This window comes from Magnolia sinica, chromosome 16, assembly GCF_029962835.1.
Source record: "Magnolia sinica isolate HGM2019 chromosome 16, MsV1, whole genome shotgun sequence".
Classification (NCBI taxonomy): Eukaryota; Viridiplantae; Streptophyta; class Magnoliopsida; order Magnoliales; family Magnoliaceae; genus Magnolia; species Magnolia sinica.
The window spans coordinates 52,395,008-52,510,601 of NC_080588.1; the positions used below are offsets into that span (position 1 = coordinate 52,395,008).

The following is a 115,594-nucleotide window of genomic DNA, read 5'->3' on the forward strand; positions in this document are numbered from 1 at the left end:
CACGACCGATTGCCGATTCTGATTATCGATCGATTCGATTGTCGTGACTAATTTACCGATGTTGATTATCGATCGATTTGATTGTCGTGACCGATTGTCGATGCTGGTTATCGATCGATTCGATTGTCGTGACCGATTTGCCGACTCTGATTATCGATCGATCCTGATTGTCATGACCGATTTGCCGATTCTGATTACCGATCGATTCGATTGTTGTGGCCGATTTTCCGATTTTGATTAGCAATGAGGTTGAGTATCATGATCGATTTACCGATTTTGATTATCGATCGATCCTGATTGTCGAGGCCGAGTATCGAAGCCGATTCCGATTGTCGAGGTCGATTGTATAGACCGCTTCCGATTGTTGAGGCCGATTTCGAGTGTCGATTCCAATTGTCGAGACCTATATGATGTATATGCGAACCGTAGTCGAGGCCTACTGTGATGTATTCATGGCCCATGGGTAAGGCCCATTGTGGTGTATTCGTGGCCTATGGGTAAGGCCATTGTGGTATGTATTAGGCCCATATGTATGACGCATTGGATGTATTCGTGACCCATGTGTAAGGCCCACATGTTATGTATTTGAAGCCCATGAGCAGGGCCCACCTGTTGTGTATATGTGTCCCTTGAGTAAGGCCCATGGTGTTATATATTAGGTCCTTGTATGAGGCCATGAGTCTACTATATATTAAGCTTTATGTGGGTCATTCCTTGAGGCCAACGCTGGTTAAATGTCCACATTGTCGAGATCGATTGTCGATGCCGGTTATTGATACCGATTATGAGTAAGTGACAGCATAGCATCATGATACATGCTCATACGCATCATCTGCATGTTTGTTGTGAGATGTGGTTGATCATTGCATATGTCATTGAGCATGTTATGAGACTCCCTGTTAGGCGGAGGTTATCTCACATGAGCACGCGGTGTGCACAGGATTGATACATGACTGGATTGTATGACTCATGCATCTCGCATTATGATTACTTTACGCCCTAGCGACATTAGGGTCGTAGCCTCCACAGGCATATCGTGGATGGCCAAATGGGATACCGGAAATGTTTGGTTCTAGCATACGGGCGCCATAGATGTCCCTAGGTGAAAGTCCCTAAACCTCCGTGGCCAGGAGACGCCCCAATGTCGAGACCGAGTGGATGCATGAGCGCCGAGTGCCGAATACCAGGAGGCCGCGTCTCCCACTGTGTCGTGGTCGGTTGGGAGGGGGTGTGGCCTTACCCGCCCGAGGGTAGGGGGCAATACTAGGCTGAGTTTGACCAGCTCGCGAATGGGTCCGCTATCGACGTGCCGGATAGGTATTGGCAGACTATTGGCCAGGCGGATAGTGAGGTTTCTTACGCTCACTTGGACTGTGCGGCTAGGAGAGCGGCAGTGCCATTTGGAGTGTACTAAACCCCGGTGATGATCCCAGAGATGAACTGTACTGATATGTGGATTTAGTGAGCAGGAGTTGCATATTCATTCATGCATTCATTCATTCACTATCTACTCGGGTTGGTGGTACGCAACTAGTTGTTACGTGTGCCTTCGCAAAGGCCAGGATTTCGGTTAGGGCGCGCGACTAACCTGAGATCAGGAGTTTACCACATTGAGTCTGACTATCCAAATTTAGGTATGGGACTGGTTTGGATAGAAGTCCCTTGTGATGGACCCCATAGCCTGCGATACTACATACTACCATCCCGACTTCACACTCCAGCATGGTCATTCCATTCACACCGCATATTGCATTACATCCGCGGCATACGACATCTTGGGTTACTGTGCTTCTGCATTTATATGGTCTAGATATAGCTGACGTATTTGTGAACACATAAGGAATTATATACCCAATTGCATCATCGACATTTGATATTTGGCTCTTTATGACTCCTCGTTTGCGTAGCTGTTATATATTGCGTATTCTGATATTGATTGGCTCATGGACTTGCTCGTATTTCCGCTTACTCTGTTATCGTATGATCTATGAACTTGTGAGTATTTCTGTTTACTCTGATAATTCCTGCTCTTGTCAGTATTTCTGCTTACACAGATAATTCATGATCTTGCTAGTATCTTTGCTTATTCCGATATTGTACGATTTATGGATTTTCAGTACTTCCAGTTTGTATGATAATGGCATTGTATTGAATACTTGGCACTTATCTTGTGCACACACTTACACCACCCCCTAAGCTTTCTATAAGCTTATGCACGATAGATGCGTGCAGGTGTTATTAGGTTGCAGCAGCGTTGAGCTTGGAGCGTGCAGTTGTATTCTGGAGCTTTGATTTCGATATGTGTATTTTCCCTTTCAGCGTTGTACTTAAATGATTATATTAGTGGATATGTGATGATGATGTTGCCTTTGTCAATTGGGTAATCTTGTGGTTATGCTTATTATGAGTTAAATGTACAAAAAAAAATCCCCCCTTGTAGGATCCCAGGATCGGAATCTGGCGTATAAACGCTAGGAGCCGAGAATGGGATACTACGGAGGCTGTCGGCACCAGATTCGGCGATCGGGATTCCTGTGAACCCGATTTTCGGGTTTGGGGCGTGACAAAAAGTGAAGGCAAGGAGTTTACAAGCCTAAGGAAGCAAGAAGGAGGCCAATAAGGTGGGTGATATTTCTCATTTTTTTTGGGCCACATGTGGTGGGACCCGTTTGAAGTATATAATGTAAGAAATGGAGGGCCCATACACTACGTGAAAAATGAAAAAAAAAAAGGACGGATTTCGAGATGGTTCTGGACCGTCTCTAAAATTGCTTGGTTTAAAGACACTTTAGAGACGGCCGTAAACCGTCTCTAAAATTTTAGACTGCCCTTGACCGTCCTTAAGATTGTCTTAAAAATTTGAACGTCCAAAAATCATTTAAGACAGTCGTTGACCGTCTTATATGTGGTCATCTGAGATGGTCATTGGCCGTCCGCATTAGAGACGGTCCTTGACCGTCTTATATGCAGTCATCTGAGATGGTCATTGGCCGTCTGCATTAGAGACGGTCATTGGCCGTCTTTTACTTGTAATCTGAGATTGTCAAAGACCGTCTCTATTAGAGACGGTCTTTAACCGTCTTATAAACTCGTCAAAGACCATCTCTATTAGAGACGGTCCTAAACCGTCTCTATTAGAGACTGTTAAAGACCGTCTCTATTAGAGACTGTCAAAGACCGTCTTTATTAGAGACGGTCCTAAACCGTCTCTATTAGAGACTGTCAAAGACCGTCTCTATTAGAGACGGTCCTAAACCGTCTCTAATGCTCGGATCTAGCACCAAGCTTAAAAAACTTATGAATTTCGAAAAAAAAAAATTAGTTGAGAAGGTTATAAAAATAATTAACTATGTTTAAGAAAATTTTAAATTTTGAAAAAAAAACTGTAATTTTATAAAAATCTAGATTTTGAAAAAAAATAATAACTTTAAATAAAGTTGATAATTTTGAAAAAAAAAAATCGATAAAAAAATGATATTTGAAAAAGAAAATTTTAAAAATTAAATAAAATTGTGAAAAAATTAACAAATTGAAAAAAATATATATTTGTTTAAAAAGAAAACTAGATTTTGCATTTTGACAAGAAAAATTGAAAAGTTATATAACAAAAGTGAGATTAAAAAAATGATATTTTAAAAAAGAAAATTTAAGAAATTAAACAAAATTATGAAAAAATTGACAAATTGTAAAAAAAAAAATATTTTTAAAAAGAAAACTAGATTTTTTATTTTGACAAGAAAAATTGAAAGGTTAGGTAACAAAAGTGAGATTTTGATGATGTGTTGTATATCCTTGCCGCCCCTATATTTTTCCAACCCATTTTTAGGCCGGGTATAAAAAATTGTGTACATTTAAATCTTAAGTGGACCACACCACTAGAAAGAATGATAATATAGTACCTCGCCATTAAAAATTATAAAGAGCCCATCGTAAAGTTTTATTAATGTTTATTTGCAATCCAACTTGTTGATAATGTAAAGAAGATCTAGATGAAGGTAAACTACAAAGATCAAATTGATCCAAAACTTTTGTGGCCTTTAAAAGGTTTTTAATAGTTATTCATCATTGTATTGATTGGTATGGCCTACCTGAGATTAGTGAGTTCTTGTGATTTGAAATCACATCCTAAAATATAATGGAAAAATATATGGACGGTGTCGATATACATAAAATATAACAAGGTGGACCCTACACTATTAGAGTAACACCCATGAAAGAGTTACCTAAATAGTGAAATGGTACTATAAGGTCACCTCATGGGAACTTCCCATGAGGTTAATCTGTGTGCGCCCCACCATGATGTGTGTAGAACATTAACACCATGCATTTGATGTATCCCCTTTAAGTCCAAAAGTCAGTCGTATACAAAACTCAGGTGGGCCATAGCATCTAAAACTGTACGAAGACATCCCTAAAACATATAAAAGCATTTGGTGGGGCCCACATGAGTTTTGGATGTGTATGAAACTTGGTCTGACTCCTCATCCAAGTGGGACACACATAATGAATGGGCTGGATTTATGAACCACATCTAGGTGGGCCCAATAAATGATTATGAATGTTTTAATGGGAGGGTAACCCTCTCAAGTATAGTAAGTGGTGTGGCCCACCCAAGTCATGGATTGACTTTATTTTTAAGCTCGTGGCCCACCATGGAATGGTGCATCTGATTGACAAGGCAGATCCAAAGTTTAAGTGGAACCCCCATAGAAAAGAGTGGGATAGTGACACCCACTATTGAAACCTTCTTAGGGCTCGTTGCGATGTTTATTTGAGATCCAATCTGTTTATAAGTAAATACAGACATGGATACGGTTGAAACTTGGTCTGATTCCTCATCCAAGTGGGACACATATAATGAGTGGGTTGGATATTTGAATCACATTTAGGCAGGCCCAATATATGATTATGAATGTTTTAAGGAAACCCTTCTCTACTACATTTGGGTGAGGTACTCATTACTCTTACCAGAGTAAACTCTATGGGGTCCACTGTTATTTATTTATTTTATGCACTCCATTTATCCATGTTAACAAATAATTTGAGGTCTAAAGAACAAAAAGGAAGCATATCCAAAGCTCAAGTGGACCACACCACAGGAAATAGTGTGATTGAACCTCTACCATTTAAAATTTCTTAGAGGCCATAGAAGTTTTGGATCAAGCTGATATTTGTGTTTTTTATTCATTCATATATTTTTGATATTATGAACAACCTTTAACCGTTTTTGGACAATCTGATCAGTCCAAATTGAAGAGTAATAACTTCAGATGTTTAAATCAAAATTCACTCAACTTGTTGATTAATCTTGTTTGCCGAATATCTTTCTTATATGTAGCATGATCGGGGCGAGTAACTAGTCAAATTGAGAGTAATGATCAATAAAATAGAGTGAGTGGACCAGACATGTAAAATGGGTTAAATATTCTAGTCAAAATTGTGACCCAACTTATTGACACCCTAAGATTTTAAGAATTAATGTTAGTAAGTTTTGTGGGGCCCATCATGATGTGTATTGAACATCAACACCGTGCATTTGATAGAAGTTTTGGATCAAGCTGATGTTTGTGTTTTCCCTTCATTCATATCTTTTTGATATTATGAACATGTTGGATGGCAAATAAACATTACTGTGGGCCCAAGGAAGGTATCAACGGTGGAAATCATTATTCCACACTATTTTGTGTGGCATGGTCCACTTGAGTTTTGGATTTACCGAAAATTTGGGATCAACACACACCGTTCATCCATTTTTCGAGATCATTTTATAGAATTATCTAAAAATTGAATCATATTTAAAGATTAAATGGACCACACCACAAATAAGGGGAACAGATTGGCTACTCCCCCTACACCATCCATTGGCTGGTGGCTGGTGCTGTGTGGGCCCCACCATGATGCATGGCCCCACGACCATTTTTTTATTACTTTTGAACTAGTTGGATTTCAAATAAACATTTCGATGGGCCTTAGGATAGTTTCAACGGTGGGAATCACCCTCCCATTGTTTTCTGTGGTGGGGTCCACTACAAATTTTTATCTGTCTCATTCTTTGGCTCGTGACTTAAAATGATATCTCAAAATGGACGGACGGTGTCGATATAACAAATACATAAAATATTATATATATATATATATATATCAAAGGTTCTATACGTCGAGCTCTTGGGAACTCCCCATGAGGTTGAGCTGTGTGGGCCCCATCATGACGTGTGTCGTAAATCAACACCGTGCATTTGATGGGTCCCCTTTAAATTATGGGATATCCCAAAAATCAGCCGTATACAGAACTCTGGTGGGCCATACCATCTAAAATCATGTGAAGACATGCCTAAAACATATAAAAGCACTTGGTGGGGCCCCACCTAAAATTTGGATGCGTCTGAAACTTGGTATGACCCCTCATCCAAGTGGCACACACATAATGGATGGGCTAGATTTGTGAACCACATCTATGTGAGCCCAAAAAATAATTATGAATGTTTTAATGGAGGGAACCCCTCTCAACTTTTGTGTTCGGTGGTCTGTGGGCCCCACCATGATGTATGTGTTTCATCCATGCCATCCATCTATTTTTATAGATCATTTTATAATATTACAAAAAAAATGAGTTATATCCCAATCTCGAGTGGACCACATTATAAGAAAAAATGTTAAATGAATGTTGACCATTAAAAACTTTTTGGGAGCCATAATAGTATTGGATCAAGCTGATCTTTGTTTTTTCCCTTCATCTGGGCCTTTATGACCAAATCAACAGATTAGATGTCAGATAAACAGTACAGTGGGCCTTAGGAGGATTTAAATGATGGATATCCAATCACTATTGTTTTCCTGTGGTGTGATCCACCTAAGATTTATATCCTCTTATTTTTAAGATAAGCCTAAAATGATCTTTAAAAATGGATGAATGGATGGGATGAAACACATACATCATGGTGGGGCCCACAGACCACCGAACACCGGCCACGGGGCTGGTTTCAGGGGGAGTAGCCAATCCGTCCCGCCCGCGCCCATGACCCCAAATCCCTAAAATCTCTCCCTCCCTCCCTCTCCCTCTCTGCAATATGCTCTCTCTCTCTCTCTCTCTCTCTCTCTCTCTCTCTCGTCGGTAGCTAATCCTCATCCCCCTCTCCTCTCTCTCGTCCCCCTCTCCTCTCTCTCTCAACCTGTCAATAGCTAATCGGCGTCCCCCTCTCTCAACCTGTCAGTAGCTTATCCGTGTCCCCCTCTCATCTCTCTCTCTCTCTCTCTCTCTCTCTCTCTCTCGCCCTCCTCTTTCTACTCCAAACCCTAACCCATCATCCACTGACGATGTCCATAGTCTTCCCCATCGGCGGTAGCAGCGGATCAAGTCCCAATGCATGGCCGCCCAACCTCCATCAACAATAACTACCGTCAAATCGAAGGTACTCTCTCTCGATCTCTCTTCCTTCATCTCTGTCTATCTCACTTCCCCTTTCGATTTGGGGATTTTAGGTCTTACAGATTTGGGGATTTTAGGGCTTACAGATTTAGGGATTTTAGGGCTTACAGATTTTAGGGATTTTAAGGCTTACAAATTTAGGGATTTTAGGGCTTATAAATTTGGAGATTTTAGGGATTTTAGGGCTTACAGATTTGGGGATTTGAGAATTAGAGTTGTTGGCCTGATAGAAAGCTTGGATCTAATCAAGGCAAAACTCAGTTGGTGATTATTATGAAACTTTAATTGGGTTTCATGTTTTCCTGGTGACATGCATAGTTTTGAATTGGGGATGATGTTGCCTATGTGATTTGTGAGAGGCCGTCGATCTGTTTGAGTGTTTTGCTGCTGATTTTGCAATGGGTTTTGGTGATTTTCAATGATTTTGGTCTCTAATGATTTTTTTCCTTTGATTCTCATGGTAAAGTTGTATTTTCATTTGGGAACTAGACCATGGATGGAGCATATTCGTAAATCACACTTACCAGATAATCTTAACTGTCAAATGCCATTGAATGGGTTGTTGAAAGAACACATTTAGCAGTCCAAATTCATCATGTGAAATCAGGTGGTTAAGATCATCAAATCAGTATGATTTTTGAATTGCTTCCATGCATGCCATGTTATGTTGAATGAGCAACAGCTTACCATGTTCTAGCTCTTTGCTTTTAAATAATGTTTGTGTATAAACCTTTTCGAAGGGCATTGTGTCCAGCAATGGAATGTCCTGGTGCTGACTAGCTCCTGTATGCAAAATGCTGCAAAATATGGGAAATTTTCATTGTAATGATGATGATTGTGTTGATTTATTTGCTATTGCACCTGGTTATGACAATTGGTTTGGGTGTTTATATAGAAAGTAATGACAGATTTATTTATTTTTATGAGTTTTGTTAATAACAAAGCTAGAAAATGTAGTTTTTTTTTTATTTTTTTAGTAAAAACTTTGATACTCTGGCAGAGTGTGATGGTTGATATGCAGGCACTTAGAAATTCCATACATAGTCAAATTAAACCGTTCAAATTGTGTAATCTGGTGTAGATTTATAATCACACGAAAAATAAAACTTCTTTGTTTATCTGAATATTGGATTGGTAGACATTTATTGGATGGCTAAAAGTGAAAAAAAAAAATACAATGCTCCTATTACCACATATTGAGCTGTATGATTGTTCATTTCAATATACTGATTGATTTCCACCCTTTCTTAATCCTTTCATTTGTGGTCTTCTCTCATTTTATGGGCTATAGGTCAGGAAGATTTTCTATGCTTCAAGGGATTCAATGCTCATCAGGCCCATGACCAGCCTTATACAAACCAAACATAACCAACTGTGCAATAATCATTTAGTTGTTACCATCCATCTATAACACCAACCCAATTTGAAATCGTGTTGGGTTCATGTTGAGCAACTTTCTGTCATGTTAGGTCCGGTTTTGAACAATCCCATGTATTTGGGTTGAGTATCAAGGAATTCAGGTTAGCTTGGGTTATGGGTTGGATCCTCTTGAGGTTGGGTTAGGCCTGTGAAAATAAAAATAGATGAATGGACCTACATTCACACACCAAAATCGCTATAAAAAGTACTAAATGGTGTTTGATCAGCTCACTATTTGCTATGGTTGTATCTTTTTCTGTTGATCCTTTTGGCATGAATTGAAAATTTAATGTGTTGGCATGTCTGCCACCTATTCATGTCAGAATCAAAAAGAATTTTTGACTTCTTTTACACAAACATACCGTAAATGAAGGTTCTTTTTACTTAAAATCTTTTTGTTGGTGTACAAAACTTAAATGGCTGCATCTCACTTGATGAAAGTGCCTTGTTAAAAATAAAATGCTTCAATCTAAAAAGGATTTTCATTTATTTCTTTATCATTTAGTACTCACTAGACACATTTAGGGTCTTTTCAATTTATTTGTATTTTCAGTTGATGTATTGCCTGTGAAAATTGAACCATACCCATTTTTCAGAAAAAAGTGTCACGCCCCGAACTCGGAAACCGGGCTCACAAAATTCCCGATCGCCGAATCCGGCGCCGACAGCCTCCATAGAACCCTATTTTCGGATCCCGGCACCCATTCACCAGGTTCCGATCCTGGGATACTACAAGGAGGATTTCAAATCATCAGTCTGATTCATAATGAGCATAACAAAAGCATAACCCACAATAATAACCACAAGAACACCACCACAAAATCCACTATGATCAAAAACTTTTGAGTACAATGCGACTGAAAGGGGAAAATACAATGTAATAAAAGAAACAAAACTCCAGAAGCTCGGCTGCACGCTCCAACTATAGCGAGACTATGGCTGCGACTACGTCCTGGCGTCACCTGCACGCATCAATCGTGCATAAGCTTATAGAAAGCTTAGAGGGTGGTGTGAGTGTGTGCGCAATACAAACGTGCTCAAAATGCAAGGTCAGAGTAATGCGGAATCATGGTGATGAGCACATGAATGCAATCAGCCGTACCAAGGTTATGCGGTGCAAGATATGAATGCTATCGGCCATAATACGGCCATGCGATGCGAGATGCAACTCAAGCATGCCAATCCTCATCATGTATCAGTACAGTTCTCATTCTGGATAATCACCGGGGTTCAATACACTCCAAATGGCACTGTCGCTCTCCTAGCCGCACAGTCCAAGTGAGCGTAAGAAACCTCACTATCCGCCTGGCCAATAGTCTGCCAATACCTATCCGGCACGTCGATAGCGAACCCATTCGCGAGCTGGTCAAACTCAGCCTAGTATTGCCCCCTACCCTCGGGCGAGTAAGGCCACACTCCTTTCCAACTGACCACGACACAGTGGGAGACCCGGCCTCCTGGTATTCGGCCCTCATGCGCTCGTATATCCACTCGGTCTCGACATTGGAGTCATCCTCTAGTACCATCGGGTTTAGGGATTTTCACCCAGGGACATCTATGGTGCCCGTATGCTAGAATCAAATATTTTCGGTCTCCAATCCTGCCATCCACGATGTATCTGTGGAGGCTATGGCCCTGATGTCGCTAGGGCATACAGTAACTACAATCACACAAATGCAAGTGCATGAATCATACTATCAGTCATGCAACAGCCCTGTATATACCATGCACTTATATGAGGCAACTCCGCCTATCAGGGAGCCCATAACCAGTCTATCCAAAGGTATATGCTATGATCGGTCATTCCTCACATCAGGCATACATATGGTGCGAATGATCATGAATCATGCATCTATACTAAACATGTAATAAGAGATGGGTTCTAGGTATAATGGAGATGGGCCTAGACGGCCTACTTACCACAAGTTTGGGCCTATCAGTGGGCCTTAGGGAGAGTTATAATGCGGACATTTAACCAACATTATCCATTCAATGTGGACGTCAAACCAGCATTGCTCCTTAGGCGTGGCCCATTACAAAATCAACACATATACCATGGCGGAATTACACTGCAAGCATGGGCCTATCAGTGGGCCTTATGTATGTCCTATTGGGCCTTGACCTATGGGCCTCCAACACATCAAATGGGCCCCCATACATGGGTCTCATATATACATATCAAGGTGGGCCTCAATGACGGGCTACACATGCATCAACACGGGCCTAGTCACATGGGCCTTGTGTACATTACAATGGGCCTCATAATATGGGCCTTATACAAATCAAGGTGGGCCTCAACAAGGATCACCAATACATGAAGATGGGCCTCCACAATGGGCCTTAAAATATCTCCAAAATGGTTGAATAGTCGAATGAAACACATGCATCCTGATGGAGCCCACACCAATGGAGGGTGTGGTTTACAATACTTACATAAGTGGGGCCCACCATAATGCTTATTTTTCACCCAGCCTAAGGCCCAATATAATGTTTATTTTTCACCCAACTTAAGGCCCAACATAATGTTTATTTTCCACCCAATTGTTCATAAAGCTACTTGAACCAAGGTAGGGCCCACTGGACTGGGCCCACTGGAATGTTTATTTCCCACCCAAACTATTCATAAGGTCACACGGACCGTGGGTGGGGCCCACCGTTATTTTTGCATCCCCAGTACACGGTCAGGGAGCCCACCGTTATTTTATTTTATTTTTATTTTATTTTATTTTACACGTGGATAGGAAGCCCACCGTGATGTGGTCCACAATCCAGCCCACTCATTATGTGTGTCCCACTTGGTTGACCATCCAAACCAAGTTTCAACCGCATCCAAATTTCAGGTCGGCCCCACCAAATAATTTTATATGTTTTAGGCATATATTCACATGATTTTTGGATGGTGTGGCCCACTTGAGATCAGTATACGGCCGATTTTTGGGGACAGACCATAATCAAAGGGGACCCATCAAATGCTCGGTGTTGATGATCGAAACTCATCACCGTGGGGGCCCACAGCTGGAGCCGTGAGGCCCCAGCGACAGCAGCAGCAGCGCTGCTGCTTTAAAAAAAAATTTTATTATTATATTTTTTTTTTGTTTTGGGGCCCACCGAGATGTGATTCACAATCCAGCCCACCCATTATGTGTATCCCACTGTTCTACCCGTCCAAAACTAGTTTCACCTACATCCAAACTTCAGGTGAGTCCCACCGAGTACTTTTTATGATCTGGCATGTCTTTACATAGTTTTAGATGGTATGGCCCACCTGATGATCAGATCGCCTTAAAATTTTGGCTCAACGCCTAAAGAAGACTGGAGAATAGATTGGACGGTGTGGATCACATACATACATCAAGGTGGGGCCTGCATGAGCAGTCCACCAAAAAGTAACTTTTTCTTCCTTTGTTTTTTTTTGTTAGCCATGCCGTACGCCTACGTCCAGCGTCTCTGGACGCTGGACGGTTTGGATAAACACTGCCTCATGGTGGGTCCCACGCGTGAGTGGCCCATGTTCATCAAGGTAGGTCCCACATGATCATGGCCTACCATATATATAAATATTATATTATAATATATCATTTACTCTAAATAGGGGGTGGATCTTTCCTAAAATGAGGTGGGCCACCCTATTTGATGGATGGAGTAGATTTAATATATTGGTGGGGCCCACTTCATTCTAAGGAAGAGAGAAAGAGAGGGAAAGAGAGAGAAATAGAGAGAGATACACGGTGAGATAGAGGAGGGACCCCGCCACTATGGGCCCTCCATTTCGTACATGCATACATCAAACGGGTCCCACCACATGTGGCCCAAAAAAATAGGAGAAATGACGGTGGATCACCCACCTTATCTTCCTTCTCCTTGCTCCCTTGGCTTCAAATGCACCTTGCCTATGCCTTGGATGGTGGATGATGGGGGATTAATGGTGTGGATGAGAGATGGGAGGGTGTAGATGGATGATGGAAGGTGGACCACACTTGAGAGGGAGATGGGAGCTTGGACGTATGAGGCTTGGGGTTGAGTTGCTTGGAGATTTGAGAAATGAGAGAGAGAGAGAGAGAGAGAGAGGAGATATGGATGGGTGAGGTGTGATGGGTGATGGTTTGGGTTGAAAAGTTGAAAAAGGGGTATGGTGGATGTTGAAAATGGGAAAAAGAGGAGTGGTGAGTGGAAAGAAGGTAGATTCTTTGAAAAAGGAGGGGATGGGGTGATGTACTTGATGTATGGGATGCATTAAATGTTGATTGATGGGACTTATTGCGTAAAGATTCTCTCGAAATCCGCAACGCGCGGTGTTTCTTCGGAATAAACGCTGATCGGCATCTTCTTGCCTGGGTATCGGTTCGATGCGCAAGTCACGGCGTTGGAACCGCGGCGACGACGCGGTCGCTATGATACAACTTTCGGATCAAGCCGACGTCGGTGCGCGGGACCTGGCCTAGGATCGTGCGCAAACACCGGATATGGTGCGAAGGTTGTCGGAATTTGACCGGAAGGACCGCGGAAGCTAACGGAACAGTACGGATTAGGACACGGGTCTTACAAAAAGTATATATAAAAAAAAAGTAGAAATGTCCTTTCTTTAAAAAAAAAATAAAAAACAAAAAACAAACTTTCTAGGGTAATTTAAAGTTAGTGATTGGTTGTCATCATCCAATATTGATAGAAATATGTGGAAAGTGAGAAAATCATGCCAAGGATCTGATCACTTTGATTGGGAACTCTGGGCGCATATGGGGAGTGGTAAGAGAATTCAACTTAGGCTAGTTACCTCTACATCATATGGTTTTGTTTTGAATTACAAATTTTGTGCAGGCAATGCGATTTACTCAAGGTTGTTCAAAACCAATATTCATATCGATTGGACATCGCATATCTCTCGATGCATCTGTCAAGGTTATTAAAATGTGTTGTAAATACTATGTACTAGAGCAAATCCGGCAAGTACAGTTTATTGCTTTGTTTTGTGCTCACATAACACAAGAGTCTGTCTTATTTTAGTTTGAACTTTTTCAAATTTTATTCTAGTGATTTACTTATTTTAATCGCCTCATTTAATGTAAAATTTGAGGATTTGATTTTCCAGGAGGCATATGAAGTAGCCAAAACTCTTCATAAAGATGGAGTGACTAGAGCACTAGTCATTGCCTGCTCTTAGTATTCAAAAGGTTTGTGAGTACTATTTTCCAACAGTTTCCTATATAATGCTCTCCATGAATCAGAGGTTAGGATTGCTCAACCAATTTGATTTTGGACTGTGACTTAGCGATAGTAGATTCCACGATTTAGTTGGTTTAACTTGAGTTAATGTAAGACGTGTACAATTTTTGAGTGCCTGTGTCTCTAGCACCATGCCTTGTCTGAGTATTCCCAAAAACAAAAGAAGTAGAAGTTGCAAAACTATGATATTGCAAGTACCTTAATTTTTTAAGTCTGCGTTTGGTAGAAGAACATATGAATTCAATTCAATCAAGGAAATGACAAAAGTTAATGGTATTCACTTGAAATCAAGAAAAAAAAAGCTGGGTATGATGAAATTACAAGTACCTTAATTTACTAAGTTTGTGTTTGGATGAACAAATGAATTTATTATTTCCTTGAAATCACAGCGAGGAAGTACCTTTCAAACTACGTTTGCTTTGATCTTTCAATCATTCTCTAATTTAATTTTCAATAACTTGCTAACCTTCATTTGTGGATGATCTTGGCTTCTGCTTAGATGATTTTTGTGCATATTCAGCATTCCATCTGGAGCTAGAATGGAATGTGATTGGTAAGTATTTATATATGTTCTCCATCCTTTTGGTACCAACATGTACACTTCTTTTCTTTTTACAGGTGGTCACTTGGTCATCATATTTGTAGTGTAAGAGTTCCTATTATACCTTTTAGTGTTATAAGTATTGGGCTCCATTTGGTCATCACATTAATTTTTATGAATATAATTTTTTTTTCTTAAACCAAATGGAGCTTAAGCCCTTTTTTAACTTCGCCAATGTAACTTCTTGCATTATCGATCCCAGGCATGGGTTAAGGAGGAGGGAGAAGGGCGTCAAGGTGAGTTGTGTCCTTTTCTTCCATATTTCTTTAATACAACAGTGCTAGCAACAATTTGATTGGCCCACTTCTTATTCTCTGTTGTAGGTGTCATTGCTGAACCCTGGGCTTGAATGGGATGCATCAATTTTTGATGAACCAGTGATTCTTTTAACACCAATCTTTGCAGCTCCTTTTAGAGCTCTGAATTGCATTCTCATATATGAATGTTATCTTTTCACTTTTTGTCCACGTTTATGAATCAATTGAATCATATCAGTTCCATTGTTAAAATAATTCTGCTGAAACATTCATCATATGTTACATCATGGCTATAGAGTTGCTATCTTTTCTTATTCCTTATATTGTTTCCTAGTTATATTTATGTTGGTTTCAGAGTACAAGTAGCAATAGAAAGTGTTGGTCGATTGTGGCTTATAGACAAAGGGATGAGTAACCAACAATACGAATATGGGAGGCCTTCCCCAGGTATCTAGATGCTTTTAGATATAATTATGTTATTTTTAAATGTATTAGCTCGAAATTGATGGAGTAAACCCGGATGTGCGTCGGAGCTATCTAGATGTTGAGCAGGGGTCCCTGGAAGGTGGGAACTATTGTTATGACCATGATGAAGTTGTCCATTTCTTATGGACAGCATTGGAGTGGCCTGGCCAAATGGCCAGGCCATGTTTATGTGTTTAATCGAAATTGATAGAGCAGACCCGGATGTGCTCAGAGCTATCCAGATGTTGAGTGGGGATCCCTGGAAGATGGAAACCACTGTTATGACTATGATGAAGCTGTCCATTTCATATGGACAACATTGGAAGGGTCTGGCCAATTGGAGCAGGCCGTGTTTATATCTATATTTACAGGGACCATATCCTTAACCTATAACCTAAACCTATTCTCAAATCCCAAAACCTATAACTACAACCTAAACCTAAGCCTAAACCTAAACCTTAACCTAAACATAAACCTAAACCTGTAACCTATAACATAAACCTAAACCTAGAACCTAAATGTATTCTCAAATCCATAAACCAAAACCTACAACTAATCCTAATCTCAAGTCCCTAACCTAAACCTAAACCTAAACTTGAAAACCCAAACCTAAACCCGATCCCGAACCCAAACCCAATTTCTTAAACCTAAACCTTAACCTATTCTCAATTCCCTAAACCTATAGCTTATAACCTAAACCTAAACCTAAACCTAAACATTAACCTAAACCAATAACCTATAACCTAAACCTAAACCTAAAACCTAAATGTATTCTTAAATCCCTAAACCTAAACCTACACCTAATCCTAACCTCAACTCCCTAACCTAAACCTAAACCTTAACCTATTCTTAATTCCCTAAATCTTAACCTATAACCTAACCTAAACCTAAACCTATTACCTACACTTATAACCTAAACCTAAGCCTAAAACTTAAACATAAACCTAAAATTGAAATGTATTCTCAAATCCTTAAACCTAAACCTACACCTAATCCTAATCTCAACTCCCTAACCTAAACTTAAACCTAAACTTGAAAATCCAAACCTAAACCCAATCCCGAACCCGGACCCGATTTCCTAAACCTAAACCTTAACCTTAACCTATTCTCAATTCCCTAAAGCTATAACCTATATACTATAACCTATAACTAAAACCTAAACCTTAACCTAAACCTATAACCTAAACCTAAACCTTAACCTAAACCAAAATCTTTAACCTAAACATTAACTTATAACTTATAACCTATAACCTAAACCTAAACCTAAAGCCTAAAACTTAAAACCTAAACCTAAACCTCTAACCTAAATGTATTATCAAATCCTTAAACCTAGACCTACACCTAATCCTAATCTCAACTCCCTAACCTAAACCTAAACTTGAAAACCCAAACCTAAACTCGATCCCGAACCAAAACCCAATTGCTGTAATAATGTAGCCCAATCACATAGCAAGAAACAAGAATGTATCCCTTTTAACACATGCCCATTTTTACAAAGCTTTAATTTTTGTTGTTGTTTCTATTAACTTGAATTGAAACACTTTTTTGCATTATTTGCTTACATTAGTTTTATTTTAATGATCAGTTTTATTTTTAAAAAGTGCCCACTTTTTTGGAAGAAGTTTATGCAATTCTTCATGATTCTGAATTATAATGTTTTGTTGGTTTAATATTTTTTTCAGGTGAAAGACACAAAAAGAAAATTGTTGCTGATTTTTTTCCTTTTTTTTATTTATGAAGTTAAACTTATATATATTTATACGTGGATGAATGTAATGTGGATAAGATTGTTTGTGTTTGGATGGATGTAGTTTATGTTTGGATGAATGTTGTTTATGTTGGATTTACGTAGTTTGGGTTTAGATAGATATGAATGTGAATATGATGAAATATATTATATAACAAGTGTATATTAGGAAGAATACGATGAAATATATTGTAACAGGTGATCCTCTCAAATTTGAAAATGTGCTTTGAAGGCTCATAAGGGACGGTCCATGACAGTCCTTTTCAAGGACGGTTTGTGGCCGTCCTTTGAAGGCTCATAAGAAACGGTCCATGATAGTCCTTTTTAAGGACGGTCCATGACCGTCCTTTTAAAGGACAGTCCATAGCCGTCCTTTGAATGGCGATAAGAGACGGTCCATGATAGTCCTTTTTAAGGACGGTCCATGACTGTCCTTAAAAAGGACTGTCGATGGTTGTCCTTTAAAGGCTCATAAGAGACGGTCCATGACCGTCCTTTTCTCGTCAATAAGAATGACGGTTTTCGACCATCTTTTAAGTAATACGACACGTCAAAATTTGACGGCCCTTGTGACGGTCCATGACCGTCCTTTTTGGTCATTTGAGACGATTTTGGACCGTCCTTTTTTCACAGTTTTGGTGTAGTGATATTGGCAGGGTACCTCCTCTCTATCTCACTGTCTCTCTCTCTCCCCCCCTCTCTCTCTCTTTATCCCTCTCTCTCTTTATCCTCCCCCTGGAATGAAGTGGGCCCCACTGATATGTTAAATCTGCTCCATCCATTAGATTATGTGGCCCACCACATTTCAGGTGAGATCCACTGTTGAGATAGTGGGAAGTCCCACATGATGGGTTGGGTTAAATGGCATATTATATATTATATTTATATTAATATAATATAATAATATATATACATGCATGATGGGCCACGACCATGTGGGACCCACCACGATGCTTGTGTTGTATCCACACTATCTAGCGTCCCTGGACGCTGGACGTGGTCTGTGGAGTGTGAACAGAGTGCTACAGCAATACAAAAAAAAATAAATGTAAGCTTTGGTTTATACTTTTTGAGTGGATCGCTTATGCAGGCCTCACCATGATGTATTGATTTAATCCACGCTGTCCATTCCATTTCTAAGCCCATTTTAGGCGTTGAGCCAAAATTTGAGACCAATCCGATTCTTAGGCGGGCTATACCATAGGAAATAAAGGTGTTACCGTTAAAACCCACCTTCATTCTTCTATTCGTCAAAAACACGTTACATATTGGTCTCATTTGGTCAATCAGGGGCCATAGAATCCAATGGCCGGGTTGGATTTTTCAGATGTGGGTCCTATATACGAAAAACCATGAAAATTCTAAAAAAAAGCACAACATGCATCAGCGTCTCTGCTGTAGCGCTGCTGACGCTGCTGCTGGCGTCAATGTGGACGGGCAGCAGGATAGGGGTCCCATACATGGGCCTCACCATGACGTGTGTCGAGCATCCACGCCGTGCATTGGTGGGCCCCTTTGGGCAGTGGGCCCCCCTCCGAAAATCAGCCATATACATGGCTCAGATGGTCCACATCATAGGAAACAGTGGTGATTGAATGGCTACCTTTGAAACCCTTTTGGGTCAGAGAAGTTTTGAGTCAAATGATATTTGTTTTTCCCCTTCATACAGGTCTACGTGACCTTATCAACAGGTTGGGTGGAAAATAAGCATTAAGTTGGGCCCCACCGGGACCCATTGATGTATGTAATGAATTTTATACCGTCCCAGGGTGGGACGGCTGGTGTACTTCCCTCTAGCTATACAGCTGCTGTAGTGGCGTCACTGAGCTATGTGGCCCCACTAGCTTCATCCACTCTCTTCATTCATGGGACCCACCATGATGCATGTGTTGCATCCAAGCCGTTCAACCATTTTGAAAGCCCGTCTCACTGCTTGAGAATAAAAATGAGGCGGATCTTGGTATCAGGTAGACCACACTACAGTAAAGTGGGGATTAAAAGTCTACTATTGAAACCCCTTCTAAGTTAAATAAGTTTTGAATCAATATGATATTTGTTCCTCCTCACTATTCAGGTCATTGTGACCTTATGAATAGTCTGGATGGGAAATAAATTCCACAGTGGGCCCTCTAAATTTTTAACAATGTGAATCATTGTCACCACCGCTATTTGTGGTATGGCCCAGTTGATCCTTTGTATATGGTTCATTTTTTTTATAAGTCCTTTAATGAATTATAACAATGGGTGAATGATTTTGAATCGGCCCATTAGCATAACCCATTTGAGGTATTTGGGGCCCACTTGATGAGGCCGATTGGGCTCACTTGATAAAGCCCGATTCGATGTATTTGGAGGGCCCATTTGACTTGGCCCATTTGTAACGGCCCACTTTGATAAATATAAGGCCCATGTGATTAGGCCCATCTTGATGTGTTTGTGGATCGTTGTTGAGGCCCACTTTGATATATATATATATATAAGGCCCATATGATGGGGCCCACCTGTTTGAATCTGAGGCCCATTATGACATGTATTAGGCCCATAACGCGTGGCCCTTTTAATGTATTTGAGGTCCATGGGCAAGGCCCGATATGATGTATTCGAGGCCCATGGGTAAGGCCCGATGTGATGTATTCGAGGCCCTTGTGCGAGGCCATGGGACCACTATGTGTTTGGTTCTATGTGGACTACCCCCTTGGGAGAAATGTTGGTTAAATGTCTACATTGATGGGCAATGATGGTTAGATGTTCACATTGTGACCTTTCCTTAGGCCTTGATAGGATTCTCACCGATTGTCGAATATCGATCGAGACCGATTACCGATTCTGATTAGTCGTGGCTGATTGCCGATTATCAATCGAGGCCGATTATCGATTCTAATTTGTCGTGGCCAATTACCGAATATCAATCGAGGCCGATTTTTTATTTTGATTTGTCATAACCGATTGCCGATTATTGATTGAGGCTGATTACCGATTCTGATTTGTCGTGGCCGATTGCCGAATATCAATCGAGGGCAATTTTTTATTCTGATTTGTCATGGTCGATTGACCGATTAGCGATCGAGGCCGATTATCGTGACTGATTGTCGATTCCGAGTATCAAGGCTGATTATCGATCGATTTCGATTGTCGTGGTCGTTTACCGATTCTGATTGTCATGGCTGATTGACCGATTAGCGAATTGAGGCCGATTACCGTGGCCAATTGTCAATTTTGATTGTCGAGGTCGATTCCGACTGCTGATGCCGACTACCGAGGCCGATTTTGATTGTCGAGGCCGATTGACCAGACCCATTGTGATGTATATTCAGCCCATGTTGAAGGCCCATTGTGATGTATTTTAGGCCCTTTGTGAGGCCATGGGTCCACCATACGTTAGACCTTATGTGAGTCATCCCTTAGGGGCAATGTTGGTTAAATGTCCACATTGTTGAGGTCGATTGTCGATGCCGGTTATTGATACCGATTCATGAGTATATGATAGCATAGCATCATGTACATGCCCATACGCATCATTTACATGTTTATTATGAGATGTGATTGACCATTGCATATGTCATTGGGAAGGTTGTTATGAGACTCCCTGATAGGCGGAGATTGTCTCGCATGAGCGCACGGTATGCGTAGGATTGATGCATGACTGGATTGTGTGACTCATGCATCTTGCATTGTGTGTTGTGATTACTGTACGTCCTAGCGACATCGGGGTCGTAGCCTCCACAGGCATGTCGTGGATGGCTAGATGGGACACCAAATATGTTTGGTTTGAGCATCTGGGCACTTAAGATGTTCGTGGGTGAAAGTCCCTAAACCTCCGAGGCCAGGAGAAGCCCCAACGTCGAGACCGAGTGGATACATGAGCGCCCGAGTGCTGAATATCAGGAGGCTGCGTCTCCCACTGTGTCGTAGTCGGTTGGGAGGGGGTGTGCTTTATCTGTCCGAGCGTAGGAGGCAATACTAGGCTGAGTTTGACCAGCTCGTGAATGGGTTCGCTATCGACGTGCCGAATAGGTATTGACAGACTATTGGCCAGGCGGATAGTGAGGTTTCTTATGCTCACTTGGACTGTGCGGCTGGGAGAGTGGTAGTGCCATTTAGAGTATACTAAACCCTGGTGATGATCCCAGGGATGAACTATACTGATATGTAGACTTATTGAGCAGGAGTTGCATACTCATTCATTCATTCATTCACTATCCACTCGGGCTAGTGGTGCACAACTATTTATTACGTGTGACTTCGCAATAACTAGGATTTCGGTTGGGGTGCGCGACTAACCTGAGATCAGGAGTTTACCACATTAAGTCTGACTATCCAAATTTAGGTATGGGACTGGTTTGGATAGAAGTCTCTTGTGCTGGACCCCATAGCTTGTGATACTACGTACTATCATCTCGACTTCATACTCTAGTATGATCATTCCATTCGCACCGCATATTGCATTACATCTGCGGCATATGGTATTTTGGGTTACTATGTTTATGCATTAATACAGCCTAGACATGACTGACGGTATTCATAGATTCATCAGGATTTGCGGTTACATTGTATCATCGACATCTAATATTTGGTTTGATGTCTCCGCATTGCATAGCTGATCTACATTGCTTCATCAGTATATGATATTATTTTTATTATATTTCTGCATCACATAGCCTGAATAAGGCTGATAGTATTTAAGGGCTTATCAGTATATTTACGCATTACTCTGATATTGTATGATTTATGAGCTTATCAATATTTTCTGCTTACTCTGATTACTTTGATATTGCTTACTTGGCACTACCTTGTGCACACACTTTCACCGCCCACTAAGCTTTCTATAAGCTTATGCATGATAGATGCATGTAGGTAATATTAGGTTGCAGCAGCATTGAGCTTGGAGCATGTAGCGGACTTATGGAGCTTTGATTTTTGACATATGTATTTCCCCTTCATCACTGTATTCAACTGGTTATATTGGTGGATATGTGATGATGATGTTGCTTTTGTGATTTGGGTAAACTTGTGGTTATGCTTCTTACGAGATAAATGTACCTTGGAAAAAAAAATCCTCCTTGTAGGATCCCAGGATCGGAACCTAGCATACGAGCACTGGGACCCGAGAATGGGGTATTACGGAGGCTGTCGGCACCAGATTCAGCGATCGGGATTCTTGTGGATCCGATTTTCGGGTTTGGGGCATGACACCAAAAGTATACTTAAACTAGGTTCCAAGAGGATTCAATTAATTAGACTTGTATGGAGAGTTCAGCAATCCTACATTCAATCCAAAAATGGCTCAATAGTTCCAATTAAACTACAATTAATACTCTAATTAGGAGATATATGATTAACTCACCTCAAACAAGACTATCACTCCGTTGATTTAAAGAGGTAAATTCTAATATGAGAAAAAATGATTTTACCTACAATCAAAACATTAATAATTAATAATATCCCTAATTTAACCCTTAATTTAGCTTAGAGAAGTATGAAAGTATAGAGTTAACTCACTGAGTTCATAACTTAGCTCACTCAGTTCTAGCTTATGAAAATTCAGCTTTTGTTTGGTCCTGTGGAATGGATGCCTCGCCAAGTATTCTCTCCAAGGATGTTGAATTAGATCCCAACCTCCAGTAGATCTCATTCAACGCAGGCTAAGAAGATTCTACTGAGTTAACCCAACATCCCAACCAGAATATCGCTTAAACTCGGTTCCAAACCTGAGTTTGATTAATGGCTCCATCAACTCTTCTTTGACATAGCTGGAGCTGAACTAACTCGGTCTACAGATGAAAATAACCGAACTCATGCAAGGATTTATGTTAAACTCGGTATGTGACTCACTGAGTCAACCCAGAGACGAGTTACACAACTCGATCTTTACTTAGATTCGAACCAGCAATCCAATTACTTCATCTCCTTCTTCTCCCTCTTCTTTCTTTCTTCTCTTTGTTTCCATCGAACCCAACAGACTCTGGACTCAACCCGACCAAGTCAGAGACTCAACTCAAGTTGACCTGGCGCAGTGTAGCAATGAGCTACGCTCACTTTCTTCTCTCTATCTCATTCTCTTTCTACTGGAATTCCGACAACACCTAGACCAAAACCCGAACCTGACTGGATCTTGACTCAGTTCCTCGACTCGCTCGAGTCGAGCTAGTGTAGCCAGCTGCACTCCCTTTCTTCCCTCTCTATCTTCCATCTTCATCCTCTTTCTTCCTAATTTTCTTCTTCTTCTGCTCCTTCCTTGCTTCCTTTCTTTTTGCTAGGAGGGCTCGAAGCACGGGACTCGGCTCAGATTTGGCCCAGACTCGGACTGAGTCAACTCGACTTGATGTGGCATCGAAACAGCGCTCTTTTCTCTCTTTACTGATTTCTTCTTCTTTTTTTGGAATGACTACCCTAAAAGGACGCCTTTTATAAGGCTTCATTAATCCTCTTATAGAGGGTTCGGATGTGCCAATTAATCACAAAATTAGTTATGAGTTTGGTTCTAATCCAAGTCATGCATTTGGTTTATTTATCGGGTTATTGGTTGATCCTAGTAGACATGGTTTGCATGGTCACCATCTGTTGTTATGAATGATCATCTAGTGTTGTGGGCCACCGGATGAACGCTTCTGATTAGAGGATGGATCCCACCTCTTGGTGATGGGTATTCACAGTTAAACGGAGAAGATGATCTCCTCTATAATGGGGGATTCTCAATAGGTGGTTGATCTGGTGATCTGATGCTTATCGATGGTGTGGATTTGTTCAATGATCATTGTGGGAGCCCCTTTTCATCACGACATTCTCGTATAAGTTATGAGTCACGATATTTTCGACCGCGTGCAAAATCTCGCATGAAGGAGGATTTCTCGCAGAGTTCCCTATCTCCGCGGAGTGGATAGTTGTTCGCCCTAGAACGAACGTCCCAGATGAGCTCTGATGAACTTCTAGAAGTTTTCGAATGGCTGAGATGGAGCCACGTTCCATAACGGGAAGATTCTTTCCATAGCTCCTCTCTCCATCTCTTTCTCTCTTTCTTGTTAAAGAAAAACTTAGTTTCAAAGGTTAGGATTTCTTTGGATGGACAGATAGGATTTATGGGAGAAATCCTGTGTGGAATGTCAGCACAACAGTACGAAAGGATTCCACTTTCAGAAGGCACTGCACGCATCACTTCTTGTGTCAGGTGTGGTGAGTATGCACATGCATAACTTCCATGGAGCAACTTAGAGTGTGGTCGGATTTGATTTCCCTAGAAGATGAACGGTTCAGATCTTTGGTATGATCTCAGATGGTGGTCACAGATCATGCCTATGCACGACGTCCGTTTGGACAGATTCTTGTGCTTACAAACATGTATTCCCATACATGGAACCTATAGGGTTTTGGATGGTTTAGAGGGTCACACCTAATGGACGGTTTGGATTATCAATCCGCAATCTGATGGTGGGCCAGTTTCAAATGGATGGTCAAGGTCTGTAATTGGCGGGAAAATGGAAGAAAGAAAGAGGAAAAATCCTCTTTTTGGATTTCTCATTGGGTCAACAGTTGTTTGACCAAGTCTGCGGACCGGTGCACTACGTGTACACCCATTGGTGTACACTCACACCGTGAGTGTGGGGTCCACATGGTTATTCTGACTAATCTGAGCCATCTTTTCGAATCTACTAGACCCTTTTATAAGTCCAGTCCATTGTTAAGGCGGAACCATAATTCAAGTGAGCTATACATTTAAGTCTTGAGTTCAATATATGGATTTCTGTCAATCTGATGGCCATATTCTTTTCAACTCTGGTTGATAGCACATTTAATGGTTCTTAGTTGACTTTAGTGATGTTTTGCCACTCATGTTTATGATCTAATGGGTAGATTATTATATTAAATGGTAATCACCCCATCAAGGTTGTTGGCAAACTGAGTGGTGAATCTAGCAATTCAAGATTTGATGTTAACCATTGTCGGTCCACCTTGAAATTCAAGGGACAAGTGATGAATGAAAAATGTTCTTGTGAAAAGATTAATGAACTTTTGAGCTTATAGGCTGGTCTTGAGGTGTTTTTGTAAAATATTGTTGAGGCATAGAAAAAGAGAAAGAAAAAAGAGAAAGAGAAAGAAATAAAGAGGAAGCACTCCTTGAGCCCGCACACCAGACTGGTGTGCGCGATTCATCAATGTGCGCATAACCAGACCCGACTGCACACTAGATTCTGTACACCAGGGAGCGCACGCTGGAACCCGCACACTAAGGAGCGCACGTTGTAGTCTGCACATCAGGTGGTGCACACAGGCGGCTCCGACGCACACCGCACACAAGGCATGCCCATACATGTGAATGGGCTATATATACCCCATGACCCCTCTAAAGGGGTCATTAACATCAATTCTAAGAGAAGGAGCAGAGAAGTAGAGAGAGAATAGGTGTGCAACTCACATGATGTGCGAAATGTGTGGTGTGCGGCGCAAATTGTTGCCAACGCACACCTAGCTCGGGCACACACTGAGTTCTGCATATTGAACTCTATGCATATTGCATGGTGCATAGCATTTCCCCAATGTATAATTCTTTCATCACAATGCCTATAGTGTACAATACTCCAATATCCGATACAGTGTTTCAGAGATAGTTGCATACACTCAGTTTCTCCAGTAGTTAGATCAACTTAAGGCTCCCATTCAAATCAACTCAGATTGAGAAACCACCCAAGACGCCTGTCTTGCTGAAGCATTGATAACATACTCATAATTAATTACATGATTTTCTTGTATTATTAGCTTTGTGAACATTCTATATTGGAATCAAAGGAGATAAAGGATGTAAATAAATTCGGAATGAATAAATATTGTGATTATCCTCTTCATAATTGCAAGTTAATTATTGAGTGAATTAAATCTCCCCAAGCCAAACGCATTTGTTTCTTGTTCGAAACAAATATCACCGCGATTAGAATGTTATACAAATCTCTTTATAAGTCTACTCTTGAATTAGAGTGTTTTAATGATATTTGGTTGGATTCCAAGCCATTAATTCATGATAAGGTCATGAATCGATGATCCACGGGTTCCTCGGGTTTTGAGGCGTAGGTGTACCATTAAACCCTTAGATCAACGGTCAGATTAACTCCAAATTCGAATCTTAATGGTAAAATGATTATAGAGACTGCTTACATGAAAATCAGTAGTGATTTCAGTGATTAGATGACCCAATGGTGATGATTAAGCGATGGATTAGTAAATTAAGGGTTGTGGACTTGAAGGATGGTGGATTTAACGCTTTGGGTCCCAATGAACGATGAACCTGATGATGTGACGGTCCAGTTTAAAAATTAACGGATGGATGGATGGAACCATAAATGAAGGTTACTTCTAACCGTCAGATTTGTGCTAGAATGAAGATGAGCGGTTTCATTAGTTAGGTTATCGGGTAACACTCAAGTACTAAAAAATACGGGGTGTTACATAACCACTTCCTTCATGTTTGGATTTAATCTACGTTATGGTTATCGGGAGGTCTTCGCATTATCCCTTAAATAAATGCGGTGAGTACAAATCAAATGATCAATTCCCTTGAGATCCACAATTGACCATCAGAGGGCTCATTTGTGCTCAATGAGAGTAGAGATAAGCATACTCTCTTGTTCTTGCTCAAGGTGGAACGAAATCACCATCGAGTATGTCTCCTCTGGACTTAAATAGACATATTTCAAATCAGAGGGCAAAGGTTTTAGGTCAAGCTTCGGTGCCTTGAGCTTGGACGGTAGAGACACTACATAAGTTTGGGGTAATTCTTCAAATTATGGCCTCCACTAGTTTTTTTTTTACACATGCACACACACACCCCACACACACGCGCCATGGGATTTCACCACTGGTGGGTACTCGAACCCTTGACCCGGTGTTGAAACTCCTAGGAGTCTACCACCCGGGTAAGAGTAAGGACCCAGGCCTCCACCGGTTAACTTCAAGTACCGGCATGGTATGCAGCATGGTCCCCATCTTCCTAATTATATCATCATCAAATCATGGGAGTGGGCCAGGCGCGTCTCTAGAGGGTCAGAGGATAAGATCAAAAGTTTTCTATCTTCCATGAAAGAGTCAATCATGTTAATGTCATGGGAATCGTTATCATCCTCTAACTGTTTACCCGCATTGAAAAAGATTTTAACTTTAATGTCATATTTCTAAAAGACAAACTCATAACTCCATTCCTAAAATTAATGATTACATCTGATGTGGCAAGAAATGGGCAACCAAGAATGACAGGAATTTGAGTGCTTATGTCCACGATGGGTTGAGTATCCAGGATGATAAAATCTATTGGGTAGTAAAATTTGTCAACCTGGACCAACATATCCTCAATTATCCTCTCGATACATGAACCGAGTAATCAACAAGTTATAATGTGGTTCAGGTAAGTTTCAATTCACCGAAACCTAGTTGTTCGCAGACCGAGTAAGGTATCAGATTTACGCTCGCTCCTAAGTCAAGAAGTGCGTGCTCAATGCAGTAATTCTCAATTACACAAGCAATGGTTGGGCTACCGAGATCTTTGTATTTCTATAGCACATCTTGCTTTAGGATGACACTCACTTCTTCAGTTAAAAAATATTTTCTTTTGAATATTTTGCCTTCTTTTGGTCATACACAAGTCTTTCAGAAATTTGGCATATAAAGGTATTTGTTTAACCGCATCCAGTAAAGGAATATTGACCTTCACTTGTTTCAACACCTCTAGAATGTCCTGAGAGTTAGAGAGAGATTTTAGTGTAATCAACAATTGGGGGAATGGTGCAATCGGTTTGCTTTGAAGTTCCAATTCTAACTCTTATGGAGTGTTGCTAGGTCTATCAGTTTTATCTACTTCCGGGTCCTTAGACTTTTCAACCCTTACCGGAATAGATTTTTCAATTATCTTCCCACTCCTAAGAGTGGTGATAGACTTAGCTTGCTCCATTTGATTTGAAGAGCTTGGAACACTTATTTCGTATTGCGGTTTATGATTGGGGAAAGATTAGGTTGGAAGAATCCATTTTTTCCCAATTGAATTTTTTTCCTCGGGCCCTTGTATGACCTTTGAAAGGTCTTGAAGGGTTTGCAATATACTCTGATTGATAAGCTCTTGGTTTTGAATATGTTTCTAGACCGGATCCTCTTGAGATTTCCCTTGATTCAAGAATTGGTTAGGGATTCCTTAAGGAGTAGAAGTTTGTCCATTCCTCCAGCTAAAGTTCAGATGATTTCTCCAATAGAATTGTATGTGTTAGAGATGGGTCCATTGAAAGGTCTTTAGTAGTTGTTCACGACATTTGATTGCTCGTTCAGTGCTTCTTGAAAAGAAGGTATCATTGGGCAATTTTCAGTTGTATGTATGTTGTAAGCACAAATATCGCGAAGAACTTCCTTAGCCTTATCCTTTTTAAGTTTCATGGCCTTAACCTTCCTTGCGAGACTGGCAACTTTAGCATTTATATAATCATCCACTTTCAGCAAGTATATCCCACCCATATCCCTTGCTTGAGTAAGCGTAGATGTGGTGCTAGATTTTGGGGAGATGTCTCATGATTGTGCGGTTTCAGCGAGTTTGTCAAAGTAATCCCACACCTCATCAACATTTTCGTTCATGAACTCCCCATTGCACATCGTCTCAATGAATTAGCACATGAAAGATGTCAGTCCATCATGGAAGAAAGTTGTTATGTGCTACATTTCAAAACCGTGTTGTGGGCATGAATTGATGAGATCCTTGAACCGCTCCCAACATTGGAAGAATGTTTCATCTTCTTTTTAGGCGAAGTTTATGATCAACTTCCTGATGGTGTTCGTCTTATGGTATGGAAATAATTTTTTTATTAACTCCTTCATCATGTCATTCCATGTGTCAATAGATCGCAGACGTAGTGAGTGCAACCATGTCTTAGCTTTTTCTTTCAAGAAAAAAGGAAAGAGTTTTAGCTTGACTGTATCCTCAAACACGTTAGAAAAGTATAAAGTGGCTACAACCTCGTCAAATTTTTACAAGTGTAGGTATGGACTACAAGTGTAGGTATGGACTTTCAGATTCAAGTCTAAGGAACTTTAGAAAGAGTTGGATCACTCCAGGCTTGATACCCATGTTTCCTGTGTTTCTTAGAAAAAACTATACAAGAAGGGGTGCTCGCCCCCGTCGGTTGCAAGTAATCTTGTAAAGTACGAGGCGGGGACGCATGGTGCACTTCATTCTTATCCTGGACTTTCGCAATTCGAGGTTGTGGCTAATTTACCGGTTGATTTACAGGTTCATTTTCAGCCATAGCTTCAATTAACTCTTAGGATCTTAAGTAGTGTCTAACCCTGTGATGGATAGATAACCCCTCAACTAATCCTCCTTCACTCAAAAGACGTCGAGTGTTGTCACGAACCCACTTGGGCATGAAACACTCTCAGCTCTCTATTTCATATTCTAACCTAAACCTTAAAAAAATAGAAATCTAAAAATAGAAAAAGAGAGAGAATTATAAAGAAGTTACCAAATTAGAAGTTTCTATATTGGGATCCTGCAAAAGAAAAAGGAAAATGGGTTAGTTTCTAAAAAGGAAATAAGGAAATTAACCTAGTTTCTAAAAAAAAAAACGAAAAAGGAAAGTTTCTAAAAAATGAAAATAGAAAGTTTCAAAAAAAAATTAGTTTCTAAAAAAAAAAAAACAAAGTAGGAAAGTTTTTATCATGGAATTAGAAAGTAGTTTCTAAAAAATGAAAATGAAAATTTTTAAACCAAGAATTAGAAAGCGCTAAAATAATTCAGAAAACCCTAATCCTAAAAATAGAAAATTGAAAAAATCCTAGTCTTAAACTAATCCCAAAACTAGTTAATCTCAGAAAAATGCAACCGTTAACCCTGGAAACTACGCCAAAAACTTGTTCACAACCCCAAGTGTAGGGTCACGATGTAGTAATAATCTCGGTGATACTGAGGTTGAATCCAGAGGGACTAATCTTGTGTGTATTCTGAAAGCAACTAGGAGTAGAACTAGAAGAAGATGTAAATCTAAATCTGGGAATAAAGAGAGTAATTGTGAGGGATTTAACTAAAACTTCTAAATTTATAAGTGGGAACTAGGGTTTCCAAGGATCCACTTGTAGGTTCTTAGGATGCTACCTCGCTTGATTCAAGGATACAACTGGAATCAGAGTCCTAACTTCTCCAATTGGTGAGAAGAGATTTGTCAAATCTATGAACTTCTCATGGATCTAATCATCAATGGATGAGAGTGGTGAGGATTTGGAAGTGATTCCATCACCTAATCATGCCCAAGAGACAAGGCAAATAACAAGATTTACCAATCACACAACCAATCATAAGAGAATTGTGAAGGTTATGAAGGATTCCATCATCCTACCATACCCAAGGGACGATGGTGAACAATGGGATTTGCTAATTTCACAATCTTAGTTCAGGAAAAGAATATATTCAAAGCAATTGCAGATCTATTATAATTTGTCGCAACAAACCATTAACAACTAAAAATATTCCTTATAATTAAACTGGAATCTAAGAGAGTTCAACAAAACATGAATCAAAACAAAGCTTACATCCCCATCATGCTATAAGCTTCACCTTTTAGCTCTAGCTAAGAGGTTTAGCCAACCATAAATATGATTGGATTTAAAACCCTAGAAGAAAGCATGAAAAACTAAGGAAAAAAGAAGAAAAATGCTTGGCAACGGCTCTCCACCCTTGTGCTTCTCTCCTCCAAACCCTAGATTGATTAGATCGATTCCTAAGGATGCCCTGGGGACTTCTATTTATAGTTTTGCAACACCTCCTTTTGCACCTCTTTGGAAAAATCCAGAAACTACCTCAAATTTATGCACTCTGCGTAACTTCACACGATTCGTTTGATGACATCGAACAGGCTTTAATGTCATCAAAAGTGTCTTTTATATGTGCTTTTTCTATGCTTTTATAGCTTCATCTGAACTCTGCGACCTTCTATGTCATTGAACCTACCTTCGATGCCATCAAAGAGGCCTTTGATATCATTGAACATTGTTCGAGGAATCGATAATGTGTCCAAAATAGTCCAGAAAGTTATTCTAATTTCTTCAATAAATTCGATGTCATTGAAGAGACCTTCGATGTCATCGAGCAAATCTTCGATGTCATCGAGGAGTGCTTCGAGTAATCGAAAATGGTGCCCAATATGTCTAACGAGTTTTGTCAAAATTTCACAAAAATTTTAATGTCATCGAGCAAAGTTCGAGTCATCGAACAAGTTCTCAAGTCATCGAAAAACGTCTTCAATTTATCCCGTGACTAACTCGATTTTCCATCATAAATTTGATGTCATCAACCTGTGTTCAATGTTATCGAACGGTGTTCGATGACACAGTCAATGTGACTTCTGCACTTGTTCTTTCAACTTCATTCCTTCTCTACTTGGCTTTCTTGAATCTTGAGACCTTGAAATCTTCAATCTTTGTCTCCTAAGATCTATTCTTTGCATTGGTGATATTTGAGCGACAAATCCATGTTTTTAGGACCTTTTCCAATCCAAGTTCTTAAATTCACCTTGCAACACAAACATGAGTAAAATAGGACATTAAGCAGTATCATGTTTGTAAAACCAAGATATAAATGGGGTTCAATATGCAATATTTGACCCTCAACAATGGTTGACATAAAAGTATGTTATATGTTGATCGGTTGACAATGACAATCAGACCATGATACAACCCACTGAAGATGAGATAACGTTTACATCTTCGTCAAGGATGGTTGAAAGACGGTCCTTACCCTTATGAAACCAGAGAACTACCCCAAAGCTTCTAAAGTGGAGTAGAGCTCCCTCCTCACAATTAGGGATTTCATGGAGGAATGTATAAAAACTAGCGAGATATACGCTATGGTGGTAAAGGGTGAGGAATCAGAGCTCTTAAACATTCCTCCAAGTTAAAGGTCGTTGCTGAATGAATTTAAAGAAATCTGGCCCGAAGAGTTTCTCGATAGATTTGTCCCCCATTTGGGACATCCAACATCACATAAACCTCATCCCTAGGGTTACCTTGCGTAACCGCCCTCACTATCAGATGAGTTCGAAAGAGGGTGAGATACTTTAAAGGTAGGTGGAGGAATTGATTCGTAAGGATGTTTTGAAAAAGAGCATGAGCCCATGAGCTATGCCAGCTTTATTAATATCGAAGAAAGATGGGAGCTGGCACATGTGTTTCGACAGCCGGGCAATTAACGAGATTACCTTTAAATATTAATTTTTAATACTACGGTTGGACGACATGCTTGATATGTTAGAAGGTTCCAAGGTGTTCTCTGAACTAGATTTAAGGACCGGGTACAATCATATTCGTATCGGCCCTGGTGATGAGTGGAAAACGGCATTCAAGACTAAAGAAGAGTTATATGAGTGATTGGTCATGCCCTTCAGTCTATCGAACACACTGAATACTTATATGCGTTTGATGAATCAAGTGTTGAAGTTGTTCATTAGCCAGTTTGTGGTAGTATGTTTTGATAATATCCTGATACATAGCCAGGGTGAGATAGAGCACATAGAACAACTTAGGAAGGTGCTACAGGTCCTGGTAGTTAACAAGTTATACCTTAGCTTGAAAAGTACAGTTTTTTAATGGACAACTTGTTATTCTTAGGATTTGTTATGATGTCCATGGGCATCCGTATGTACTATGAAAAGGTACGAAACATCAGGAAATGGTCAATTCCGATGAACATTCATAAAGTGAGGAGTTTCCATAGGTTGGCGACATTTTATCGTCGATTCATGTGAAATTTTTGTACTATAGTCGCACCCATTACAAATTGCATGAAAAGGGGCCCATTTCAATGGATTAATGAGGCTGACAAGAGCTTTATTGAAATCAAGCATTGATTATCGACAACACCGGTCTTAGTTCTTTCCAATTTCAACAAGCTATTTGAGGTTAAGTGTAACGCCTCATATGTCAGAATTGGAGAAGTCTTATTACAGGAAGGCGGGCTGATGGCCTTCTATAGCGAGAAGCTTAGTGAAGCCCGAAAGAAATGGTCGACATATGAGCTTAAGATGTACGCAGTGGTTTAAGCGTTGCGACATTTTCGACATTATCTTATTCGGAGAGAGTTTGTTATTTACATTGACCATCAAACCTTAAAGTTTATTAATAGTCAGGCTAACGTGAACCGTGTGTATGCTAGATGGGTTGCATTTTGCAGGAATTCATGTTCGCTCCGAAGCACAAGTCAGGGTTACAAAATAAGGTGTCAAATGCACTTAGCCGCCATGCATCACTACTTGTTATAATGAGCAATGAAGTAATCAGCTTCGACTGTCTCAAGGAGTTATACACCGAAGATGAAGACTTCAAGGATACATAGATGAGTTGTTAAGAGGGTCATCCTAGTGACCTACATATGCAAGACGATTTCCTCTTCAAACGGAATCAATTACATATCTCTCAAAGTTCTCTGAGGGAGAAGATTATCTAAGAGTTATCTGGAGGTGGCCTTGGTGGACACCTTGGGTGAGATAGACGTGGACTTCTGTTGAGGAACGGTATTACAGACCGCAATTGATACGTGACAGGGTAAAACAGTACAACATTGTCATGTTTGTCAGACCTTCAAGGGGTAGTCTCAGATACGAGCATCTACACCCTGTTACTTATGCCTAATGACCCTTAGGAGAACTTATCTATGGACTTCATGCTTAGTCTTCTATACACATGGCGAGGCATGGATTCAATGTTTAGGTGGTAGATCATTTCTCAAAGATAACGCACTTTATTCCATGTAAGAAGACCCTCGATGCAACACACATGGCGAATATATTCTTTAGAGAGGTCATGTGGCTACATGGAATTCCTAAGACCATTACCTCTAACCATGACATGAAGTTTATTAGCCACTTGTAGTGGACTTTGTGGAATCAGTTCAATACGTGACTTCAGTTCAGTAGTGCATACCACCCACAGACCGATAGGCAGACTGAAGTTGTGAATCGCACATTGAGAAACCTCCTTCAGTGTATTCCAAGTGACAAACCAAAGCAATGGGATTTGGTCTTGTCTTAAGCAGAATTTGCATTCAACAATATTGTGAACCACTCGATGGGGAAGTCCCTATTTTAGATTATTTATGATCGAGTACCTCGCTACATACTTGACTTGGTCCCTTTGCCCAAGCTCCCAGGCATGAGCATTGCAGCAAAACATATGGCAGACCAAATCGTGGGCATTCATGCGGATGTATAAGCTAAGTTGCAAGCTTTGAATGACAAGTACAAGGAGCAAGCGGACAAGCATCAACGACAAAATGTGTTCGAGGTAGGCAACCATGTTATGGTGCATTTATACAAGGAGAGATTTCCGATGAGGGCCTATAATAATTTGAAGAACAAAAAGATTGGACCGATACCGATTCTCCAAAAGATCAATGACAACGCTTACATTGTTGATCTTCCGGATGACATTGAGATCTCGTGTACTTTCAATGTTGCGAACGTGACTGAGTATCATGAACCGAAGCTAGACGAGAACTCGAGCTTGAGTTCTTTTGAAGTGGATGGGACTAATGTTAATTTTGTTTTTATTATAAATAATAAGTTTTAGTTTGAGTATAACTTTTGACCATTTGAGTTGTAAGAGTCGTGCCCAACATGAAAAAGGCTTAGAAATGTTAGGAGAATAATGTGGTTAGGTCAAATTGGATACTATTTTTTGATAAAAACTATGAAGTCTAGTAGGAATGGAGGCCGTCTATAAATAGTAAGTTTACCATTTATAGTAAGTCATGTTTTTAGGGTGTTTGAGTTGGATTCTAAGTCTAAAACTCAGTCATAGGTTTGAGCTCATTATTTAAAGGGTTGTAATTTCATTTTTTTATTATTTATCATCAATCGAATTATTTCAAATTTATTAGGAATTATTTATACTTTTATCCTTCGTGGATTCGAGGAAGCTTTGTGAGGAGTCGAGAGAGCTCTGTGGATTCGGAGTAGTTATTCCCTAGGGAAGATGGTGATCGACCTTATCACGTCCCTCCATGCATCAACATCGAAGGTGGGGCCCGCATAATATCTTGTCCACATGATGGGGGTAGGTATTATAGGTGGGCCCCACATGATGGACAATAACATTGATGGTGGGCCCCAGATGAGGGATGACCTATATCAAGGTGGACCCGACATGAGGACAATTCGTACGGGAGATTGGCCTCTAATGATGAATGACCCACATCTAAGGTGGGCCTTGATTGATGGACAACCCACTTCAAAGTTGGGTCTTGTATGATGGACAATCTACATTAAGTTGGGTCTGCATGATGGATGACCCACATCTAAGGTGGGCCTCACAAGGTGGATGGTCCACATTAAAGGTAGGCCCCACATAATGGACAGTTTACATTGAAAATAGGGCCAATGTGGTGGGCCCTTACACATCAAAAGTTGGGCTGGCATGATGGACAATGGATATTAAGGGTGGATGAAACAAACTTCATGGCTAAGTACTTATGATATGTTGGAAAACCAAACATACTTTCAAAAAAATAAAAAACACTACTTTATGGCTGGTAAATATGTTATTGACTAAACATATATACTTACCTAGAGAATAAGTAAAAACCATGATAAGCTACCTCAGGCATAAGTAGGCATAAGTAGCTTATCTACAGTGACCTATGATTGTCATACATGTAGGAGTGATACAGTGGTGCCCATGACAAAGCTACCTAGAGAATAATGTAGGCGTGATACAGTGGTGTCCATCAATTTATAAACATCGTAATAAAAAAAAGTCCAAAAATTAGACAAATTCAAAACTTAGGTGAACCACACCACACAAAACAGTGGATATTAAATCGCCCACCAATGGAAACATTGTGGGGCCACAGAAGTTTTGTATCAGAAGATTTTTTATTTTTTATTTTTTTTCCATCAACTTATCTCAGTAGTAATAACCATATGAACTTTTTGAATGACATATAAACATTATGGTTGGCTCCAAGAAGATTTGAACGGTGGAAGTTTTCGTTATCACTATTTCATGTGGTGTGCCCCACTTGAGTTTTGAATCTATCTTATTTTTGAATTCCTATTTTATTGTGATGTCTACGCACATGAGTAATATGCCTCTGTCCAACAACCCATGCCATATATGGTTACATGTTATTCCATTATTATTATTACCATATTTTATAGGTAACAACCCATGCCTTGCATGGTTACATGTTATTCCGTTTTGTTATTATTATTATTATAAGTATAAAACCAGCATATTATTCAATTAGTATTATTATATCTTATAGGTATAAATCTATTTAAAATATTTATAAATAATATTATTTTAATTAGTAAATATCAAGCCAAGTAAAACTTCATTGGGCTCTTTTAAGTCCACCCAGCCCACACCGGTTTATCCCAAATTGTGGTCAGTCGACTCAAAGGGCGTGTTTGGAGGGACAGATTGAAAGGGGTTGGAAGGTAAAATCTCAGGATATGCCAAACGTGCCAACCAGACCAGGTGAACTTGTATCGGAATCTTAAACCAATCCACTAACATTACCATCATTACCGTAAAATTGATCCCATCCCTCCTAATCCCATTCAATTGGGCCTGGGGTGTGTTTGGACGGACGGATTGGAAGGGATTGGAAGGTAAAATCCTGGGATATGCCAAACGTGACAAATAGACTTGGTGAACTCATCTCGGGATATAGTAAACCCATGGATCTTAAACCGATCCACTGACGTCACCATCATTACCTTAAAATTAATCCCATCCCTCCTAATCCCGTTCAATCCGCCCAGCCAAACAGGCCCTAAGGGCGTGTTTGAATGGACGGATTGGAAGGGATTGGATGGTAAAATCCTAGGATATGCCAAACGTGCTAAACAGACCTAGTGAACTTGTCCCAAGATGTAGCAAATCCATGGATCTTAAACCAATCCACTGACATCACCATCATTACCTTAAATTTGATCCCATCCATCCTAATCATGTTCAATCCGGCGGGCCAAATAGGGAGCATTAGGCGCATGGGTTTAAATGGGATTCGATGGAAGTGGGTTTTAAGATCCCATGGATCCTTACAAGGTTTGTTTGGGAATCACACCAAGTATGAGTTGTGAAACCCTTCTTGGAATCAATGCCGGAGCAAGGGTTTCAACCATCTTACTTTAGGTTTCGTGTAACTAGTGGTCGGTGCTATATGGACCCACTATGATATATGTATTTTATCCATGCTGTTCATCTATTTTGAAATATAATTTTTGGGTTTCATGCCAAAAATGAGATAAGTATAAATCTAAGGTGGACCACACCATGGGAAAACAATAGTGATTGAATTACACCATTAAAAACCTCCTAGGGACAAGTGTGTGTTCCACTTGAGAGTTGGATCAAACTCATTTTTACGCTCATACCATAAAATGACAGGGAAGAATGGGAGGATGACACGGATGCAACACATACATCATGGTAGGGCCTACATAGCACCGACCGGTGGTAGTAAGATTCGTAGCCAATCCGTTTCCCAAACATGGAGCAGGATTACTTCAATCCACGGGATGGATTAAGAGACAATCGTGACACAGTATATCATTGCATTTGAGTAATTCCATCCCACATAAGCCTTATCTAATCGCATGCTCCAAGCACCAACCCAATTTCTATGTTTTTCCTTTTAATATACAATCACATCCACCTTTCTGAGTGGTCACTCAAACCCAAGCCGCGTCGAAACTTACGAATTCTGCGGCCAAGCTAAGGGCGTGACTAGTTGCCCACTCTCTTTTTAAGATATTTTAACCATGATCAAACCCGAGATAGTACGCTGCCATAACTGCTCCAGCTGGAAGTGGTTTGTCATTTTCTTTTCTGAGTAGACAGTTTGGCATTTTCCCAGGGCTGGTTTTTTGTCTAAAGTGACCCTGAAGCATGCCACTTATGATATGAAACTCAGCATCCAAGAAACACTTGTGGTGAATTTCAACCATGGAATGCACCCAATCATGCTAGTCTGTGTAAGACTGCAGCTAGTTGTAGCCGTGCATAAGATAAGGAACTTCGGACCAGGCCCTAGAACAACAATCACAACAACTAACACCATAGGTTGGATACGTGTCCCTTGATCATATTATTCATCATCTAATTTCAGGTCTACAGGATACTCATAGTGATCCTCACCTCTTGAACGGCCTGGATCTCGCACAATCGTTCCAAATCAGAACGTGTGCCGAAAATCCCTACTCCATCCCACGCGAGCGAGTAGGTTTGTTGTTCGTAGAAAGGAGTCAGTCCAACCCACTTGCCAGAAACTAAATACAACAGGGCACCGCTTTTGTCGTTTTCCATTCAATCTTCGCACTCCAAACAACGCACACGGCAATGCTCGTGTGGCCGGCAACCGCAGGTTGGGAGAGAGGTTAGACGATACTCGGGCTGCCAATGAATCTTGATACGCAGGCAGTGAGAAATTACATACTTGACATATATTAACTCGGTTCAAACTGATTAAATTGTGAGGTTTACTGTATCCAAACGAGCTGTTACAAAATTTGATTGGTTGAGCAGTCCTAAACTTGTTGTCATGGACACTTGATTGGTGAAATAGAAGCATTGGATTTTATTTTATTTTATTTTCATTTCTAACCGTGTAATAAATGTTCACTGTTCCGACAGTCCTGTCAGATGATAAAATAACCGTAATATTTCGCCAGTTAGAAACATAGATTGGACAGCTTAGTTTAATTTGATTATAGTAGACACATAATTTTGGATAATTTGTTTGAAAATTTGTCATTGAAATACACTGGAATTCAAATGACATGATAAATAGAATCATGCCAATTTGGATCCTCAACTATATTTGAATGCTTGTCGTTAGAATACATTGAAATCCAAACACTTAATACCCTAAATTAGTATATATATGCAATTTGATATGATAATTGTGATAAGTCCATTAAAATATATACTTTGACCAAAAATAAGGAATTTTTATAATCTTGAGTGAGCCCACTTTCAAATCTACAATTGTTTTTGCATTTGCATCCGGGTTTCAACCATTAATTCTGATTCTAAATCACAATATTTTGTTGCATTTCATTTAAAATTAATTTCATTTACTTACTGTTTATCATCAATCAAACAACTCTTCTTTACATCCATTTATCATGGGTTGCATAAACGAAACGACCCTTTTTGCCCATATGCATTCATTTATCACGGGTTACAACCGTCTCCAAACAACCTAACGACCTTAAAAAGTTATTAGCTTTTTACATTTCAAACATCTAGAAACATTTTTCTTTAAATGAAAATATAAATATAGTGAAATTTTTATCTAATTATTTATTATAATATTTTACTAACTTAATATTTTTGAATCCGGATCTTTTACTGGCCTCAAGTAGGAATATCATGTAGACCAATCACATTACAACAAATAGAATATCCCTGCTCTTGGCAAGCAAAGGATTGGGGCTCAATATTTTTAAAGCTCACATGTTTTAAATTCATATGATTTAAATATAATCACTTAAATATATCTACTAAATTATAATAAATATATTTAAGAGGTTTGCTTAAATATATCCATAGGTGCTACCATATGATACGTGTGGAATTTAGCTTTTAAATCCAAGTCATATTCTAATGATCCAAACTGACTATAAGACCATAAGGTAGAATGACAACAGATAAAAGCTCTCGATTTGATTATTTCAATCATCTTATAATTTTTTAATTTGCCTATTTTGCTTCTATAATTTGTGTATAATCAAGAGATTGAAAGCCCTATCAAATAAATGATTTTGATAAAATTGAAAAAAGCTCGAGTCCAACGTCCAAAGTCCTAACGTATTTTACTGTTGATTAAACATCTACTTTAGTATTTTACTTTCCGCGAGATTTTCAATATTCATTAAAAACCTATAATCTGAAAATCTCCTGAGAAATTTCCATGCTGAGATATTGCCGAGAACAAGAGTTGTCATTGCCAGGAACAAGATTCGTCGCTACGCCTAAAAGAGAAAGTGAGAGAGATAAACAAAAAAATACGACAATGCATGAAAAAAAAAAAAACTTCAGAAATTAAAATATATATGTTAGGCTCAAGCTAGAAGAAAGAGTTGGATTAATTCGAGGAAATCCACAGCCTCCAATACTCATTGATTGCAACTGTTTTCTATATCCTTTTCATTAACATGAAAGACTTAAATACAACTGGAAATAACAACTGACCAGATTACAAGGACTCAACCCATAAAAGTAGCATAACTACCACGCTGATATTCAGCTAACAACCCATAAAAGTAGCATAACTACCACGCTGATATTCAGCTAACAACCCATAAAAGTAGCATAACTACCACGTTGATATTCAGCTAACAACCCAACCTGAAGACCTATTCTTAAGCCAAAATACTTGGTTGTGAATCAACGGATTAAGAACAAGTCTTAACCTGATGCCCACGTACAATTATTGGACCCAAATAATCAAACTAACCAAACTCAACTGGACTCTGGACTCTAATAGATTAAATAATAAGCAACCCACAACTGGGCCCTTTATGCAGACCATGACCCAGCCCATGTGCACATGACATTGCCCCCCCCCTAAATGACCTTGTCCACAAGGTCTGAAAATTCGTTGACTAAGGAAGAATATTCTACCCAAGATGCTTCCTCTTCACCGAGCCCCTTCCATTTCACCAATACTTCAGTCACCGCATGATTTTTTTTCTTCTTCAACCTCCTGTGCAATATTACTTCTGGTTCCGGTCGAATAATTCTATCCTTGTCTGTTGGTGGAAGAGTAACAACCAGTTGGTGTCTTTCTCTCAACTTCTCCTTTAAGCAAGATACGTGAAACACCGGATGTATCTTTGCCTCAGGAGGGAGCTCAACCCGATAAGCAACATTACCGATCTTTTCCAGCACTCGATATAGACCATAAAATCTTGGAGATAATTTCATATTCCTTCTTTGCACCACCGACTGCTGCTTGTACGGTTGTAATCGAAGATAAACCAAATCTCCAATATTGAAGCTTCTCTCAGTCCTCTTAATATCTGCGGAATTTTTCATTCTGTCTTGTGCCAACTGCAAATTCGCACGAAGGATGCGGATAATTTCGTCTCTGGTCTTTAAGGTATTTTTTACTTCTTGGAGTTGTGTGGTTCCTGACGTATAAGGAATTAATTTTGGGGGTGAGTAGCCATAGACAGATTCAAAAGGGGATCATTTGGTAGAGGCATGAATATTGGTGTTGTACCACCACTCAGCCAACGGAAGCCATTTAACCCATCCTTTTGGCTTGTCCCCCAAGAAACACCTAAGATATTGCTCAACCATCTTGTTGACAATCTCTGTCTGGCCATCCGTTTGAGGATGGTAAGCTGATGAAAATTTTAAAGTGGTTCCCTGCAGCTTAAAGAGCTCCTTCCAAAATGTACTCGTAAAAGTAGGATCTCTATCAGTAATAATAGAATTAGGTAGCCCATGTAATTTAAAAATATTGGCTAGGAACACCTGAGCAATCTTTGAAGCAGTGTATGGATGAGAAATAGGAATAAAGTGAGCATACTTAGACAGCCGATCTACTACCACCATAATAACACTGTACCTTTCAGAGTTCGGTAATCCTTCAATGAAATCAAGGGAAATATCAGTCCATACCTTGGTAGGAATTTGCAATGGTTGCAGCAATCCAGGCGGGTGGATATTCTCGGACTTGTTTTGCTAACATATATCACATTCCTTGATAAACCTTCTGACCTCCTTCCTCATTCCTTCCCAACAAAACTCAGATTTAGCTCTATGGAGAGTCTTGTGAAATCCTGAGTGTCCTCCTTGTGGGCTACTGTGTAGCAATTGAAGAATCTGTTCTCTCAACTCCCTTGAGGCTGGAATGTACAGTCTTCCTTTGTAAAATGATAATCCATCCCTCTGTTAATAATTTTAGGATTCAAGACTTCCTTGTTCCAGCTTTTTAATAATCTGCTATAATTTAGGATCTGTAGCATAACTGGTTCTGAGTTGTTCCAACCAAGTGTTAGTTGGTGCAGTAATAGCAGATAGCTTTCCTTCCTTCCGATCTTCCATTTTTCGGGACAAGGCATCATCAACCTTATTTTCCTTCCCTTGTTTATATTCTACCACAAACTCATATCCCAAAAGCTTGGTAATCCATTTTTGCTGAAGAGGAGTACCCACCTTTTGTTCCAGCAAGTACTTGAGACTCTGTTGGTCCGTCTGTATCTTAAAGTTGTGTCCTAAAAGATAAGACCTTCATTTCTTCACTGCTAAGACCAATGCCATCAGCTCCTTCTCGTAGGTAGATAGTTGCAAGGCTTTCCCATGAATTGCTTGACTCATGTATGTTAAGGGCCTGCCCTGTTGCATTAATACAGCTCCAACACCAATACCAGAAGCATCACATTGAATAGTAAAAGGAATATAAAAATCTGGTAAAACTAAGATAGGAGGGCTAGTTACAGCATGTTTGAGATCTTGAAAGGCCCCTTTTGCGGATTCGGTCCATTGGAAGGAATTCTTTTTTAAAAGGGCTGTTAAGGGGGCTGCTATAAGTCCATATCCTTTGATAAATTTACTATAATATCCAGTTAAACCTAGGAATCCTCTAAGAGATTTAAGGCTGGTAGGAAATGGCCAATTAAACATTGCTTCAATTTTGGTAGGATCAGCTTGTACCCCATCTTTTGAGATTAGGTGACCAAGATACTCAATTTCAGCACATCCAAAACAACACTTAGTTTTTTTTATAAAAAGTTGGTGCTGTTTTAAAATGTCCAAAACAATTTGTAAATGATGAACATGATCTGAAAGGTTTTTACTATAGACAAGAATGTTATAAAAAAAAACCAATATAAACTTTCGTAAATAAGGTTTAAAGATGTCATTCATAAGGCTTTGGAAGGTTGCCGGGGCATTGGTAAGCCCGAAGGGCATTACCAAGAATTCATAATGGCCTTCATGGGTACGAAAGGCTGTTTTAGGTATATCTTCTAGGTGGACCCTGATTTGGTGATATCCCGACCTTAAATCCAGCTTACTAAAGATGGTTGATCCATGAAGTTCATCAAGAAGTTCGTCAACTATAGGTATAGGAAATTTAACCTTAATGGTTTCTTTGTTAAGGGCTCTATAGTCAACACAAAGCCTCCAACTTCCATCATGTTTTCTTACTAATAAGACCGGGGATGAGAATGGACTTTGGCTAGGTCTAACAATACCAGATTGTAACATTTCATGGACTATTTTTTCAATTTCAGATTTTTGAAAGTAAGGGTATCTATAAGGCCCTACGCAAACTGGTTTTGCACCTGACTGTAATTCAATATGGTGGTCATGATTTCGAGTAGGGGGCAATCCTTTGGGTTCTGAAAACACTTCTGGATATTGGTTAAGAAGGTCATATATTCGTGGCTCAATAGAATTTTCAATGGACAGCAAACTGGAATTTTCAAAATCAATAAGCTGAATAACTAATCCTCTTTTATTTTGTCTAGAAACTTTACCAAATTTTTCTCCTTCTACTAATGAGATACCAGTTGGTGACATACCTTGTAGTCTTCGAGGTTTGTCCAAAATTGAGAACTCCATTTTAAGTCTTGAGAAATCCCAAAGGATAGGTCCCAAGGTTCAAAGCCATTGAACACCCAAAACAATATCACATCCTCCTAGGGTCAAAATGTAAAAATCAATGGTATAGAGATTACCCTGCATATGTAAAGGAACTGTTGCACAACTCCCTTCACTACGAACTGCCTGCCCATTCGCCACTTTGACAGAGAGCCCTTCCATTGGATTAGATGGTAGGTGAGCCCTTTGAATAACAGATGGGTCCATGAAATTATGTGTACTTCCCGTATCAACCAAGATAACTACTGCCCTTCCATAAATGTGCCCCAAGAATCTCATTGTTTTTGGGTTGGGTGATCCAAATAATGCATGGATGGATATTCCAGGTTCTAGCTCCACTATAGGTGTTTTCTCCTTAGACTTGCTCGCACTCCCTTCTGCAACTTCAGATTCGGGCACCTCATCATCACTGGATTCATCACACTCCATAATAAACAGTCGAGCTGATTTGCACTTATGCCCCGGGCCCCATTTGTCATCACAATTATAACAAAGTCCCTTATCCCGTCGCTCCTTCATTTGGCTAGGTGATAATCTTTGGATCGGAATAATGGCCCTTTTTTCAGGTGGACTCGGAGGCCCAATAGCCAAACGAGTAGGAACAGATCCTAGCTTTGCAGTTCTCCTAAAAGCAGCCACATTCTCTTCTTGCATTTTTGCTAAACCAAAGGCAATATGTAAATTTGAAGGATTAAGCATACGTACCATAAACCGAATATCTTCCCGCAACCCACTTAGGAAACAACTGAGTTTGTAAGATTCAGCCAGTCCGCTAAGTTGGTTTGAAAGAGCCTCAAATTGGCTCTTATAATCTTCCACTGTTGACGTTTGCTTTAGCCGAATAAGAGCTTACATGGGATCTTCATAAGGTGATGATCCAAACCTTGTCTGAAGTGCACGTACAAATCCTTCCCAACTATTAATTCCCCCTGCAGCTTCAATGTCCTGGAACCAAACCAAGGCTTTCCCTTCCATATGGAAAGATGTCAATAGGACTCTGTGATGCGGATTGGTTTGATGGTAATTGAAGAATTGATTAACTCGATAGACCCACCCACTGGGGTCTTCTCCATTGAATTTAGGAAAATCCACCCGCACTGCGCGAGTCTGAATTTCCCCACTATCTTCAAAAAGAGGGTTATTCACCTGTCGTTTAGACCCTTCTAGATCATCAAAATTATGCTTAGTCTTCATCTGCACCAATGTCTCCACATGCGAGGCAACCACTTCTAATTGATGGGCCAGCCCTTCCACCACTTGTTGCAAGGAATTATGATTTTGCTGATACTGCTCTTGATTTTGTTTGACAGCTGCCAATGATTCTGCAAGCTGGGAATATCTGGTACCTGTACCCTCAGCCATTAGAACAACTTGGCTTTGATACCAATTGTCAGGTTCAAGCTAGAAGAAAGAGTTGGATTAATTCGAGGAAATCCACAGCCTCCAATACTCACTGATTGCAACTATTTTCTATATCTTTTTCATTAACATGAAATACTTAAATACAACTGGAAATAACAACTGACCGGATTACAAGGACTCAACCCATAAAAGTAGCATAACTACCACGCTGATATTCAGCTAACAACCCATAAAAGTAGCATAACTACCAAGCTGATATTCAGCTAACAACCCATAAAAGTAGCATAACTACCACGCTGATATTCAGCTAATAACCCAACCTGAAGACCTATTCTTAAGCCAAAATACTTGGTTGTGAATCAACGGATTAAGAACAAGTCTTAACCTGATGCCCACGTACAATTATTGGACCCAAATAATCAAACTAACCAAACTCAACTGGACTCTGGACTTTACTAGATTAAATAATAAGCAACCCACAACTGGGCCCTTTATGCAGACCATGACCCAGCCCATGTGCACATGACAATATAACATTAATTAATATTGTACACTAACACTAGGCGAAAAAAGGAAAGAAAAAAACCCATGAAGGATTACATATTCATCACAAAACCCATACAAAAATAAGAATTAAAAAAAGAGGGGAAATCCCAATTCGGTAAAGATCTCATCTCCCTCTCTTATTTAGATTCATCTTCTCGTAGTAGCAAATGGAGAGAAGTGAGAGCGAGAGATGAACTTTGTCTTTCCCCCAATGGGCAAGCGTCTTTGGTGAAATTATAAGAAAGGACAGAGATGTTGATGATGATGATGGTTGCTAGGGTTTTAGAAGGGGCCTGAGGAAGATAGAGTGGAGGCGACGGAACCCGCCAAGGGTGAGAACGATGGATCTCAGCTGTTGAGTTCCGCATCCGGTGTTGGCCCAGTGACGCGTATAGATCATCTCTCGCAGCCGCTCATCCTGCCCCGTTTTGTGCCACTACTTGCTAACGCAAGCCGCGGTGGCCAGCGACCTCGCGTCCACGTGCTTCAGCACCTCGAACAGAAGGTCCTCATCTAGATGTACAAATCCCATCTCCTCCGCCATCTCTTTTTCCTCCTTTCTCTTCTTCTTCTTCAGATCCTCCACAACTGATTGATTTTCATCGAGCAGTCACTTCATCTCCTCGATTGGGAACGGACAGTGATCTTTGAAGGGGAGGTTTTTCTTTTTTCCTCTCTCTCTTTCTCTTCTTCTTCCCCCCCAAATCTGCATTTTGATCTCCACAACGAGGTGGGCCCCACGCCGAGGCATTATTCTAGCGGTGGGATTAAGAAATTTAGATGGTAAGTCTATGAAATTATGAGATTGCCATCACCTTTGGATCGTTTCGATGACGATAGGACATGAAATGAATGCGCTTCGGTTCTTTCAAAAAATGATGAGAATGCCCAGAAACTTTTTCAGTGCCGATTTAGTAGTCCGCGGGATTTCCATATAATGGTGCACTCCCTGTGGTGGGCCTAACAAACGAACAATCTTGATGGGGTGCTGACGCAGGGAGGTAAATGATGATGTCGATCACCGTTTTCCTCAAAGATATCTACTCGGAATGCATGGAGCTCCCTGTACTCGTCCCATGTCGTTTTGGAATAAGCGGGGATAAATGTAAAAGTAATTTTTAATAAATTCAAAATAACTTAATTGACACTGAAAAAGAAGTTACAACACTCTAGATAAGGAACTCAATCTTATCTACATTAATGGGCCAATTTGGGAGCGTGGATTTGGAACCCCAGGATTAGGAACCCCATGAATAGAAACCCCCTCGATTCATAATCCTCCCAGTGTGTTTGGCACCCTGGAGTGTGAATCAACTTTAATCCAAAATTACCAATCCATGGTATATTTACGAGGGTTTGAATTTAATTACTAAATTAACTTTAATATATCTAATTAGTGAGATATGTAATTTTTGACACAATGGTTGTGATAAGCCCGCTGAAATATATGCTTTGCCCGAAAATGATGAAATTCCAAGTCTTGGATGAGCCACAAACACAAGATCATGTCTGAGTGACTAACCAACGATTTTTAATCGTTGATTTACATGGACAATGTTTGGACGGTGCTGATTTACATGTACAATGTTTGAACAGTGTTGATCATCATTAGTGGGCCATGTGCCCAATAGAATGATAGTGTGTAGTGACACACATGTTACACCTGCAACTATTGAAATGATTTCAGGTGCAATCCAAGCTCTCACCATAGATTAAAACCCCCTCAAAGAGGGGATTGGAAACCCCCCGGATTTGAAACTCCCAGTTACTTTATGCTGCCAAACAACCAGGGGATTTGAAACCCCCTCAAATCCCCTCCAATCCACAGTGCCAAATGACCCAGGATTGAGTTTTCTCAACTCTAACTCAAACACCCTGAAAATGTGACTTACTTTAAATAGTAAATTTACCATTTATAGATTAAGTGTCCAATTTGGCCCAACTATGTTATTTTCCTAACTTTTCTACGCCATTTTTACCAGTCTACCATTCAAAGTATGAAAATTTATGCTCGAAAAAAAACTTGTTATTTATAATAAAAATGAAAATAAGTGATATTTTTGACAATCAATTTGATGGAAGCTTGCAAATCCAGCGTGGGCAATCCAATGCAGTGAGGTTAGTTGGCTTAAGTAGGTTCTCCTACCCCAAAATCATATATAGTATGTTGAAAAATTCATCCCGGTTTGCGAGATACAACTGTTTTAAGGTTCCGATGGTCCTGATTATTTCTGCCTCTAATCAGGCCTTCTCTGGTCCATCTTTGCCATGAAAGTTCCTATGACCCGCTCTACATCAGGTGCTCAAATTCAGCTACTTGTGCTTTTTCGTAGTCTTTTTGAAAAAAATCATTTGCAGAGCTGGCTGGAATGGTAGCTTATCCGTCCACCTATTGTATGGAAAATCCTCACTGTCTAAATCTTAGAGCACATTGTGGATGGATCACTAATAGGAAATCCCATTGATCTAACACTCTTAAACAATCTGATTTTGTTTGTTAAATTTAAACTTATTTCAATTTTGGTCATGTGATTTGTGCGGGCATGCCAGAATTGAATATGCAACTTAATTCAAACTGAACAATTACAACTCCAAGTGTCAAGATAGGCAGATACATCGAAAATTGAATATATGTGTCTGATATTGAATAAGATCGATCCCCTATTTAACCACTTGCATAGCATTGCTTAAGATGACCTAACGATTATCAGAGGGGGAGGTTCATCTTTTGAAAATGGGTTACACCTCTGCCTTTTGTACGAAATGACTTTTTCATCAAACAAAAAGGAAATTCTTCGAGTCAGCCACAAAGAACAGCTGCATAACACTTCTCTAGATGAAAATTTTTCTTGATACTCGAACTAAATCCAACGTATGAGAAGGAAAAAGGAAAACAACACCCATTGTTACAAAAGGGATGGTCGAGTGTCTCCTACCCTACCGTTAGGATTTTTGGACGTGAGCTGTTACATCCCAAAATTCAGCACCTAGGTTGGCCAAGCCTAGATCTCACATCCCAAGACATGATCCAATCACCATTATCTAAAATTTTACTCACTTTTTCATTTTCGTTCTTCTTACAAGCAATTCAAACTTGAAAAGGAAACTAATTAAACCTAGACAATTATAAAATAAACTCTTAGAACTTTGCTTCACCCGTTCTCTAAGAAGATCCTGCTCCTGAAATTCAATATTCAAAGGTTTAGTGAGATTTTGTAAGCCCAATGAGATCATTTCCTTAATAAGTTTAAAAACAAACTCAATATAAGTAAACCATGCTTTATAATGCATTGTAATAAAGTGATATCACAATTTCAATGCAGATAATCATATATCATAGGGCATTAATATACTATGATGCGTGATATAAAATATCATAATCAAACATAAAGTAACCTCTTAGCGATAATCCGACCTTTTTAATGCAATGTATGTATGAGATATACAACCAAATATTCTACAATGTCTAGATTGAGTTTAATCATTTTTCCAAAACATCATATGGTTCAGACAGTAGGAACTTTTTGCAATCCTTACAAAGTCATTTATTTGGTCTAGCAAGACGAGTTATCCATACATGCTCTCCGATGAGCGATCTTTATATGCTCAACTATCATTTTTCTTTCTTAAATTACTATTTTTTTCAATATTTTTATTTTTTGCAAAGCAAGCAATTTTTACATGTTTGTTGACGAGAAATCCTTACATGTCCATCAAACTAATTTAAAGAAATGAATAATCTTTACATACCCGTCGATGAACAATTCTTACATCTGCACCGAACTAATTTAGTGAAATGAACAATCCTTATATGGCCTCTGATGAGAAATCCTTACATGCTCACCGAACCAATTTTTAGTTAGACACAATTCTACTTATTCCATGAGTTTCAAGTTCCAATTAGGCCATAACAATACTGATGCAAGTAACCAAATTTCAAGTATTCCATGATTATAATGCAATTAATCAAACCAAACTCCAACCATTCAATGATTATAATGCAACCACATGAGAATATACATAAACTTTCATTTACATAAAATCAAATACCATGACCTTTCCATCATCACATTCTTCCATAAAGGATATACCAATATAATGCAAGAGTGCATAAACATAAGACTTTAGATAATTACTTTTTTTTTTTCATAAACCATAGTCTAAGTATGAAATTAAGAAAGTGATCTTTAAATTTAAATTCACGAATCAAAATCTTGAATTTTCAAGAAAATAAAGAAAATATTAAGAATATAAAATCTAGATTTTTAAGAAAATAAGGAAAAGAGATAGGGTTTTAAGAAAGATGGGAATTATCTTTTTAAGAAGGGTGTGGAAAATTGAGAAAGGGTGAAATCAAACTTTAAAAATAAAAAATCGTGTATTAAAGGAAAGACCCGAAACTCAAAAGGAATGAAAAAGAGCTATTCCAAAAATAAAAAGGGTTATGATCTCAAAAGCAAAAGGCTATTTTCAAAGCAAATTGCTACGAAATACACTAACAATCTATTTAATGGAATAATGCACATGAGGAAACACTCACCTTAAATCTTAATGTAAGTGTTGTGATATGCAAGTGTTTTCTCAAGGGGCTAGGGTTAGCCAAGGGAGATGGTTTTCTACACTTGTAAAGGGCTTGAGAAGGATTTCTCAAGGGATGTAGGGGTTTTCTAGAGGTATGCATCACAAGGGGAGATCGGGTACAACTGTAATTGAAGAAGGTGAGTCTGTACAACTCTAAGGTTTTGATTATAGTGGATCTTTGTCACTTTGTGCCGTGATTTTTTCCCGCAAAGGTTTTTCCACGTAAAATATCATCATGTTTGTGATTATTTGCCTTTTTGGTTTCGTTATCCTACATCATTATATTGTTCGATTTTTGTTTATCGTGCTTCCTCAAAGCACACGAATTCACAATGGTGTTAAATCCGAATTTCTAACACCTAGGGTTTGATTTGAGTTTGTTGTTAGCTTAGGTTTACACCATTGTGGTGTGATATAGAGCGGGTTCACTCACAACAAAGTGGTATCAGAGCGTCAGGTTGAAAGTTTGGATTTGAGTGAAGATGTCAGGATTAAAATTCGATATACAAAAGTTTGATGTGAAGAATAAGTTAAATTTATGGCAACGGAAGGTCAATGACATTCTAGTTTCACAAGGGTTGAGCAAGTCGTTGTTGGAAACAAAATTGGAGAATATGTCGGATGATGACTAGAGCGATCTCGAGGAGAAAGCTATGGGCACCATCGGTTATGTCTGTCAGATGAGATTATATACAATGTCCTAGATGACAAATCTCCCCTGATGTTGTGGAAGAAGCTAGAAGACCTATATACGTCGAAGTCCCTCACAAATAAATTGTTTGTGAAGAAATAACTTTTCGGGCTAAAATTGAAGGAAAGATCAGTTCTCCTGGATAATATGAACTTGTTTAGAAAGGTATGTAGCGAGTAGATGGTTAAGGAAGAAAACAAAGTGGTGGTGCTTCTAGTATTGCTTTCCTCGTCATACGACCATCATCACTACTCTGTTGTATGGGAAGAATACAATGAAGCTTGAATAAATCTCCACGACGCTCGTTTCAAACGAGATAAGGAAGAAGTCAAGTGATAATAACTCTAAAGTAGAAGGGCGAGTCAAGAAAGGGGGTTAGGGACGTGGCGATCCGTAGAGTGATCTCGGTCAAAAGAGAAGAAAAAGTCTAAATCGAAGTCAAAGGCAAAGGATGGATGCTTCTATTATGGCATTAAGGGGCACTTCAAGAGAGACTGTCATAAACGAAATGATGACATAGAAAATGAAAGAAAAGAAAAATGGAACACAACTTAATCAACAAGTGTAGTAGAAGAGAACTCAGAAAGATACCTCTTCTCGTCTCTTAGACACTTGGATTATAGACTCAGGATATTTGTATCACATGTGCCTGAATAGGACTTGGTTTGATTCATACAAGTCTTATGATGGCAAAAGTGTTCTGATAGAAAATGACGCAGCATGCGAGGCTATCAGAATAGGGACCATCAAGGTAAGGATATTTAACAGAGTCACTTAGACTCTTAGTGATGTTAGGCATGTCCCAGATTTGAAGAAAAATTTAATATCCTTGAGAGTTTTAGATACGAAAAGTTGCACATTCACTGCATCTGGTGGTATATTAAAGCTCATCAGAGGTGCAATGGTGTTGATGAAAGGACATAAGGCTGGAAATCTATACAAGTTGGTTGGGAGCACAGTTATGGGTGAGGGCGCTATCACCTCACACGCAGAATCTAGCGCAGATGAAACAAATCTGTGGCATATGCGGTTAGGGCATATGAGCAAGAGGGGCATGATGAAACTCCACAATCGAAAATTATTGAAAGGAGTTAAGGTATGCAAGATGGATTTCGGTGAGCATTATATCCTAGGCAAGAAGTACATGGTAAGGTTCAATGTTGTTACACACACTAGCAGTGGGGTGCTCGACTATATTCATTCCGATGTCTAGGGCTAGCGACAGTACCATTTAAGGGAGGGGCATGATACTTTGCGACCTTCACAAATGATTACTCGAGGAAGGTTTAGGTCTACTCAATGTTTGAGTTTTTGGTATCACTATAAGTTTCGCTGGCCGGAGATAAAGATATAATATCGTTATCATCGATAATATCGCCGATAACCAAAAATTTAGGGGAAATGGAAGAAACATGGGGAAAATAGTGGAATTTCTCAGTGAAACTTCAAGACATGCTTAAATACATATATATGTATATTTAGGAATAAAAACTACAAAAAAGACTGCATTACATAATAAGTTTTCATTTAATGGGAAAACATAAATATCATCCAATATGTTCATATGGTCACATAGATATGTATGGAACCTTCCTAGGGCCCATCGTGATGTTTATTTATCATCCAACATGTTCATAGGGTCACATATATCTATATGGAGGGAAAACATAAATATCATATTCATCCAAAACTTTTGTAGCCCCCAAGAGGTTTTCAGCGGTAGGCATTCAATCCCTACCGTTTCTTGTGGTGTAGTCCACTAGAGGATTTGATCTGCCTCATTTGTGGGCTCATGAACTAAAAAGAATGGATGGACGGTGCGGATGAAACACATCATCACGGTAGGCCACACAGTGCCCTTGACAGGACAATCTGTCTCTAGCTAGGTCCTGGCGGGGATACTACTCAGTCCACGCCCAACTGCGATAGAGAACCAACCATGTGAGTGGAATCCCGATAGTAGGGCCCACCTTGATAAATGCATGGAATATCCATGCCGTCCATCTGTTTTGCCACATGATTTTAGAAATTATTATAAAAATAAAGTAGATAAAAATTTTAGGTAGACGGTGTACCACTGAACACAAAATAGTGGTTATTGACTAATAAAAATTGTCTACCACAAACATTATGAATCAAGCTGAATTTATTTTATTTTTTATGTTATTTTTTTTGTCCATCCAAGTCTATATGAACTTATCAATAGGTTGGATGGTCAATGAACATTATAGTAAACCCTAGGAAGTTTTTAATGGTAGGAGATCAATGACCACTGTTTCTTGTGGCATGATCCACTTGAAACTTATATCAATTTCATTTTTGGACCATGCCCTAACATAAGCTGTAAAAGAAGATGGATGACCTGGATATGCAAAACATACATCGAGGTGGGCCCTACAGGCTCCCCCATCATTCGTTTACTTTTAAAGGTAGAGGATTAGGTGCGGCCTGGCCTGGCCTGGCCTGACTTAAGACGGTACAACACTTATGGTGGGGCCCACCTTGGTGTATTTATTGTATATCCACACCATCCATATGTTTTTAAAAATCATTTTAGGGCATGATGCCAAAATAAATCAGATTTAAATCTCAAGTGGGCCATGTTGTAGGAAACAGTGGTTATTGCCCATTAAAACTTTCTAATGGGTCACAAAAGTTTTGGATCAACCTGATATTTATTATTTTACTTTCATCCATGTTTATATGACCTTATAAAGAGGTTGGATGACAAATAAACATTAAAGAAACATTATGGTGGACCTTAGGAAGTTTTTAACGGTATAGGTTCAAGTAACACTCTTTCTTAGAGTATGGTCTACCTAAGATTTTGATCCAATTCAATTTTTTCCTCATGCCATAGAATGATTTGGAAAACCATATGGACAAAATGGATATGCAATACATACATCAAATTGGACCCTACCATAAGGCTCACACCATTTCACAGCAGCTCGAGTCGCGCCAAATCGACTCTCTTAAGTGATGGGAGAGGTCAAGAGAGTTCAACAAAAGAGTCCTCTTTTTTGGTAAACCCGCAAACGACAATGGTGATTTCGATGCTTTTTCCGTTAAAACTCCCAAAAATCTCTCCCCAAATTCTTTTTTTTTTTTTCCAAATCCCAAATCAAATCCCTGTAAGCCTAGGTGCAAATCTAGTTTCCTTTCAAAGCAATTCTATTAGAAGGAAAAAGGGGGTTTTAGATTTTTCTTACTTGTGAAGGATCCGGCGCTGTTGACCGCGATTGGCCAACCAAATCCAACCGACGGCCACTACTTGAGGTAGATCTTGAGTAAAAAGGTAAGAGAGCTTCTTATATATATATATATATCCAAATTTTTGGAATGGTAAGAGGGTCATCGCCTAATTTCTCTGAAAACACCACATTTGTTTTGCCTATTTTATCGAAATCTGCAGGGTAGTTGACTAATTTGGCCAGTGATTCGAAAATCTCACCGATAATATCGAAAATATCGGCAACATCCAGAAGAGAAACGAAATAATGAGGTTTTGGTATCGCAGGTCAGGCGACACTGATAATATCGGTGATATTATCGATTTCTCACTGATAACTCAAACACTAGGTCTACTTCATGAAGCACAAGACTAAAGTGTTCGCCAGGTTTAAGCAATGGAAGGTGGAAGTAGAGAAGTATACCGGGACATAGGTCAAGTGTCTTAGGTTAAATAGTGGCATGGAGTATAGAGAAGTGAAATTCATGGAATTTTATAAGGAACAAGACATCACAAGGCACTTCTCAACTCCAGGGACCCCACAACAGAATAGGGTGGCAAAAATGATTAATAAAACTCTGTTGGAGAGGGCGATGAGTATACGATTATATGCGGGGCTGCCTAAAAACTTTTAGGCTAAAGTGGTGAATACGACATGCCACATAGTAAATCGATCACCATCTACAACACTAGACTCTAAGGTTACAGAGGAAGTCTGGATAGACAAGGACGTCAATTACTCAGGATTGAGAATCTTCGGATGTCTAACATATGTCCATGTGCAGAATGGTCAAAGAAAAAATTTGATCCAAAGTCTAGGAAGTGCATGTTTATCAGGTATGAGAAATGTGTGAAGGGCTACAAACTTTGGGATCCAATTGCTCAGAAGGTAGTTATTAGCAGATATGTCATCTTCGATGAGGCATCAATGTTGAGAACCAATAAGGAAGTTGCAACTAAGAAGTCGGATGAGACCAAGAGATTGTCAATGTAGGTGGAGCTAGTTGAGCAGGTTACGGAAGGTTAAAATTAGCAGGAGTAAGACACCGAGCAAAATAATCAGCAGGAAACAATGAAAGTTTAGCCGAGAACATGGAGAAAAGAACCATTAGAGCCCGGTTCGATATGGGTTCGAGGACATGGTCTCTTTTGTATTGTTCATAGGGAGTGGAGATCCCTCTAGCTTTTAAGAAGCAAAATATAGAAAGGATGGTGACAAGAGGGTGTCGACCATGGCAAAGGAGATGGAATCACTCTATAGGAATCAGACATGGGAGTTGGTAGAACTTCCTAAAGATCAGCAGGCTATAGGGTGCAAATGGGTCTACAGGAAGAACAAAACATTAATAAAAAAAGATGGTGAAAAGTATATAAAAAAAAAGATGGTGAAAAGTATAATGTAAGGATCGCAGCGAAGGGGTACTCGCAAAGGGAAGGAGTGGATTAAAATGTAGTTTTCTCTCTATTTATCGAATATACCATAATTAGGGGGCTACAGCCGATGGTAGCGGAATCCAATTTGGAATTAGAGCAGCTCGATGTGAAGACGACATTCCTTCATGGGAACTTGAAGGAAGTTATTTACGTGAGGCAACCTAAATGTTTCGAGGAGCTTGGTAAGGAAGGTTACCTGTGTAGGTTGAAGAAGTAGTTGTATGGACTTAAGCAGTGTTCGGGGCAGTGGTACAAGCGGTTCGATTCCTACATGGTTGAAATTGGGAATAACATATGAGAGTATAATTGTTGTGTATACTAAAGGGTACTTGAGGACGGGTCCTACATTTTACTGATGCTTTACGTAGATGACATACTGATTGCTACAAAGGACAAGACAGATATTGTCACGCCCCGAACTCGGAAACCGGGCTCACAAAATTCCCGATCGCCGAATCCAGCGCCGACAGCCTCCGTAGAACCCCATTCTCGGATCCCGGCAGCCATTCACCAGGTTCCGATCCTGGGATACTACAAGGAGGGTTTCAAATCATTAGTCTAATTCATAATGAGCATAACAAAAACATAACCCACAAACAATAAGCACAAGAACACCACCACAAAATCCACTATGATTAAAAACTTTTTAGTACATGCGGCTGAAAGGGGAAAATACAATGTAATAAAAGGAACAAAACTCCAGAAGCTCGGCTGCACGCTCCAACTACAGCGAGACTATGGCTGCGACTACGTCCTGGCGTCACCTGCACGCATCAATCGTGCATAAGCTTATGGAAAGCTTAGAGGGTGGTGTAAGTGTGTGCACAATATAAACGTGCTCAAAATGCAAGGTCAGAGTGATGCGGAATCATGGTGATGAGTACATGAATGCAAATTGCCGTACCAAGGCTATGCGGTGCAAGATATGAATGCTATCGGCCATACACAGCCATGCGATGCGAGATGCAACTCAAGCATGCCAATCCTCAACATGTATCAGTACAGTTCTCATTCTGGATAATCACCGGGGTTCAATACACTCCAAATGGCACTGTCGCTCTCCTAGCCGCACAGTCCAAGTGAGCGTAAGAAACCTCACTATCCGCCTGGCCAATAGTCTGCCAATACCTATCCGGCACGTCGATAGCGAACCCATTCGCGAGCTGGTCAAACTCAGCCTAGTATTGCCCCCTACCCTCGGGCGAGTAAGGCCACACCCCTTTCCAACCGACCACGACACAGTGGGAGACGCGGCCCTCTGGTATTCGGCCCTCGTGCGCTCATATATCCACTCGGTCTCGACATTGGAGTCATCCTCTGGTACCATCGGGTTTAGGGATTTTCACCCAGGGACGTCTATGGCGCCCGTATGCTAGAACCAAATATTTTCGGTATCCAACTCAGCCATCCACGATGTGTCTATGGAGGCTATGGCCCTGATGTCGCTAGGGCATACAGTAATTACAATCACACAAATGCAAGTGCATGAGTCACACTATCAGTCATGCAACAGTCCTGTATATACCATGCACTTATATGAGGCAACTCCACCTATCAGGGAGCCCATAAACGGTCTATCCAAAGGTATATGCTATGATCGGTCACTCCTCACATCAGGCATACATATGGTGCGAATGATCATGAATCATGCATCTATACTAAACATGTAATAAGAGATGGGTTCTAGGTATAATGGAGATGGGCCTAGACGGCCTACTTACCACAAGTTTGGGCCTATCAGAGGGCCTTAGGGAGAGCTATAATGCGGACATTTAACCAACATTATCAATATGGACGTCAAACCAACATCGCTCCCAAGGAATGGCCTTCCATGAATCACATATTGTAATGGACCTATTTACATCTTATTGGGCCTCGTCCCAACGGCCTTAGGTTCATTAAGTGGGCTGCCTCATATGGGCCTTATATAAGTCAAGTGGGCCGCATCAATGGCCTCATGTACATTGCAATGGGTCATACTCCATGGGCCTTTGAAAACATCACAATGGGTCTCGTAACATGGGCCTTATATATATCAGAGTGGGCCTCGACAACGGGCCACCAATACGTCGAATGGGCCTAATCTCATGGGCCATATATATATATATATCAAGGTGGGCCTCCCCAACGGCCAGAAATACATTAATATGGCTCCATCACATGGGCCTAGGGACCACCATAATATTTATTTGAAATCCAACCTATTCATAAGGTCACTTGGACCTTGGATAAGGCGCACTGAAATGAAATCCAACTTATTCATAAGGTCACGGGACCAGGGGGCCCACCAGGATGTTTATTTGCCATGCAGCCCGTGGATAGGGTCACGTGGGCCTAGCCTTGCCAGCCAACCTGTTTGTAAGGTCATGTGATTTGTAAATCCAGTCCACCCATCATGTGTGTCCCACCTGGTTGACCATCCAAACCAAGTTTCAATCGCATCCAAATTTCAGGTCGGCCCCACCAAATAATTTTATATGTTTTAGGCATATATTCACATGATTTTTAGATGGTGTGGCCCACTTGAGATCAGTATACGGCCGATTTTTGGGTACAGACCATAATCAAAGGGGACCCATCGAATGCTCGGTGTTGAAGATCGAAACTCATCACCGTGGGGGCCCACAGCTGGAGCCGTGAGGCCCCAGCGACCGCCCGCTCGTCGCTGCAGCAGCAGCAGCGCTGCTGCTTTAAAAAAAATTATTATTATATTTTTTTTTGTTTTGGGGCCCACCGAGATATGATTCACAATCCAGCCCATTCATTGCGTGTGTCCCACAATTTTAAGGGTCCAAATCAAGTTTCATTTGCATCCAAAACTCAGGTAGGCCCCACCAACGATTTTGTATGTTTTAGGCATGTCTTCACATGATTTTAGATGGTATGGCCCACATGAGTTCCGTATAAACCCGATTTTTGGGATGGACGGTCAGTCCATGGGGACCCATCAAATGCACGGATTGGATGGTCGAAAGGCATCAAGGTGGGGCCCACAACTGGGGCCGTGACCCCCAGCCCACCGTCCGTCCGTCGTCGAGCGCAGGCAGCGCCTGTGGCGCTCTGACAGCAGCAGCATGCGCTGCTTCTTCTTTCTTCTCTTTTTTTTTTAAAAAAAGGATTTTTTTGTGGTTTTCCACAAACGGGGCCCACATCAGTAAGATCCATACCATTCATTGGCCCCTGAGGCTCGATACAAGTCTATTGACACCAATATTGAATGGTTTTCTGATGTACAGAAACACCGGGGTGTATTTCAATGGTAGGAAACTTACTCGCTATACTATGGCCCACCATAAGCTCAGATTGAGATCATTTTTATGCTCAACGCCTAAAATGATCTGTGGAACGGGATGGACGGCTTGGATTGCATAAAAGCATTAAAGTGGGGCCTATATGAGTGGCCAAAAAAAATATTATTTTACTATTACATCTTCTGCCCCCCTTTTTTTTTTTTTTTTTTTTTTTTTATAAAGCTAGCCGTGAACTAGCACTTCTTTTTACCATTCCACATAGTCCAGCGTCCGCTGGACTGTCCGCATACAATACAAGCATTGTGGTGGGTCCCACTTGGACGTGGCCCACCTATGTATATATATTCTATATTATATATATATACAATACATATATATTATATTTATCATATATATATATTATATGAAATATAATACATAGAAAAAGGAATGTATTGGGTCCATCCAAACAGTGGATGGTGTGGATCATCACCTACAATATGACGGGCCACGCCGTCTGATGTAGATGAACAAGTAGATATAACACATATTGGTAGGATCCACACCATCACAAGAGAGAGAGAGAGAGAGAGAGATACGGTGAGATAGAGGAACCCCGCCACTATGGGCCCTCTTGATTAAATCACATACATCCAAATGGGTCCCACCAACAAGTGGGTCCTAAAATTTAAATTAATGACAAATCACCCACCTTATCTTCCTTCTTCTTGGTCCCTTAGCCTCCAATGCTCTTTAGCTTCACTTTTAATGGAGGTTGATGAAAGATGAATGGTTGAGATTGGAGATGAGAGGGTGTAGATGGAAGATGGAAGGTGGACCACACTTGAGAGGGAGAGAAAGCTTGGACGTGAGAGGCTTGGGTTGCTTGGAGAGATATGAGAAATGAGAGAGAGAAAGAAGATATGGATGGGTGAGGTGAGGTGATGGAGTGATGGGTTGGGTTGAAAAAATTGTAAAGGTGTATGGTTGTTGTTGAAATTTGGAAAAGAGGAATGGTGAGGTGGAAAGAATGATGGACTTTTGGAAAAAGAGGGAATGGGTGGAGTACTTTGAGGTATGGTTGCATTTAATGTTGATTGATGGGACTTATTGTGTAGAGATTCCCTCGAAATTCGCAACGCGCGGTGTTTCTTCGGAATAAACGCTGATCGGCATCTTCTTACCTGGGTATCGGTTCGGTGCGCAAGTCACGGCGTTGGAACCGCGGCGACGACACGGTCGCTATGATACAACTTTTGGATCAAGCCGACGTCGGTGCGCGGGACCTGGCTTAGGATCGTGCGCAAACACCGAATACGGTGCGAAGGTTGCCGAAATTTGACCGGAAGGACCGCGGAAGCTATCGGAATAGTACGGATTAGGACACGGGTCTTACAGATATACACTTGCTTAAATCTCTATTAGGCAAGGAGTTTGACATGAAGGATCTGGGCGATGCAAAGAAGATCCTAGGCATGGAGATTAGTAGAGACAATGAGTCTGGGAAACTATGGCTATTTTAGAAGAGTAATGTCTAGAAGGTGTTAAAGAGTTTCCACATGAAATGTTCTAAGCCAATTAGCATACCTTTAGCAGGTCACTTTAAGTTGTCATTCAGGTCGTGTCCAAGTAAAAAGAAGAGATTTCAGAAATGTCACAGGTGTCATACGCTAGTGCATTGGGGAGTCTAATGTATGTAATGGTTTTCATAAGGCCAGACATCTCGCAGGCTATCAGTGTGGTCAACAGGTACATGGCGAATGCAGGAAAGGAGCATTGGAATGTTGTAAGTGGATTCTAAGGTATCTAAGGGGCATAATTGTAAGACCCGTATCCTAATCCGTACTGTTCCGTTAGCTTCCGCGGTCCTTCCGGTCAAATTCCGGCAACCTTCGCACCGTATTTGGTGTTTGCGCACGATCCTAAGCCAGGTCCCGCGCACCGACGTCGGCTTGATCCGAAAGTTTTATCATAGCGACCGCGTCGTCGCCGCGGTTCCAACGCCGTGACTTGCGCACCGAACCGATACCCAGGTAAGAAGATGCCGATCAGCGTTTATTCCGAAGAAACACCGCGCGTTGCGGATTTCGAGGGAATCTCTACAATTAGTCCCATCAATCAACCATTAAAGCATCCCATACTTCAAGTACAACAACCCATCTCCATCTTTTTCAAAAGTCTACCATCTTTCCACCTCACCATTCCTCTTTTCTCATTTTCAACCTCAACCATCCCTCTTCTCCACCAATTTCAAACTAAACCATACCCCTCATCACTTCTTTCTTACAACCATCACTCCACCCATCCCTCCACCCATTATTTCTATCTCTCCCTCTCATTCTCTAGCAAATTTTCCAAATCCCATGAGAAATTTCACTCATCCAACACTCCTCTCTCAACTTCAAGTGTGGCCCACCCTCTCATCTCCAATCTCAACCAATCATCCTTCATCAATCTCCATTAAAAGTGAAGGTAAGGAGCTAAGGTGTCCAAGGGAGCTAGGAGAAGGAAGATAAGGTGGGTGTTTTTCCATTAATTTAAATTTTAGGGCCCACTTGTTGGTGGGACCCATTTGGATGTATGTGATTTAATCAAGAGGGCCCATAGTGGCGGGGTTCCTCTATCTCACCGTGTATCTCTCTCTTTATCTCTCTCTCATTCTTTCCTTGTAATGTTGTGGATCCCACCGATATGTGTTACATCTCCCCCGTCCATCTAAATCAGACGGTGTGGCCCACTCTATTATAGGTGATGATCCACACCCCCCCTATTGTTGGGATGGGTCCAATGCATTTTTTTATATGTATATATATATATATATATATATATATGTATGTTATATATTATATATTATATGTATATAATATATAATATAATATGTACTTATATATATATACAATATAAGATAAATATTAAATGTATATGTATATATATATATATATATTGGTGGGCCACATTCACGTGGGACCCACCACATTTCTGTGAATATTTACAAACCGTCCAGCGTCCCTGGACGCTGGACGTTGCAACAATGATCCTTAAAAAAAAAAAAAAGAGAAGAAAGGAGTGGTGGGCCACTCATGCAGGCCCCACCTTGATGTATATGTAAGATCCGAGCCGTCCATGTTGTTCCTCAACTCATTTTAGGCGTTGAGCCGAAAAATGAAGTTGATCCCATTTTCTGGCGGGCCGTACCATAGGAAACAGTATCCCTACCTTTGATTTGCTCCCTGATGCTCCTGTACATCTGAAAAAGGTCAATATTGGACTCTATGGGTTGGTATCAAGCCACAGAGACCAATGGACGGAGTGGATCGTACTAAAGCGGGCCCCACCTAGGAAAAACTGCAGAAAAACTGTTTTTTTCAGCGCACGTACAGGCGCTGCCTGCGCTGGCCACCCACGGGCGGACGGGCTGGGGGTTCACGGCCCAGCTGTGGGCCCCATCTTGATGTGTCTCGACAATCAACACCGTGCGTTTGATGAGTACCCTCAGTCCACGCGTCCACGTCAAAAATCAGCCTATGCGGGCAGTGGGCCACACCATACGAAATCATATGAAGACATGTCTAAACATATAGAAGTACTTGGTGGGGCCTACCCGAGTTTTAGATGTCGTTGAAACTTGGTCTGTGACGGTCATTTAGATGGGACCCACACAATGGATGGGCCGGATTGTGAATCACACCTCGGTGGCCCCCAAAACAAAAAAAAAAAAAAAAAAAATTTAAAACGGCAGCGGCGCTGCTGCTGCGATGGCGGCGGCAGGCCGGGGACCCACGGCTCCATCCGTGGGCCCCACCCGGAGGTATATTCATCCACATCGCCCATTTGGTGGGCCACTATTTGACCTGGACCCTCCTCAAAAATCAGGCCAATCCAACGCTCGGGCGGCCCACATCACAAGAAACAGTGTGAATTGAACTCTACCATTGAAACCCCTTTCTGGGTCCACAGAAGTTCCAGATCAAGCTGAAATTTGCTGTTCCCCTTCTCCCTGGCCCGTGTGACCTTATGAACGGAGCGGATGGAAGATAAACGCTATGGAGGGCCTCGCATGGGACCCTTCCCTGCTGCACGTGAATGTGCAAGTGTGTGCACGTGTGTATGCATGTGGGTGTGTGTGCACGTGTGTGAGTGTGTGTGTGTGGGCATACATACATATCTATATATGTATATACATATATATGTGTATATATATATAATATTATATTATTATTATATATACTATTGTATATGTTTACATATAATAATATTATATAATATATATATATATATATGATGGTGGGCCTATATGGGCCCCACTATGATGCAAGTGTTACATCCAAGTTGTTCAACCATATGGCCGTTGTTGAGGCCACCTGGATGTGTATTCGTGGCTATTATTGAGGCCCACCTTGGTATATACATAAGGCCCATGTGATTCGACCCATTTAACATATGTAAAGGCCCATGGGTTATGGCCCATTGCAATGTACATAAGGCCCACTAATGCGGCCCACTTGACTTATATAAGGCCCATATGAGATGGCCCATTTGATGTATCTGAGCACTATGGGTCGAGGCCCAATGAGATGTATATTAGTCCATTGCGATGTGTGATTTCCTATGGTTTGTGTAATGGTGCTTTACGGCGGGCTAAGCCTTGGGAACAATGTTGGTTTGACGTCCACATTGTAAAGACAATGTCGGTTAAATGTCCGCATCATGATTCTCCCTAAGGCCCATTAATAGGCCCATACCTGTAGTATATAGGCCGTCCAGGCCCTTCTTCATTTTGATCAAAGCCCATCACCACATAACATGTTTAGTATAGATTCATGATTCATGATCATTCGCATCATATGTATGCCTGATGTGAGGAGTGACCGATCACAGCATATGCCTTTGGGCAAACTGTTTATGGGCTCCCTGATAGGCAGAGTTGCCCCATATGAGTGCATGGTACATACAGGACTGTTGCATGACTGATAGTGTGACTCATGCACTTGCATTTGTGTGATTGTAGTTACTATATGCCCTAGCGACATCAGGGCCATAGCCTCCACAGACACATCGTGGATGGCTGGGTTGGATACCGGAAAATGTTTGGTTCTAGCATACGGGCGCTATAGATGTCCCTGGGTGAAAGTCCCTAAACCCGATGGTACCAGAGGATGACTCCAACGTCGAGACCGAGTGGATATACGAGCGCATGAAGGCCGAATACCAGGAGGCCGTGTCTCCCACTGTGTCGTGGTCGGTTGGGAAGGAGTGTGGCCTTACTCGCCCGAGGGTAGGGGGCAATACTAGGCTGAGTTTGACCAGCTCGTGAATGGGTCCGCTATCGACGTGCCGGATAGGTATTGGCAGACTATTGGCCAGGCGGATAGTGAGGTTTCTTACGCTCACTTGGATGTGCGGCTGGGAGAGCAACAATGCCATTTGGAGTGTACTAAACTCCGGTGATGATCCCAAAAAGGAACTGTACTGATATGTGGACTTATTGAGCAGGAGTTGTATACTCGCATCGCATGGCTGTGTATGGCCGATAGCATTCATATCTTGCACCGCATAGCCTCGGTACGGCTGATTGCATTCATGTGCTCATTACCATGTTTCCACATCACTCTGACCTTGCATTTTGAGTACGTTTATATTGCGCACACACTTACACCACCCTCTAAGCTTTCCATAAGCTTATGCACGATTGATGCGTGCAGGTGACGTCAGGACGCAGTCGCAGCCATAGTCTCGCTGTAGTTGGAGCGTGCAGCTGAGCTTCTGGAGTTTGCTTCTTTTGTTACATTGTATTTTCCTTTTCTATCGCATTGTACTCAAAAGTTTTTTTTATCTTAGTGGATTTTGTGGTGGTGTTCTTGTGGTTATTGTTTGTGGGTTATGCTTTTGTTATGCTCATTATGAATCAGACTGATGATTTGAAATCCTCCTTGTAGTATCCCAGGATCGGAACCTGGTGAATGGGTGCCGGGATCCGAAAATGGGGTTCTACGGAGGCTGTCGGCGCCGGATTCGGCGATCGGAAATTTTGTGAGCCCGGTTTTCGAGTTCGGGGCGTGACAATAATTGATGCTAGATTCATGTTTGATGGATAGAGTTTTAGGTGGAGTTGTAGGTTACGTTGATTCAGATTATGTAGGTGATCTAGACAATAGGAGGTCTACTATGGGATATGTTTTCATATTAGCAGGCAGAATGGTATATTAGAGATCTATGCTACAGTTTACGATAGCGTTGTCTACAATCGAAGCGGAATACATGGCTGTGATAAAGGTGTCAAAGGAGACATTATGGTTGAAAGGTTTAATAGGTAAACTCAGATTGAAGTGGGATATGATTCGGTTGCATTGTGATAGTCAGAGTGTTATCCGTCTAGCGATGAATCAAGTGTATCACGTGGGAACCAAGCACATTGACGTGAGGTTCCACAAGATACAAAAACTCATTACTTCAAGGGAGATTCTGTTTCAGAAGATTCATATGTATATATGAGAATGTTACAAACATCTTGACAAAACTGGTGACCACAAAGAAGTTTAAGAACTGTTTGGGATTGATCAATCTCACTATCCATTGATGAGATTGGGCGTCCTTACACAGGAGTATGGATGTATTTGTGTTCCAGGTGGAGGGATGTAGAGAGCGGTCTACGCTCAAAGTGGAGGTCTTCAGAGTGACTTGGCATAATGCAAGTTAAGGTGGAGATTGTTGTGCAGATGCCTTACATTCTGCAAAGCATGGTCGTGAGGAATCATGGTTGACTGTGACTCTTTGTGATGATTCACGGTTGACCTTTGGGTTCCACAATTTTGTGTAAAATAGGGTATTTAAGCCCAATTTTGTCATTAGGGCTTTAGGTTAATAGAAAACTAATACAAGTGTTTTCTCACTGGGCTAGGGTTGGCCAAGGGAGATGATTTTCTACACTTGTAAGGGGACTTGAAAAGGATTTCTCAAGACATCTAGGGGTTTTCTAGAGGTGTGCATTACAATGGGAGATTGGGTACATCTGTAATCGAAGAATGTGAGTCTGTACAACTCTAATGTTTTGATTATTGTGGATATCAGTCGCTATGTGCTGTGGCTTTTTCCCGTAAGGGTTTTTCTACGTAAAACATTATCGTGTTTGTGATTTTTTTTTATTTTGTTATCCCGCATCATTATATTGTTCTATATTCATTTATCGTGCTTCCACAAAGCACACGGATTGGTTGTAGGGTTAGATCCGAATTTCTAACACCTAGAGTTTGATTCGGGTTTGTTGTTAGCTTGGGTTCACACCATTGTGGTGTAATATAGAGCAGGTTCACTCACAACAAGAACTAGATAATGAACCGAAAAAGGTGCAAAGGAAAACCATGTGAAAGATCAGTCACCAAGAATCTTGATTTTTAAGAAAATAAAGAAAATGCTAAGAAAATAAATTTTGATTTTCAAGAAAATAAAAATAATTTGAGAAATATATAAATCAAACCTTGGGGAATTTTATATAATGCTTGTGAGATAGATACAAGGATATAATTTGAAGATATAAGGTGTAAAATACTCTACTTGAAAGAAAATGATTGTATATAAAAGGACTAGATTCTTGATTAAAGAAGAGAGTAAAAGAAAAACTACCAAAAAATTATACAATCGATTTATAATTTAAAAAAAAAAACATTATGAGGGGATCACTCATCTGAAAACTAAAGCTGAAATCCCTTCCTCTCGGCTTCACCTTTTCCTTATCTTCATCCCACTTTCTATCTCTTTCCCTAGTTCACGTCCTCTTTCTCTCTCTCCATTCCCCTCCCCCCCCCCCCCCCTCTCACTCCTAACATAGGGTTAAAGAGAGGGGTTGCTCTTTATTTATAATGCACTTTCACATCCCCCCCTTCTTATTCCTTCTAGGAAATTTCATGTTACCAACTCTTATATCCCTATAACTTGCACACACTGTACTGTTTCACACCCCACATGCATGTGATGCGTGGTGGGCTGGGTAGATAAAGGTTATGGATGGGTGGACTACTAGACCATCAAGTGGGTGGACAATTCGGATTGAGTAAATGGATGACTCTATTGATAGGTTAATTGGACAATTACAAATCATATAACATTAGGACGGATTTTTGTTGTCGTTGAGAATTAAGGATTTCACCAACCAAAGGATAGGACAGACATACAGTACCAATTAAGAGACAGGACAGACACTTCCGTTTACTCGTTATTTTTATGTAAATAAGAAAGTACTCCCATTTTAATCCAATAAAAATTCTTTAAAATCAAATTTCTAATAATTAAAATTTTAATTTTTAAGATCAAGAATAAATGCGACTTTTTAATATGTATTAAAAAAGCAACTTTTAAATAACAAGGTTTTTCTCAAATCCTATAGCTCATAAATTTTATTATATCAAAATAATGTTAAAGTATTAAAGGCCGGTTAAAAAATATTTCTAAATTATGATATTCCTTTTTACCAAAACAAGAAACAGGTATTGACAGACAATTGATGAACGAATAGCTAAATGAAGATAGATAGTTGAATAAACGGTTTGGTTTAGTGAATAGATGGTTAGATTTGGTGATATGGATGAACGATTAAAATAAAGAGATTGATGAATGAGTGGGCTATAATTAATTGTAGGATTAAAGGGTTTATGCATATTAAGAGTGAAAATCAAGAGATTGGTCTATCTTCTTAGTTGGATTGAATTAGACGGTTGGGCACATTATCATGCATCTAAAAAGGATTGATCTAAAATATGAGTTTAGTGGTTATTAATGATGTGAGTTTATGGTGGAAATCATAAATCAAGCGAAGGTGAATTGATTTTAAACTCTGTGCGTTTGTTTCGAGTGGGTTTAGCTCAAGATTGCATGGTTAATAATGGGCCGATTGGACATACAATTGAGTGATTCTACTTGGACAGAGTTTTAATGTAAATAAAATGCTATAGTTGAGTGGTTTTGGTATATGGGTCACAGATTATGGCCGGGTAGGTTTAATGCATATTCAATAGTTAAGATTGGGTTAGTATACGAATGGACGCTCGATTTTGTGTGCATAAGCAGTGAGAGTGAACATATGCATACATACACACACACACACAAAAATCATATATTTACTAATTAATACATCAATGATTAATACTAAACAGTTCTATCACACATCAATGGTTACACCTTACATAGATTGATAGATACAGTCATTCATGAATAAATGTATGAATGTATGGATGAATAGGTATATTTATGCATGCATGCTTGGATGAATGTAAGTGTACATGTATGTGTGTATACAAATGCACACTAAAATCTCGAGTCATTACATGAGCAGATGTCAACCTGTTTTTATAGTCGCACATTGACTCACAATGACCCCCAACTCTCTGGAACTAGCACAAGAAACACACAAATGCCTCTACCTCAACAATTGCCTATATGAATAGTTTCTTGTAATGGGGCTTAAATAGACATTCAACCAATGCCTTAAGCACCGATTGTAGACCCATACTTTTTCTTTTTACAACTTTGAGCAGGCTTCCCTAGTGTAAGCTATCATTACAATACACAAAATCGTCATTTAGGAACGGTTTAAAACCGTTCCTAAATTTTTCAGGAACGGTTTAAAAACGTTCCTAAATGAGAGTTGAAACGGAAATATAGGAACGGCAAACGGCTGCATCTCAACTTTTATGAACGAAATTTTAGGAATAGTTTTAAACCGGCCAACGGTCAGATTTTAAATATTAGGAACGGTATTTTTCATTATTTAGAAATGGCCAATAAAAGTTGTGCATTTGTTTTTATATTTAAAACCCAAAGAAAATAAAGTACAATTAAAAATTAATATTAACAATATATAGTACAACTTTATAATAAAAATTATATATATTTACAATAATAAATTTACAATGGTCCATCTTTCGAAAACTTAATATCCGATACTGAGTCAATAATCTCTGTAAAGAATGACCTTGAACTAGGAGCCTCTTGCTCCTCAAACCTGTACATGAATAGAAATCATCAACTAATGCTTTATGAGATTAGGAAGTAAGATCATTGAACGAGTAGATTATGAGATCAGTAGGCCATGAAATCCTAACCCGATGAGCTAACACCTTATAGAAGGTGATCACACCATGAATATGATATAGCACCTGCCAGGTAATTAAAATCCCGATTTATGAAGTGATGTTGCGAAGGAAAAAAAAAGTGGTTTTTGTAATGAAATTTGGCCTAGCAAGCACAATTAATACTCAAGTAAGACTGATAATCAACTTACTGCCATGGAAATTTGCTTGTCTATCCCAGCTTGATGAAGCTCATCAACATATTGCAACGCTTCTCGGCACGCTTCCCTATCATCGAAGAACTCCTTAGAGCCTTCTAGTTGATAAGTTTCATGACCTTTACCAGCCACAACCTACAACATATGTGACAGTGGTTGAGTTAGTGAAAATTGTTGTGTGAAGCCAACTGGGTGTTTCACACTTGCAATGCCAATGATATCATGTAACGTCCTAAAAATCGGGGGTCGAGCAGGAGCCCAATTCCCGAGTTCCAACACATCACTTATGCAACATAGATAATGATGATTAAATATTGTCTGTATTAGTGCCTTAAACATGAATGAGATTATACAAAATCAGCATATCATACTCCAGAGACAGTTAAATTATGCAAACGGAAGACTGTGATAGATATATAAAATATATAAACTGTCGTAAGTCTCCAAAGTGTGAACATGATACCAGGTTAAATATATACATGTATACTCCAAAATTGAACAAAATGAATATACAGGGGTGTTCCAAAGTACAAAATGACAAGCGCAATGACGTCTAATCAGCATCCCTGTAATCTCGTCGATCAGCGCATGCGTAGTTTATACTCAAGGTTACTACGGAAAGGCTCGTAGCCTTAACGTAGTCCTAGTGTATACTCGAGGTCACTATGGTCTCGTCACCTGATCGTAGGCCGACAACTTGAATACAGTATCCCATACACCACTATATTCAGCTCATGAGTTTGGATTGCTCACTGGTCACTACGAGGAGGCTCGTCGCCCCAGCGTAGGCCGACAGCTCAATCACAGTGTTCCATATACCACCATGTCCGGCTCATGAGTCTTAGCGGATCGAGGTACCAAGGTTAAATGGGCTTTTCACTGGTGTGTTTGGTACCTTAGATTCAAGCAGTAATGTCCATATATGGTGAGCATTCATCGAGCAAATCGGGTTACTTGATAAGCTCGACTGGTACGAGCATGCGTTGAATTAATTGACATAAGTGCATACGCACTCCTTGTGGCCTAACCACTGTCGTTAATCTTCGTACGACTCAGATTCATTGAACGTATCCGTCGTGGCTGAAACAGTTCGGCCATCGATCGTAAACCGTTACCGATTGCCTGGACTACATCGTAGCCCCAATCACACTCCAAAACAATAGCATTCACATGTGATAATCAAAGACAGCATGTGACAACCAAATCTAAATATAAATCTCATTTGAGCATTTAAACAATGCATAGTGTGCATGTTAACATACATATGTATTTCATCCATAAATCACGTAATAGAAAGATAGGTTACATAAAGGAAATTATAACTATAGATAAGGGAATTGAGAATCCTATCTCAACGCCCTCATTAAATACATTTCAACAAGCACTTTCTCATTCAGGCATTTTATCAAACACTTAGACTACACATATAAACATACACGTAATATCTCAGTTATAACGTATATTATAGCAAATCCTTTCACGAGGGAGTTGCCACACGTACAACAGTCATGTATTCGCAAACGTAAATCATGACAAGAAAAAAATCATAATTCCATATCCATTCAGACATTTCAACAAACACATGAAAATCATTTAAAATCAACATAGTTTACATATATGTGTAATATACAGAAAATATCGTATCTAAGCATATGTGATAACAATCAAATCAGACATCAATCATTCTGACATTGAAAGCCTTGAAAACCATAACCTAAACATTTATAATCCGCACCTTTCGCCGGTAGACTCGTAACGGGCTCAGTTTGAACTCGATGTCTTTGTTTACGGCACAACAACAACCTATAGGATGAAATAGGTTAGCTATTTCATTATCTACCCTATTTCAATCCCTAAAACAGATTAGGGTTAGGATTTCTTACCCAATAATGGAATCGGATTCGCCGGAATAGCGATACAGATAGGCCGATTCAGCACGTGGAGCGATGTGATCGAATCCCAGGAACTCTCTCCCGCTTTCTCTCTCACTTTCTCTCTCTTTCCTCTCTCTTTGCTCTCTTCTCTTTCCTAGGGTTTGCAAATTCGTATGTGAAGGGAGAGAGAGGGTTTAAGGCCCTTATATAGGCCCAGAGCTAATGAGAATGGCCCCAGGGTCATGGTATACTTAGGTTATAGCCAAAAGTTGGCTATTTCGGTCTAACGGAGCACATCTGGAGGCCCCTTTTCTACGTACAGTCTAGAGTAAGTCCCCTGACATTGGATCTAAGTCAAGTTAAGTTTTCAGTCCAATCGGATTTACAGATCAACCGCGGAGGATCAGTTTCAGTTCAACGGTCACCGTTACTCGATCAAGGCCACAAGTACACTGACTTGTGTTGAAATTTTTTTCAGATCTGAGGGTGTATTTGGGTCAGAATCTGACGGTTTGAAACCTTAGATTTAACCTATAAGTGAACCACTCAATTCACTTAAGTTTCAGTTCACTTTCTAAAGGTATTCGCAATTCTCTCACACTTCACTCCGGGCTCAAGTTGTGCATTTCTGGATATCATTTGGACTTGATTTCTAAGATGACTGTCAAGTCCAGCAAGGCGGTCATAACCGTATAGTTTCGCGAAAATTGAACTTTCGACACGCGGTCCAGGTCCGATACGGAGTTTCGTGATGCTTCCGAGAGCAACTGGGTTTAGAGATTGATCCTAGGTTTTTAGGTAATGTAGCGTTAATGATTCTACTGGTTTTGAGTCTTGCAGTTCGTATTTAAAGCTATCCAAGCTAATTCGATAGGTGATTTGGTTTAACACTTAATTAATCCTCGTCTAATTTCTAAAGGATTCGGTCCTTAGTGGTTTCTGCTTGAGGTGGTACTTGGGTCTTTGTACGGATTTTTCCGAGATGTTACATATCAGGTACCACTTAGAAGTCATAATTAACATAAAAAATTATCAAAGAGGTAAGATTTTGTAGATATTTGCATCACTTTTGTCAAACAGCACATAGTTTAAAACCTTATACAAAGGAAACCTATTATGTGTACTTGTTTTTTGTGATATTTTGATTTCTGAGTGTGTATAAATGTCTTTTTTGACATCCCATGAAGTTTCATTGAAAATTTTGATCAATTTCCCAATGTCTGGCAAAAACAGCGGAACATTATGCGATGCATCAATATTTCCCATGTGATACCCGATATGTTTCTGTATCTCAAGGGTGCGATACATCCCGCCGATACGAAAAACATTGCTTGAGACCCATGTGGCGACCAACAATCTCCAGCTTTTTAAAGCTTAGCTCTTCTTTTTCTTTTTTTCTTTCGAAATGTTAGGAATATTTTATTAAAAAGAAAACGCCAACAACATGCTGCCCTCACAAACATATATATATAAAAAAAGAATTAAAAAAAAGAATTAAAAAAGAGATAGGTTACAGACAGGTGGGTCCCATCTGTACCATTACTCAGTCAAACAAAAGGGCTCCATATCTATCAATTGAACATCATGTGAGACCTTATATGTTAGAGCAGCACTTGCAAAATATATGGATAATGAAGTTTGCCAAGCATACGTGGGAATAAAGACCTGCCCATCTACACACATTCATGACAATATAGCAGACAGCAATATCGGAGCTTGACATTAGGTGGCCACACTGACTAAATCTTCTGACTTAAAATGTTGGCCATATCACATCTTACAAAACAAATGGTGAAAAAATTATTTCTAGACATCCATTGTTATGTACAGTGTCACCCACCTGAGGGGTAAAACAGGAGCTTTGCATCAGGTGGCCACACTGACTAAATATTTTGACTTAAAATGTCATCCATAGCACATTTAAGGTGGGCCACATGGTACAAAACAAATGGTGAAAAAGACCATCCTAAACATCCATTGCTATTTACGGTGTCACCCACCTGAGGAGTAAAACAGCCTGTTTTTTTGTTTATGCCAAAAGATCTAAACAGTGTAGCCCACCTAATGGAAAGGTTAGATATCACGCGTGTGCTGTATTGGCATGGGCTTATGTGTAGATGGGTAGGGCTCATATATGCGAGTGGGATAAGCAAAACATCTATGAATTATGGTCTAGATTACATACATGGATCTTTGGATTGTCTGATGTCAACATGGTTACATCACTTTTGTTGGTTGCAATTTTCGTCATCAATGGTCTCTTTCCTCTGTCACTTTCAGCGGCACAACCAAACACTTCAATGAAAGCATCAATTGTCAGAGACGGAAATATTGGAAGTAGCATCACTGAGTCCATTCATCAGAAATCTCACCTAACAACACCCAAATGATAAACAAGACTATATCACAGGTGGCAAGGAAGAATTCCTAATTGTGCACTTTGCAGCAATGCACTCCATAAAGAAATCGAATAAATGAAAACTTGTACATGGTATAAACTATCAGGAAGGATCCTTACTCTTGCTCCGGTGGTAGACTCTCAGGAGTTTCAACACCTGGTCAAGGGTTCGAGTATCAGATTGCAGACATCTTCACCAAGTCCCTAACTTCTGCACGTCACTCATTTCTCGTTGGCAAACTATTACTTGTCGATGACCCGCATTAGTTTGAGGGGGGATGTTAGACAGGCTGAAACATACCTTGTATAGCTAGCATACCTTATATAGTTGGTTTTCCATAGGTAGATGATTCTGATTTTATTTCCTTCCTTGTATAGATGCTGTAATCTCTATATATTCAACCCCTTTGGGTTGTCTCAAATACACAACCGACGTTCCAGCTATACTACAGAATCCAAACAACCAAGAAACCCAAAAACAGAAAATATCTTTATCCAAAATAAAATTTATAATGTACTTACTATACAGAAGCTATTTTCAGATGGGAGCTGAACCAAATAACTTGTCTGTTTATGTGCTTACCATTCCGCCTGTCTCTTTTTCATCTTCCCTGAAACTCAAAGGCAAGTGAATGACACAGCTAAACTGCTCAGTGCTGTTCAGTTTACAATTTTTGATTGTTTGCAACTTGAAGGCAAAAGCATCCCTCATCGATTATCTATTCTGTTCTTATTTAAAAAATTAGTTGTTTAGCAAATCAACTATCTGTTGTATTTTGGTTTTGTAGGACTTAATTCTATCTTTTTTCGGCTGCGAATTCACACATATCAGGTAATTCAGAGAGCTTACCATGGTCTAATTAACCAAAATCATGTAGGGAAAAAACTGTAAAAAGAACCCAAATTAGAGCACCGTATGCTGTTAATAGAAAACTGTTTTTGAACCAAGCAAGATCCAAGAAAGCAACATCTACTCTCAATCAGGCCCAATAGACTATTACCTGAATTGTGAGCTGCCTTTGGATCTCCAGGATTTTTATCTGGGTGCACCAACCTTGCCTACCATACAAATACAAAGTACTGAATAATGTTTGGACAGACAGCCAGATTACTGAATAACATACATAGTTGGTCCACCTGAATAACCTTTAGTTGCATCCTAACATGTAAGAGATCCTCCAAAACTGAGTTAATTAATTCAACTGAGATCTGAGAATTGAGAGCAACAAAATCAGTGCATTTATGCAATTACTAAAAAAAATCCAACTTGTCCTATTTTTAATTTTTAATTTTTTTATTCAATTCTATTGAATCTACCTAGTAGAATTCCCTGTAGATTTTGATTTTTCAAACATAGGTTAACCATGCCAGAAATCAACTTGACATGAAAAAGCTCTAAGCAATAAGTGAATGAAATGGCAGCATTGATGCCAATAAAAAAACAAATAGCTGAATGAAATGGTCGTATTGATGTGAGACCAAAGCACATCCCTTTTTTCTTGAAGCTCTTGCTAGTTGCAATGGCCTTTCTCGATCTAGCAAGGAAGATCATTTTTCAACAACAATAGATGCAGCATATGTTAAAAATAATAATGAACTTTAGCTGATTGGTTGTGGGTGTCATGAAGCCTTGGTCCTAGAAAAGCATACTTCATACAGAGAATTGGGTGCTGAGCATGGATTCTAGATAAGCATCCTCAATATAATCCTTGGTTTTAATGGCATGCCCGCAAACATTAGAACTACAGCCCATGCCCATCATGCAGCCCATCCTCAATGAAGTTAGTCAAGATTTGATTCAAAAAATATTCATCTTATTTTTAGGATATTATTCAATATCAAATGGTCATCCAACCATAGATCTTGGCCCACTGCCAGCCGCCAAGGAAAAACTACTCATGGTAGAAATGCAATCTTCTTTTGGGAATTGATGGTGGCTGATCTACCATAAGCAGAATACTGGCATATAGTTTTCACACCCGATCATCATTCTTTTACAAATTCAAGTGAATCAGAATTCATAGAAGACAAATCAATCAAACTGATACATAACCAAGAACAGAATTCATAGAATGCAGGGCCATTCTTGTTAAGATCCTAGGCATAGGCGGTTGCTACATGGCAGAAGACTTTCAGAATAGAATAGGAATTCCAGTCAGCAAAACTGCTTTGACCAGATGAAGTAGGGCGAAGAGCTGTTCTCTCTGTATGAATATATACAGCAAAACAGATAATAAGGAAGTAGTAACGCTCCAAGTACTAAACAAAAAAGGAAAGTGATGCCTCCCTCTTCATCTCATCTGTTTTTTTTTTTAATAATAATAATTATTATTATTTTAACACACGCACACACGCCACCACATACTCATGCAGTCGTGGGATTTCACCACCTATGGGTAATCGAACCCTTGACCAGGTGTTGAAACTCCTAAGAGTCTACCACTGGAGCAAGAGCAAGGACCCCATCATCTCATCTGGTTGACGCAGGATACTATTGTAATAAGTAGCAATAGCTTCTCGCAAGTTCTGTTGAAATCCACAATAAAACAGTTTTAAAAAGCTGAAATTCTAAGCCTCATGAAATGAAAGTTCCTTAGAGCTTTGTATGAAGGATAACTACAGCTAGAAATTGACACTAGGCAAAACTGCTGCAAATTATCCACGATACCAAATAAATTTCCAGAGATAGGATAACTTAGAGAAAGATATACCTGCATTGAAGCACACTTATCAATGACTTCATCCACTTGTCTTTTACCCTCTACTCCACCCTGCGATCATATCGCTGGTGTATAAGAATTTGAATCACCTGGGTGCGTTTGGATGGACTATCAAATGCAATTGCAATTATTCATCTAATGAGGAATTGTGATTTCACTAGCATTCAGGGTATGGCTACAAATTGCAATTTCATTAGTTTCAAGTTGGACTTGAAATGATGTAATTGGAATTTGAGGGTTAATCCCTCAATACAAATACTAGGAAGCATTCTTCAATCCCATCCTTAAAAATAAATAAATAAAAAGAGAAGGTTCATGAAAATCCAGAATTTAAATACGGAGATATAGTAAAAATTGAAGTTAACAACATAGAAAAAGTGGCAGAGAAAATCTTCGAAGCTAAAAATTATCGAACTGTAAGGATTATAGCCAGGTTGAAACCCCAGCATATAGAAAAGGAGAGATCCAGTATTGCTCGAAAGGCCTGGAAAAAGAAAAAGAAGATGAAAAATGAATAAAAAAGACCACATATGATAAAGCAATTTTGCATTTTTCAGGACTTAAAGACTTCCAGAATCAACTTCCTGGCTAGAATTTCCAAACAAAATGCGTACACGTCTATTCAGCTGAAGTGCAAACAGAGTTCTAAGAAGAGAGTAGAAAATAGACCAAAATTATTCTAAGAATTAGACAAGGAAATTTTTGAATAATTTGGCTGTCCAGCAATCCAGATGGAATGCTAGCAATAAAATATAAGCTAGAAGTCCTGTCAGTTGCCAGCTCGAACAAAAGATGTTACAGAGGCTGTTGAAAAGCATACGATGTCATTCAAATGGGCAACACAATAATTCACGTGGACGGACGCAGATTGCGTCCTACCCCCACCTGGACGATAATCCATCCGGGCAGGGTTCTGTGGGGCCCACTGTGATGTAAATGTTTTATCCACGCCATTCAATGATTTTTTCATATCATTTTAAGATATGAACCAAAAAAGGAAGTAGGTACAAGGCTTAAGTGGACCACAAAGTGGGGATTGAACTTCCACCATTAAAAACTTCTTGGGAGCTGGAGAAGTTTCGAATCAAGCTGATATTTGTGTTTTCACTTCATCCATGTCTACATGACCTTATTTATAGGTTGGATGGTAATAAAACATCACTTTGGCCCTTAAAAAGGTTTCAACGGTGTGTGTCATTATGAGTGCATCTTTGGTCCACGGGAGCTGTGGACCTGCCTCATTTTTAGTATCTGACCTTAAAATGATCTGATAAAAGTAGTGAACGGAGTGGATAAAACATTTACAGTCCGGGCGGGGGTAGGACGCAATCTGCGTCCCATGTGGACCTGCCTTAAAATGTACCAATCTAAAATGGTTGCCTAAGTCAACAAATGGATCTGATAAAAGTAGTGAACGGAGTGGATAAAACATTACGGTCCAGGCGGGGGTAGGATGCAATCTGCGTCCCATGTGGACCTGCCTTAAAATGTACCAATCTAAAATGGTTGCCTAAGTCAACAAATGGGAGCAATTCAAGATTAACCTATCACTTAGAAATCAAGTGGCACTTTATATGCTTCATAAACTCTTGAAGCTACCAGTAGTACTATCAAAGAGAGCCAAAGTAATATGACACAAAGTCATATGAGTATATCAACTGCACAAGAAACAGCAATCTCGCCATGCACTATGTGAAAGCAGAAAGCCTATGAACCAGCAAGAATCCTGCTACTTGCTACTGCTGCAAAAAAACAGAGATGTGACAGACATGAGTGATAAACGATTCATCCAGCTTAGCAACTACCTGAATAGGATGAAAGTTAGACTTCTTGAAAATTAAGGAATAAAATTCCATTGTGTGTGTCAAATAGACTTCATAATGCAGGATTTGCCGTACATAAGGACAGTTTCAGATTTTGATGAACTACAAGCATGAGAAGTGAGCTTGTAACTGTTGGTAAGTGTGGAAGTGTGAGCCCTTAAGATCTAACAGTCTACACGATATGGAACCCTCACAAAGCAGAAGATTAACGCTCTAATGGCCCGCCTATCTACTACTGGAGCAGATGGATCTGTTCACACATCTAATCCTACGGTATAGATGGCCCCGTATCACGATCTATGGATTAGATTGTCCCAAGGACAAGCTAAAATGGACAGATTACTGTGCACATTATATCTTTCTGTATACTCTTAGTATTTCTTATGATTGATGCTTTTTTACGAGAGAAAAGCTATCCCTTTTTTATAAGAAAGGAAGGAAATGGGATGAGACCAGATTATCCGGTCTTCTCCCTATGTCCTATCCAAAATCAAATTCAATTTTGAATTTGAAATCTCAACAGAAAGGAAGAGGCTGGAAGAAGCCTAAACTTATGGGACCCACCCACTAGCGATTGCTCACCAATGGGCCTCACTGGCCTATGTCCAACAGTAACTGTAGCTACAGCAAAAGCGCCTAACCAAGAAAGCAGAGACTTCCTAGCAGCGTAACTAAGAACCAATCAATTTTATTTCATTGAAGATTTCACTGATCATTTTTAGCAAATAATCCAAACGAATATCATGCCACTTAAAATGCAACCATATCCACCTTATCTACTTACTCCTAAATGTATACTACAAAATTTAGATCCTGCTGTAATGAATAAATGGCATGCCTTCCATCATCACGAATAAATCCTTGATGCCAAATTGGGCTGACCTGGAACCCTCCTAACACACTGTTATTGAATTCCTGTACAAAATAAATGAGAGTCAAGGTTTCTTGTGGGTATCATAACTTAGGACGGCAAATAAATAAATAAATAAATAAATAATCACTCCATTTCCATTGACAGATTCATAAATAATAATAATAATAATAATAAATAAATAAATAAATAACCAAGATAAGAGTAACCGTCTCCTCATGGAAACCAAAGACCACTAATAATCCATGCAAAATTCAACAAGCTAATGAACGCATCACATTTACCTATACACTCATAACACTTGAAACAGATTGTTTTATGACAAAATATCTTGACATCTCCCCAAAATGGGAACTTGTAGCTAGACAGTCTCATACCTGGCCTTGGGCTTCTATTCATCTGCTTGCAGATATCCATATTCCCATTCCACAAATCCTGCAGTCTCCTCATAGCTTCCCGCTTTTCTAACTGCCCAAACACAAAGGCCATGATCAATATCTTCACAGGAAGAAAGAAAAGACCAACAAAAAGATAGAAAACTCTGAAAGCAGGAAGTGGACATGCACACATTTGTGATGAAGATGATAAATCCCATTTGTGACACCTGCACACATGCATCCAGGCTGTTTCATCAGGCAAACCCACATCGAACATGCCGAGGCCAATAGATCAAATTGATTTGCTCATTGGAGAACATGTGTAAGACAAATGCTAAACTTTAGTCGATTTATATTAACCATTCATTTTTCATTGAACAGTTGCAGCCCACTACAAAGCAGGCATGCATTTTTTACCAAGTAATGTTCAGAGTGCCGCCTACTTGATGGATGTGCCTCAAAGAGGATTCTCAATCCTCTTTGTACCAATATCCTTAGCATAGCTCTAAACATTTTTAAGAACATAATTAAAAAAAAAAAATCAACGGATATACCTCTTTTGAAATAATAGGTTCATTCGAACCAGCACATGCATCTTATATGTGAACATAGGGCGAGTTCCGGTCACTAATAGCAAGCTTAATTAGCTTTGACATCTCCAGGCTTGTAAGCCCATTCAATTGTGCCAGGAACAAATGGTAGACGCATCATGAACATCATATCATAGTTGACAACTTCATATATCTTCACAGTACAGTCGTTTGAAACTGTACAACAAAGCAAGCCATCAAGAGTAACCTGCATTACTGAACCACATCAAGGTTGACCACCGCTCATGAAAAAAGAAATATTTTTTGTGTTTTTGTGCTTTTGTGTGTGTGCGCGCGCGCGCACATGTGTGTGTGTGTGTGTGTGTGTGTGTGTGTGTGTGTGTGAGAGAGAGAGAGAGAGAGAGAGAGAGAGAGAGAGAGAGAGAGAGATCCCGCTATAAAAGAAGAAGATCATCTCCACCCATATTCTTGTGTCATAACCAAACCATTTACATCAGAGCAGATTGAAATTGATCTCATTTTAGCAAAGATAATGACAAGAGCTCCAAAACTCATACATAAGAATAGAAGACTAGGAAAGGAAACCACCTTCAAAGGGTTGCAAACTTGCAATGGCTGGAAGCCCATCCGTGCTGAAACCATCACGGATCACAAGGGAGAGCGCATGGAAGTTCCCAAACCAGTCCTTGCAGACTAAAGAGACAGAGCTCCTATCCTTATGCGATTTCATGAAAACAAGAACCCGTTCTAAAACCTCATCTGGAAAGGAAGAAATGCGATTCTCAAGGCCGTTGTCTGCTTCCACTGACTGCATTTTCAACTCAATACGCTAGAGTTACCCAGTATGCAATCCATTGTAGGGAAATGGAAAATGTTAGTGTGCATTTCTATCATACAATGTGGGCCATCCAGCTCCAATAGCAGTCCACCAACAGCCAGGATGAAGGCTCATTCTGCGGAAAGGTGGGCCAGACCATGAGGATATTCAAGATTTACTGATAGTACAAGTACACCCATGGTTCGATGATTAGACCACTGGCTCTATACAACCTGTGACTGCGAAGGTTGCCCAGATTGCGTAGTGTAAAACACAGCACCTACTGTCAACACATGGCAAGGTTCTGTTGGCCTTACCATGATGTATGTGTCATATCCACACCGTCCATCCATTTTGTGAGATCATTTTTTGGGTTCATGCCCTAAAAATGAGGCAGATCCAAAGCTAAATTGGGCCACAATACAAAAAGTGGTGGGGACATAGGTCACATAGACTTCGATGAAGCAAAAACACAAATATCATCTTGATCCAAAACTTAAAGTGGCCCCCAAGAAGTTTTCAATGGTAGTCCTTCAATTCCCACTGCTTTATGTGGTGTGCCCACTTGAGCCTTGGATCTGCCTCATTTTTTGGCTCATGCCCTAAATTTATCTAGCAAAATGGATGGACATAACACATATGTTATGGGGCGGCCCACTGAACTTTGCCATATCAACAAAGTACAAACCAAACTAGGGGCTGTGTTCTACGCACCACAATCCAAGTCCTCCCAGATTGGGCCTCTTTCACTTAAAAGACTTTTACAAGTGGGGACCACAACAGTGACGAAGGTTGGTCTGAGGCATTGTAATCGTAATGACCGTGGACTTGCCAAAATCAGTTCACCCATGTAGCCGTCAGATTTGCCGGAATCAGAAAATATATTGGCAGAGTCATCCATTAGATAATCTTGGCTACTTGAACAAAACAATCATCTAGGGAGAGATATTTTGGACTATGGACCACCACTGATGGATTCTGGCTGGATTGGAATTAGGTGGGCCTCTATTAATTTAGTATAAAAAGTAAATCAAGATGTAAGCAGTGCTACCGTTGCCTTCTCTTCTTTTTTACCTTTTGATTTTTGTCATTGTTTGGATCCTTGTAACAACTAAGAGCTCCTAAATTAGTGTACAATAGAAAGCACCTAGAAAAAAAAATGTCCTCAAATCTGCCGATGCAAACCAGCAAAAACAGCTTTCTTGAAGAGCGGATGCATCTCTTCAACAAACACCTCCGCATCCAGTTTCTCAATATAAGTTTAGATCTGCACACACACAAAACCAAATGACATTTTAAATATGAAAAACAAATGATGATTAAATATGAGAAAAAGATTGACGGTCAATAATGCTTGAGGTCCCCTGAAAAGCAATTGTAATGCAATGATGCGAAACTTCTATTTAGAATCGCCTAATTGGAATGAAGGGGCCTTGCTGCACACATGCTAAACAGGCAAAAAAAAATTATTTAAAAAAAAAATCCTTTTTTTACCAAACAAAAGAACACAATCTCTTCCAAAAAGTACAAAACAGATCTATTTGCTACTAAAACTGCATTTTCCTTTAAAATCAGAAAACTAGCAGGACAAAACAGACTCTTTTCAATTTAAAAAGAAAACCCTAAAAGTATTTCAAAATTCGTGAAAAACCTCGTTCTTCAGATAACAGCACGGATCAGATCCATCCACTGACAACTAGAGTTTCCATCAAAATCAGAAAATGGCAGAAAAAGTCGAAACATTCAGATAAAATAACCATATGAGTAACAACCAATTTCTAGAAAAAAAAAAAAAAAAAACCCTTTTTCCTCCACTTATACCAAGAAGCTTCTCCCAAACCCTAAGAAAAAGAGGCGATCAATCGATCTGGCACGGAAAATAGCTCCGGAGATAGAAATCTGGCAGGGAAAGGAGAGATGGAGCTACTAAGAATAAATGAAAAAGAGGAGGTAGATCTCACCACAGAAGTCGCTCTCTGGCCTCTGAAAACGAAAAGATAGATTGGAAATTAGGGTTTTCCTTCTAAAAGTTAGATCTTGCTTAAGATCTACTGCCATTAACAAATCTCTCACTCAGTCTCTCTATCACTCTCTGAAGATGGAAAATGCATTTGATTTCGCATTTACAGAAAAAGAGAGAGAGAGAGAGAGAGAGAGAGGAACAAAAATAGGTAAGAAATGAGAAAGAGTAAAAAATGGGATAAAAAATGTGGCCATATGAGTGGTTCTGTGGTATAGTAAAACCGTATTAAATTTCGAACGGTCTGAAGCCGTTTCTGAACCAAAACTCTCTTCATTCCTAAATAGTGATTTTGGTGTAGTGCGTTCAATCCCTATTGCCTGATCTACTTGAGACTTAGATCTATCTCATTTTTGGGCCCATACTCTATAATGATTTGAAAAATAAATAGACAGTAAGGATATACTTCCGTTTTAGCATCAAGCTTTAAAATTATCTTTCACAATGAATGAACGGAGTGGATAAAATAAATAAATAATTAAGTGGACCACATAGAGTTTACTTAGTATGGTAAGGGTACTGAGTTACTCAGTATGCAATCCGCTTCCCTAATCGAGAATTCTAGAAGGGGAAGGTAGGCCACAAAACCTCTGACTCAATCCGAATTCTAGAAGGGGTATCTCAGGCTGCTACAAATCAGGCAGATCCATAAGTTGGGTGGGCTACAAAACACAAAAGAATGAGAACGGTGTTGAGGGTTAAATATTGCATATTAGACCCCAATTATTACCTGATTTTACAAACATGATAATGTTTAACGTCCTATTTTAATTGTGTTTATGTTTCAAGGTGAATTTAGGAGCTTGGACTGAAAAAGGATGCTAAAGGCATGGATTTGATGGTCAAGAATCACCAAGGCAACGGACAGATCCTAAGGGACTGAGATCGAAGAATTTACACACCAAAGATCCGAGAAAATCAAGTGATTGACGATAGAGAGGCCTGAAAATCGTCCTGAATGCAAGATCACAGGGTTCCCACCGTCCGTTTAGCTCGAAACTTTATATTTGGCCTGAGGACCCTAAATTAACTGTACACATCGAAATTCAGCCCTTGGATCCCTGTGAAAGTGGCCCAATGGACAGATCAGCCCATAAATCACTGATTTAGGGCCCACCTGATATCTGGATATGCTTCAATTTTGATATGAACCCCTTAAATGAGGTGGCAAAACAGATGAACAGAGCGGATTTCTCATGCACATCACGATGAGCCCACCTTAGTTTGAGTGTGTGCACAGCACATGTGCAAGCGCATTGCACCGAACTACAAAGATGGTCAAACCGTCTTTGAGCTGCTCTCGACGCCCGCTTGTCACAATGTCGGCAAGGCCTGATCAGTGGGCCATTCCCATCATCCCAATGGACGATCTAAACCGTCCATTCGATCCAGGGGGTGGCCACGACCCTAGCCATGGTAGCCTTTTGGTCCCATGCAAGTGTACACACGTAGATCGCTATCAAACACAGGATGAACAGAGGGGTGTTTGATACAGTGGGCCGCACCAAAACTTGACCAAAACCACTCTTTTCCAACTGATTTTTCACTAGGAATCTAATAGACGGGGTGGATTTCCCCGAAAACATCACTGTGGGGCTCATCGAGCATCACAGCGCAACTCCCTTGTGTTAGTTATGCACGTCCGGAAAATCGAAATTTCCGGGATGTGGTGGCCCACCACCGTTGACCAGATGAAGCCCAAGCAAAAATTGAACCTCTACATGGAGAAAAATCCAGGAAGATCCGATCATGGGGACCTCTCCACACGCCAAATGCAGGTCAAGTGCGAAAGCAAGAAGTCTTGCTGCGTAAGTTTACACACAGAACTGACTTCCTCTTGCTACGCACATCGACCTCCCTATGCTTATAAAAAGGAGAGAAGAGAGAGGGAATGATTCTTGAACGTGGAAGAAGAGAGAGAGAGAGAGAGAGAGAGAGAGAGTGGCTAGCTAGGACACTACAAGAAATGGGACTTTTACCGGCACCCAGAAGCACTGGTTAAATCCTCCAAAAGCGCTGGCATTCTCTTTAGCGGCGCTAGACAAGCCCCAAAAACGGGTAAGTCGGCAAAGCTTTTAGTGGCGCTAAAACAGATTTCCCGGCGCTTGTATGAGCGCCGCAATTTATTTGCTCTTTTCAGCGTTTGTTGTGGCTTCACCGACGCTTTCTGTAGCCACTGGTATTTCTCAAAGAAGCGCTGCGAAAAGTAAAAATGCGCCGGTAAAGGATGATTTCTGGACACTTTTTATCACGGATAAGCGCCGACAAAATCTACATAAGCGCCGGCAAGTCTTTGTATAGATTTGACAGGCCCCAAGAGGCCAGTAATTTTTTTATTATATCTTATTCAATTGAAAACTGTATTTTTTTTAATATTTGAAACATAAAAAATGATGCAATACAATTAAAACTGAATATTAAACAAAGTTTATATTGCTACACAATAAAATATATATATATATATATATATATATAATATTTATTATAATAAATTGAAAATGGTCTTGAATTATAATAAAAATAACAAATCCTCTATATGGTCTACTCTAGCATGAGTGGCGTCAAAAGGCTGAAGTGCTTGTAGGCCTAAATTTAGGCACAATTGATTCAAATCCTGCACACAAGGAAAAAAAAAAATAGAAAGAGAAAGAGAGAGTCAAAAAGTAGCATTCAAATAGGCCTAATAGGACCCTACCCATTGACAACCCTACCTACAGCCGCACAGCCCCAACTGGCTGTCCAGTTATATATAGAAAAGGAAGAAATTATTCCTCATTTTATTTACTTCTTAACATTATCCTAATTACTTGTAAGGTAGACTGAATCAAGCAATAGATATGGGGAGCAACGACAAAAAGGATCGGAGTCGTGGTCTCTTTTGCAGCTTTATGTACTAATGTGATATATTGTCATTCGTATGAAGCATTGAAGACAGATCAATTGAATGAAGAACCTTTTTTTCGGTTCCTACATTTTGAATTTCTTAGAATTGGGACACTTCTAACTCTAGGGGCATAATTCCTCCAGCTTCTTGTGTCAAGACTCCATGTGTTTATTTATCCTTCTTTATCCTATGATCCTATTATTCTTCCCTATCTTCTTTACTTTGCTGCAACTGAAGTGAATTATCTAATTTGTGGCAATTCAAGATGGATTTCGAGTTTCAAATGGGAAGTAGTCATATCTTATAAAGTGAACTTAATTTCCATCATGATGATTCATTGAAACTCCATAGTATTTTTATTGATTAATGTAGGGTTTTAACAACAGGGGGTGGTTTATTCAGATGAAATGCAGCAAAAAGGACAATGTAACCCTATATAAAACATTACTCATCCATAATTCAAAAACCTATTGTGTTTCACTACTTCATTGTTGCCTTGCCTTGGGTTCAAGCAAAACTCATTTGAGAAGCTCTTCAAAAAATGTTACATGTCTTCCAGATGAATTATCAAAAGAGATCAAGTGGGGGAGGCCACATACCAGATGCAATTTCTGCTTTTCCTGTGCTTGAACTGCCTTCAGCAGACCGGCAAGGTCATCTCGACAGAAATCTGGGTTCAAAAGCATTGATTCCATTTCAAGAACCTGAACAATCGAATCACTTTATATCATTAGAATGTGTCAAAAAGGAAAAAAGCAGAACAATTTCAATATGATGCAGGCACCGACTTGTTTTGAGCAATCGTTGAACTCTATCGTGATCTCACTGCCAATAAAAAAACAACAATTAAACACCTGAAAAGTAGTATGAAACCCAACAGTCAAATCACTACCAATAGAAAACAACAATTAAATACCAAGTTGAGAACACTCGTACCAAATCCATCATTCAAATCATTTTCAAAAATTAAATACAAAAACCATTTCCCCTAACAGATTATGTGGAAAACGGCATTAGATTATAAACCCATTACCAAACCCATGATCTAAATCAGACCCATCAATCAAATTCCATAAAAAATCAAACAACCTCTTGAAAAAGAAGACAACCACATTGAAATATTGAAAACCCAAATCAGAATCCATTGTTGTATATCACCTCCAACACTCAAAACTCATATCCAGTCCTAGGCCCCACTCCTTGAAATCTGACGATACCTGAAATAAAGGAAGCTTAACTTGAAGACTCAAGCATGCTTCATATATTCTTGGGTATGTGACCTGCTGTGGATGGACCACACTTCCCAACCCTCCCAGATTGGAAGCCGAATGTGGACCATTGCCACATTTCACTTCTAAACTGTCACTTTGCAGGCCAAATTATTGAAAGCTAGGATGGTCCTATCCAGGAGAATTTTTCAGGCAACAGTCCTTCCAAAGTGGGGCCCAGCTGACAAACAGTCTAGATAACAGAACATTACACAAACTGAAAATGAGATTATGGCAATCGCATAACAAATTAATAGGGACCCTTTGCCAGCGGCCGGCTTTGGTTCCCACCCGCAAAGGATTCCACCAACTGCTGGTTTTGCCCTCCTTTCTTGTAGTGAAATCAGCCAGAGATGCAATAGAACCCCACTAAATCTTTCTTATCTGTTTAGCATCTTTCATTGATTAGTCTTCTATTTCTGTTTTTGGAAAGGCAACAAAGATTTCATTAAAGAAGAAGAAGAAGAGAAAAGGATACAAATCACATAATTACCAAAATATGAAAGCCAAATTCACATCATTAAGCAAACAAAATTTTCTGTTTCAGTAGAAATTGCTTTTTGTTTATCTTAATCATCTTTCGGTCGACCGAATCGAAATCACTGGAAGAGCTTACCAAAGAAGGATCTTTCATCATGTTCCGTTGCCCCATAGATGCTGAATCCTTGGAAGCATGCAGTCGTTGCAACCGATAATCAGTTTCAGGCCGACAACAGATTTTTCTTAGTGGTACTATTTCCTACAGTAAAAAAAGAGAGGAAACAAGTATTGAATAACTGCCTCAAGACTACAAGGTTACCAAATGGAATTTTGGTTTAGCATATGTAGCAAAACAATCAGTTTTAACTGACTTGAACAACTGAATTGGTCCATAATTGTATATCTTCTCATATATAACCTTTTCAAATGAGAGAGAGGGGGAGGCAGGGAGGGAGAGGGCAGAATTTCAAGATGGAAGCATGGAACGAAAACAATAAAAATGATGATGATGATGAACAAGAGATGCACACCTCAACACGTGCAACTGTCTTTCTTTAATAGTAAGAATAATGTTGTACCTAACAAAAGGGGATGGTGAGGGTCCACTACTCCCCAACCCAACTGTATCAAACTAGCCAAATCATCAATGATAGCTTCCCTTTTATAAGTCACAAACAGCTTTGACCCAAATACCCATGAACTAGATATCCATGTATGCTAAGGCACATACTCATGCATTCTCATGTATCTACTGAACATCGAAGCAAAGTAACAAAACCTATTACAGTAATTCCATTACTAAAAATATCTGTGGAAGTCATGCATATAGCATATTGAACTCTAGCAATGTTTGATATCACATTGAAAAGCAGATTTACTGATTGAAGAAGAAAAAAGAATTGAAACAAACCTCTGTGCCAACCGGAAATGCAGCCTGCCATAAATCTTCCTGAAAAACAGAAACAGTCATTTTTAAACAACAAAAAGAAAAAAGAAAAAACAGCAAACAACTATTAGAGGACATGTAATGCTGGTACAAGTTGAAGACAGCTAGGTTTCTAGTAGAATAAGCACTCTCTCCACTACAAGACATCTCTTCCTGCTTGGGATGACCTTGGTCTCAACTGAACTGCGACAGACTCAACAACACAAACACAACTCGGGCCATCTCTTCACAGAACAGCTGATTCATGGGATTCATCATTCGGGATTATTCATCTTGTTACAACTACCGTTGATCGAATGTAGACCACTTGGTGGCAATTCTAACCATCTATTTCTTCATACATGTGTGGCCCACTAGGTAAATTGAGCTGAATTTCAGTGCTTATCACCCTTACAACATCCTGGATCCCATGCATGTGCATCACGTATTTCGTCCTTTAGTTCACAGAATCTTGCAAATTGGAATTAAATGTATGGAAGTGAAAACCCATCACTCAGATAAGACTTCAAATACTCATCAATGTTAGCAGGTGGGTCTCAACCACTTTACACCTGTGAAGAGTTTCACAGGCAAACTTGTTGGACATGGGCCTGCAACCACTAGCAGGTGGGTCTCATGAGAGTTTTCCTCTTCCGTGTTTTCTCTCGGTGGTTCAAATTCAACTTCAAACTTAGATTGGATAAAGTTGAGATCAGATGAGTTACATTATCGAAATTGCATTGTACAAGGCAACGGTTACTTCATTCTACAACCCTGTATCTGTTTTTGGTGCCAATGCTCATCTACAAACCATGGACATGTGCCACTATCTGGATAAGGCTATCCACATGGAACTTTTTGGGTAACCAAACAGGCACTTAAGATAGCTCTAAATAGAGGCCTCCAAATTCTCTTGGCCTATAGTTATAAGTTTGCTGGAATCAAATAAAGTGAAAAAAATGCCTAATGACCATCAAGTTGGAATCGATTAGGGAGAACAGATGCACAACAAAGGAACACTCACAATGGCTGAAGAATGTATGATAATTGCAACATGCACTTATATAATAGTATAGCATGGTTTACTATGTAAATAACTAAATATGAAAATAAGAGAATTTCTCAATGTTAGGTAGAGAAAAACAATGACAACTCAAGATACCTTGAGATACTCATCAATGTCAGCCTTAATCTGCTTTGCTTTCAGAGCACCATCAACCTCAGAGAGAATGCGTGGTGATTGGCTGATTTCAGCCAGCAAATCAATCTGCATTCAGGAGAGAAGAAAGATGCTAGCTTAATAGAGAACTATTAAATATTGATTAGGAAGTTCAAACAAAATCATGATGCAGCCACCTTCAAGTTGGGAGTAGAAGGATCGGGCAGCCTCATGTTTCGTGGGAATGCACTTAGAATAACATTCCGCATTTGAATGCAACTGGGGGGAATCACATCACAGAAGCTGAAATGATAATCACAAAGGAACTCCGGGAAATCATGAAGCAGTACCAAGAGCACCCTTAGAGTGCCTTTGTACAGAAAGTGAACCTGCCCACAAGTAATAATAGAGATAAAAATGTCACTCCACCAGTAAAAAAAAAAAAAAAAAAAACTGTTCTTTTTCTTTTTTCTTTTTTGAAGGTAAGGAATTCCATTTACTGCACCGATCACAAGTAAATGTAAAGATAATAACAAGACAAACCGATTCCCCAAGTTCAGCATTCCTCAAGTATGGCTCCATGAATTTGAACAAGTCAACAAGTAGGCGCTGAACCAAAGGCCAATCCTTCTGAGAGTTGATTGTTAGCAATTTTGGTGGCTCACCAACTCGAGCCATGCAAAGCTGAAAGAACATCAATCAGATTACCAACCTCACCGAGGAAAACATAAAGAAAGAACATTTCTCATGCAGAATTAATGAATGATCAGATACATTATAGAACTTGAATACTTAAAAAATTGTAATTTTTAAATTCTAATCACACTCTCCTGATGCATTTTTGTCAGACCATACAAAGAAACAGTACCATGGTGACCGCAATTGTGGGGAATAAAACACGAGCTCTCTGGAAAAAAGAAAAATAAAAAAAGAAAATAAGAAAATAAAAGCCTAACACAAGAAAGCAAATAACCTAAATAAATGATTTAATCCATAGACAGAGAACCTATGGCTACCGATAATCCGTAGCCATTGCAATTTTTGTTGTTTCAGTTTTTCCTGCCCCACTTTCACCACTAGAAAAAAAAAAAAAAAAAAAAACAATTGCAGGTTAATCAGTAATGTTGAAGAAAGATGCACTTTTGCTCTTGATAGTTATCTAAATTGTTGTGAGAAAAACAGAGCTTCAATAGACTTTGAAAAAGAGAAATCAGTTAATGCATTAAAGATTCGGGGCAAGAGAGCATGAAATGGAGGCCAACGATCCACGAGGCTAAACATCACCAGAAAAATATGAACGCATTCCCTTCCAGAAAAATATGAATGGCAGTAAAATGGGGAGCCAAAGTTTTAAAAAATTAAAATTAAAATTAAAAGAACAGAAGGAAAAGAAAAGAAAATGCACTCTAACCATATCTGATGGCTGTACCCGATATCATTCCATGCTTATCAAATTGGATCTCAACAAATTTACAGAAATGACTGCACCAATATAATCAAGAGGGCAATCAATACAGTACAAACGTTCCATAATTTCAGGAAAAGTAGGATGATCATTGAGTACAATATCAATTCAAATTCTTCAGATATGAAAGATACACATGGCATTTTGAAGAAATTCCAGAAAGATTAATGATTTAAAAAAAAAAAAAAAAAAAAGAAGGAAAAACACTATACATCCATACCCACAACCATACGCTCAGAACTATGATGTGCTAGATTTCAGAAAGGCAAAACACATTAAATAATTTCTTAATGAAATGTACACTTGGAACAGTATCTCACCTGGTAATGCAAGTCCCTGAAGAAAGGGAACAAATACGCCCCCCCCCCTCCCCCAAAAAAAAAAAAGCAGCAAAACATGAGAATAATATTGTCAGAATACAGCATTGGACTCTGAAGTTATTTACATCAACAGTGATGAAAACAAGTTATTTACATCAAACAGTGATAAACTAAGATTTTGAATGTTTTTTAAAGACATGATTAGCATGATTCCTCCATTTCTCTGAATGCCTATTGTCATACATTCAATATATATATATATATCTATATATATATATATATATATATATATATATATATATATATATATATATATATATATATATATAATGACGAATGTATCTTTCCACTAATACCACAATTACAAAAAAGAATAAAAGAAAAAAACAAGAGAGATATCTAAATTTTTTGAGAAAAATAACAAATGAGTCTTTCCACAAACACCACAATTACAATAGAAACAGAAACAAAATTGAAATTAAAAAGAAGCATCTACCTTTAAAATGTCTAGCAGATTAACGAGGATCGTTGAATTCAGCAAAACCCATATTGGCGTCAGAGAGAGTGTTTGACCTTAATATTTCATATCTGCGATGGTGTTGTCATGTTCGTGTAGTATTTCTGAGACTAGGATTTGGGCAATACCACGAAGACGGTGTTGTCAAATGCAATGCGACACAAACATGTTGTGAAAAATGTAGCTAAGAAAAGGTTCCTGGAGTAGAAAAAACAAGTCTTCAAACAAACCACAACTTGTGAGGAGTCCACATGAAGGGGTTACAAAATATAGAAAAGAAATGAGAGATTAGTTTTGAATGCAAATGGAGACCTTCTCTACGAATAGTAATCAACAAAAGCTCCAAAACATTACAGCTACGTTTGGAAGCACAAAGGAATTGAATTGTGCCAGTTTAAACAAGAAGAAAAACCTTTTAAAAAAATAATAATAAATAAGGAAAGTTTTTTGTTTTTGTTTTGTTGATGTTTCCTATCATTCCTAATGGAAAGTGGCCCTCAAATTGTAATTAGCTTCTTTTCAAGTTCAGATTGAAAGTAATATTCATCTGCTCAGCTAAATCCACACAAAACATTCTTTGTTGGGCCATTTCATCATACTGTTAGCATGCATGAAATACAGGAGGTATACACAAGGGGCTTTTTAGTTTTTATGAATGGGACCATTGTAGTGACCTAAAATGATGATATTATGGTCCATGCACCAAAAATCTGAAAGGGGACTAAAAAATCCCTCATCTTAGTTACATCCACACAAAACATTGCTTGTTGAGCCATTTCATCAAACAATTAGCATGCATGAAATACAAGTGTAGCAAGATTGTTGTTGTTCATAGAAAGGGGTTAGGCCAACCCACTTGCCAGAAACTAATTATAACAGGACACTTGGCTTTTGACGTTTTCCATCCAATCTTCGCACTCCAAACAACGCACACGACAATGCTCGTGCGGCCGGCAACCGCAGGTTGCGAGAGAGGTTAGACGATACTCGGGCTGCCAATGAATCTTGATACGCAGGCAGTGAGAAATTACATACTTGGCATATATTAACTCAGTTCAAACTGATTAAATTGTGAGGTTTACTGTATACAAAGGGGCTGTTACAAAATCTGATTGGTTGAGCAGTCCTAAACTTGGAGTCATGGACACCTGATTGGTGAAATAGAACCATTGGATTTTATTTTATTTTATTTTCATTTCTAACCGTGTAATAAATGTTCACCGTTCGAACAGTCCTGTCAGATGATAAAATAACCATTATATTTTACCAGTTAGAAACATAGATTGGACAGCTTAGTTTAATTTGATTATAGTAGACACGGAACTTTGGATAATTTGTTCCGAAATTTGTTATTGAAATACACTGGAATTCAAATCACATGATAAATAGAATCATGCCAATTCGGATCCTCAACTATATTTGAATGCTTGTCGTTAGAATACATAGAAATTTTGAAATCCAAACACTTAATACCCTAAATTAGTATATATATGCAATTTGATATAATAATTGTGATAAGCCCATTAAAATATATACTTTGACTGAAAATAAAGAATTTTTAAAATCTTGGGTGAGCCCACTTTCAAATCTACAATTGTTTTTGCATTTGCATCTGGGTCTCAACCATTAATTCTGATTCTAAATCACAATATTTTGTTGCATTTCATTTAAAATTAATTTCATTTACGTACTATTTATCATCTACCAAACAATTCTTCTTTACATCCATTTATCACGGGTTGCATAAACCAAACGACCCTTTTTGCCCATGTGCATTCATTTATCACCGGTTACAACTGTTTATCACAGGTTACAACCGTCTCCAAACAACCTAACGACCTTAAAAGTTATTAGCTTTTTACATTTCAAACGTCTAGAAACCATTTTCTTTACATGAAAAATATAAATATAGTGAAACTTTTATCTAATTATTTATTATACCATTTTAATAACTTAATATTTTTGAATCCGGATCTTTTACTGGCCTCAAGCAGGAATATCATGTGGACCAATCACATTACAACAAACAAAATATCCCTGCTCTTGGCAAGCAAAGGATTGGGGCTCAATATTTTTAAAGCTCACATGTTTTAAATTCATATGATTTAAATATAAACACTTAAATATATCTACTAAATTATAATAAATATATTTAAGAGGTTTGCTTAAATACATCCATAGGTGCTACCATATGATATGTGTGGAATTTAGCTTTTAAATCCAAGTCATATTCCAATGATCCAAACCAACTATAAGACCATAAGGTAGAACGACAACAGATAAAAGCTCTCGATCTGATTATTTCAATCCTTTTATAATTTTATAATTTGCCTATTTTGCTTCTGTAGTTTGTGTATAATCAAAAGATTGAAAGCCCTATCAAATAAATGATTTTGATAAAATTGAAAAAAGCTCGAGTCCAACGTCCCAACGTATTTTACTGCTGATTAAACATCTACTTTAGTATTTTACTTTCCGCGAGATTTTCAATATTCAGTAAAAACCTATAATCTGAAAATCTCCCGAGAAATTCCCATGCTGAGATATTGCCGAGAACGAGAGTTGTCATTGCCAAGAAGAAGATTCGTCGCTACGCCCAGAAGAGAAAGTGAGAGAGATAAACAGAAAAATACGACAATGCATGGAAAAGAAAAAAAAAACTTCAGAAATTAAAATATATAGCATTAATTAATATCGTACACCAACATTAGGCGAAAAAAGGAAAGAAAAAAAACCCACGAAGGATTACATATTCATCACAAAACCCATACAAAAATAAGAATTAAAAAAAGAGGGGCAATCCCAATTCGGTAAAGATCTCATCTCCCTCTCTTATTTAGATTCATCTTCTCGTAGTAGCGAATGGAGAGAAGCGAGAGCGAGAGATGAACTTCGTCTTTCCCCCAATGGGCAGGCGTCTTTGGTGAAATTACAGGAAAGGGCAGAGATGTTGATGATGATGATGGTAGCTGGGGTTTTAGAAGGGGCCTGAGGTAGGTGGAGTGGAGGCGACGGAACCCGCCAAGGGCGAGAACGACGGATCTCAGCTGTTGAGTTCCGCATCCGGTGTTGGCCCAGTGACGTGTACAGATCATCTCCCACAGCCGCTCATCCTGCGCCGTTTTGTGCCACTGCTTGCTAACGCACGCCGCGGTGGCCAGCGACCTCGCGTCCACGTGCTTCAGCACCTCGAACAGAAGGTCCTCGTCCAGATGTACGAATCCCGACTCCTCCGCCATCTCTTCTTCCTCCTTTCTCTTCTTCTTCTTCAGATCCTCCACAGCCGATGGATTTTCATCGAGCGGTCGCTTCATCTCCTCGATTGGGAACGGACAGGGATCTCTGAAGAGGAGGTTTTTCTTTTTCCCTCTCTCTCTCTCTCTCTCTCTCTCTTCCTCTTCCTCCCAAATCTGCCTTTTGATCTCCGCAGAGAGGTGGCCCCGCGCCGGGGCATTATTCTAGGGAACGGATTGGCTACTCCCCTGACACCAGCCCCGTGGCTGGTGGTCAGTGCTCTGTGGGCTCCACCATGATGTATGTATTTCATCCATTCCGTTCATCCATTTTTATAGATCATTTTAGGCTGTATTCTAAAAATGAGAGGATACAAATCTCAGATGGACCACACCACAAGAAAACAATAGTGATTGGATATCCATCATTTAAATCCTCCTAAGACCCACTGTACTGTTTATTTGACATCCAGTCTCTTGATTAAGTCATGAAGAGCCAGATGAAGGGAAAAAATAAATATCATCTTGATCCAATACTTTTATGGCCCCAAAAAGTTTTTAATGGTCAATATTCATTCAACACTGTTTCCTATAATGTGGTCCACTTAAGATTGGGAAATACTTACTTTTTTTTTGTAATATATGAAATGATCTAGAAAAACAGATGGACAGCATGGATGAAACACATACATCATGGTGTGGTGCATGAAGCACCGACCACTAGCCATTTGCCGGTGGCAGGGGAGTAGCAATCTGTTTCCATTATTCTACCAGTGGAATTAAGACATTTGGATGGTAAGTCGATGAAATTACAAGATTGCCATTGTCTTTGGATCGTTTCGATGACGACACGATATGAAATGAATGCGCTTCGGTTTTTGCGAAAAATGACGAGAATGCCCGGAATCTTTTTCAGTGCCCGATTTGGTAGTCCACGGGATTTCCATAAAATGGTGCACCCCCTGTGGTGGGCCTAACAAACAAACGGTCCTGATAGGGTGTTGACGCAGGGAGGGAACTGATAATGTTGATCACCATTTTCCTCAAAGATATCTACTCGGAATGCACAGAGCTCCCTGTACTCGTCGCATGTTGTTTTGGAATAAATGGGGATAAATATAAATGTAATTTTTAATAAATTCAAAATAACTTAATTGATACTGAGAAAGAATTTACAGCACTTTAGATAAGGAACTCAATCTTATCTACATTAATGGGCCTGTTTGGGAGCGTGGAATTGGAACCCTCGGATTAGGAAGCCCAAGATTGGAAACCCCCTCGATTCGCAATCCTCCCGGTGTATTTGGCACTCTGGAGTGTGAATAAACTTTAATCCAAAATCACCAATTCATGGTATATTTACGGGGGTTTGAATTTAATTACTAAATTAACTTTAATATATTTAATTAGTGAGATATGTAAATTTTGACACAATGGTTGTGATAAGCCCGCTGAAATATATGCTTTGCCCGATAATGAAGAAATTCCAAGTCTTAGATGGGCCACGAACACAAGATCATGTCTGAGTGACTAACCAACAATTTTTAATCGTTGATTTACATGGATAACGTTTGGACACTGCTGATTTACATGTACAATGTGTGGACGGTGTTAATCATCATTAGTGGGCCATGTGCGCAATATAATGATAGTGTATAATGAAACACATGTTACACCTGCAACTATTAAAATGATTTTAGGTGCAATCCAAGCTCTCACTGTGGATTAAAACCCCCTCAAAGAGGGGATTGGAAACCCCTTGGATTTGAAACCCCCAGTTACTTTATGTTGCCAAACAGCCAGGGGATTTGAAACCCCCTCCAATCCATGGTGCGAAATGACTTAGGATTGAGTTTTCTCAACTCTAACTCAAACACCCTAAAAATGTAACTAACTTTAAATAGTAAATATACCATTTATAGATTAAGTGTCCAATTTGGCCCAACTATGTTATTTTCCTAACTTTTCTAAGCCCTTTTTACCAGTTCTACCATTCAAAGTATGAAAAGTTATACTCAAAATAAAACTTGCTATTTGTAATAAAAATGAAAATAAATGATATTTTTGACAGTCAATTGGATGAAATCTTGCAAATCCAGCGCGGGCAATCCAATGCAGCAAGGTTAGTTAGCTTAAGTAGGTTCTCCTACTCTAAAATCATATATAATATGTTGAAAAATTCATCCCGGTTTGCAAGATACGACTGTTTTAAGGTTCCGATGGTCCTGATCATTTCCACCTCTAATCAGGCCTTCTCTGGTCCATCTTTGCCATGAATGTTCCTGTGACCCGCTCTACATTAGGTGCTCAAATTCAGCTACTTGTGCTTTTTCGTAGTCTTTCTGGAAAAAAAGAAAAAAGAAAATCATCTGTAGAGCTGGCTGTAATGGTAGCTTATCCATCCACCTTTTGTATGGAAAATCCTTACGGTCTAAAACTTAAAGCACATTGTGGATGGATCACTAATAAGAAATCCCATTGATCTAACACTCTTAAACAGTTTGATTTTTTTTTGTTAAATTTAAACTTGTTGGTGTTATTTTAAATTTGGTCATGTGATTTGTGCAGGCACGCCGGAATTGAATGTGTAGCATAATTCATATTGAACAATTACAACCCCAAGTGCCAAGATAGGCAGATACATCAAAAATCAAATGTATGTGTCTGATATTGAATAAGATCGATCCCCTATTTAACCACTTGCATAGCATTGCTTAAGATGACTTGACGATTATCAGAAGGGGAGGTTCATCTTTTGAAAATGGGTTATGTCACGCCCCGAACTCGGAAACCGGGCTCACAAAATTTTCGATCGCCGAATCCGGCGCCAACAGCCTCTGTAAAACCCCATTCTCGGCTCCCGACATCCATTTACCAGGTTCCGATCCTAGGATCCTATAAGGAGGATTTCTAATATCAATTTAATTCATAATGAGCATAACCAAAAGCATAACCCACGAACAATAACCACAAGAACATCATCACAAAATCCACTATGATAAAAAACTTTTAAGTACAATGCATCTGAAGGGAATACAAGATAATGCAAAAGATAGAAACTCCAAAAGCTTGTCTGCACACTCCTGCTGCTACTATGCTACAGCTGCGTCCTAGCGTCACCTACACACATCAATCATGCATAAGCTTATAGAAAGCTTAGAGGGTGGTGTAAGTGTGTGCGCAATATAAGCGTGCTCAGAATGCAAGGTCAGAGTAATGCGGTATCATGGTGATGAGTACATGAATGCAATCAGCCGTACCAAGGCTATACGGTGTAAGATATGAATGCTATCGGCCACAACACGGCCATGCGATGCGAGATGCAACTCAAGTATGCCAATCCTCATCATATATCAGTACAGTTCTCATTCTGAATAATCACCGGGATTCAATACACTCTAAATGGCATTGTCGCTCTCCTAGCCTCACTATCCAAGTGAGCGTAAGAAACCTCACTATCCGCCTGGCTAATAGTCTGCCAATACTTATCCGACATGTCGATACTGGACCCATTCACGAGCTGGTCAAACTCAGCCTAGTATTGTCCCCTACCCTCGGGCGAGTAAGGCCACACCCCTTTCCAACCGACCACGACACAATGGGAGACACGGCCTCCTGGTATTCGGCCCTCATGCGCTCATATATCCACTCGGTCTCGATGTTGGAGTCATCTTCTGGTACCATCGGGTTTAGGGATTTTCACCCAGGGACATATATGGCCCCCCGATGCTTAGTAACAATATTTTTGGTATCCAATCCAGCCACCCACGATGTATCTGTGGAGGCTTTGGCCCTGATGTCGCTAGGGCATACAATGATCACAATCACACAAATGCAAGTGCATAAATCATACCATTAGACATGCAACAATCCTACGCGTACCGCGCGCTCATGTAGGGTAACTCCGCCTATCAGGGAGTCCATAAACCATCTACCCGAAGGCATGTGCAATGATCAGTCAATCCTCACATCAGGCATACATATGATGTGTATGATCATAGATCATGAATCTATACTAAACATGTTATGTGGTGATGGGCTCAGATCAAAACGAAGATGGGCCTGGACGGCCTACACATTACAAGTATGGGCCTATTAATGGGCCCTAGGGAGAGAGTGACAATGCGGACATTTAACCAACATCATCCTTACAATGTGGACATCAAACCATCATTGCTCCCAAGGTATAGCCCGCTATAAAATCAACATATATACCATGGTGGAATCACACTACAATGGGCCTTATATACGTCCTATTGGGCCTTGACCCATGGGCCTCCTGTACATCAAATATGCCTCATACATGGGTCTTGTAGATATATATATCAAGGTGGGCCTCAACGACGGGCCACAAATGCATCAAGATGGGCCTAGTCACATGGGCCTTGAATACATCACAATGGGCCTCATAATATGGGCCTTAAATTATCTCCAAAATGGTTGGATGGTTTGGATGAAACACATGTATCATGATGGAGCCCACACTAATGGAGGGTGTGGATTACAATACATACATAAGTGGGTCCCATGTGGGGCCTACCATAATGTTTATTTTCCATCTAACCCATTGATAAGGTCACTCAGACCTGGGGCCCACAGTAATATTTATTTTCCACCCAACCTGGGCCCACTGTAATGTTTATTTACATCCAATCTGTGCATAAGGTCATGTGGACCAGGGCCCACCATAATGTTTATTTACATCCAACCTGTACATAAGGTCACGTGGACCAGGGCCCACCATAACGTTTATTTACATCCAATCTGTTCACAAGGCCACGTGGACCTGGGTGGGATTGGGGCCCACCGTAACGTTTATTTGCCATACAACCTGTTGACAGGGTCACACGGTCAGGGAGCCCACCATGATATTTTTTTTATTTTTTTATTTTTATTTTTTTAATCACGTGGACAGGGAGCCCACCGTGATGTGGTTCACAAATCCAGCCCGCTCATTATGTGTGTCCCACTTGGCTGAGGGTACAGACCAAGTTTCACCCGCATCCAAATTTCAAGTAGGCCCCACCAAGTGATTTTATATGTTTTAGGCATGTCTTCACATGATTTTAGATGGTATGGCCCACCTGAGTTCTGTATACGGCTGATTTTTTTGGGAGGGGGCCACTGCTAGGAGGGACCCAACAAATGTATGGTGTTGATGTTCGAAACGCATCACGGTGGGGCCCACAGCTGGGCCGTGAGGGCTAGCCCAATCCGCCCGTCCGTCAGGCGCAAGCGCTACCTGCGTCTGCAGTAGCAGCGTCAACGTTGCCTTCTTCCTCTTTTTATTTTTTATTTCAGGTTTTCTCAAGGTTTTGCATAAGTGGGGCCCACATCAGGAAAATCGGACCCCGCCATTGGTCTCCATGTCCCCATACACACCTATCAAGCTCAATATTGGGTATATTTCCGTGTACAAAAGTATCGAGGTGTATTTCAACGGCAAAAATTGTTATTCTCAATGCTATGGGCCGCTAGGAACTCAGATTCTATTTATTTTTCAGCCCAACGCCTAAAACGATCTTAGGAAGAAGATGGACGGCTTGGATTAAGCACATGCATCAAGCTGGGGCTTGCATGAGTGGCCCACTCCAAAAATATTTTTTTTAAAAGCTTGCAAGTACACACCCCTGTCCGTATACACACTCCATGTTAGCCACGCCCGTCCAAGGCTGCACGTCAGTGTTGATACAACACATTGACCATGGTGGGTCCCACATGTATGTGGCCCACCACCATGCATATATATATAGTATTAATATAAAATAAATATAATATATTATATATAGCATGTGGGACTTTCCACCATCCCAAAAATGGATGATGGATTTTGCTTAAAATGTGGTGGGCCACACCATTGATGAATGGAGTGGATTTAACATGATTTGGTGGGGCCCACTTCATTATAGGGAGAGGAAAGAGAGAGAGAGAGATACGGTGATAGAGAGGAGGGACCCCGCCACTATGGGCCCTCCATTGATACATCACATACATCGAAATGGGTCCCACCAACAAGTGGGCCCTTAAAATTGAAAACAACGGTAGATCACCCACCTCTAAGCCTTCTTCTTGCTCTCGTAGGCTCCTAAGCTCCTATGCTCGACTTTTAACAGTAGATGATGGAGCTTTTATGGTGAGGATGAGAGATGAGAGGGTGGGCCACACTTGGAGTAGAGAGAGAGTGTTGGATGTGTGGAATTTCTCATGGGATTTGGATATTTGCTAGAGAATAAGAGAGGGAGATAGAAATAATGGGTGTAAGGATGGATGGAGTGGTGTTGTAAGGATGGGAGATGGATGGGTTTGGGTGAGTTTTGAACTTTTGTAAAAGAGGTATGACCTTAGTTGAAAATGGGGTAAAATAGGGATGGTGAGGGGAGAGAGAGTTGACTTAAGGGAAAAGAAGAGATGGGTTGGTTGTACTTGAGGTATAGTTGTACTTGACATTGATTGATAGGACATATCGTAGAGATTCCCTTGATATTCGCAATACGCGGCGTTTCTTCGGAATGAACGCAGGCCCACATCTCCTAGCTTGGGTATCGGTTCGGTGCGCGAGTTGCGGCGTTGGAACCGCGGCGACGGCGCGGTCGCTATGATATAAGTTTCGGATCGAGTCGACGTCGGTGTCCGGGACCCGGCTTAGGTTCGCACGCAAACGTTGGATATAGGTCGAGGATTGCAGGAATTCGACCAGAAGGACCGCGGAAGCCAACGGAATGGTACGGACTAGGATACGGGTCTTACAACTCTCCCCTCCAAATAAAAATTTCATCCTCGAAATTTACACAATCATTGCAAGGAAACATAACTCATAATAAAAGAGGAATCAAGGCATCGTCATATAAAATTGAAGGCAGCATACAACATACAATATATAATCAATCATCAAAGAGATGGGGATAACGCTCTCGAATCTCAGCCTCGCGCTCCCAAGACGCCTCGTCAAAGAATGGTGACCCCACTGAACCTTCACCAAGGGAATGACCTTGGTCCGGAGGACTTGCTCCTTCCGATCAAGGATACGAACTGGCTGCTCAATATAAGAAGCGACCTCACGAACCTCCAATGGCTGCCAATCAATAACGGGAACTACGTCTGACCCACATCTTCTCAACATAGAGACATGAAAAATGTTATGGACACCAAACAACTGAGATGGTAAGGCAAGCCGATAGGCTACGACACAAATACACTCAGTGATCTCGAAAGGTCCAATGAATCTCGGGGCAAGCGTGCCCTTCGCTCCAAATCGAACTGCACCCTTCATGAGCGAGACGTTGAGATATACGTGGTCCCCTACATCAAACTCCAAGGGACGACGCCGACGATCAGCAAAACTCTTCTGCTGGCTCTGAGCTGTGCGCATCCTCTGCCTGATGATATTGATAACCTCTGATGTCTGCTGCACAAGCTCGGGACCTAGGAGACGCCGCTCTCTAATCTCGGTCCAACAACTCGGAGATCTGCATGGTCTGCCATACAATGCCTCAAAAGGAGCCATGCCAATAGTCGCTTGATAGCTGTTGTTGTATACGAACTCAGCCAATCGCAGATGCTCATCCTAGCTACCCCTGAAGTCAATCACGCAGGCCCGAAGCATATCCTCAAGGATCTGGTTGACCCTCTCGGTCTGGCCATTGGTCTGTGGATGGTACGCAGTGTTGTGCTGCAAATCAGTGCCCATAGCTCGCTGAAAGCTCCTCCAGAACTGAGACGTGAACCTCGGGTCTTGGTTAGAAACGATCGAGACTGGAACACCATGCAGTCTCACAATCTCCTCGACGAATAACCTCGCAAGCCGATCTAAAGGCCAAGTCGCACGAATTGCAAGAAAATGTGCCGACTTCGTCAGACGATCAACGACGACCTAGATGGCGTCATGACCGCGCTGAGTCCTCGGTAAACCCATAATAAAATCTGTAGATACGTGCTTCCACTTCCACGTCGGGACGCTCAATGGCTGCAATAGACCAGAGGGTCTCTGATGATGGGCCTTGACACGCTGGCATGTGTCACACTTGGCCACAAAACTGGTAATCTGGCGCTTCATCTCCGCCCAAAAATACTGTCTCCTCATATCACGATACATCTTCGTCGAGCCAGGGTGGATAGAAAACCGTGATCGATGTACCTCGATCATAAGATCTCTGCGCAACTCAGGAATATCCAAGACACATAATTGACCTCTGAAGCAAAGTCCATCATCAGAACCAATCTACCAATCTGTCTGACTCTCAGACGCTGCCTCTGCTCGGTAATCCTGTAACGACTCATCTGTCTGTTGAGCCTCGATCACCTTTGCGACAAGAGAGGGTTGAATCGACAGGCTCGATAGCTGAACGATAGAAGACTGCAGACCAAAATCAAAGTTGTACTCTGTTATATCCTCGAGCATCCTCCACTCCAGAATCATCATATGTGCCACTAGGCCTCGTGGCTGATGGCTGAGGGCATCCGCCACCACATTCGCCTTACCTGGGTGGTACTTGAGGTCAAAATGATAGTCCTTCAGGAGCTCCATCCAACGTCTCTGCCTCATGTTCAACTCGGACTGAGAAAATAAATACTTCAAGCTCTTGTGGTCAGAGAAGAGCTCGAACCTGACCCCATAAAGATAGTGTCTCCACAACTTCAGTGCGAAGACAACTGCTGCCAGCTCCAAATCATGCGTGGGGTAGTTCAGCTCATGGACCTTGAGCTGACGAGACGCGAAGGCTACAGGCCTGCCATGCTGCATCAGGACAACACCTAAACCAATACGCAAAGCATCGGTAAATACAATAAATCCATCACTCCCAGAGGGAAGAGTGAGGACAGAAGCGGACGTTAAACGATCCTTCAGCTCCACGAATTCCTGCTCACATGCGTCTGTCCAAACAAAATCTGTGCCCTTCCGAGTCAACCTGGTCAACGGGGCTACAATAAGGGAGAAGCCCTCAATGAAACGCCGATAGTATCCTGCTAAACAAAGGAAACTGCGGATCTTGGACGCAATAATAGGCTGGCTCTACTGACGTACTGCCTCAACCTTCGAGGGGCCCACTGCGACACCCTCCCTCGTCACCACGTGACCAAGGAATCTCATCTCCTGTCAGAACTCGCAGTTCTCCAGCTTCTCAAATAGCTGGTGGGCACGGAGGGTCTGCAAAGCGATTTCCAGATGCTGCATATGGTCCTCACGGGTCCTCGAATATATCAGAATGTTGTCGATGAAGACCACCACAAACTGATCGAGATATGAACAGAAGATCTCGTTCATCAACTGCATGAAGACTGCGGGTGCATTAGTCAGTCCGAAGGACATGACCTGAAACTCAAAATGACCGTAATGTGTCCTGAAAGCCGTCTTCAGGATGTCCTCCTCTCAGACACGAATCTGATGATAACCGGAACGCAGTTCAATCTTCGAAAAGAACTGTGCACGCTTCAGCTGATCAAATAAATCATCTATCCTCGGGAGTGGGTACTTGTTCTTGATTGTGATCCGGTTGAGCTCGCGGTAATCCATGCAGAGCCTTAACGAACCATCCTTCTTCCCGACGAAGAGTACCGGTGCTCCCTAAGGTGAACTGCTCGGACGAATGAATCCCAACTTACGCAACTTGTCCAACTGCCGCTGCAGCTCACGCAACTCCATCGGTGTCATACGGTACGGGGCCTTCGAGATAGGCACAGTACCAGGCACAAGATCTATCTGGAACTCAATATGACGGCACGATGGCAATCCCAGAATCTCCTAGAACACGTCAGGAAAATCGTAAATAACCGGCCACTGATCAATACAAATGGTAATAGGCTCCTCGATGGCGTAGGACATCAAGCATGACAACGGCTCTCCTCTAGGCTCGACGACGAACTGGAACTGTGGCAAGCCGGGTATAGAGAATGTGACGGTCCTCGCGGAACAGTCCAATACGGCATGGTACTCGGTAAGCCAATCAATGCCTAGGATGACGTCGAAATCGGACATCGGCAGTACAAATAAATTGGTGGGCAAAAAGATATCACTGACCAGAACTGGGCAAGATGAACAGAAATGGCTCAATACTGTGATCTTCCCTAAGGGCGTCGATACGGTCAACCCCTCGCGAGCAGACTCTGTCGGCAATCCAGTCGAATGATAAAAATTCTCGGACATAAATGAATGCAATGCACCAGAATCAAACAGTACATGCGCGATACATGCGGAGATAAAAAATACCCTTAATGACTCCTCCAGATGACTGCGGATCCTGATGAGCCGCGTAGAACCTAGCCTGAGCGGGTTGGGAAGGTGCATGTCCTCTCTGAGGTCCCTGATGCTGCTGCAGCCTCTGCGGTAGCCTGTACTGCTGTCTCTGCTGCTGCTGGGGCCTCGACAGCTGAGGTGGCTGCGGTCGCTGCTATGCTGGAGGCTACTACTGAGGTCGCTGCTGCGCTGGAGGCTGCTGTGGCCCTCTCGACTGCTGCAGATGAGGGCAAGGGCACTCAGACAGGCGATGCCCTGTCCCACCACATCTAAAACAAGCCCCTCTAAACGGTTGCTGGGGTGGCGCTGGAGGTGCTGCTGGGGCTGCTAGTGCTCTAGCAGGTGGGTGGCTCCTATACCTCTGTGGCCGTCGATGTTGCTGGGAGCTACTAGAGGGGGCCTGCCTCTTCCGATTCTGACCCCTCCTCTGATCTCGATCGCTCTGCGAGCCGGCCCACTCAGTCTCGTAGATCTGGGCCCTCCGCACTACTGCCTGGAAAGTCGGAAGCTCATGTCCAATAACACGGCCTCGAAGACCGTAATGTAGGCCGTTCTTGAAACGACGGGCCTTCTGCCCCTCATCATCAACCATATATAGCGCGAACCTCGATAGTGCCATGAAACAGGCCGCGTACTGCGCCACGATTATGTCTCCCTACACCAGAGTCTAGAACTCCAGTGCTCTCTGATGTCGTATGTGGTCAGAGAAATACTGCTCCTCGAATCGGTCGATAAAGTCATCCCATGTCCAAACATAATCAGGTCCTGCAACACGGATAACAGAGGTTCACCAGTGCTCGACCTCGCCCTGGAAAAGAAACACTGCCAACCAGACTTACTGCTTGGTCGTACATGACATGGTATTAAAAATCTTCTCTACATCGGAGCGCCATCTCTCAGCTGCTGTCGAATTTGGCTCGCCCTGGAAACGCGGAGGATCGAGCTATCGGAACTCATGAAGAAGGGCGCTGAAGCGCTCCTCCTCAGCCTGAGCGGGCGAAACAACTGGTCGCCTACCCTGTCCCTGAAGTGCTGCTGTCACAGCCTGTAACATCTGTTGTAACTAAGAAGCACTCACAGGCACGGTCGGATCCGCACCGTCATCAGGTGGAGGAACGTCATCCTCAGGCAGGGGAGTAGGGATCTCTGACGGTGGAACGGGAGGCGCAGGTGGTAAAGCTGGAGCCTCAGGTGGTGGAGAAGGGTGCACTCGGGTCGCTCTCCTAGCCGGCATGTCCTATAGGAAAGAACAATGACCCCAATCAACCTTGAGAATCGCACGTTACGGAAGGTTTCACACTCGGAACGTAATTGTCCTAAACTCATAGCAAACATGTGATGTTGTTCTCAGTTATTCCCAAGTTATGCTCTGATACCAACTTTTGTCACGCCCCGAACTCGAAAACCAGGCTCACAAAATTCCTGATCGCCGAATCCGGCGCCGACAGCCTCCGTAGAACCCCATTCTCGGCTCCCAGCACCCATTTACCAGGTTCCGATCCTGGGATCCTATAAGGAGGATTTCTAATATCAATTTAATTCATAATGAGCATAACCAAAAGCATAACCCACGAATAATAACCACAAGAACACCATCACAAAATCCATTATGATAAAAAACTTTTAAGTACAATGCATCTGAAGGGAATACAAGATAATGCAAAAGATAGAAACTTCAAAAGCTCGTCTGCACGCTCCTGCTGCTACTACGCTACGGCTGCATCCTGGCGTCATCTGCATGCATCAATCGTGCATAAACTTATAGAAAGCTTAGAGGGTGGTGTAAGTGTGTGCGCAATATAAGCGTGCTCAGAATGCAAGGTCAGAGTAATACGGTATCATGGTGATGAGTACATGAATGCAATCAGCCATACCAAGGCTATACGGTGCAAGATATGCATGTTATCGACCACAACATGGCCATGCGATGCGAGATGCAACTCAAGTATGCCAATCCTTATCATATATCAGTACAGTTCTCATTCTGGATAATCACCGTGGTTCAATACACTCCAAATGGTATTGTCGCTCTCCTAGCCTCACAGTCCAAGTGAGCATAAGAAACTTCACTATCCGCCTGGCCAATAGTCTACCAATACCTATCCGGCACGTCGATAGCGGACCTATTCACGAGCTGGTCAAACTCAGCTAAGTATTGCCCCTACCCTCGGGCGAGTAAGGCCACACCCCTTTCCAACCGACCACGACACAGTGGGAGACACAGCTTCCTGGTATTCGGCCCTCATGTGCTTATATATCCACTTGGTCTCGACGTTGGAGTCATCCTTTGGTACCATCGGGTTTAGAGATTTTCACCCAGGGACATTTATGGCGCCCCGATGCTTAGTAACAATATTTTCGGTATCCAATCCAGCCACCCACGATGTGTCTGTGAAGGCTTTGGCCCTGATATCGGTAGGGCATACAATAATCACAATCACACAAATGTAAGTGCATGAATCATACCATTAGACATGCAACAATCCTACGCATACCGCGCACTCATGTAGGGTAACTCTGCCTATCAGGGAGTCCATAAACTATCTACCCGAAGGCATGTGCAATGATCAGTCAATCCTCACATCAGGCATACATATGATGCGTATGATCACAGATTATGAATCTATACTAAACTTGTTATGTGGTGATGGGCTCGGATCAAAACGAAGATGGGCCTGGACGGCCTACACATTACAGGTATGGGCCTATTAATGGGCCCTAGGGAGAGAGTGACAATGCGGACATTTAACCAACATCATCCTTACAATGTGGACATCAAACCATCATTGCTCTCAAGGTATAACCCGCTATAAAATCAACACATATACCATGGTGGAATCACACTACAATGGGCCTTATATACGTCCTATTGGGCCTTGACCCATGGGCCTCTAGTACATCAAATGGGCCTCATACATGGGTCTCGTATATATATATATATATATATATATATATATATATATATATATATATATATATATCAAGGTGGGCCTCAACGACGGGCCACAAATGCATCAAGATGGGCCTAGTCACATGGGCCTTGCATACATCATAATGGGCCTCATAATATGGGCCTTAAATTATCTCCAAAATGGTTGGACGGTTTGGATGAAACACATGCATCATGATGGAGCCCACACTAATGGAGGGTGTGGATTACAATACATACACAAGTGGGTCCCATTGGGGCCTACCATAATGTTTATTTACATCCAACCTGTACATAAGGTTACGTGGACCAGGGCCCACCATAACGTTTATTTACATCCAATATGTTCACAAGGCCACGTGGACCTAGGTGGGACTGGGGCCAACCGTAACGTTTATTTGCCATACAACCTGTTAACAGGGTCACGCGTTCAGGGAGCCCACCGTGATATATATATATATATATTAAATCACGTGGACAGGGAGCCCACCGTGATGTGGTTCACAAATCCAGCCCGTTCATTATGTGTGTCCCACTTGGCTAAGGGTACAGACCAAGTTTCAGCCGCATCCAAATTTCAGGTAGGCCCCACCAAGTGATTTTATATGTTTTAGGCATGTCTTCACATGATTTTAGATGGTATGGCCCACCTGAGTTCCGTATACGGCTGATTTTTTTGGGAGGGGGCCACTGCTAGGAGGGACCCAACAAATGTATGGTGTTGATGTTCGAAACGCATCACGGTGGGGCCCACAGCTGGGCCGTGAGGGCCAGCCCAATCCGCCCGTCCGTCAGGCGCAAGCGCTACCTGCGTCTGCAGTAGCAGCGTCAACGTTGCCTTCTTCCTCTTTTTATTTTTTATTTCAAGTTTTCTCAAGGTTTTGCATAAGTGGGGCCCACATCAGGAAAATCGGACCCCGCCATTGGTCTCCATGTCCCCATACACACCTATCAAGCTCAATATTGGGTATATTTCCGTGTACAAAAGTATCGAGGTGTATTTCAACGGCAAAAATTGTTATTCTCAATGCTATGGGCCGCTAGGAACTCAGATTCTATTTATTTTTCAGCCCAACGCCTAAAACGATCTTAGGAAGAAGATGGACGGCTTGGATTAAGCACATGCATCAAGCTGGGGCTTGCATGAGTGGCCCACTCCAAAAGTATTTTTTTTAAAAGCTTGCAAGTACACACCCCTGTCCGTATACACACTCCATGTTAGCCACGCCCGTCCAGGGCTGCACGTCAGTGTTGATACAACACATTGACCATGGTGGGTCCCACATGTATGTGGCCCACCACCATGCATATATATATAGTATTAATATAAAATAAATATAATATATTATATATAGCATGTGGGACTTTCCACCATCCCAAAAATGGATGATGGATTTCGCCTAAAATGTGGTGGGCCACACCATTGATGAATGGAGTGGATTTAACATGATTTGGTGGGGCCCACTTCATTATAGGGAGAGGAAAAAGAGAGAGAGAGAGATACAGTGATAGAGAGGAGGGACCCCGCCACTATGGGCCCTCCATTGATACATCACATACATCGAAATGGGTCTCACCAACAAGTGGGCCCTTAAAATTAAAAACAACGGTAGATCACCCACCTCTAAGCCTTCTTCTTGCTCCCGTAGGCTTGTAAGCTCATATGCTTGACTTTTAACAGTGGATGATGGAGTTTCTATGGTGGGGATGAGAGATGAGAGGGTGGTCCACACTTGGAGTAGAGAGAGAGTGTTGGATGTGTGGAATTTCTCATGGGATTTGGATATTTGCTAGAGAATGAGAGTGGGAGATAGAAATAATGGGTGTAAGGATGGATGAAGTGGTGTTGTAAGGATGGGAGATGGATGGGTATGGGTGAGTTTTGAAATTTTGTAAAAGAGGTATAGCCATAGTTTTAAATGGGGTAAAAGAGGGATGGTGAGGGGAGAGAGAGTTGACTTAAGGGAAAAGAAGAGATGGGTTGGTTGTACTTGAGGTATGGTTATACTTAACATTGATTGATGAGACATATCGTAGAGATTCCCTTAATATTCGTAACGCGTGGCGTTTCTTCGAAATGAACGCAGGCCCACATCTCCTAGCCTGGGTATCGGTTCGGTGCGCGAGTCGCGGCGTTGGAACCGCGTCAACGGCGCGGTCGCTATAATACAAGTTTCGGATCGAGCTGACGTTGGTATGCGGGACCCGGCTTAGGTTCGCGTGCAAACGTCGGATACGGGTCGAGGATTGCCGGAATTCAACCGGAAGGACCGCGGAAGCCAACATAATGGTATGGACAAGGATACGGGTCTTACAGGTTACACCTCTGCCTTTCGTACGAAATGACTTTTTCATCAAATAAAAAGAAAATTCTTACATTCAACCATGAAGAACAGCTGCATAACACTTCTCTAGATGGAACATTTGCTTGATACTCGAACTGAATCTAAGGTATGAGAAGGAAAAAGGAAAACAACACCCTTTATTACAAAATTCAGCACTTAGGTTGGCCAAGCCTAAATCTCACATCCCAAGACATGACTCATATATAATATAAATATAAAATATAAACCCTATACCATTACATAAATCCATTCCATAAAACATACATTTTCGTAATATAATAATGAAACATCCAATCACCATTATCTAAAATTTTACTCACTTTTTCATTTTCATTCTTCTTACAAGCAATTCAAACTTGAAAAGGAAACTAATTAAACCTAGACAATTATAAGATAAACTCTTAAAACTTTGCTCCATCCATTCTCTAACAAAATCTTGCTCTTGAAATTCAATATTCAAAGGTTTAGTGAGCTTTTGTAAGCCCAATGAGATCATTTCCTTCATAAGTTTAAAAACAAACTCAATATAAGTAAACCATGAATTATAATGCATTGTAATAAAGTGATATCACAATTTCAATGCAGATAATCATATATCATAGGGCATTAATATACTATGATGCGTGATATAAAATATCAAACATAAAGTAACCGCTTAGCGATAATCCAACCTTTTTAATACAATGTACGTATGAGATATACAACCAAATATTCTACAATGTCCAGATTGAGTTTAATCATTTTTCCAAAACATCATATGGTTCAGATGGTAGGAACTTTTTGGAATCCTTACATGCTCATTTATTTGGTCTAGTGAGATGAGTTATCCATACATGCTCTCTAATGAGCGATCTTTATATGCTCAACTATTCTTTTTCTTTCTTAAATTATTTTTTGCAAAACAAGCAATTTTTAAATGTTTGCCGACGAGAAATCCATACATGCCCATCAAACTAATTTAGTGAAATGAATAATCTTTACATACCCGTCGATGAACAATTCTTACATGCGCACTAAACTAATTCAGCGAAGTGAATAATCCTTATATGGCCTCTGATGAGAAATCCTTACGTGCTCACCGAACCAATTTTTAGTTAGAGACAATTCTAGTTATTCCATGAGTTTCAAGTTCCAATTAGGCCATAACAATACTGATGCCAGAAACAAACCAAATTTCAAGTATTCCATGACTATAATGCAATTAATCAAACCAAACTCCAACCATTCAATGATTATAATGCAACCACATGAGAATATACATAAACTTTCATTTACATAAAATCAAATACCATGACCTTTCCATTATCACATCCTTCCATAAAGGATATACCAATATAATGCGAGAGTGCATAAACATAAGACTTAAGATAATTACTTTTTTTTTTTGTTCATAAACCAAAGTTTAAGTAGGAAATTAAGAAAGTAATCTTTAAATTTAAAATTACAAATCAAAATCTTGAATTTTCAAGAAAATAAAGAAAAGATTAAGAATATAAAATCTAGATTTTCAAGAAAATAAGGAAAAGAGAAGGTTTCAAGAAAGATGGGAATTATCTTTTTAAGAAGGGTGTAGAAAATTGAGAAAGGGTGAAATCAAACTTTAAAAATCAAGAATTGTGTATTAAAGGAAAGACCCCAAACTCAAAAGGAACGAAAAAGATCTATTCCAAAAATAAAAAGGGTTATGATCTCAAAAGTAAAAGGCTATTTACAAAGCAAATTGCTACGAAATACACTAACAATCTATTAAATGGAATAATGCGCATGAGGAAACACTCAATAATGCACATGAGGAAACACTCACCTTAAATCTTAATGTAAGTGTTGTGATATACAAGTGTTTTCTCAAGGGGGTAGGGTTAGCCAAGGGAGATGGTTTTCTACACTTGTAAAGGGCTTGAGAAGGATTTCTTAAGGGACGTTGGGGTTTTCTAGAGGTATGCATCGCAAGGGGAGATCAGGTACATCTGTAATCGAAGAAGGTGAGTCTGTACAACTCTAAGGTTTTTATTATAGTGGATCTTTGTTGCTTTGTGCCGTGATTTTTTCCTGCAAAGGTTTTTTCATGCGCATAAACTATCATCATGTTTGTGATTATTTGCCTTTTTGGTTTCGTTATTCTGCATCATTATATTATTCAATTTTTGTTTATCGTGCTTCCTCAAAGCACACGGATTCACAGTGGTGTTAGATCCGAATTTCTAACACCTATGGTTTGATTTGAGTTTGTTATTAGCTTAGGTTTACACCATTGTGGTGTGATATAGAGTGGGTTCACTCACAACTGTTGCGCCCCAAACCCAGAAATCGGATTCACAGGAATTTCGATCGCTGAATCCGGTTTCGACCACCTCCGTAGTACCCCATTTTCAGCTCCCAGCACCCATATGCCAGGTTCCGATCCTGGGATCCTACAAGGAGGATTTTTCAATGTACATTTTACTCGTAAGAAGCATAACCACAAGTATACCCAAATCACAAAGGCAACATCATCATCACATATCCACTAATGTAATCATTTGAGTACAATACTGAAAAGGAAATGCATGCATATAATAAAATCTCCAGAAGATCTGCCACACGCTCCTGCCCCAGCTCGACCGCGTCCTATCGTCACCTGCACGCATCTATCGTGCATAAGCTTATGGACAGTTTAGAGGGTGGTGTAAGTGTGTGCACAAGATAAGTGTCAAGTATTCAATACAATGCCTTAATCATACAATATCGAAATTACTGGCATGAATCATAAGATATCAGAGTAAGCGAAAATACTGCAAGTCCATAAAAATGTCATCAACCTCATCCAGGATATGCAATGAAAAGACATAGTAAGCCAATGTCATATACGAAGGAAGTAATGTAAATCGACTATGTAACGCGAAAACATAATGAACCAGATCTCGGATATCGATGATGCAATAAAATATGCAATTCAGAAGAGCTACTAATACCATTAGCCTTATCTAGATCATATAAATGTAGAAATATAGCAACCCAAAAGCCTATGCCGTGGATGTAATGCGATATGCGGTGCGAATGGAATGACCATGCTAGAGCGTGAAGTCGGGATGGTAGTACGTAGTATCGCAGGCTATGGGGTCCATCACAAGGGACTTCTATCCAAACTAGTCCCATACCTAATTTGGATAGTCCGACACAATGTGGTAGATTCCTGATCTCAGGTTGGTCGCACGCCCCAACCGAAATCCTGACCATTGTGAATGTACACGTAACAAATAGTTGAGCACCACCAGCCCAAGTGGATAGTGAATGAATGTATGAATATGCAACTCCTGCTCAATAAATCCACATATCAGTACTGTATATCACTAGGATCATCACCGGGGTCTAGTACACTCTGCATGCAAATCATCGTCCACTGACGTGCAACCATGCAAGTGGAAGAGACCTCACTATTCGCCTAGCTAGTAGTCAGCTAATATCTACCCGGCACGTCGATAGTGGATCCATTCACGAGCTGGTCAGACTCAGCCTAACTATGCCCCCTACACTCGGGCGAGTAAGGCCACATCCCCTCCCAACCGACCATGACACAGTGAAAGATGCGGCCTCCTGGTATTCATCACTCAGGGGCTCATGTATCCACTCGGTCTCGACATTGGGGCATCTCCTGGCCACGGAGGTTTAGGGACTTTCACCCACGGACATCCAAAGGGCCAGATGCTCGAACCAAACATTTTCGGTGTCCCATCTAGTCATCCACGACATGCCTGTGGAGGTCATAGCCCTGATGTCACTAGGGCGTATAGTAATCATGATCACCCAATGCAAGATGCATGAGTCATGTAGTCCAATCATGCATCAATCCTGCACATACCGTGCACTCATGTGGGATAACACCACCTATCGGGGAGTTCCATAAATCATCTGTACTATGATGTATGCAATGATCGATCACATCTCACAATAAATATGCAGATGATGCGTATGAGCATGTATCATGATGCTACGTTGTCACATACTCATAATTGGTATCAATAACCGGCATCAACAATTGGCCTCGACAATGTGGACATTTAACCAACATTGCCCCCAAGGAATGGCCCTCATAGATCCTAACATATAGTGGACCCATGACCTCACACAAGGGCCTAATATACAATACCATGGGCCTCACTCAAGAGTTTAATATACATCACGATGGGCCTCTCACATGGGCCTAATATACAATACAACGGGCTCTATCGCCTTGCCCTCAAATGCACCACAATGGGCCTCATCACATAGGCCTCAAATGCATCAAGTCGAGGTCGAATACTCATCAGAATAGGCCTCAAATACGGGCCGCATATATATCACAATGGGCCTCGACAATCGGCCTCGACAATTGGAGTCGGCCTCGATAATCAGAATCGGCCTCAATAATCGAAATCGGCCTTGATAATAATCGGAATCGGCCTTGATAATAATCGAAATCGGCCTCGATAGTCGGAATCGGCCTCAATAATCGAAATCGGCTTTGATAATAATCGGAATCAGCCTCGATAGTCAAAATCGGTCGCAATAATCGAAATCAGCCTTAATAATAATCGGAATCAGCCTATATAATCGGCCTCGACAAATCAAAATCGGCCTCGATACTCAGCCTCGACAATCGGTCCAATAAGGCCTAAAGGAAGGTCACAATGTAGACATTTAACCATCATTGACCACCAACGTGGACATTCAATCAACATTGCTCCCAAGGAGTGACCCACATAGGGCCGAATATACAGTGGGCCACGGCCTCATACAAGGGTCTAATATATATTATAATGGGCCGAATACACGGGCCTAATATACATCAGCGTGGGCCATGACCCATGGTCCTCAAATACATTATAATGGGCTACGACCCATGGGCCTCAATATACATCAAGTGGACTACATTAATGGGTCTCATATACATGACAGGTGGGCCCTGCACATGGGCCTCAAATACACAAAATGGGCCTTAGCAAATGGCTACAAATACATAACTAGTGGGCCCTGTACACGACCCTCAAATACATCAGAATGGACCTTAGCAAATGGGCCACAAATACGTAACGAGTGGGCCCTGCACAATCCACATAAGCCCCGCCAAGTGGACAACTAAGATATACAAGGCATATATCATGGTGGGCTCCATCATTTGATGGCCAACAAGGATAAAACACATACATCGTATGGCCTTATAGCCTGGTGTAGATATACAACACATACCTCAAGATGGGCCTCTCATGCACCGTCCACATGAACGGTGCATGGAATAAATACATACATT

The 115,594-nt window shown here is 40.4% G+C and overlaps 2 protein-coding genes, 3 long non-coding RNA genes, 1 other non-coding gene and 1 pseudogene across 8 annotated transcripts; 2 read left to right on the forward strand and 5 right to left on the reverse strand.

Moving 5' to 3' along the window:
• The first annotated feature begins 28,821 nt into the window (after window positions 1-28,821).
• Window positions 28,822-28,928, forward strand: LOC131230017 (small nucleolar RNA R71). The gene has a single exon (XR_009163746.1). It is a non-coding gene; the product is annotated as a small nucleolar RNA R71 (small nucleolar RNA).
• Window positions 28,929-45,670: 16,742 nt separating this feature from the next.
• Window positions 45,671-46,293, reverse strand: LOC131229667 (F-box protein GID2-like; annotated as a pseudogene).
• Window positions 46,294-68,581: 22,288 nt separating this feature from the next.
• LOC131229594 (uncharacterized) lies at window positions 68,582-80,053 on the reverse strand. The gene is made up of 4 exons (XR_009163465.1): window positions 79,739-80,053; window positions 79,185-79,275; window positions 69,116-69,256; window positions 68,582-68,836 (listed from the first exon to the last, which is right to left on the reverse strand). It is a non-coding gene; the product is annotated as an uncharacterized LOC131229594 (long non-coding RNA).
• Window positions 72,590-75,693, reverse strand: LOC131229596 (uncharacterized). Its single transcript, XR_009163467.1, has 2 exons — window positions 74,395-75,693; window positions 72,590-73,290 (listed from the first exon to the last, which is right to left on the reverse strand). It is a non-coding gene; the product is annotated as an uncharacterized LOC131229596 (long non-coding RNA).
• LOC131229595 (uncharacterized) lies at window positions 77,536-78,910 on the forward strand. The gene is made up of 2 exons (XR_009163466.1): window positions 77,536-78,071; window positions 78,558-78,910. It is a non-coding gene; the product is annotated as an uncharacterized LOC131229595 (long non-coding RNA).
• A 4,991-nt stretch (window positions 80,054-85,044) lies between the features above and the next one.
• LOC131229536 (uncharacterized) lies at window positions 85,045-89,981 on the reverse strand. Of its 3 annotated transcripts, XM_058225525.1 has the most exons (8): window positions 89,832-89,981; window positions 89,486-89,677; window positions 89,292-89,396; window positions 88,115-88,153; window positions 87,341-87,463; window positions 86,245-86,310; window positions 86,056-86,160; window positions 85,045-85,186 (listed from the first exon to the last, which is right to left on the reverse strand). In XM_058225525.1, the coding sequence occupies exons 1-8, from the start codon at window positions 89,964-89,966 to the stop codon at window positions 85,082-85,084; spliced, it is 870 nt and encodes a 289-aa protein (XP_058081508.1). In that variant the 5' UTR covers window positions 89,967-89,981; the 3' UTR covers window positions 85,045-85,081. The 3 variants fall into 3 exon arrangements, with proteins under 3 accessions (XP_058081508.1, XP_058081509.1, XP_058081510.1); XM_058225526.1 differs by lacking the exon at window positions 88,115-88,153; XM_058225527.1 differs by lacking the exon at window positions 86,245-86,310.
• Window positions 89,982-94,251: 4,270 nt separating this feature from the next.
• Window positions 94,252-94,995, reverse strand: LOC131229358 (F-box protein GID2-like). The gene has a single exon (XM_058225296.1). It carries the CDS (start codon window positions 94,902-94,904, stop codon window positions 94,410-94,412), a length of 495 nt encoding a protein of 164 aa, XP_058081279.1. The 5' UTR covers window positions 94,905-94,995; the 3' UTR covers window positions 94,252-94,409.
• Window positions 94,996-115,594: the final 20,599 nt, after the last annotated feature.

What these genes read in the sequence shown, in the direction of transcription:
- LOC131229536 (XM_058225525.1), bottom strand. Translation starts at nt 89,966, where the DNA reads ATGGCTCGAGTTGGTGAGCCACCAAAATTGCTAACAATCAACTCTCAG. An exon ending in ATGCTGAACTTGGGGAATCG is followed by an intron (nt 89,678 to 89,831) that starts GTTTGTCTTGTT and finishes ACTTGTGGGCAG; the next exon opens with GTTCACTTTCTGTACAAAGG. An exon ending in TGATGAAAGATCCTTCTTTG is followed by an intron (nt 86,311 to 87,340) that starts GTAAGCTCTTCC and finishes ACTACTTTTCAG; the next exon opens with GTGTTTAATTGTTGTTTTTT.
- LOC131229358 (XM_058225296.1), bottom strand. Translation starts at nt 94,904, where the DNA reads ATGAAGCGACCGCTCGATGAAAATCCATCGGCTGTGGAGGATCTGAAG.